At 41.0% G+C, this 144179-nt stretch overlaps 3 protein-coding genes, 1 long non-coding RNA gene and 1 pseudogene across 7 annotated transcripts; 2 read left to right on the top strand and 3 right to left on the bottom strand.

The window, feature by feature from the left end:
• Nucleotides 1-24258: 24258 nt before the first annotated feature.
• Nucleotides 24259-61734, bottom strand: rnf212 (ring finger protein 212). 3 transcript variants are annotated; one of them, XM_077235752.1, is made up of 13 exons: nucleotides 61606-61734; nucleotides 60605-60717; nucleotides 60269-60330; nucleotides 60117-60186; nucleotides 59975-60031; nucleotides 59842-59900; nucleotides 59707-59766; nucleotides 56369-56424; nucleotides 56140-56209; nucleotides 55774-55816; nucleotides 55595-55649; nucleotides 25106-25178; nucleotides 24259-25003 (listed from the first exon to the last, which is right to left on the bottom strand). In XM_077235752.1, exons 2-13 carry the CDS (start codon nucleotides 60620-60622, stop codon nucleotides 24853-24855), a joined length of 774 nt encoding a protein of 257 aa, XP_077091867.1. In that variant the 5' UTR covers nucleotides 60623-60717; nucleotides 61606-61734; the 3' UTR covers nucleotides 24259-24852. The 3 variants fall into 3 exon arrangements, with proteins under 3 accessions (XP_077091867.1, XP_077091865.1, XP_077091866.1); XM_077235750.1 differs by having other exon boundaries at nucleotides 24263-25003; nucleotides 60117-60191; XM_077235751.1 differs by lacking the exon at nucleotides 59707-59766 and having other exon boundaries at nucleotides 24263-25003; nucleotides 60117-60191.
• A 435-nt stretch (nucleotides 61735-62169) lies between these two features.
• LOC143744324 (transmembrane emp24 domain-containing protein 11) lies at nucleotides 62170-117570 on the bottom strand. Its single transcript, XM_077235753.1, has 5 exons — nucleotides 117371-117570; nucleotides 76254-76345; nucleotides 76021-76146; nucleotides 75790-75936; nucleotides 62170-62355 (listed from the first exon to the last, which is right to left on the bottom strand). The coding sequence occupies exons 1-5, from the start codon at nucleotides 117516-117518 to the stop codon at nucleotides 62206-62208; spliced, it is 663 nt and encodes a 220-aa protein (XP_077091868.1). The 5' UTR covers nucleotides 117519-117570; the 3' UTR covers nucleotides 62170-62205.
• On the top strand, nucleotides 65197-73368 carry LOC143744161 (E3 SUMO-protein ligase KIAA1586-like; annotated as a pseudogene).
• On the top strand, nucleotides 101342-102490 carry LOC143744325 (uncharacterized). The gene is made up of 3 exons (XR_013205830.1): nucleotides 101342-101421; nucleotides 101516-101704; nucleotides 101813-102490. It is a non-coding gene; the product is annotated as an uncharacterized LOC143744325 (long non-coding RNA).
• A 6232-nt stretch (nucleotides 117571-123802) lies between the features above and the next one.
• Nucleotides 123803-129313, bottom strand: spon2b (spondin 2b, extracellular matrix protein). 2 transcript variants are annotated; one of them, XM_077235595.1, is made up of 6 exons: nucleotides 128959-129313; nucleotides 128100-128331; nucleotides 126986-127209; nucleotides 126242-126433; nucleotides 125542-125725; nucleotides 123803-124599 (listed from the first exon to the last, which is right to left on the bottom strand). In XM_077235595.1, exons 2-6 carry the CDS (start codon nucleotides 128320-128322, stop codon nucleotides 124421-124423), a joined length of 1002 nt encoding a protein of 333 aa, XP_077091710.1. In that variant the 5' UTR covers nucleotides 128323-128331; nucleotides 128959-129313; the 3' UTR covers nucleotides 123803-124420. The 2 variants fall into 2 exon arrangements, with proteins under 2 accessions (XP_077091710.1, XP_077091711.1); XM_077235596.1 differs by lacking the exon at nucleotides 128959-129313 and having other exon boundaries at nucleotides 128100-128423.
• Between the last annotated feature and the right edge of the window lie 14866 nt (nucleotides 129314-144179).

The following is a 144179-nucleotide window of genomic DNA, read 5'->3' as shown; positions in this document are numbered from 1 at the left end:
TACTGCATCGCTGGATCCGGAGTGAGAAGCCGCGCCGTCTGATAGTAAGCCTTCTGCGGGACGAGCCTTCGAGCCTGAAGCCGCTGGCCTTCACCTCGCCGCCTTCAGCCGCCGTACCTGCTACGCTTTCCGGCGTTAATATCCTTTTTCACTGCTAGAGTGTGTGTTCGCCGTCGCGACTCACACACTCTCTCTCTCTCTTTATCTAAAAGAGCAGCGTCTTTTTGAAGACGCTTCGTTCCTGTGGAACTATTGCCATGGTGACTCTGAGGACTTGCCTGGCATTTTTTCTCCGAGTCTGCACTCCCGCCCGCTGTAGTGCCGCAAAGCGCCGTACTCAGCGGGTCCCCGATCCTTCTCAAGCCGTGAACGCTCGCCGGTTCGCCCGCCAGCTTCACCAGCTTCAATCGAGTCGCTCACTGACGGACAACGGCCGCCGCCGCTTCCGCCATTAATGACGACGAGATAACTGCATCTGTGGAGGAGGCCAGCTGCTCTATCCCCGCGTAGGACAGTGAGGATTGGACGAGCTCTGTGGACTTCCCCCTTCTGCCCGCGAGTCATCAGGGAAACAGGCCAGCATCAAAACCGCGGCTAGCTTTCTTTACGTTATAAGAAAGTTACCCCGCCCCCCCCCCGTGGGCATGCGTCACCGGCGAAATGAGGAAAGAGTGTATTTTTAGTCCCGCCGAGGCCGGACAAATCTCCATTCTCAAACATTTCTCAGCTCCTCTTAGTTTGAGCGGCTGAAAATGTCAATATTGCAGCAATTAGCCTGTTGTATAACACGCACGCCTGCAAACAAACGCCAACACACACAAAACTGTGATCACGCTCTATTAGGTGCTCGAGCTATTTTGACCTTTTGTCGTTCCCCCTGTGGCTCAGTGGCGAAACCTACAGCCATCGCACGGGAGACCCGTGTTCGATCCCAGCTCTCGCAGCAGATAAAATTTAGTCTCCCCCGGCCAGACTTGCACTGAAACTTTTCGCTCGTTCAGTTCCAAGAAAATGTGACTGTTCCAGTGTATTTTGCAGTAAACAAGCCGGTACCATAGCCCATTTGCCTGCACACAAATGCTGTTTCCACGGCGACCCAGAAAAATCATATAAGCAATGTATTTTCTGGTATTCCGGCCACAGCCGATGGTGTTATGAGTGTAATAAAAATGCCCACAGCCCAGTGTTCATTTCTACACACAAACACAGCCCGCCACAGTGCAGGGCTCGCACATATGAAATCGACTCATGTCAATTGTGCATTAAATGTAGTGAATGTGCCCACAACCCAGTGCCCACAAACACTACACACTGCATGTGCCACGTTTTCTGTAAAACGAAACCAACACACATACAGTCAGCTAAGACCCACGGTGTTTAAGTCTCGCCGCGGCCAGACTCCACCGAAACCTCTCGCTCGTTCAGTTCCAAACAATGTGACTGTTCCAGTGTATTTCGCAGTAAACAAGCCGGTACCACAGCCCGCTTGCCTGCACATTAACGCCATTTTTACGGCGACCCAGATAAATCCCAAAAAAGAGTGTATTTTCTGGTATTCCGGCCACGGCCGATGGTGTTATGAGTGTTGTATGATATGCCCACGTCTCAGTGCCCATTCCCACACACAGACACAGCCCGCCACAGTTCAGGGCTAGCACAAATAAAATCGACTCATGCCGATTGTGCAAACGTAGTGAATGTGCCCACGACACAGTGCCCACAAACACTACAAACACTACACGATGCGTGTCCCACGGTTTCTGTAAAAACGAAACCAACACATATTCAGTCAGCGCAAGCCGACGGTGTTTTCAGTGCAGTAAATGTGCCCGCTGTCCCGCGCCCACATTCGCTCACAGACACGCTGAACCCTACGGGGTTTGTCCCGCTCGCTCTCTCTCTACAATCTGTCATAGAGAAAAAGAGCGCGACCAGGCTGCCTGCCGTGGTCGGCGCGCCCCCCGCCTCGCACACTTTAAACACAGTGTTTATGTCTCAGCACACCGAAGCTCTGCAGCCGCCGCTATGCCGCGGCCAGAGCCCGGATCTCATTCTGCCTCTAGCTATTCACGCAAATGCGTGGGCAAAGCTTCCCGGGGTATCAGAATGGGTGTTGAACACTATAAAAAGAGGCTATTAGCTACAGTTCGCTCGACGTCCCCGCCGTTACACGGCGCGTGTCGAAACCACGGTAGACAACGAAGTATCTCATCTACTTCGAACCGAAATAGCGAAACTACTGAGCAAAGGGGCCATAGAACCTTTATCTCAGGCTCAGAGCAAAGGGGGTGTATACAGCAGATATTTTCTGGTACCGAAAAAAGACGGGGGTCTCAGACCCATTCTAGATCTGCGACAGTTGAACAAAGCGCTTCTGAAACGCAAGTTCAAAATGCTGACAACCAGCAAAATCCTCGCGCAAGTGCGCCAGGGAGACGTCAATAGATCTGAAAGACGCCTATTTCCAAATACAGATTGCGTCACGTCACAGGCGATTATTGAGATTCGCCTTCGAGGGCCAGGCATATCAATACACAGTCCTACCGTTCGGCCTGTCCCCAGCACCCCGTATATTCACGAAGTGCATGGACGCGGCTCTCGCACCCCTGAGACTTCAGGGCATGCGAATTTTGAACTACTTGGACGATTGGTTGATTCTAGCTCGATCACGATCAGAGCTCATAGAACACAAGACCACATTACTCGAACATCTCGATAATCTGGGTCTCACAGTCAATTGAGCGAAGAGTTCGCTGTCTCCCAGCCAGAAAATTTATTTTCTGGGAACAGTGAAAGACTCGCTGCCTATGACAGCAAGTCTGTCGCCGGAGCGGGGACTGGACATTCAGCGCGCCGTGAAATCCTTCCGCCTTCCTCTATAGTCCCGCTCAAACGGTTTTTAGAAAATGCTGGGTCTCATGGCCTCAGCTTCTTCGGTACTTCAGCTGGGCCTGCTTCGCATGCGCCCACTGCAGTTATGGCTGAAAGCGCGAGTTCCGCCCGGGGCATGGGCCGCTGGTGTGTTTCGCCTCAGGGTCGACAGGAAATGCGTCTCGGCTCTGAAACCTTGGAAAAAGCCGACTGGTACCAGTCAGGCGTGAGTCTCGAGACTCCCTCGAGTGTGATGGTGGTGTCCACGGGCGCCTCCACCTCGGGATGGGGAGCGCTGCTCGAGGGCAGACCGTTCTTTGGCCAGTGGTCAGAACGGGAGAAGCTCCTACACATAAACTGTCTAAAAATTCTGGCAGTAGACAACGCGCTAAGTCGCTTTTGTCCCCAGATAAAAGGCCGCCACGTCTTAGTCCGGTCGGACAACATGTCGGTACATAAATCACCAGGGCGGCGTCAGGTCCCGAAGCCTTTACAGGCTGACGAAACGCCTCCTGGACTGGGCTCAGCACAACCTGCTTTCACTGAAAGCAGCGCATGTGCCTGGTCACCTGAATCTGGGACCAGACAGACTGTCCAGAAACAAATGTCCCAGCAGGGGAATGGTCGCTGCACCCGCAGACGATCCAACTGCTGTGGGAGACATTCGGCAGAGCGCAGGTGGACCTGTTCGCGTCCCAGGAAAACGCTCACTGTCCGAACTTTTTCTCCAAGAGCAGGGATGCGCTGGCCCACGTATGGCCCTGACGCCCCCTCTATGCTTTTCCCCCCATCTCGCTCCTGCCTCAAGTGCTGGAACGAATCAGGGAAAATGGATGCCCAGTGCTGCTCGTGGCTCCGCTATGGACGAACCAGACTTGGACCTGATGCAGCTGACCAGCACTGCCCCGTGGCCGATACCGGTGAGGAGAGACCTCCTCTCTCAGGCAAAGGGCTCGATTTGGCATCCTCGCCCGGAATTATGGTCCCTACATGTGGCGGCCATCAACGGGTACCCGCTAACCTCCCGGAGGGAGTGTTAAACACGATCACGCAGGCTAGGGCCCCGTCTACTAGACGGCTCTACTCCTCGAAATGGTCAGTGTTCTCTACCTGGTGTCAAGCTCAGGGCTTTTCACCCGTAGACTGCGGGGTTACGGAAGTGCTCTCCTTCCTTCAGGAGCTGCTGGATAAGGGTAGAACCCCGTCCACGCTCAAAGTATACGTGGCGGCCATAACGGTGTTTGCAAAACTGACGTCTGGCCAGTCACTGGGGAAAAACGACCTAGTCGTGTGATTCCTCAGGGGAGCTCGGAGGCTGAATCCTCCCAGACCTCCCTCAGTCCCTATGTGGGACCTTTCTACGGTTCTGGAAGCCCTGAAAGGTGCCCCATTTGAGCCAATCCATTTGTCAGACATGAAGCACCTGTCTTTCAAAACGGTGTTTCTTGTGGCTCTTGCTTCAATGAAGCGCGTGGGGGACTTACAAGCGCTTTCAGTAAGCGCGTCCTGTATGGAGTTTGGGCCTAATGACTCAAAAGTCATACTCAAACCAAGGCACGGGTACGTGCCCACATCCCTCAACACACCGTTCAGGGCCCAGGTTATTTCCCTGTGCGCCCTCCCGGTGAACAATGAGGAGGCGGATGCTAATCTCCTTTGCCCCATAAGGGCGCTGAGAGCTTATGTGTCCCATAAGCTCTTTGTTTTGCTTGGCGGACGCTCCAAGGGAATGGCCGCATCAAAACAGAGCCTATCCAGATGGATAGTCGATGCCATAGCGCTAGCTTACACTTCTAAGGGCCTGCAGTGTCCTTTGGGTGTCAGAGCGCACTCCACGAGAGGCGTGGCCTCTTCGTGGGCGTGGTCTAGTGGGATTTCCATGCATGATATCTGTATGGCGGCGGGCTGGGCCTCGCCGTCTACATTTATAAGGTTCTATAACCTAGAGGTTCCCACCTTACAGGCCAAGCTGCTGTCGGTCTAGAATTCAGTACTATCTGTCCCGCTGCGCCGGCGCAGAATGCTGAGTTTTGCTTGAGTATCGCTCACTGATCGATAGAACAGCTCCATGGGTGTTGAATAACCCGTACTTTTGCCCAGTTCAGGCTGAACGCGTTCACCCTGTCTGCGGGAAATACTGTTAACATAACTAGCTCCTGTGGGATGCTATTTCATGGGGAATGATGCTTGTAGCCTCTCTTCTCCGACTCTCTGTGAGTCTACGGTGATTATGCACTATATGAGCCCCGGGCTACTGCCCTTGGGACTTTAGTGTGGGATCCCAGTACGCACGGCGTCTTACATTGTGTTCCCCATAGCGTAAGATATTACGCAGTACGAGAGATACTCTCGTAAGAGAACGTACTCGGTTACTAACGTAACCTCGGTTCTCTCTAGAGAGGGAATGAGTACTGAGTATCTTGCCGTGCATACAACAGCGCTGGTTCGCTTCAGCGATGAAAATCAGTTTGTATCAGCCTGTCGAGTGTATTTACAGGCCAAGGCCATGCCTATTCTGGCGGGACGTGACGAAATGGGCGCGAAGCGCCCCCATTGGATGTCACGTCACGCAGGGCCTCCCTCGATAGGCTTGCTGCTGTTGCCGCAGGGCAGCCAATAGGCGCGCGAGCCGTCTTGCCTATGTCTGCACGCTGCCGCACAGCGTTTTACATTAATCAAAATTAAAGGATAATTTTTGGCTTCAATATCTCGTGGAAAAGAGGTTTCCCCATAGCGTAAGATATTACGCAGTACTCGTTCCCTCTCTAGAGAGAACCGAGGTTACGTAAGTAACCGAGTACGTTTTTTAAAAATAAGATTACTTAAATCTTACCTGTTTCATGTAGGCCTATGTATGACTGAGAAATATTAATCACATTCAGTTTATTAATTTGTTTATGTTAAAACTATGTAATCCAAATGGATGGAAATGCAATTTAAATGCATAAATCTTAAGTTTAGACATAAATGTTTTTTTGAGTGTACTTAGCCATGTTGTCATTATGACCTTCCAGTGTCAGTCGTTTCACTGCCATTCACAAATCCTCTCTTATGGCCTGATGGGATAGTAAAGTGTCCATCGTATGTACACTTCAGAATCTCACCAGAAGTAGAAGGTCATCCAGGTTATTTTGCCTGCTCTTTTGACATACTCTTTTTTTCAAATACTGTTTTTTGCCTATAGAGAATTTTTGGGCACAGACATTGTGCCAAATGGAGCATATCATCCAGGTATATTCAAAAAATGTTCACATTATCTGCACAGTATACATACTGTAAAAACAGTATCAGTAGAACTTCGGTATTTTGCTATCCCCAACCTATCAAATCTTTTCCACACATTTAAGGTCATCTTCATCCTAATGGTGGAAATTACACCACTGCATGTCTTTTAATGAAGCGCATAATGCATCCTCAATGACTGTACAACTCAATTAAGCCACTGTTCAATCTTGCCACCATTTAACATGTTTGCCTTTATGTAACCAGGCATTCAATTACAGCCATTCCAGGGCTTCGTCAAGCTGAAGTTGGCCATTTGAAACTTTATGCCTAACCACTGCTTGATTTGCGGTGATGCAATGAAATGCACAAAACACCAACATTTCAGAGGACGTTTCACTCTGTTGAGACCTTGAACGCTGAGTATCCCAGATTTAGTGCTATATTACCAGAGATTGAGTTAAGGAGAGGTGAGCCCTCATGAAAGCCATTTCCACTGCATATGGATGTATAATGAGTTCCAGGTGTGTGTGCCAGTGTCTCAGATGAACCTATTATAACTTTCATACTTTCATACTCAACGCCTCTTAAGCTCCCCCTACTAAATATGGCACTTTAATAATCAAGATGAGCCTAATTTAGTTCCATCTTCATTATTTTGTACCTTATCAAACTGTTGAAGGGCCTGTACTCACCGGTACAGCTTCATCAAGGTTGTGTGTTTTTTTTTTTTTGTGTGTGTGTGTGTGTGTGTGTTTTTCCTTTGCATTCCAAAGAGGTGAGCAGCCTGGAAAGAACTGCCTCTAACAAGTTTTTTTCTTCTGTTGTTGTAATTGTGGGAAGTGATTATTGTAAACACACACACGCACACTCACAGTGTCCGATATGAATGTACACCACCACATCAGGAGAAAACGGCAACCAGATGTGCTGTTAGCAGAATGACCAGAGGAAACACAGTCTATTAAAGGTAGAGTGGGAATATGTGTCATATGAAGTGGTGTAATCACTAAGTTTTATCTATAGTAATTAGAATATATATATATATATATATATATATATATATATATATATATATTAGTGCTGTCAAACGATTAAAATATTTAATCGCGATTAATCGCATTAATGTCATAGTTAACTCGCGGTTAATCGCATTTAATCGCACATTTTTATCTATTCTAAATGTCTCTTGATTTCTTTTTGTCCCATTATTTTTTCTCATTTTAATGCTCTTATCAACATGGAAAAGTGGATCGGCTTGCTTTGTGCAAATGTTTTTTATTGAAAACAACATTGGCATATATTGTGTTCAATTTCACACTAAAACATTCTTACTTGGAGCAAATAATCTCTCACACAATGTAACACTGTCCATCAATAAAAGGGTGAAAGAAATACTGACGAGGTCCTGATATTGACGAGGGGGCGGAGAATTCGCATCAGCTGTGTGTGTGTGTGTGTGTGTGTGTGTGTGTGTGTGTGTGTGTGTGTGTGTGTGTGTGTGTGTGTGTTTGGCCATCATCAAGTGGTATTTCAGACTGGACGTGCTGCGATGATGATAGCTCAGTTCACAACGACAAAACACACAGATCACTTTGGTCTCGTCAATGGAACCATTTGGCAACTTTTTAAAAGTAAACGTTCCATTCAGAATCTTATTGGCATCCATTTCGGTGTCTCGCGCTCGTCATCCACTCAAAACTGGACGTTTTGAACGTTCCTATAACATTCAGAAATAACGTTTTTATAACTTAATAGGAACGTTATGAAAACGTTCTTATAACCTAAAATTGTTAGCTGGGGAAGAGGAGAGATTCGCGATTGCACTGAACACGTTTTAAGTGCAGGCACATATTGTCTGAGCGAGCCCAGAGAAAATTCTAACAAGAGCAGCGTGTATCTGAGAGCACGCGACTCGAGCAGAGAGATTCGTGCTCGGCACATTATATTCCACGCGCGAGCAGAGAGATTCGCGCTCGCGCATCCGGCTCGCAAGCCCAAACAAGTGTGTGCGGCGTGCCTGTTGTTTTGTTTCCGGTCTAGCTAGATCCGCTTGCGCTTTCAAAACGTCCATGCCGCGTCCTATTGCAAAAGCATGTGAAAAAAAAAACTACAAAGTTTGCTAGGCCAAAAAGACCGTTAATCGCGCGATAAAAAAATTAACGCCGTTAAAATGGGTTTGCGTTAACGCCGTTAATAACGCGTTTAACTGACAGCCCTAATATATATATATATCCTGTACATACATAGTCATGTGAAAAAGAAAGTACACCCTTTTGAAATCTATGTTTTTATGTTTTATGTATCAGGACATTAAACATCATCTGGTCCTTTGCAGGTCTTAAAATTAGGTAAACGCAACCTCAAATGAACAACAACACGTCAACACTGTCATTATTTAACAAAATCTAGGCCAAAATGGATGTGTGACAAACTAAGTACACCCTCACTGCTTCCATCGTAATTAATAGGGTATGTAGCAGTCAGGCTTTGCTAATCAAATGCCTTCAATTAAGCCATCAGCATGCGTAACCACCTCTATAAAGGCAGAAGTTTAGGGCGGTTTGTTGGTCTAGAGCATTCAGGTATAACACAATAACAAGGAGGAAAGACATCAGCAATGACCTTAGAGAAACAGTTGTTGCCTTCTAAGGTTTATACATTTTGTATTTACCTGAGGTTGTATTTACAAAAGTCCTGCTAAAGACAAGATGATTTTTTATTATGTCCTGATACGTAAAAGAATAGAATATATTATGTGTTTATGTACATTATATGTGTGTGCGCATAACCCCTATGAACAGGGGTTTGTTCAAATACAAAACATGAACAATAGGAACATAAGCACCACCATTAATAATCACAAATTACAGTATTTCTGAATTGCTAAAACACATTTTTTAATGTTTCTCTCGCTTTCTCAAAAACACAAAGATAGACAAAAAAAAAACCCCACAAAACTTAAGCTACACTGTCAAAACCTTTGACTTGTCTTGCTAAATCAAACAATTGCTTCAGAACTGTTATCTTTACCAAAACCAAACACTGTTTTCAGATAACACACATCCAGCTAATGCATAAACACTACACAGCAGTCATTACACACTACAGAGATAAATGCAAAACACTGCTCAGGGCAGAGCAGGAGAAAAATTATATTTATTATGAAGTACTTGCACAATCCTGCACACATATAAATGTAGTCACAAACAAAATATACAGCAGATCGATAGCAAGCAATGTCTTGGAATCATTCTGCCTCAGCATCATGCCTCTGGGCATAGTCAGGCCACAGGACCTCATAAACGTCACAGGCAATCCTGCTCCTTCCTAAACAACAGGGAAAGAATGAAACCTTGAATCGCTTCCACTCCAATGTTGTCACATGCTGCATCCATTGACCGAATGAGATTTTCCTGTGCATAAGGATTTCTGTCGTAGACCTTCCACCTCCATGCAGAACAAAAAAAATCTTCAATGGGATTAAAGGAAGGGCGAGTATGGTGGGAGGCACACATTTATAAAATGTGGGTTATTTTCAAACCACTCACGAATTCTAGGACCATGGTGAAAAGTTCACATTGTCCCAGATTACCACATACATGGGATGCTCTGCCTGCATATCACCTCTCTGTTCACTTAGCATTGAATAACCTTGTAGCTGTTGATGGCAGCACATATGGTCACGTTGCCACCACGCTGCCCTGGCAAATCTACAATGGCACGTTGACCAATAATGTTGCGGCCTCTCCTTCTCCTCTTGGTGAGATTGAAGCCAGCTTCATCCAAGAAGATGCACTCATGAGGCCTCTCCATGTAATCCAGTTGAAACATTCTCTATAGAAATGAACAAAAATTAATTTTTGAAGTAACGTAAGTGACATAGCATTCCAAGCTTCATGCCTCTGTATACATGTGCTGCCTTACATTCAACACAGTAAAGATGTACAATAACTCAATAGTGCTGTATAATCTTCAGACATGATTACTAACTTGTACCATTTGTACCATTTGAGAGAAATTCTGAAAGGGTAAAAGAGCTACGAAATCTATAGGTTTGTTTGAGACTTATCAGGTTGCGTTTCAAGACACAGTCAATTGTGGAGAGACTCACACTGTTGATTCCTTCAAAGTTCACGTTGTCAACTCGCTGTTGTAGGGTCTGGACCAATCAGACACACACTAATTATTCATATTCACTATATTTAATGAATATAAAGGTCTATGAAACTCTCCCCCAAAACTAACCTCACAAATGAAGTTACTTTGTCAGCCGGGTGTCCGGTTACAGAACACTTTAAGACTGATAACAGACTTTACGACCTCAAAGGAATGTGGCCACATGCGCCACATGCTTAAGAGAGAGAGACCATCTTTAATTAAATAAACTTTGCGGTGTTACTCTGATCTAAGAAGGAACATGCCTCACAGAAACTGTGATGATTTACTGTCTCGTGTACTATTAGGTATAACAACATGGTATGTTTGATTGGGGTGTATGTGGTTGAACAACCACCCAACGGTCAACATAACCTCACCTGTATCATGCTTCCTAGCAAATTAATCCTCATTTAATGACACACACTTTGATGTACATCACCTTCTCTTAGAATGCAATGTGAATTTGTTATGTCTATTTGAGCTTGAATGAACAGTCTAAGCATGCTGGGGACAAAGACCTTAAATCAACTAAGAGCCGCTTCCCCTCTCGGACATGTCACCTTACTCATAGGTCCATTCAAACCTTAGGGGTTGGTTCTTTCTCAGGGTATATCAGAGGCAGGCAACAGTGACCGCCCTCTCTTAGTTTTTTCATCCAGCCGCAACACTGTTCTGGTGAGACTGGGGAGCCCCCTCCCCCTCCACGGGGGCCCCAGGGCCCAGCAGGCCTCGATTCCAACCAGATCCGGCCTCATGGAAAAGAGAGAAGACTCTCTCACAAAGAACCAAGGACAATCTCAGGAGTTTTGGAACAAAGACTCCAACCAACAAAGACTCCAACCAACAACGACTCCAACCAACAACGACTCCAACCAACAACGACTCCAACCAACAACGACTCCAACCAACAACGACTCCAACCAACAACGACTCCAACCAACAACGACTCCAACCAACAACGACTCCAACCAACAACGACTCCAACCAACAACGACTCCAACCAACAACGACTCCAACCAACAACGACTCCAACCAACAACGACTCCAACCAACAACGACTCCAACCAACAACGACTCCAACCAACAACGACTCCAACCAACAACGACTCCAACCAACAACGACTCCAACCAACAACGACTCCAACCAACAACGACTCCAACCAACAACGACTCCAATCACCCATCCTTCCGACTTCCTCACTTCTCCTGGGTGCTCGGCGTGGCCTCAACAGAGTCCCAGGCCTTCACCAAACCAGTCATGCGTTCCTGGAGAAAGAACGCTCAACCAACTTCCACTTGACACTGCCGGAACCATCAACGACTCCAATTTTCAACAACTTCAAGAATTGTTCCCATTACAAATGCAAGTATTCAATTCAATGAAATGTGAAAATGAAATTCTGATGGTTCTTCTCATAGACCCTCTTCCGGTTTCCAATTTCATCCTATCACTAACCTATTTATGTATTCATGTGTGTATGTTGTTTAGTTTATTTATATTCATATAAATATCTATATTTAGTTAATAAAACTTGTACATAATATGTATTTGGTTCTGTTTTGTTTGCAATACAAGTCACTTTACGATCACGGTTTTTGCTACTGGCTCAAAGTACTGTACAGGCGAAGAAATAATTATTCTTCGGTGGCCATGGAAGATACCCTTTATTAGAATAAATTAATAATCAAAATAGTTCGTTGGAAGAACTGATTAACTGATTGTAATATTAATTCAGCCACATCAACTTAATCCAATTAACTGACCCAAATATTTATAATTAATAATAAAAAGATATTATTGATTATTAATATTTCCAAAAAGCTGAGTTCCTTACACTGTTGTATTTCACGCAGACGAATGAGATTATTTTGAAGGACCACATTGACAATAATGGTCTCCTGCTGTTGTGAGAACATACCTCTCCTTCCAGCGGCATGTTGCAGTCTTTCAATTCTAGCAAATAAAACCTCTTTTTAGAATTGTACAGACAGGCCTAATGCATTGAAATGTCACCAAATATATGTACAATACATAAAATACTATTATTTTTAATACTACTCCTTAGTTTTACTGTAATGCTGCACAAAAAGGGCCAATTTTTAGAGATGTTACAGTAATTTACTGAGACGTTCCACAAATGTATATACTCTTACTGTAAGTTTGAGGGACCACAAATGATAGTACACTTACCCGTTCTCTTCTCTGAATGTCCTGACAATGAAGACCACAGAGAACCTGCTTATATTTGGTTGAACACGTAGTCCTGCTTCCCTCATAATTATTCCATGAACCAGAACATGGTGTATGATTGTTGCTCTAATTTCATTGAAAATTATGGCTCTTGCTCTTGTTCCTCCTCCTCCTCCATTTGACATGGCTTTATATCCTGATTACTGATTAGGTGCAACACAAAATTGAACACACCTGTTTCAAATCAGGAATGAGTGCTTGTGCTCTCGATTGCACCGATGACAACAGTGTGTTGCTTTTGTTTCACTTTTGGGGGCTGTGTTGTGCCATTCTAAGGGGGCTTTTACACTGGGCTCGTTTGCTGGGTCCGAGCCCGGGCGCGATTGTTCCCGGCGCCCCCCGCAGCGTTGGTCTGGTTTCACACTCAACTTGATTCTATCGAACTCTGGTGCATTTGCGTGCATCTTACGTCATTGCAAACGTGCACGGCGCATGATAGAAAACACGGTGGGTCAATATATTGTGTTTTTTTATTAATTTGGTGCTATTATTCATAGCTGAGTAAACAACGCAGGTTAACTGTGTGTGTGTTTCGCATAACCCAGATAGCAAAAAATATCGGCACGGCTTCTTTTTGCCGCCGGCCCCAAACTGTCGGCTATAGGTGCGCCCCGCTGGCGGAGATGAAACGTTTGCCGCCGAATACGTCACTCCCATTTCTTGCGAGATGCCGCCGGCGAACAGCCGCCGGGCCGCCGACTTCATTCTCTCTGGCGGTTGCCGCCGTCTAAATGAACCGCGGCCGGCTGGCGGCAAGCCGCTTTGAAATCGACCAGCCATGTCATTGGCATGAGTGGAACTGACAGCATTTTAACTTTCACATTTAAAGCGATTATAATTATTATGTGAATTATATCAAATTTTGTTGTTGTTGTTGCTCCAAAGTCATTAGGGTTTATAACAGATTTGACTCAGTCTGATTCCCTGATAAGGTTTAGGAAAATACATTTAAATTACGTTGAAACTCTGAAGCGATTCAGTGATATGCCTATGTAAACTATATAGAATTATTTTAGTCACTTAAGGTGACAATTCTTTACATTTCTTTGATTTATGCACAATTGAGATGCACAAATAGTCCAAAAAGAATTCCTTTTGTAAAACTTACTTGGCAATAAATATCTTTCTGATTAGGTTTTAAAATAAATATTTCATTCATGGTATGAACAATTTAGCAGAATAAATGGATGAAGTTAGACTTTTCACCAATGCCTGAAATCAGTGAACAGTGAAAGACATCTGCAACTTGGCCAAAAGCTTGGGTATGCTTTAGATTTTTTTTATTAATTTGCAACCATGGTAATATTTATAATAAACATGAAAATCCCTGTTTTGACCTGAAAGATAAAGTGAAATATTTAGAAATATTTTGTCTCTCTGTCACCCCAGGAAATTTCGTTTATGTCTTTCATTTATTTACAAGCTCGATTTTTTTATTTATTTGACCTTTTACAGGTATAAGGGATTAATTTGCAATTGCGAGTTTTGCCATCTGTACAAATGTTTAAGAAAGTATTAAAGCACAAACAGAGAAGTACCTCCACCGGCCGAGAGGGGCAGTACCTAAAAAACGGAAGCAGATTTACCAACACAACAGTGGCCACTCGTCACACGATTTCAGTATTTGGAGAGGATATCCTATCTAGTCATTGACTACGATCTCTAAAGTAAGTACATTTTTCCTTTTTGTGTAACGCAATATTATGTTCATTTTTTACATTTTTAGTTCATCTTTTTCAAATATGTTCTTGCCTTACTAGTCAAGCTAGTAAGTTAGCCTTGTTTACAAAGTTTCCGTCATGTTTCTGACATAGCTAACGTTAGTTAGGCTAACGTTACTTAGTTTCTTCCTGGCGTTAGTTTTTTCTTTTCTTCTTTTAACTATATTTACGTATGTTTATGCCAGTGTGAGTACTACAGTATGTGGTTTAAGATAGTATTGGTCAGTCGAATAATTAACTAACTTACGTAACCAAATCCTGAAGGACAATTCTCCCGCCCACGTGGGAATGGTAACGTTAGCAAAATCTTTACGACAAGAAAGACTGATCAGTATAACTTGTGTTGTTTTCTAACTAAACATAATGATGTTTTGTTTGATTCGACAACCATGCTTGCTAGTCTAGTTTAACTTACAGTGTTAGCTAACACATGCTGCTTCGCCTTTTTTACTCACTGAATTCAAGCATGTTCGACATGTTGAAATGTATCTAGCTACAGTAAATCGCCAATGCTTTACATCTAGAAAGAAAGCTTTACATCTAGAAAGTTTAACTTTTGGTGTTTATATATATATATATATATATGTGTGTATGTATATATATATATATATAATGTGTATATATGTGTTTATATGTATATATGTGTGTGTATATGTATATGATTGTGTTTGTCTGAACATGGTTTTCTGTTGATCCACTTGTGAAAATGACTCGTTTTTTTGAAGGGGTGAGCATTTTAATGTTATTGATTTTGCCTGGAAATTAATCAAAAAGTATACTTTATGCAAAATGTTCTTCTATTTTAGATGGTTCACATTGTTCAGTTTATCAATGAGGAGGATCTGCCATTTGCAGTGGTTCCGCAAGAGTGGCTCAGCGAGAGCATGTGCCATTGGCCCCCATTTAACCTCAGCAAAAAGACGAAGGCAACAATTTAGCCATCCTCTGCACACCTCCACACAGCACCTGGGAGAAACATCATTTTAAGTTCATGAAGGGAGCAGGTAAATGGGTCTGACTTGTGTATTTGATTTTCCTGTATTTCATCTGTGTAATTTATTTTCTGTTTATTGTGGATAACTGACTCTTTCATCCAAGATTCTAGAGTAGGGAATAATGAAAGTCTCAAGAAAAAAAAAAACTCTAGAAAGATGCATCGATTCCAGAAAACCAGAAAAATGCTGAACTGGTATGTAAAATCTATTGCTGTGATGCTGGATTTGTGATCCTGCCACTAAACTATACCATTTGTTAGATTTTCAAATTTCTGTTTCCTCTTTCTCGCAACCAGGTTTCTCCCCAGTAATCCAGACTCCACTTCACAGAGCCAAGAGTTTGAGTACAAGTAAGTGATGTTATTTGTGAAGTTTTTTTGTCTTGGAAACTATTGCTTCTATTTGATGTCGGCATGAACCGGAAGTTACAAACGACTTTTCTCCAGTGTTGTGACGTATTTAAAAGTGAAACGGTATATTGAACGGAGGGCAGGGTTTTACTCTAGCGCTCCTCTTCTCTGCTCATAGCACGGTTTGAGGGGAGTTGCCACGCCCTCGCACCATAGCACATGACCGGAAGAGAAGAGAAGTCGTTTCGAGGGGGGAGGGAAGGGTAACGTATTTGATTAAAGATTATAAGGCTACATGAATTTTAAAAGAATAATGAAGTGCACAGATAAATCATTTATAATAAACACTACAATATTACATATAAAAATACGAATTGTAAAATCTTACTTCAAGAGCAGGTGAAACAAGTTCAACAAACAATGTTGAAGACGTTTGCTTGCACTGAGCAATTAGGCACAACTTGCAAACAGCACCTGTGGTTGTCGGTTTAATTCCCACTGGGGCTACCTGTACATGTAGTAGACCTAGATATAAAGTAAAATTTAAGATTGTATACTGCATATATTACAGTCTGAATCCTTAGCCTTTCACATTTTTTATTTATTTATGAGAAGCTTCAGAGAAATGTAATTTGTAACACTTTTTTGGATTTTCAGCTTGGTGTAGGGGATAAAGCATGTTTTAGAGACATGTTCCTGAAGACCATTGTTCAAAGTAAGTTGGATATTTTTTTTAGATTTAAGTAGATGTGTATGTCCTATTGTCCTCATGCAATTCAAATTAAATGACAGATCTGTATTTTCTATATTAGCCATCCGGAAGGACCCGGCAACCCAGGATGCACTGATGAGGCGGTCCAGGTTAACGTTACGCGTTACCTGAAAGGAGCATCTGACCGTGAAGGCAGAAAAAGGCGCCGCACAGCTGAGAGGGACCCACAGCCGACCACTTAAAACTAGACTGACTACTGACACCCCAGAATCACTGACAACTGGAATCCTTTCTTTATCTTGCAGTCAGTAGAATCAAGACCCCTAAAGAAGTCAGAAGTGTCAGACTACACTCACTCACTGTGGAAATTACTTTCTTTTTTTCTTTTTCAAATAAAGCTTGTAAATCCTTGTGCCACAGGTCAGCATTGCCGTTATAATGGCCTATTCTACTCCAGAGCTTTACTATAAATTACTACCACTTATCATATTGTTAGAAATGGCTTGTAAATGTAGTTATACTTTTATTTATTTGGTATCTTGCACATTATTTGGTATCAAATATCCTCTTTACTTGTCATAATGTTTACTGGTAATTTTTTACCCTAGAGCTGTCCTTTTTATATGAACACTTATTGTAAGTGTTGTAATTTGCTTGTAAGGCTGTTTAACCAAAATTGAATTGGAAACCTGCATGTTAGTATATTGATTTATTTATTTTTCTGTTATGTTTCAGTGATCTGAAATATCTTGTTTAAATGACAGTTACTGTACTTTGAAATGTGGAATAAAAATGGCAATTGTAAATTTGTCTGGTTTGAGCAATCATTATTCTTGCTAAACTGCATGCTATAAATAAATAAAAATATATATAGCCAGAATAAGCGGCGGCAGAGCGCTCGAAAATAGCGTTTGCCTCCGGCGGGCCGCGGAAGGACGGCCTTCAATATAAAGGCGGCGGAACGGCGGTTGGCCCGCGGGCCGGCCGCTTAACGAAGGCGGTATGAAGGCGGCTGCCGCTTTTAAAAAGCGGCCGCCGCCGGCGGTGCGCCGTCCAACGTGTTTGCGATGTCGCCATTCTGACGCTTCTACTGCCGCCGGAGAACCGACGGTGGTCCGCCGACTCATTGCTATCTGGGAAGCTGTCTTTGCTGGCTTGCAAATGGACTCTTTTGAGGAGACAGTGGATTTCCATTAATTTGTTGCCCTGATTGCACGCACTATGCGCGAATACACTGCAGACTCACTCTTGCTCGTATCCACTGTAAATCTTCATCCCTTACGTGTGTTTTATTTAACTAAATACATCATAATCGGCTAAAACGCATGCGCAGGATACTTTACTTCCTGAACAAGTGCCCATCCGAGTCCGTGTTGTTTTCACATACACGTGAATCGCAGCACGGTTCGGGAGCAACCGAACTCAGACCACCTCCTCCAGGCAGTCTCGAGTTCGATACCCCAGTGCGCACCTGGGTCCCATGACAGCGTTCACATTAGCGATTTTTCATGCGAACCGTGCCTCGTTCCGAACTAAACTGCCAGTGTGAAAGTCCCCTAAGTTTAAGTGCACCAAAATGCTACATGTGCTTTGTGAATGACAATGTGTTTACAGTTTTGCACAAAGAATATTTCTATTTGCTAGTTGTGTTTAACCACATGAGAAGTGTTAAAAGTTCTGCAAACTGTGTGATTCAATCAATAAAGTACACTTGGAACTTTGCTAAAACACTAAAATCCATTTGCAAAACCAATTCAAAAATACTGTAATGTAACTGTTGGTTTGATAAATCTACGGGTCACATGCAACTGCAGTTTAAAAAATTTACATCTTTATACTGTATCGGTCATCCCATACCCTTGAGACATTAATTTCCTAAACAAATTAAAGACAAATGTTTAAGGAGCTGTACCCAGCATAATTGTGTCATCTTTCTCTGCAGCTTGGCAGATATGACACTGGAACAATCTCTGGTGTCGTTTGATCAGTCGAGGCCATCAAGCGATAACCGTCTCTTCTTATTCTGCACACGCTGTCACAGCTCTTCAGATTTAGTGCTAAAGTGTTCATAATCTGCTCCACTGAATGCAGCTGTTAGATTTATGAGGATTGTGCTTTAGACAATATAAAATACTTTGTGTACCTGGAGGCGTTTGATATTTGAAGGTGCTGGAACTCATTAGCTCTTGCGGTTTTCCATAAGTCTAAGCTGTGGAACTGCAGCTGGGAGGAGCACAGGTACTAAATATTCCTCATTTACTTTACTGTTTTAAGGGCATTATGGCTAGTTTGCTTGCTTTGAAACTATAAATATAACGATAAACCTGCATATTATATAAGGCACTGTGAAGATAGGTGAACAAGCTACACTGCTGTAATGTTTTAAAGACGCATTACTCCAAAGTTTAATCAATCTTTGTCGAGAGTAAATCAGACAAACTAACCGTTGTTCTGACCAGCTTTAGGTTAAATGTAAAAATAGATAAACCTGCATATTAAATCATCAAGGGTGGAGGTTAAGTTTTATGTTGGTGCGTCTGGTTATAAATTTGAATTATTACTCCTGTTTCGCTATGTTCTCATAGTATATAAAGAAACGTGACTTGACGACAACATTAGCAGTGTTACATTAGAAAGCAATCACTGTTACTATTGTTCACTTCACACATTTGGCCTCATTTATCAAACGTAGAAACGCGCAGAAACAAGCACTGAAATCATCTTGTGACAGGGTTCACGCGTGTGATTTATGAAACACTCGTATAGCGCCAATCCCATCATGCAAATGATCGTATGTTGAAATGTGACGGGGTCATTACAAATCTGGTCCTCCCTCGAAATAGGGTCTCCCCAAACTGTCAGTTAATGAGTGATATTAATTTCAAATATGCATAGCTTACTATATAATGCGTACTATATAAGTACTAATTTACTATATAAATTAGTGCATAATAAAACCAACTGAACGTAATTTCTTACATTTGATTAACTGTTAATTAATAAATAATGATAATAGCCTATAAAGTGAATGATTGAACATCATTAATTTGTTTTATATATAAATGAAATATTTGGACATTTAACACTTAATTTAACACAATTACTTTAAAGATGATTGAGAATATTCGTAGGGTAAGAGCAAATGTGTGTAGCCTATAAACTAACCTATCAGGCTAATCGCTTACCTGTATGCAATGCTAGTATAAGCTAACTAATACAGACATAAATGATTGTTATAATGTATTTGAAACAGCATTTATCCTAACACGATTTTGGAGGAATTGTAATCAGGCGCTAAAGAGAGTACCTCTGAACAAATGGGATTGCTTGGGGTCCTAAAGGAGACCCGATTTCGGAGGGGGGACCCAATTTGTCAATAAAGCGGCTCAAAACAATGTAATTTGAATATCATGCCTCTACAAATTCCCAGTTTAGAAGCCTCACCTCTACGACATGGAGAAACAAAACCCGGCCAAAAAGAAGTATCTCATGAAAGAGAAATTGATCCACTCCAGAAACACCCGTTAACCTCATAATAATTACATGTTTAATTTATATGTTTATTAAATACCGGTAAATAAAACAAAACTTTTACAAACATTATAAACTAGGCTATTTCCCCCTCACTCCACAACAAATTCTTTAAATTTAACGGTATTCAGAACAGAACAAGAATGAAAAATAGTAGCTATAAATTATATATTAAACTATACAATAAAACACAAATTAGGCCATAGTGGTAAAAACAACATAGGGTACTAAATGGGCTAACTTCTCTCATTCGGCAAGAATCCAAATAGCCTGTGTTTCCATATTTGCCATGTAACATTTGGTTGCTAAACTATTATTCATTACGTGAACAAGGTGTTGTATTTCTCTATGTTTCAATATCCACATAAAACTGCTTCCTTCACATGCGCAAAAATGTGTTTGATTGGGCTCTGGGCACGCAAATTTTAGAGCAGACCATTTTGAGCAGTGTAACTTTTATGTTTGGTTGACTACACTTGGTTGATGACGAATAGCTGAAATGTCTAGTTAGCAACGCTAGAACGGATATGGTGTGTGTGTGTGGCACTGTTAGCGCGTGAGGCGCCAGCGCGATATAGATATAATATTTCCATTATATATATATATATATATATAAATAAAACACTTTTTATATATATATAACACGCTAACACTTTTTAAAACCTCTCTGAGAACGCACCTTTTTTCATTAGCTTTTAATGTACCTTGATGTGTCCGTCTTCTCTCTTTGACGTGTACTTGTTGGTTTCGTGCATGTATTGTCTATCTTTCTACTGCTTTGTTAAGCACTTTGGTCAACGTCAGTTGTTTTTAAATGTGCTATACAAATAAAATTGTATTGTATATATATATATACACAAAATACAATACAATACAATTTTATAATTTTTTACAATTTTGTGTATATATATATATACGCAATACAATACAATACAATTTTATTTGTATAGCACATTTAAAAACAACTGACGTTGACCAAAGTGCTTAAAGCAGTAGAAAGATAGAAAAATACATGCACGAAACCAACAAGTACACGTCAAAGAGAGAAGACGGACACATTAAGGTACATTAAAAGCTAATGAAACAATGTGCGTTTTCAGAGAGGTTTTAAAAAGTGTCAGAGTTTGGGCAGATCTGATATTTAAAGGTAAGCTATTCCATAGCTTGGGTCCATAGGCTGCGAAAGCACGGTCACCCCTATTTTTTTATCATTCTGTCCTGGGGACAGAAAGTAAGTGCAAATCCCCCGATCTAAGTGATCTTGACTTATGATCTGGGTGCAGCAGTTCAGATAGGTACTGGGGAGCTAAATTCTGTAAAGATTTAAAAACAAAAAGCAAAACTTTAAAATCTATTCGAAATTTAATCGGTAGCCAGTGAAGCGAGATCAGAACCGGAGTAGTATGTTCAAATTTACGTTTTCCTTTGAGGAGGCGTGCAGCTGCATTTTGGACTATTTGTAGACAGCTGATGTGTTTCTGAGGAACTCCAATATATAAAGAATTACAATAGGCCAATCTGGACGTTACAAATGCATGCATAGCTATCTCAAAGTGTTTACTAGACAAAAATGGCTTAACCTTAACTAAGAGACAAAGATGAAAGAAGCAGGATTTTACCACAGCACTTATCTGCTTTTCAAGGTTAATGTTGTTATCAATCCAGACCCCCAGATTCCGAATACAGGTGGTACTGAAAGGTGACAACGTTTGAAGGTCACAAGCATGTGTACTACGATCACTGAGGCCTAACAGGATAATTTCCGTCTTGTTTTCGTTCAGACTCAAAAAGTTATCAGTAAGCCACAGTTTTAGTTCATCAATACAGTCCAGTAGTGGCTTTAAGGCAGACTTGTTATCACGTTTTTGGGGCAAGTAAATTTGGGTATCATCAGCATACAGGTGAAAAGAAACCACATGTTTAGTAATAGAACTCAGAGGTAACATACAGATTAAATAGTTCTGGCCCTAGGATAGAGCCCTGCGGAACGCCGGACCCAAGTTTCATTTTAGATGAGCACTGTTTCCCGATGCGAACAGAATAGCTTCTGTTAAACAAATATGAGCGGAACCATTCCAACACCATGGCCCTAAAACCTGTAGAAGCTTCAAGGCGAGAGATTAAAATATCATGGTCGACCAGGTCAAAAGCAGAGCTGAGGTCCAACAGGACCAGAGCCACAGATTGCCCTGTGTCAGTACTGAGCAAAATGTCATTCATGACTCGTAAAAGTGCACATTCTGTACTATGACGTAGTTTAAAACCAGACTGAAATTTCTCGTAAATCTGACTATCAGTTAAAAAAGAGTGGAGTTGGCTCAGAACCACTTTTTCTAAAATTTTTGAAATAAAGGGCAAATTTGAAATTGGGCGATAGTTGCTTAGAATTGATGGATCCAAACTAGGTTTCTTAAGTTTCGGCAAGACTGAGGCATGTTTCAGGCTGTTTGGAACAACCTCAGTACAGAGACATTTGTTGATAAAAGACAACAAATCCGAACCGATAGCACATAGAACCTGCTAAAAAATTTTAGTAGGAATCACATCTTGAAAACAGCTAGTAGTTTTTAGAGTTGAAACAATCTCAACCAAAAAGTCAAGGGAAACAGGTTCAAAGACAGACCATGTAGAAGAACTTATAGGAACTTCAAGTGGCATATGAATAGACAGCGACATTTGAGATCTGATCATTGAGATCTGATCATTAAAGTATGATGCAAAATCTTCGCAGAGAGAATCAGAAATCTCAGGGAACAGATTTGTAGTGGGATTTAGAGCAGAGTCAAATTATTGAAAATAAAACATTGGGCCTGTTACTGTTGATTCTAATCAGCTCAGAAAAGTAGTGATTTTTAGCAGCTTTAGCAGCTTGCTGAAACGCAGCAAAGGAATTCTTTAAAATTTCATAAGAAACATGTAGTCTGTCCTTACTCCACCTGCGTTCAGCCCTTCTACAGATCTGTCTGAGTGAACGAACATTATCATTAAGCCATGGTTTTGAAACATGATTAAGTTTCTTTTTCTTTACCCTGATTGGAGCAACAGTATTTAGAACATTAGAGCAGACAGAGTTAAAAAGATTTAAGTGATCTTCAGCATCCAAGGAACTCAGTGAAGGAACAGTGGCTTGTTCCACAGCTAAACCTGGGTATAATGCCACAAAATCCTCCTTAGCACAATCATTAAAAATTCGAGTTGTCCGTGTGCAAGTATGGAGTTTATGTCTGGTGTCATTAGTAGGCAGAGAAAACAGAATCGGAAAGTGATCCGACATACCAGCATTACTGATATTAATATCTGATACCTGTAAACCACGTGATAGGATTAACACGTGATAGGATTATACCCATATACAATACAATTTATATAGCCTAAAGAAAACAAATTAAACGTTAGAGTGTCACAAAAACGAGCGTAGCTACTTAACAGATTAACAAAATTTTTAAAACCTGACAATTAAATTAAGAGAACTATATTTTGTGTGGTCCTATTTATTTTATTCCTTTTATATAGGCCTAGTTCACTTGGGTGCGTGATTTGACAATGTGTGAATCCTTATGTTCTTTGTTGCTTTCTGCAAATGTAAAGCTAAAATAAAAACATTTGTGGTATTTTTAATGGGCCACAGGACCCATCCTTTGTCTAAGGACAAAAAAAAAACATTAATATAATAAATATTATAATATCATAACCTTTAAATAAACTTTACATTTTTTATTATTAATAAACAAAAACTTTCACTTGTGTACATGTAACATGAATGTTTTTTTCAGTAGGTTTTTTTGAGAAAACTGTGTGCTATTGTTTATATAAGGGTTATTAACTTACAATTTTTGACTCTAGGATAATAAAAAATCTAACACTGAAGACAGGAGATTTATGGACCAGGGGCTGTATTACAGGGGGGAAAAAGCTAACTCAGAATCCTATTCCATCTGTGTAGTAACCATGGTATATTCACTGAAGAAATGGAACATTTTCCCAAACTTTATAATAACTGCATGCTATGAATCATTGGTCAAATCATTTTAGCTATAAATGGTTTGTTCTTTATTTATAAGCATATCTATAATGTGTTTAATAATTGTATTTTCATACTTCATTAATGATCAATCTATCATTTCTAATCATGAATTACAGTAGGAATACATGTTAATAAAGCATTTATTAACACACGATTACTATGTCTAAATAATATGTATAAATGTACATTTAAACAGTTTGATCATTTACTTGTACTTTCTAAATCAACTTATGAACCACTGACAACTCCTAAATAACTGGTTTGTAAATAATGTAATAATTTATAAATTGATCATTAATAAAGTATGAAATACAATTATTAAACACATTATAGATATGCTTATAAATCAAGAATAAAGCATTTATAGGTATATTTATAAACTGCTTATTCATGTATATTTATGATTTATAAATTATGAATTATCTATTTACTGATGCTTAACTAATGATTCATAGCATGCAGTTATTATAAAGTAATACCTGTTTGGATGAACCAAAGATTTGATTAGATGAATCTCACAACTTACCCAGATAATAAACAAGATACAAGAGAAAGACCCAAACAAAGTCAAGCCACATTAATGCATCAATGTAAACAAGGTTTAAACACCTCAGTACAATGTTATCAGTGTGAAATCAGAAGAGAATCAGAACAGAAACATGCGGCAGAGAACATATTGGATGTGATTAACAGCACATGCTGCAGACACAATGCGAGTCATGCGCAAAAAGGCATATTAAAATGAGGGTCTGTGATAAATTGCTACGATACATAGGTAACATTTTTTGAAACAAGAGCACAGATGTTCATTGAGAAGCAGCATTAATGTACTGCGGCATCAAATGAGAGTCAGTTACAGGTCACCGCTGCAGTGTGTTCATTGCTCGACTACAGACCTTGATGTTGATTATTGCTGATGTTGGATATAATAGGCCTGATGTCTTTTTCCTAAAAGTATCTGGTAAAAATAGCAGAGATGTGATTAGCCGTATAGCTTTTGGACTGGAGTGTACATCAAAGAGGGGGTCCCAGGGATGACACAGAACCGTATTTGTAGGCCGAGGGCAGTTTAAACACAGGCGTTTCCCATGATGACTCTCTGCGGTAGGCAATATTATGGGATGGAGTCATCGCAGGCTCCCGTAGACCACTGGAGAATTCCCTACTGCAAGAGATACTTCTCATATTACTCCGGGCGTTCATGCTAAGATGGAATCGTTTTTTCAAGATACAAGACAGTAGAGTCATTCTTTAGTAGAAGAAATACCTGACAGTGGCACTGAATGGCGCTGAATGGCTTCCCATAGAGCTCTGACTTGATGCCCTGTGAGGAACTGAACCTAAAAGGAGGAGACAATTCATTACAGAACAAAGTATACAGCTATATCATTTAAATTGAGTGTTGATATCATTGTGAAATGAGTGCTGCTTCTGCTTCTGAGATGTCAGAAGTACCATTCACTCTTCTCAGAGTCGAAAATAAAATAAAAAGGTGGCCGATATATTTGCCCAAAAACTGACAAAAACCAAAAGCTTTTGAATGTAAATCTGTATGATAAATTATTTTATATTGATACATTATACCATTTCACTAACTGGATTTAGGTATTAGGGGTGTGCGAGTATTTTCAGTCTGGATTTAGTCCGTATCATAGTACTGAGACAGCTCTCATTAGAGTCACAAATGATTTGCTCTTATCATCCGATCGTGGTTGTATCTCGCTATTAGTGTTATTTGATCTTAGTGCTGCATTTGACACCACTGACCACAACATTCTTTTAAATAGACTAGAAAACTATGTTGGCATAAGTGGAATTGCACTAGCACAGTTTCAATCATACTTATCTGACCGTTATCAGTTTGTAGCAGTAAATGAAGAGACGTCTTATCAATCAAAAGTTCAGTATGGCGTACCACAAGGCTCAGTACTAGGACCGTTGCTGTTCACTTACCAATCCACAAAATTAACGGAATGCATAGTTGATATAAAAAATTGGATGACTAGTAATTTTCCTACTACTAAGTTCTGAAAAAAAAGATTCTAATTATTGGACAAAAACGTCCACACGTAATAACCTAGAATACTGTCTAACACTTGATGGATGCTCTGTTAAGTCTTCGTCGTCAGTTAGGAACCTGGGTGTGCTCTTTGATACCAATCTTTCATTTGAAAGTCACGTGTCTAGTATCTGTAAAACCGCATTTTTCCATCTTAAAAATATATCTAATTTACGTCATATGCTCTCACTGACAAATGCGGAACAACTAGTTCATGCGTTCATGACTTCAAGGCTAGATTATTGTAATGCTCTACTGGGTGATTGCCTGCACGCTTAATAAACAAACTACAGCTAGTTCAAAACGCAGCAGCTCCAGTTCTTACCAGAACCAGGAAGTATGACCATATTAGCCCGGTTCTGTCAACACTGCATTGGCTGCCTATTAAAGATCGTATACATTTTTAAATATTGCTGATAACTTACAAAGCACTAAATGGTTTAGCTCCCCAGTACTTGAGCAAGCTCTTAACGCATTATAGTCCTTCACGTCTATTGCGATCTCAAAGTCCCGGCCAGTTGATAATACCTAGAATATCAAAATCAACTGCTGGCGGTAGATCCTTTTCCTATTTAGTACCACAACTTTGGAACAGTCTAACATTGTCCGGGAAGCAGACACAGTCTGTCAGTTCATATTTATACATGTGTGTGTATGTATGTGTGTATACGTGTGTGTGTGTGTGTTACGTGTGGGTTTTGTTGTGTCTTGTATATCACGTGATTCCTTGTTTGTCATGTGACCCTGCCATGTGTCTTGTCTTTTGTTGTTGTTGCTCAGTGTCCACAGGTGTTCCTCGTCCATGTTTATTAGTCTCCCCAGGTGTTTCTTATTAACCACGCCCCCTTGTTATCTTGTTTAGCTTGTTTGTCATGTAAACTAAATTTGTGAAAACAGTGACGTCGTGCGTGTTCAGTCTATAGCCACATACAGTAGTTTTTCTTTATGAAGTGACACCACCAAGTACTGGCCTGGAATAACATGCATAATACAGCGTAACTTTTGTCAAACAACATGACTCTTGTCGATCCCCTTAGTAGTTTCTTTGGTCAAAATGAGTCCACACATAAGCTCTGAACACCATGGCGGGAACTGCTATATTTCTATCGTCTTGTTAGCTGGCTTTGCTAATGCTAAAGCTAGAGATGTACCTTTGCTCTTCTCCGCATCATAGTTTACATTCTGAAATAACACTGCCACCTAGCAGTTGGGTTTAAACCGAACACAAAGCCACTGACACGGATATTGATAGTTTTTAAGAATCGATACATTATCGGCAAATATAATATTGCGATATTCACATGTATCTATTTTCTTAAGTCAACCCATCCTCATTTATATAGCGCTTTTAACAATGTAGATGGTTTCAAAGCAGCTTTTTACTGAGATAAACATATAATTTAAGGTAACAGAGATTGGTTTGATTTTATAGTTGTTCTTGAAAAATGTTATTTCCAGCTCATTTGTTGTTAAATTAGGGGCCGCTAAGACGACACCGTTCTCTCTAAACAGACTTTAAACGCGAACCTGTGATAGACGCTGATGGCGTTCACATGCGCATTAACAATTGATTCTGTAGTTATGTGCGTTTGAATTTATGTGCGCAGGTTTGTAATTCCCTACAAACCATGCCTAAACAAACTACTTGTCTTGCCTCTAAATTTTGATGTAGAATTTTATTTTATTTTATCACTTCGGGTAGGTACGCGAACCGAAAATTCCACAACGCTTTCTGTAGAGTGGTATAGGGATCCTCCATAGGGAAGGGCTAGTTGGCACTTCAGCACTGCATTGTCATCGGGTCCAGGCGAAGGTCCTTCGTCAGATCTGGAAACGGCCTGGATCCGGCAGGCTGCGGGAAACCTTGGGATATTGTGGCAGAACGCCGCTTGGATTCATATAAAGTGGAACATTTATTAGCCACTTCAGCCAGACTATTTGCAATGATTTCTCTTTGTGAATCGTCTTTTTTTTTTTTGAAGGCCATCCACTACACAATTTTCTTAAAGGATTTAGAAGCTCTTTTTGTGAGCGATTGGTAATGACTCGGTGCTCTAGTGAGTGAATGAGAAGGTCAATTGTTCCTTCAGCGTTCAGATATTTCAACGAACACTGTTAATTGTTAAATATTATTTTTACAATATTTTTTTGCATTCCGTACTTTTGAATTGTGGTTTTAGAAACTTTTGGTTTTAATAGTCTGCAGAATTATTTATCTGTCTGTTAGTTGTGTATTGTGTTTGTTGGCTGTATGGTCTAATTTGGTGGTAAACCAGTTTCCCTATTGAGATTAATAAAGTTTTTCTAATCTAATCTAAGCTTTTTTAGGGAGATTTTTTCACATTGTAAGTATTTTCACAAGTGTAGTTTGTAAATATTTAGAAGACAAGAAACGATTGCAGGAGCTCAAGATTACTGCGATGGTTTACGAGAAGATCTGCTTTCTAATTAAAGGTCCCATATTGTCAAAACTGAAATTTCCCGGGTTCTTTCATGATAATACAGGTCTAGGGGCTATGTGACTACCATATACATTTCAAAACAGTCAATCCACAGACAAATGCACACAGCCTGCATAAAGTAGCTGTGCCTTTTCACAAGCCATTGTGACTTCCGTATAGTGTGATTTCAGAACTACTCAGTCACCGCATTTAGTCACCACCCCGAGCACTGCCCACTGTCCTTTTGCCCAACCCCAGACAACATCGTTGCTGAGCAACAACTACACGGAAACATGTCGAGAAAACGCTGTTCAGTCGATGTGGATGTCAGGAAACTACATCATTGCACAGGCAACAACATTAATAAGAGACCAGTGGCTAATGTTTATTCATTCTGAAATACCACAACAATTTAGTTCGACCTTAACCGTCTGTTCAGCACATTTCACAAGTGACTGCTTCGTCAATCAGGCACAGTTCAATGTTTTTCAAAGAAGCTACTCCTCAAAGGTGCTGCAGTCCTACATTGTTGGGTCCGACCTCAAATTCGCAACCCGTAAATAAACTAAAACATTTTATCTTACATTATGGAGCCAGCATAATGTTACCACAAGCTTTGATAGAATATCTGTCGGAAACAAGAAAAAAAAAAGAAAAAAAAAGACAATATGTTTTCCTACATTACATACACCACAGTGTCTGTTGTTTTTATTGAGTTAAAAACAGTGAGATTGAGTTTACTCAGTCTCTGTGTCTTTTGTTTTGCAAACAGAAACTAACGTTTAGTGTAACTTACTTGCATGGGTAACGTTATTTCAAAAGTCTGAGATTGTTTACAGACAGTTTAAATTAGCGTTAATGTTAAATCTGCGTCTAGCATTGATTTAATGCAATACTGGTATACTGAATACTGGTATAATAGAGTATAATACTCTTACTAATTAGCCTATCATTCTGAAACATCCGCATTTGAGGAGGTGGTTGTTCGTCTCCTGTCGTCGCCGATTCGGGGTCTGAGTCCAGCTCATATAAGACCGGATAACATTTCCCTCAGCAATGTCCATCATTACAGGTGTTTTATTTAGAGCTCCTGAGAAAGGCAGTTTGAACTAAGAGACCGTTTGAACTGAAATTGCTGCATCAAATGCTGAACTCAAAGTGTTAAGAGTATGAAGAAGGTCAAGATGGCATGAATGATTACTACAGGTCACAGACTGGATCAGAAGCTGGTGATTCATTTAAAAGCAGAAAGGAACGTCAAATTAAGCCAGTATCTAACCCTTGTAGAAAGTCTGAGCCTACAAGAACCCAGGATCAAAGCTCTAGACAATCTCAACAAATTACAGATCATGGTAATTCTCAACAGTCAATTGATGATAGCAGATATCTGTTCAAAGTGATGCAACGGCAAAACTAAATAACTGAATTGTCAATAAACAGAGCTTATCTCATTTGCCTCAAAGAGATGTGCCAGTGTTTTTTGGAGATCCTCTTGCCCATGTAAGACTGTAAAAAATCTAAGAACTGTAAGAGAGGGCTACTCTCTGAGAAAAAGTAAATTACCATTTGAACTCACTCTTGTGCACCATTCGAGACGCAAGTCTCACCCCAGAATCATTCTAATCTACATCTTTTACCTTGACCCCCAATTCTCCCCCCATTTCTTTTCCCTCATACTGAAATCATCTGAAATTCATCCAAAATATATCAGGTTTTAATGAACAACAATCATACAGTTTTTGGTATGTTTGGTATCATTTGTATCATCATTTGAATGTCTCAGAGCTAATGTCTCATGAGTAAAAATGTCTCTTTCCCAAAGAAGTAAACCAAAAGGTAATAAAGTTCTTTTAGAACTTAGAATCTTTTAGAACTTAGAATCTTTTAAAGAGTTTAGAAATATCTTGCACACAGAAGGGTGTGTCTTATAGACAAATGGTTAGAAGGCGTTAACTCAATGCACATTTCCACTGTTAGAAAATGGTTCCATGTAAATCAACTTCTGCCCCGAGTAAGTCTGGGACAGTGATTAAGGTGAATTTCCACTGTGAACTCATGTTTACATTTGAAATGAGTTCTGGCTATATAATGGAATGCAGCAAAAAGATCAGCAGGGCCTTTCTGTACCTCAGATCAGCCTGTGAGGCTGAGAGCGGCCGAGACTCTAAGCATTCATGTAATTCCTAATATCGGGTTAACATTTCTATAAAGAGTTATTCCAGAGCATTCAATGTTTTGTATTGCTTATCTTTGAACTGATTATGAAATTGTAAGGATATATTTACCTGACATAATAAATTGTTACATTTGATTATTCTAACTGACTTTATTCTTTTAACTCTAATGAAAATAATGTCAGTCAAACATTCGCTCACATTTATTTAATGATGTATAGATATCTTTAAAACCTTTTCATTTATGGAGTCAGATGAAATAACGAGAAAATATATTGCATTTAATCAAAAATACTTTTCCATGAGAAAAGACAGTAACACGTAAAGACCTTCCGTGCTGGTTGGATGCCGGACTTTGGGCCGATCGAGTGTGAGTTTACACCTATATTTATTTTATAAGGGCCTTCGAGCATATGATTGAGAACAAGACTAATAGCTCACAAGACAGGTTATACTATCTTGAACAGTCCACAAGTGAAAAGATGTTCACTTATATGCTCACATGAGTCCTGTTACGGGATACAAAGAAGCTAAATGTCTCCTCCAGCAGCATCATGGCAATGAACTGAAGATAGCTACAGCTTACCTTGAGAAAGCTCTGAAATGGCCACAGATAAAAGCAGAGGACAGTAAGGGCCTATGCCTTATTCCTTATTGGATGTAGAAATACCATGGCTGATGGATGAGATGAACAATCCAATAAACATGAGAACAGTCATTTCAAAACTTCCTTTCAGATTGAGAGATGGAGAAGCACAGCCTTTGATATCTAGCGACTAAATGTGAGAAGAGCCACATTTGAGGATTTGGTCAACTTTATTGACTTGAATGCTCAAGTTTTGAATGACCCACTCTTTGGAGATATCCAGGATGTTAAAGTGGAGAAAAAAGGAAAGTCCAGTTCTCCAGAGGGGAAGAGCTCAAAGAAGAGTGGCTTCAAAGGTAGTATTTTTGCCACAAACGTCTCGCCGGCTGGCAAAGACAAAGCGGAATTCTCACAACAAAAGAAACAGAACACAGAGAAATCTGATTCTGCAGCCCAAAGATCTTGTTTGTTCTATAACAAGGAACATACACTGGATTCCTGCGATAAGCTTAAAAAGCAAGAATACAAGGACAGAATTCAGTTTCTCAAAAGTAAGGGCTATGCTTTGGCTGTCTAACTCAAGGAGATAGTAAAGATTGCAAGAAAAGAATGTCATGTCCAGATTGCTACCTAAAACATCCAGGCGTCCTACATATTATCAAACAAGAAGATAACTAATGCCTGGCTCACACTACAGGAGTTTTAGGCCGATTTATGCCCGATTTCCCCCTCCCGAGAATCGGAGAAAATATCTTGTCGAGGACCTCGATCGGTTCCGATGTTCGGCGCAGATTATCTGGTAATGTGAAGCGTTCACAGATCGAATCTTGCACCTCCCGATCTGCTCTCACACAAATCGGGGTCGCCCCGATCATATCAAACATGTTTGATATTTATCGGGATGAGCAAGATTGTGATTACGTCAGTATTGTCACAATAGCCAATAAGAAACAAGTAGGGCTGTCGTGGTGAAGGAATGAGGTAATTTTGAGTGACTCATCAGCGTGATATGCACATAGACTGTAAAAAAGGATATGCGGTATTACCTTTATTTATTATCTTTATTTATTTATTTATTGCTAAATAAAAGTGTTACACTGTTGTCGGCAGGCACGAAGACTAGTACATGTTCAGTAATGAAACCGAAACAAAAGAAAGTGGAGTAAACAGAAGATACAGTGTCAAAATAAGGGTCCACATAGTATAACAGAACATAAACCTGACACAAGCTTGTTAGATCATTGTTATATAACAGTTAGTTCCGATCCTGTAATCTCACCAAACGAGAGGCTTTCTGCTGATATTTCACCAGTATCGTCATTGCTCGTCTCTGCGTGTTATAGACAGGGTGTCACTTAGTCCAGTTACACAATTAGGCCACTAGGTGGCGGCAAGATACTGCCTTTGAGTGAGTCATAACAAGAAATTCGGATTCATTCTAATATATAAGTAATGAAACAAGCTGTTAATTATTTTAACATTTAATTTTAACTTTGAGCTCCACTTTATAAGGCTCAGCTGCCCATTCCGGCGCATGGGCAAGGCAACGCTGAAGCTGACAAGTCACCTCATAGAGATGACGCCATTCATTAGAAATATCCTTAAATGTTAAAAGGATGATTTTTTTTTTTTAAAGATTTCGCTTTCCTTGGTCACGGCATATTTTTCAAATATGACTTGATCTGAAGGACAGATATATAGTTTACATCCACTTTTCCGCTTCCGATCTGTTGCGTGAGATCACGTGATCATGGTGGAATCATATCTGGCATGATAATCTTATTAACATTTTGTAGTGTGTGATGCGCCATGATTTTCAAATCTTGTAGTGTGAGCATGTTTAAGATTTGAGGGAAGAAAATCTGCAAAGATTCTCCTTAAGTGTGTGGTGCAAGCAGATTTCAAAATCGGTTAGGATTTTAAAACTCCTGTAGTGTGAGCCAGGCATAAGGTGAAAAGTCTGAAAACTACGACTTTGCGGTTTCTAATGCTCTTCTTTCATGGAGTCAGAAACTTGTGGATTCACCGGGGCTGGTGATGGTGAGTGCATCCTCTCCATTATACCTTTAAATGTTAATTATTGTTTTTTACCTTTATTTATATAGCGCTTTTAACAATATAGATTGTTTCAAAGCAGCTTTATAGTGATATAGGAAATTAAAGTAACAGAGATTGTTTTGGCTTTACAGCAGCTCTAGAATAAAGTTATTGTCTAGCTAAAGTTAGTTTTGATTGATTCACTTCCGTCGCAACGATCATTAGTTATTAACTTAGGGGTCGCTAAAAAAGACACCGTTCTAACAATAAACCCTTAATGCGATCCGGCCGCTCATTTGCACAAAACAGTGCCAGGTGGCTCGAGAACGCAAACCATGAAATAGGTTCCAAGGTACAAGCCTTGAAAATTTATATTACAGAATTTATCGCTTCAGCGTAGCCACGTGAACTGGAATTATCCCGACAACGTTTTATCTGTACAGAGGTAAAGAGAAGGGAAGGAGGCCTTCACAGTGAGACTAGTTGAAACTTCAGGACTGCGTTGTTGTCGTGTCCAGGTGCAGGTCCTTCATCAGATCCGGATACGGCCTGGATCCGGTAAACCTCGGGATAATCAGAGAGACTAATATTAGCAAAGACGTCATCCTTCTTATGATGTAACAAGTACATCAGGATTTCTGGGAAGTGTTCCCGGTTCCGACAGCCTAATCTATGCAGCCTAATATTGAATTATAGAAGTCGATAATGTACAGTATTATGTGAATGCTAGGTCAAAGAGATGTGTTTTTAGTCTAGATTTGAACTGACAGAGTGTGTCTGCTTCCCGGACAATGTTAGGAAGACTGTTCCAAAGTTTTTGTGTTAGATAGGAAAAGGATCTTCCGCCAGCAGATGATTTTGATATTCTAGGTATTATCAACTGTCCGAAACTTTGAGATCGCAATAGACGTGACGGACTATAATGTGTTAAAGAGCTTGCTGAAGTACTGGGGTCATCAAAGAAAGGCAACAACGGGGTCTTGCAGATTTTGATATAACTTAACTAAATATTGTAATTTACTTTGCTTTCTAATTTAAAATCATATAATAGGCCTATATATACAAAACGCGTAGCCTATCTAATAAACAAAAATCAAAACATTGTATTCGTTTATTAGACTGCGCCTCAGCTGCGTGACACTTTTAATTTGTGTAGATATTCATACAGTAGACTATGGAAATGTAACATTCCTCACCCCAACCGTTCATAAATACTCTAGCTTGTATAATAATAACAATATTTATGAATACTCAAATGCATAACGTTACGTAAACTCGTTAAATTTAAAATCTCATCCAACGGCTCTGCTCTATGGTTAGTTCAGACTGGTGACGCGGTGCACAATGACAGTTGGTTGATTTTCGCTCTCCACTTCCTGTGAAGTGATGTATCGATGTTCCCTTATTCCCTACGCCGTTTGCAGTGCCCTTCGAACTGAAGATGTTAGTTCCCTTCGGAATGGAATCTCACTTAAGATGGCGAAATACCCTGTGAAGTCCACTTTGCAGTCCACTTGCAGTCAAATCGATCGCACCTATAGTCTTAGAGATAAAACATGACAATCTGGGGCTCAGGTCAGGAAGCAGACAAACTGGCTAAACCGACCGTCTGCTAGCGGCCTCACGTCACCAAGGTCAAATAAATCCTCTTTTACCTAGATATCATCTTATAGAGACTGTGTCTGTTCCCCAAATTTGGAAATTCAAAAAACTTCCAAAACCCATCTAAAGTTAAAAATGTAATTAGTGTTCAACAAATAAAAAATAGATATAATACAGATGAGCAAACGATAAAGCTTGGGTTGCTGAATATTCAATCCCTTACTTCAAAAGCGCTCAGAGTTAATGATATGATTTCAGATTATAACCTAGATGTGCTGTGTATGACAGAAACCTGGCTAAAACAAAACTATTACATTACTTTAAATGAGTGCACCCCGCAAGATTACTGTTATAAACATGAACCTCAATTGAAAGGCAAAGGGGGAGGTGTTGCTGTAATTTATAGTAATATTTTCAAAACCACTGAGAAATCTAGTTTTAAATATACTTCTTTTGAAGTGTTGGTGCTTAATGTAAAAAGAATTTGCTGACTTTCTATCAGAATTAGTATTGACTGCAGATAAAGTCCTAATTGTTGGCGATTTTAATATACATGTAGATAATGGAAAAGATGCATTGAGATTGGCATTAGAGGTCTGCGCGGGACACAATTTTCAGACCCGCTCCCACCCGCTCCCGCAGTGTTCAGTCCCGCTCCCGCCCGCTCCCGCAAAGATTTGTCATTTTTAGTACCGCTCCCGCCCGCATCTGTGATATAATGTCCCGCTCCCGCCCGCACTTTCTGTCTGACGAAAGGTCTTGGGGAAAAAAATGCGTGCACACAAAATTCCTTACCAATACTTGGTAACATATTTATTGGTCCCATATTACGAACAGCATAATATTCACAACTGTACTTTATCTGAAGCACTAGAGGCGCTCTGTTCCTCGTCCATGCTGTCTATTTTGAACTTGAACTAGCTTTCGAATTCGAACTCGGAGCAGCGGGAATGGAATTGTCTCTAAACAAGTGTGCGTGAGATTAGGCCCCGCCCTACCCGACAACATTCACAAGTTTAGGCTGCTTAAAACGTTTTTATTGCTGCCAATCAGAATCTCCCTCACAACTACAAATTATGTACGCTACTTAAATCATTTATATATTTTACTTTACACTCATATTTAATTTGCGGGAGTGCAGCGTATCATCCCTCCCGCCCGCACCCGCAAGTGCACCTCATCATCCCGCCCGCTCCCGCAATGACCTTTAAAAATTTGTCCCGCGCCGCACTGTTTTGCGTCGGGACCCGCGGGTCCCGCGGGACTCCCGCGGGAGTGCAGACCTCTAATTGGCATTTAAAGACATTATTAACTCTATTGGAGTAAGACAACACGTGTCAGGACCCACTCATTGTCGTAATCATACTCTAGATCTAATATTATCATATGGAATCAATGTTGATGCCGTTGAAATTCTGCAGCAGAGCGATGACATCAGTATGTTAGACATATCACTTCTGCCACTAAAGATTGCTTTATCAATAATCTTCCTAATCAGTTTCATCATTTCAGCATCCCAGATAACTTAGCAAATCTTGATATTGCAACAGAAACTTTTAACTCTCACTTTTCCAGCACTTTAGACACAGTTGCATCGTTGCGCTTAAGAAGATTAAAGAAAATAGTCCTACGCCGTGGTACAACGTGCACACTCAGGCCCTAAAGAGGGCAGCCAGAAAAATGGAGCGCAACTGGAAGAAAACAAAACTAGAGGTATTTCGGATTTCATGGAAGGAGAGCTGGATTGCTTACAGAGAGGCTTTAAAAGCTCCTAGATCGGTTTATTTTTCAATCCTTTTAGAAGAAAATAAACATAATCCTAGGTATTTATTTGAAAAAGTGGCTAAACTAACGAAAAAGAAAGTTCAAGCCCAGAAGTTTCCAAGAAACACAGCAATAATGACTTTATGAACTTCTTCACTTATAAGATTGATAATATTAGGGACAAAATAATAACTATGCAACCGTCTACTACAGTATCGCATCAGGGAGTGCATTGTAGTCTCCCTGAGGTAAAATTTGATTCATTTGTTGCTATAGGAGAGGAAGAATTTTGCAAACTCGTTAATTCATCTAAATCGACAACATGTATGTTAGACCCTATACCGACTAAGCTACTGAAAGAGATGCTTCCTGATGTCATAGATCCTCTTCTTAATATCATTAATTCGTCTTTGTCTCTAGGATACGTACCGATAACCTTTAAGCTGGCTATGATTAAACCGCTTGTTAAAAAAAACGCAACTTGATCCTACAGAATTAGTCAATTACAGGCCGATCTCAAATCTACCTTTTCTGTCAAAGATATTAGAAAAAGCAGTATCCTCACAACTGTGATCCTTTCTTGAAAGAAATGGTATCTGCAAGAATTTTCAGTCAGGATTTAGACCGCACCATAGCACTGAGACAGCTCTCATTAGAGTCACAAATGATTTGCTCTTATCATCCGATCGTGTTTGTATCTCTCTACTTGTATCTGCTACTTGATCTTAGTGCTGCATTTGACACCATTGACCACAAAATTATTTTAAATAGACTAGAAAACTATGTTGGCATTAGTGGAATTGCACTAGCATGGTTTCAATCATATGTATCTGACAGCTATCAGTTTGTAGTAGTAAATGAAGAGATGTCTTATCGATCACAAGTTCAGTATGGCGTACCACAAGGCTCAGTACTAGGACCGCTGCTGTTCACTCTGTACATGCTACCTTTAGGAGATATCATTAGGAAACATGGAATTAGCTTTCACTGTTATGCTGATGATACTCAGCTCTATATTTCTTCAAAACCTAACGAAATTTACCAATTCACAAAATTATCGGAATGCATAGTTGATATCAAAAATTGGATGACTAGTAATTTCCTACTACTAAATTCTGAAAAAACAGATTCTAATTATTGGAAAAAAAACTTCCACACGTAATAACCTAGAATACTGTCTAACACTTGATGGATGCTCTGTTAAGTCTTTGACGTTAGTTAGGACCCTGGGTGTGCTCTTTGATACCAATCTTTCATTTGAAAGTCATGTGTCTAGTATCTGTAAAACCACATTTTTCCATCTTAAAAATATATCTAAATTACGTCATATGCTCTCCTAGAATATCTAAATCAACTGCTGGCGGTAGATCCTTTTCCTATTTAGCACCAAAACTTTGGAACAATCTTCCTAACATTGTCCAGGAAGGAGACACAGTCTGTCAGTTCAAAGCTAGACTAAAAACACATCTCTTTGACCTAGCATTCACATAACACTCTATAGACTTCTATAATTCAATATTAGGCTGCTTAGATTAGGTCAGCCGAAACTGGGAACACTTCCCTTAAATAATGATGTACTCGTTACATCATAAGAAGAATGGCATCTACGCTAATTTTAGTGTCTTTATTTGTCCCGGGGTTTTCCCGCAGCCTGCCGGATCCAGGCCGTTTCCAGATCTGACGAAGGACTTTCGCCTGGACCTGATGACAATGCAGTGCTGAAGTGCCAACTAGCCTCTCTCTATGGAGGATCCCTATACCACTCTACAGATAAAGCGTTGTGGAATTTTTCGGTTCGCGTACCTACCCAAAGTGATAAGATAAAATAAAATTCTGCATCAAAATTTATAGACAAGACAAGTAGTTTGTTTAGGCATGGTTTGTAAGGTATTACAAACCTGCGCACATATATTCAAACGCACATAACTATAGAATCAATTCTTAATGCAAATGTGAACGCCATCAGCGTCTATCACAGGTTCACGTTTAAAGTCTGTTTAGAGAGAACGGTGTCGTCTTAGCGGCCCCTAGTTTAATAACAAATGATCATTTAGACGGAAGTGAATCAATCAAAACTAACTTTAGCTGGAAAAAACATTTTTCAAGAACCACTATAAAACTAAACCAATCTCTGTTACCTTAAATTATATGTTTATCTCTGTAAAGCTGCTTTGAAACAATCTATATAGTTATAGACTATATGTAATGTTATAGCCAGATATGACGGCGCTATTGCAACACACATTACCGCAGATGAGAAGCTCAATTGACCCTTCGCTAAGCCACGCCCGAAAACCACCACTGGCCAATCGTGTCTTAGCAACCGTAACTAGGAGGTCTGGCAAGCTTTCGAGCGAGGGAAACATGCCGAAGCGTTGTGCGTATGGATTGTGCAAATCTGATTCCCAGTATCCTCAAAATTTGGACGCAGGAGTGGAATTTATTTCCTTCCCGAAAATCTAAAAGCCAAGGGGAGAAATTATGTGCGTGATCCAGCAGTGTGGGAGACCGGATCTAAATTTCGACAGGATTAACAAAAACACCTATTGCTTGGAAGTTGGAAATAATGACGGTTCTTTGTTCATAATGCATATGTTTTAACGTAAAATAAGACGATTAAAGACAAGACGGAGGCTCACTGACATACTTTAAAATATATTTCAGCATTTTGTTAATCAACGACCTACTAGGCTACCCCTGACTGAGTAACATTAACCCAATCTGATCGCGGCTCTCCAGGTGTTAGTGTTATTCCACAAGATTTATGGATAAACTGTTTGATTTATAATTATTAGATTATTTTCACATTTCACTTACCCCGCTGTGCACGAACATAGCTGTTCCTTGATTTGTGTTTCTCATTTGAATGGTTAGTGTATGAGACGCTGCTTGCGCTGGGACTATAGGCTTTAGCTTAAATTTTTATGAAATTATTCTCTAATCGGTTGCATATTATGTCGTAGATAATATATCCCTCGAATGCATACTGCAGTCCCCTTTGTCTTGCTCGCTCAGATATTTCACATGTTCGCCAAAAATTACTAATTATCTCATTGGGAATGTCTGACACCGGTGCATTCACACTGTAATAGACGTGCCAGGCGCGAAAGCTTGACAGGCGTAGCAACAGTAACTAGGGAGGGCAGGGCTTAGCGAAGGGTCAATTCATCAATCCAACGAGCAAACTATCGCAAATCAAAGTGAAAGTCAGTCGCAGACGCTTAACACACAATCGTCATCATTAAAAGTAAAGAAACGAAAGATCTTACCAGTGCTGTTGCCACTCTCTCTTATTGCGCTCTTTGACTTTGATTTTAACTGATGATCAATAATGCAGTTCATATATCATATCAGATATTTGGTTTTCGGTGACGTGAACTCCATTAAATCTGAATTGAAGATCAGATTTATATCCGTTTTGCGAAAACACATTTATGTGACCAGGTGTAAATGGTATCGTTTTGATAAATCTGATAGCTATCCGATCTGAGAAAATGCATGAAGTGGCGAGGTGTAAACAGCCCCTAACTTTTAGACAGGACGCAGAATGCGCCGCACTATGAAACCCATTTATTTCAATGGCTTGTGCCGCGCGAGGACGTTTTGTTGCCGAGTCGACCAAAGCGGAGCCGCGATCAAACTTAAAAATAGTCCAACTTTTGGCGCTGCGCTCTGTGACGATTACCTGCGCGACCAATAGAAACGGGGCATCCAAACAAGCGTGGAAATCTAAATGAAAACTCCGCCTACTTTTGCTCTGATCAGCGTAGAAGGGCTACAGTTTATTTCTCCATTTAATAAACGATCCATTCAGTCAGATAGGTATTTGTTATGATAGAACAGTTACAATTTCAAGCATTTTCAAGCATTTTATCCAAAATGTAAGCACTTTTTCAAAGGATTTCGAGCACCCGTACGAACCCTGCATTATTCAAGAACCACTATAAAACCAAACCAATCTCTGTTGCGGTAATTATGGAAGTAAAATAATGCCAAATGTTTTTGAAACAAAAAGCCTGTTGAATTGCACTACTTGAAAAAAATATGCATTGCATTAACCATGCTTGCATTTTAATGCATTGTATTTTTAGGACTTTCATTTTTTATTGGCTCAAATTTGACATGGTTGAATATTTAAGCTGTGAATATTTCAATTCAAAACATTTCAAACACATTTTCATTATTAAAAAAATCAATAATCCATATTCACTGTTCATATTTCACTTCCAAAATATTCAAACTTTTTAAAAACAACCAATAATATTCAACAGGCAATTTTTGATCCATTTTATTTCGCTTTAAAAATTTGCTTCCACAAATTCAGTGGTTCAAATTCGACAGTAAATTCAACATTGACATCCAGGAACTGCAGTAGATAACCGATCATAATCTCCATCTGCTGTTAGTCAACCTCACCAGCAGGGGGTGCAAGCGTGTGTTGTTGACGAAGACCGAACAACAGTTAGAGCAAGCCATTAATTAATTACTAGAAATGTTTACCTTTAAATTTAAATTTTTGGAAAAAAACAAATTTTTTCAAAATGTTTCCGACTCTAACTTTGAACCAATTCTCTAGAATTTTTTTTTATATATATATATATAAAAATATGTATACACATGTATATAGTTTTGTTTTCTTCAAGTTGCGCTCCATTTTTCTGGCTGCTCTCTTAAGTGTGCTCGTTGTACCACGGCGTTGGTCTATTTTCTTTAATCTTCTTTAATCGCAAAAGGAGCAACTGTGTCTAAAGTGCTGGAAAAGAGAGAGTCAAAAGATTGTTTCGCAATAAAGTTCTTCTAAGCTATCTGGGATGCTGAGGAGATGAAATTGATGAGGAATATTATTAATAAAGCGATCTTTAGTGGCAGAAGTGATAGGTCTAACATATTTGTAACACGGAGTCGACTTTGCAGCCTTGGTTAAATGAAGTATACACAAGACTAGATAATGATCTGAGATGTCATCGCTCGGCTGTAGAATTTCAACGCCATCAACATTGATTCCATGCGATAATATTAGATCAGGGGTCGGCAACCTATTTGTCATAAAGTGCCATTTTTAAGTTTCCGAGTTCATCACTGTGCCATATTTATAGCATTAACTATTTACAGCGGAACGAGCTTTAAGGTGTCAGTTGGATAACTTGTTTGCTCTGACCAATGGTTTGTTAGAGCTGCACGCTTTCATTTGCTTGTGCAGTTTAATACTCACACTTTAATAATATTAATAACTCCTAACTTAATAAAACAAGCTGTTACTACAAGGAATTATTACATCAATATGTAGATCTGTATATAGGTGGGAGGTAGGCTACTTTATCTGAATGAAATACATACACCCCTCTCGCGCTTGCTTGCGTGCCAGCGATTAACCCTCCGCCTGCCAGTGTTGGCACGCGTGCCTTAGGTTGCCGACCCCTGTATTAGATCTAGAGTATGATTACGACAATGAGTAGGTCCTGACACGTGTTGTCTAACTCCAAAAGAGTTCAGAATGTCTTTAAATGCCAATCCCAATGCACCTTTTTCGTTATCTACATGTACATTAAAATCACCAACAATTAAGACTTTATCTGCAGCCAGTACTAACTCTGATAGAAAATCAGCAAATTTTTTGATAAAGTCTGTATGGTACCTTGGTGGCTTGTATACAGTAGCCAGCACAAATCTCAAACGTGATTTATCATTTACACTAGATAGTGTTACATTAAGCATACATACACTTCAAAAGAATTATATATAAAACTAGACTTCTTTTTAGTAATTCTGAAGATATTACTATAAATTACAGCAACACCTCCCCCTTTGCCTTTCAGACGAGGTTCATGTTTATAACAGTAATCTTGCAGGGTGGACTCATTTAAAGTAATGTAATCGTGTGGTTTTAGCCAGGTTTCTGTCAAACAGCACATCTAGGTCATAATCTGTAATCATATCATTAACAATAAGTGCTTGAATAAGGGATTGAATATTCAGCAACCCAAGCTTTATCATTTGTTCATCCGTATTATATCTGCTTTTAGTCTTTTATAAGACTATGTGCCATATAACTAGAGAGAAGAGCAGCACCATCCCAGGAGGGATGAATACCATCTCTTTTCAACAGGTCAGGTCTGCCCCAAAAAGTTTTCCAATCGTCTATGAATTCTATATTATTTTGCAGACACTACTTAGGCAGCCAGCCATTGAGTGAGCACAGTCTACCAAGTATATCATCACTCCTGCAAACAGGAAGGGGGCCAGAGCATATTACAGTCCCTGACATTGTACTTGCGAGTTCACACACCTCTTTAACGTCAATTTTGGTGATATCCGACGGGTGAAGTGGAACATTATTAGTGCCAACTTGAATAATAATCTTAGAGAATTTACGATTAGCATTAGCAAGCACTTTTGAATTTGCTTTGATGTCAGGCGCTCTGGCTCCCTCCAAACATGTAGACTATGGTGGCTGGTTTCTCTATTTTCATATTCCGTGTATTAGAATCGCGAATAACTAGGGCACTTTCAAAAGGATTCTCAGTGGGTGTTTCACTGAGAGGGGAGAACCTGTTTAATGTTGTTATCGGAAAGGAAGAGCAGTGTTTTGTTCCGCGACTCGGGCTCTACAACTGGAACCGAACAATGTACAGAGTTCACTAACCTAGTCGCATCCAAAGCAGTATCTAAAGCCCTTGCACTCTTACTATCCTCAATTAAAGTTTGGATGCATGTCTTTAGTTCTGAAATCTTCGTCAGCCTGACTGTCTCCCTGCACTTATCACATGTAAATCCTTCAAAGCGATAGCGATAATGATTTAGAAAAAGCTAGCGATGTCCGATTAATGTGAAGGGCAATATTAGACAATATCTAATATATGTTAATGAATAAGTTAAATTTAGCAAATAAGAACAGCAAGGAATGATAGTAAATACAGATTCAAACAGAAAACTATACGGAGCTTACAGATGCAAACCAGCAGCAAGGCAGACAGGAGCAATCGATCAAACAGGAACCAGCATAACCTGTCAACAGAACAGCGAGAAGAGTGAAAGATCAGTAGAGAAATATGCTTTCCTTGACCCGGGAAGCACAACCACCTTCTCGTGGTCGAAGACCTCGAGCATCGACTAAACATGGAGGGCAAGAAGACTGATTTTCTGCGTTGTACTATTGGTCAACAAAGAAAGGTGCAAGGATACTTGCATTTATCTACCCAATGTCTTGACTCAGCGACATTTGCCTGTAAAAGGAGGAAACATTCCTAACCAAAAGGATATTGAGAAATGGCCTTAACATGCATGAAGTTCATGTTCCACATATTGAAGCTGCAGTGGGGCTACTGACTGAAGTAAATGCTTATAAGGCCATGGAAGGTGATCAACTGCAGAAACAATGGGCCTTATGCAGTGAAGACAGCTCTGGGCTGGATAGTGAATGGGCCAAAGGAAGAGAGCATCAAGACAAAAAAATGTGGTGTACACAGCTATACAGTGAATCGTATATCTGTGAAGAAGATTAAAGATTTGCTAGTGAAGCAGTTCAATCTTGATTTTCCTTATGAGAATAAGTCTGAAATGTCTCAAGACAGACAGACAGTTCATGATGTATGTGAGCAAGTCTACTCAGCTTCTGGATGCTCATTACTGCATGAAATTGCCTCTGAAAAACAACAAGATCCAGATACCAAACAGCCGGGATGTAGCAAAACACCATCTCAAAAGCCTTCAAAAAAAGACTCAAAAAGAATCCTTAGTTCCGTGAGGATTACACTAGATTTATGAACAACATCATTGAGAAAGGATATGCCGAGATGGTACCCGATGAAGAGTTGCACTGTGATGATGGAAAGGTGCGTTACATTCCTCACCACAGGGTTTATCATCAGATGAAGAAAAAAATATGTGTTGTCTTCGACTGTAATGCCATGGATTTTCTTTGAATGATCAGTCACTTCAGGGGCACAACCTCACCAACACACTTATCAGAGTCTTGGTCAGATTCCGTGAGGAGCCGATTGGCTGACATTGAATCAATGTTTTATTAGGTTCGAGTACCTAATGTGGATGCAGACTTCCTGAGGTGCCTTTGGTGGCAGCAGGGCAACCTAGATCAAGAGGAAGTGGAGTACAGGATGTGTGTTGACCTGTTTGGTGCAACCTCTTCACCAAGTTGTTCTTGTTACGCTATTTGAAGAACAGCAGACGATGGAATCAACGGCACTACTCCAGAAGCAGCTCAGACACTTTTGAAGAATTTTTACGTTGATGATTGCCGAGAACAAGCAATCACTCTTGCAAGGGATATCAGAGGGCATTGTAAGCAAGGTGGGTTCCATTTGACCAAATGGACTAGTAATAGCAGAGCTGTACTTTCCAGTAAAGTAGGATGGGATGAAGAAATTGTAGAGAAAAAGGATGAAAGATGGCTATCCTCTCTGGAAGATTTGCAGAAGCTCGCAAACTTCAATGTGAGAAGATCAACCTGCAAGTTTTGGGCATGTCAAGATTTTCAGTTGCACCACTTTGCAGATGCTAATGATAACGGATACGGGACAGTCACGTACCTCTTGTTGACAAACGACCATGATCAAAAGAGCTGCACATTCATGATAGGAAAGTCCAGAGTAGCGCCACTCAAGCAGGTTAATATAGTTGACAGCAGCCACCATCGCAGTCAAAATGGATAGAATGCTGAGACAGGTGCTTCAAATTGATTTTGAGGAGTCTAACTTTTGGACTGACAGTACCACAGTGCTGAAATACATTGAGAATGATTCCACAAGATTGAAGACATTTGTTGCAAACCGAATCTCATTAATTAGAGAGGCTTCTGAACCATCTCAATGGAGATATGTAAGCTCTTCAGAAAATCCTACGGACCAAGCGTAGAGGTTTGAATGCTGACAACTTGATCAAAAGCAAAAACTGGATAAAAAGACCTAGTTTCCTGCTGAAGCCACAATATGAGTGGCCGGATCGATCAGAGCATTCAGTGTCATTTGCAGATGACGACAGAGATCTCAAAAAGGTTTCCAATTTCAACGCAATATGCCCTCAGGACAGTAAGGAAGGACTAGAACGCCTTGTTTGTTATTCAAGCTGGCATCGTCTAAAAAAGACTGTAGCATGGTTAAAGCTTCTCAAAGAAATTCTGCTGGATAGAAAGAAATCTTCTTTCAAACAGAAAGAAATCCCAATATACAAAATACTCTAGTACAGAAGGCAATGGCTACCTACAAAAGAAATTAGCAAAAACGCACCTACCATGGAGGATATGGTGAATGTTGAGCTAGATCTAATTCGTTACAGCCAGAAAAAGAAATTTCTGGAAGAAATAAAAATGTTGCAACAAGGCAAGATACATGTCAGGCAAGACAGCTGTATATTCCGATTGGATCCTTACCTTGAGTATGGTGTGTTAAGAGTTGGAGGAAGATTGAGCAGATTGGTGATGCCTGAAGAATCAAAGCATACCATCATCTTGCATAAAGACCTCTATATATATGCCCTCTAATTCTTTAACATTTCCACCAAGGTGTTGGTCACTTGGTGGACGAAACCATGTTCTTGCTAAGCTAAGACAAAAATATTGGCTTACTAAAGCAAATTCTGCAGTTAGAAGAACAATTCATGCGTGTCTTGTCTGCAGACGACTACATGCAAAGACTGTTGTGCAAAAGATGGCTAATTTGCTAAAAAAATAGACTGCTGCCAGACAAACCACCATTCACTAATAGAGTCGATTACTTCGGACCGTTTGAGGTGAGAAGAGGACACTATGGTCAAGAGATATGGAGTGCTTTTTACCTGCCTCACCATTAGTACCATTCATTTAAAAGTTTCACTTTCCCTGGACACAGATGCGTGTGTCAACGCTATCGCCGATTGAATAGCAGAAGACGTCATGTTTCAGTAATCCGTTCAGATAATGGAACAAACTTCACAGGAGCTAAAAAGGAGTTGCGTGAAGCATTGCAGAATTTGAATCAGTCAACAACTGAAGAAGAGATGCTAAAGAGAGAAATTCAGTGGATATTTAAACATCCTGGTGCATCTCACCATGTCGGAGTCTGGGAACGTCAGATTCGTTCATTAAACTACTATATATAATGTTGAATATAATGTATAATAATTAGGGTTGGGTATCGGTTGGGCTTTATCCGATACCAGTACCTACTCTGTATTTTTTAAACGGTTCCGGTGCTTAACGGTTCTTGAACCAATACTTAAGAGAACGAAAATGCACACAATTTTTCAAAATACCGTTCTATTTACAGGGCCAAACTAGACAAAATATTAACTTAAATCTTTAAACAATATAAATACAAGTAACAAATGTTAATAATAAATAAACCAATATAAAATAAAAATTCACATTTACATAATTCAAATAAAACAATATTGTATAGAACAATGTAATAATACTGGAGATTAATAGAGATTACTACCAGGCTCCAGGTCCCCATGCTTTGTCAGCTTGAACCAGTCATGTAAGTTATCTGGTCGTTGTACTAGTTACGGCAGCGCCTAGCTTGGCGAGTTTGGTATTTCGTTCCCACTGCGTCTTAGCAACGCAGCGTTGAGTGAACCTATGAAAGGGAACGTCTCTGTTTACTGGTGTAACCCATGTTCTCTGAATAGGGAACGAGACGCTGCGTTCGCTGCCAAGCTCCTCGCGCTGCCGACAACCTTCCTTTTTCAGAAAAGAAATCTGAGGAGCAGATGACGCGCGCGGCAATATAATATGACGAAGTAAGAACGTTGAGGCGGCGCCCGCATCATCAGCCAATGAATTGGCGTGATTCTATATGGGCTTCAGACAATCGGCACACCCAGAGGGCGTTCTGACGCATAATTTTACATGTGAAATGTAGCCAAACCTGGGAGCGTTTTGCCTTCCGCATCTTCATTAATCCCCTCGCTATCAGTTCAACAAGTGTGCCGAGTAGCGGCACTGACGTCACGCAAGTTGACGGCGGAACACCAGGGGGCGGTAAAAAATAGTCAGGCAGCGATATTTTCCTTCTTATTTGGTCTCGTTACTACCATTTACGTCGGAACCGGTTTCCTATTGGCACCGCGTTTCGGTACCCAACCCTAATAATAATGCAATGGGGGAATATTTGTGGGTCCTGATAATGGCAAATGTCTTATGTTACCAGTAAAAAGTGACCTACATTATTTTAAATGTATCTAATCATTGACAGAGTGCAAGTATATTAGTCTAAAATAATTCTGTATTTTCAGCTTCAGCTTCATGAATATTTTTATCCTGGTGTCACCATTGTCACAGCATTGGGTTACCAGCACCAAGTTCCAGCCTATTCATTGACACACACACTGCAAAATCAAATTTAGCATTTTAAAAAAGCACAAATGTCAGAGCATGTCAGAACACCTCAAGGATCCCAAAAACCCCTTAGACCCCATAGGGTTAATCAACAGTACATTTTTTGTTCATCTTTTATCAAATGTCTTGGAGTATAGCAATAATATTGTATTGTGAGTTCAGTATCGTGATATGTATTGAATCGTGACATGAGGGTATCGTTACACCCCAATTGCCTACACAAATGTAAAAAAATTTGAACATTAACCCTCTGGGGTCTAAGGTGTTTTCTGGGTCCTGGAGGTGTTCTGACATGCTCTGACATTTGTGCTTATTTCGGTTACTTGAAACATGTTCATGGCTAAAGTCTGATTCAACTGTATTCAGCTCTGCTGAACAGTAATATGTCAGCAGTATGTATGTAAAAGTTTTTAGTTTTGAGATAATGACATTTATGCGTGGTTTGTGAAAAAACAAAAAAACAAATGTCACTGAAATAAGGTCATAGAATTTTCAAAAGAAGAAATAATCAGTATAGGTTCCATCACATGGCCTAGAATATTTGCTTCAAAACTATGTGAAAATCATCCTGACTACTCATTCAGATAAGACAATATATTGATTTAAAATTTGTAAGACATGTTTTGTGTAAGAAAGCTTTATGCGAGGAGGCGTAAACCACCAATTAATATATAGTTTTTCACACCTGAAAAAGACAAAGACCCTCCCCTAATGGCCCTATTAGGTGCTATCAGGCCCTATCATTATGAGGAGCCTTGCACAAAGAATGAGGAGATTTAAAAAATAATGGCTTTTAGATTGTTTGGATTTATTTACAACAACATAATCCAAAGATACACAACAGATGACAAAAAAGCACATTAGTAAACACACTGATCTAAAGACAGAGACTTGGACAGTCACACACCTTTGTGGTATTCCTAAAACATAGTAGGCTACATACCTGTCATCTCCAAGGTGTTTGATTTTTCACTTTACCATGTTCATGTACAGAGACTCATGTGAATCTTGAAGTCAGCAGGACTCATAAGTGGCATCTGGTCCCTGTAAAAAAAAAAAAAGAAACAACTGTGAACATGCTGATATCAAGATAAACTATAGGCTGCACGATTTTGGGAATACATTTTTGATTTCTTCTGGTTAAAATTGCGATTTAAAATGTACAAAATACACACACACACACACACATACATATATACACAGGTATATATATATATATATATATATATATATATATATATATATATATATATATATATATATATATGTATTAGGGGTGGCACGGTACATGAAAAAACATTCGAACCGTTCGGTTCGCTCGTCTCGCTTCGGTGCGTGTGTGCGTCGCACGGTTCGACGCATGCGCAATGTAACCTCGTGCCTGTGACCTCAGACAGTGTGTTTACTTTTCGCGCGAAATAAGAGATGTGTGGACAATGCAGATACATATTAGGCTTGTTCGACTTGAACCGGCGCTGCACAGACCGATCGATGAATAACATCAAAGTACTGCGAGAGTAACGGCTCCGTATGCTTTTCAATCACTCTCGTGGTACTTTGATGTCATAAACCGATCGGTCTGTGCAGCGCCGGTTCAAGTCGAACAAGCCTATGTCAAAGTGGAGTATGGAGTGCTGCAGGTCTCGTCACATATAGAAATGGCAAGTGGGAGGGATAAGGAAGGCTAACCGGAGTTGGAGGATGCGCCAGCGTCGTATAGCTAAGTCCGGTGTGTGGGAACATTTTGGATTTCATGTTACCTATGATATTTAAATATATACAATGACACTAAGTTTAGATACGAACTCCAGTCATATGTTTCCAAATACTGCACTTTAATTTCAAGTGAAAAAATGTATCCTCACTCTCAGGGAATATAAGCATTGTTGATACTGTTTTTGTGTTGAGGTTGAACTTATGTTTCACTTTATGGTTATGGCCTTTGATATTGTTATAGCCTCATTATAGGCAATTATGTGTAACATATTTTGACTTATTTAATTTAAAAGATAATGCTTTAAGAGTTCTTCTCTTTTTCTTTTAAAAGATAAACATTTTGTAAGAGCTACACTGAAGTTAACAGTTTGATAAATGCAAGTTAATTTTAATCTTTGTGTGCTAAAAATGCACATAAGTCCCTGTAGAGATAGCAATACACATTCTCCTTTTTTTCAAAAGCATTTCATCAATGTCTTCTCTCTTGCTGTATCAAAATGTCACCTAGCTTTCCTCAGATGATTTCAATAATGTGCTTAAAGTCAAGTCAAATTCAAGTCAAGTTTGTGCATGTCAAATTCAAGTCAAGTTTGTGCATATATCATTTATTATGATATAAATTTTTTTTAATACTTTATCCTAAATTGTGGATAATTAAGCTACAGTATAGCCTATATCATATGGTGAAGTACATTTCTGGAGTGTTAAAGATTAAAAGAAAAAATAACAACAAGAACCGTACAGAACCGAAAACCGTGACCCTAAAACCGTGATATGAACCGAACCGTGGGTTTTGTGAACCGTGCCACCCCTAATATATATATATATATATATATATATATATATATATATATATATATATATATATATAAATAAAATGAACACCAGGTTGGTTGTGCCTTGTAGGCATGTGTGTAGGCTACACATAAATATGCCTATAAGGCACAACCAACCTGGTGTTCATTTTATGTGTAGGGCAATAACAACAATAAAAATAGCCTATAGCAGGCAGCCTATAAATCGTTAAAAATGAACACTTCAGAAACACTACACTAGAGAAAAATATATAGATCATATGTTACTTCAAATACCTGTTTCCATTCGTTATGACATTATGAAATGAGATTGGAGTAAAAACATGAAAACCTATTGTGTGGCGTGTTTTGCTTTTCAAACGCACAGCACAACTGACTGAAACTCACAGCACATGTAGAGAACATTTACTGAAGCGATCGAGCCGCTCCAAACTATGAAACATTATTGTTACCACATATACATAGCCTATCTACGTTTGAGCAGATATCCACAAACACAGTATTTAACAGTAAACACTTTTCTAAACATTATAATATTCACCATATTAGAATAAACACATATAAGATTTGTATATCATGCTGTGTTTTATTATCCTCCTGTCGTGTACATGTATATAAATTTAGAATTAGGCTTCATGTTTTTACTCCAATCTCATTTCATAACTTACATTTTAGTCTGGCACCAGTTTGACTAGTTGCGCAATGTAAAGTTTATATAGCAATAACATTATAAGGAATGCTTACCTTAAAGATCTTTCTCATCTTCAAATCGCGTTCCTCTAGCTGATGTAAATCCAAGGTGCTCAGCACCACACAGCACAAACACAGTCTTCCAAACTCGCAGAGGAGTAGGCTACTGAAGTCGCTGATTCTTTGTTTTGAGGTGACGAGGGCGTTTTCAGGTCTGCTCCTTCACGTGGATCATTTGCATGTCAATCGCTCTTGCGCGCGTGGGTGTGGTCACAGAGTTAATTAGGACGCGTTTGAGAAACTGTACATGTCGTTTCTTTCATACTGATTACTTAAACAGAGAATATTTGCTTTTGATATAATTCACATCATTTAAAAAAAGAGATCCAAGCTTTGTAAAGACATACATTTCAAGTCTGTCTGACAAACATAAGCTGAGTTACAGATCATTTTCTGTCGCGTTTCTGAATGAACTTCACATTGAGAGAAACGGCAGAACGCGCATCATGTTTATTTTCTTTATTTTACAAAAAACACAACATTTAGTTTTTATAACATTTAGTAGAGTGTACACAAATAAAAGAAGACATTTAACAGTTTTGAATGATGTTTGTCATCATTACATCACTTAATATGTAAGATCAAAATCAGTATTTTAAGTCTCTTTTGCACTGATAAGAAAAAAAGTGAGCTGGTATCGCCGTCGATACCGCCGACCTCGGAGGGTTAAACGGCATATATCCAGACTTAGTCTTTGACAAAAATGTAAAATCTCAGCTTTTTGTTTAAAATTTTCCTTTTTTTTTATTTTTATTAAACTTACCCACATTAAGTATACTTAATTGTGGCGAGCCTGATGAGGCCGAGGGCCGTGAGAGCGGCACGAGGCCGGTGGCGTGATTACTTATGAGCGCCACCAGTGTGTCGCCACAGTGTTTTTAACGTGTTTTGAATGACAACTGTGATCCCACAGTTTGACATGGCTCACAGCGGGCTCATGTTCAGTACAGTCAAACCAGTGGCGGTTCTAGAAGGGGGGCCAAGGGGGCCTTGCCCCTGTGACAACAAGCTTGGCCCCCCTTGTGGCCCCCCTAAATGTGGAGTGTGAAATAATTTTTACGAAACTGTTTTTTGCTATCGTTGTATGCGTATTATTTTTTTATTATTCTATCTTTGTGGATTTGCTTGTTCACGTGACAGAGACAGAAACATTAGGAATAACCCGTTTACATGCGTGAGCAGAGAGAGTTTCTCCTGTATACATGGAATTGCAATATCCCGATGTAAACGGCGACGCACGGTTAGTGCTTGGACGTACGGACAACCTTAAGGCGATCGCCTTTGTTTGCGCTTTGGTGCTGGTACTGACTTCGCTCCAAATGTATGCTGTGCTGCGTCTCGCCATGTTTACTTCCGGTACACTGCACGCGGGTTTTTGTATGCGCCGAGAAGTTCCTCTACTCAAAAGACCAAGATTCCTTGCAAATAGAACATGCGCAGAACACAAATCATTATGGGGATATGCCAATACGCGTTTACATGACCAACAATTAGGGTTAGAAAAGGGGTACCCCATGTATCATATCCCGGTTTTTAAAATCCGGGATATGAGCATATTGGGGTTTTTGCCGTGTTTACATGGCCGTGCGTGACCGGGTTATTGCTAATATCCCGGTTTTGAACGGGTTATTGGCTGCATGTAAACTTAGTCACTGTCATTTCCTAGTTGTTGCCAAAAGTACCTAATTTTAAAGAGAGAAAATTCACGATAAAAAGCCTTGGTCTAATATATTATTTCAGAGTAAAATAAATGAGAGAGAGAAGGTAATGTATTCTTTAATGACTTTTTCTAATTCATCTAAATAAGGTCTGGTGAGTGTGATAAGCGCAAGACATCTCTTGTAATAGCGCAAAAAAGCTGCTTGAACATTATTTAAGATACTAAAAGTAATATCTAGTCTAAATACATACAATAATGTACTTATTAATGTGTTTATTCTTGTTGGCAGTTTTTTTAAATTATGATTAGTTTAATTATTATGAACACAATACCATGGCAAACCAAATTAATATAAAACCGATGAAAGGGGTATAATTACAATACAAGTAGCTTTTATTTGACTGTAAATAAGCTGCATGTAGGATTAAACTATTTTACTGTGACATTATTTCTGCGACAACTCTCTGACAAAAGAGTGAGCGATTTCAGACACAGTAACGGAGTCAACAACGAGAGTCAATTCCTGTGCTGGAGCCAACTCTGACACTAGGGCGTGTGTTTCAGCCTATTATGATTATATTGAATCAATTATCAAATGAAACCTCAATAATTATACATCATGGCTAGTTTATTTTTTAATCTTTAATTCAGTTTGTATCTCTTTTTTATTTACAGTACAGTTTTCACAATATTACTGTAAGTTTTAGTTGTTTTCAGAATTTTGTAGTATTTTGTTTTATTTTAGTTTGACTATTTTTGGGCTGCCAAAATGTACAAAAAACTATAAAAAAATGTTTTCATCGCATTGAATTTCTCAGTAGTCTAGTATTATTACCATCTTGGGGCATGTTCAATTTTAATGTAGGCTGAATGTAAAGGTTTCAGGTTTTATAATTTATCAATGTATCAAAAACTAAAATTAATTTGTTGCCATTTTTATTTTATTTTAGCTTGTAACGGATAGTAGAAATAATATTAGAAGTAGTAGTTATTTTAAAATTTCGATTATTACCAACAATATTTACAACATAAAACAGTGTTACACATGTTGCTCTGAGAATGTTATTTACTTGAATATATTGTCTGTGTCAAAAAAAATATATAGATAAAACTATTAGACAAGACAGAACATGAAATGTTGAACATATGAGAAATTATTAATTATTACACTGCACTGTGGAATACTTGATTCTGATTGGTCAATCACGATATCCAGTGGTATGTTAATCCCACATAACAACCAGTAAAACTGATAACAAAGACTAATCCGGGTAACTGAAGTCAGAGCTACTCTTGCTTTGAATGGAATTTATTTGTAAAACTTCTACGTTAGGTGAGCAAACAAAATATTAAAACTCAATTAAATAATTGTACACAAAATATTGATTTATGTCATGCGGGTATTGTAGACTCGCTCTCATTTCATATAAACGCAGCTGCTTCCATTTTGCGGCGATTTGTTTTTTACACGGTAATGGATTATAAGATAAAACTGGTAAGATTTCAAAAGTTTCATCTCAAATCAATATCTCTTATCCCCATAATTATTTATGTGGTGAAATGCCGATTATTAAGTGATATGACTGTACCGTATCTCTTAGTTTGAACCATCTTAGTTTGTCCATCTAGTTTGAACTTGGTGCTTGCTAGCAACTGCTTTCTTCACGTGGGGTTCCTGATCACCCTGTCTAGGTTTATTCTGCGATAACAACCGGCTGGATGTGCGTACATAATCTTTTACTTGTCCACGTCTACACACAGACGGGGAAACATAGAACATGTCCTTCTTCAAAAAGAATCTAGATGGATATTTTATTTGAAATATTTTTATCGCCATGGAATGAATGAAGACTTATCTCTCAATTGTTTTTTTGTGATATTTTTTTGCAGTGAAATTTTCCTTCGGGTTTCTTTCTCTCTTTTGTTGGCTTTATTCCTTGTAAATAAGATAATCACATTATGATATTTTTTTTGTTGTCGTTTTTGGATAATGTTGCATTATATTCTTGATGATTATGAAAAAAACTTTATTTTATTATTATTTTGTTTAATTATAAAATAAGAAATACATTGTATAATCTCTTTATATTTCCTTTGTATAATTTCTACATAATTTTTGTAAAACTTTTGTAATTGTTTACAATTTTTATGCAGTCTGATATACTTATGCATGTTACTGCACATACATAGTTTTTTATGCTATTGAGGTATATGTATTTTTTATCAACTTTGAATTTATTGGATGTAATAATGTAATTTCTTATGTAAAAAAATATTATATATATACATTATATATATATATATTATATATATACATTATATATATATATATATATATATATATATATATATATATATAAATGGAATCAGCTGTGCTATTGTCTGATACAGCACTGATGACGACACTGTTTTGTCTTTGCATTTGGCCTCTAAATAAAGTATTTTTTTGTAATAAATCTACGGTTATGTGTGCGAGCTCCTCTCTTTGTTGAACTTTGAAATGTTTTTCTTATTCTATGGCTTTTTGGCTGTTTTTGACTTTTAGCTAGTTTTGTAATGATGCAAATATATTTAGTTTAGTTATTGAATTTTAATTAATTAGCAAAAACGTTTTTTTAGAATGGTTAAAATGTATATATAGTAAAAAAAAAAAAGGCAGGTTATTGCATTGACCTCAACAAGCGGTTGATTATCGGTTACTGGCCCAGAACAGCCATATCAGTGTATCTTTAACATATGCAAACCCTGTCCACGCGATCCAAAAACAAAAACGGCAATGATGAATATCTGAAAACAGCATAATCTACAGTGCTGACAAACCTATGCGGCAATTCTGCGGTGAGCTTCTGAGACAAATCCTACTCAAGGCGTCTGTCTAGATGGAGAAACAGAAGTATATGATTGCAAAGTCACAACAGAGTTGTGTGATAAAGCAGTGATAAACATTATACTATATACAGAAAACCACACAAGTATACAAAAAAATAGGGTAAGTTTACTTTGTGAGAGAGCCCCCTGCTGTCGATTTCTATGCTATCAGCTCTGAGAAAGAAAAAACAAACTAATGTTAAAATCACAAGCAATACTTTCAGTGATTAAAGCACAGACTATCCTGAAAAAACACTATTTCATAGACGTTTGCATGGGATGTTGATGAGAAGAAACCAACAAACACAGACAGCTGGAATGTAATTAAAGTCAAATTTACATTTCTCTGCCGTGTCAGTTTCGTACTGTTGATTTTGAAACAGTTTAATGTTAATAAATCAAATATAAAAATAAAGAATTATGAAACTATCTGAAATGAGAAAAAAAAGAACATAGTTTAAACCTTCCCCAGAGATCTGAGCTGATCATATACTCACAGGCTAGCAGAGGATAAGGATCGTGACATTAAGAGTGGAGAAGAATAAGGAACTTTTGTCACTGAAGAAGCTGAAATAAACAGAAACAGCTCTTTGTAATATAACAACTCACAAAAAACACCAGATCCATTTCATAATTACCAGGGCTAAAATATCTTAAACTGTAACAGTTCGGACAATCTGTTCATCTTACAGATCTAAAGAGAGCTAAAAACAAGCTAGAATGCACCTTGTCTTTGACTTGCTGACTGTAGCTCTCGGTTGGACTGTAATGCCAGTCTTGAACTGGAATGATTTAAATGACAAGTGATGCATTAATACAAGTACAATTTTTAAGGTGTTTTCTTCTTCAGCTCTTCTATTTCCACATCCATCATGAGCTGTCTTTCATTAGAAGGATATTTCCAGTGCATATAAATACTATTCATTGCCTCTGACGTTTTATGTTTCTTCACTGTTTTCAGTTGTAAAATATTTTCAAATGCATTTTATTCCTGTGATGCAAAGCTGACTTTACAGCAGCCATTACTCCAGTCTTCAGTGTAACATTAATATTTTTGTTTGGATAATAATATTAGAATAATATTGTTTGGATTTATGGATGAATAGAAAGTTTGGTAACACTTAAAGGTAGGGTAGGCAATTTTGGAGAGGCTAGCAATAGCAAGCTAGCTTTAAAAGCATGAGATCCTAGGAGTGGGTGAAAAAATATCATAACACGATTTTATCACGATTCTTTTTCATGTTGGTTTTACTGACTGAGCATTACAGCCTAAATAATGTCCCTATTTTAAATCAAGTGAAAATAAAACACTACATAGACTTCACTGTATAAATTATACAATGATTCTTATTAAAGCTACTATTAAAGTTCTCAGTCAAAAGCAGTGAGTGATTTTTTCTTTGTTTTGTTGTTTAATTAACATTAAAGGGAAAGTTCCCACAAAAATGAAAATTGTCATCATTTAATCTCTCAAGTTGTTTTAAACCTGAATAAGTTTCTTTCAAGTCTCGTTCTTTTCTGTTGAAAATAAAAGTTATTTTGAAGAATGTGGGTTAAAAAAAAGAGTTGCTGGTCCAGTGTTTCTGCTACATTCATTCTGCTGTGGTCCGGCACACCAAAAATCATCCTGCACGGCTGCAGCTTTTCAGTGAGGTCCGATATTGTGCATACTATTGTGTTATTGTTAAGCCCCACTAAAGGCATAAAAAAAAAAAAACAATATCAACTTTATGGTGCTTTTCATGCACTATATTCCAAGACTTTTAAATTCATTCGATAACATAATGTGAGGTAAAAATGAATATTTAAGTCGTTAAGTTAAAGTTAATGAAAACTCATCTCTCCTCAGTCATTCTCCATTCAGCATTCAAACAGCGTGTCGCGTTCAGTTACGACAGTAACACGATGACACTCTCTTCAAGATCAATGTTCCCATTATTATACTTTATTTGTAGATAAAGGTCTATGGTTTGCATAAAATGACTTTATCTTGCTGGAGTTTATGGCGCTGTTAGATTACAGCACTGGAGTAGAGAGCACTATGAATTGTGCTTCATGTGCAATGTAAATGAAATTTAAAACTGTTAAAAGAAAAGGCTCAATAAACTGTTGCAAAGATATAATTCACTAAGCATCAAATATCTCTTCGCTTTGTACTTTGAACTTTTCAATGAGAAGCGCTGCACGCTGTGACTTCGCGTTGATACAAAAAGTGCATCATTCTGCGCATGGGATGCGCATAATCGCTTTGCCGCTCTAAATTGGAGCCTTTCATATTATAATACTTAGGGGAGGTTTAAACACCTGGAACACTACATAGGGGGCATTGCCCATGGGAATATCACTCATGGGTGACGCCCCCTCCCCCTGGGGAAACGGGCCTGCCACCACAGCTGGAAAAAATCCTAGAGGAAAAACTGTTGACCCCACTGACTTCCATAGTTCCATACTTCCAAAATATCTTCTTTTGTTTCCAGCACAAGAAAGAAATGAATTCAAATTTGAAACAACATTAGAGTGAACTATCCCTTTCAAGCGGCAGCATGTTTAATATTAGGGCGCTACTATCACTTCGATTATGACACGAACCAGATTCTCTCTCAAATGTGGGCTTTCATTTTAGACATAACAAACTGTGTTTATGTAAACCTTGTGTGTATTTTTTGACAGTATTAACGCAATAGGACTCGAAAGATAACAGTCTAGTAACCAGGCACTGTTTGACCGGCTTTTATTGCCTGTGCACTTCAGGTGTACGCGCTCAGAAAAGCACATGTTAAGTGCGTTCCTAACCAGTTTTTGCGCGCATCAGCACGCAAATTAAATGTTTAACCAACAAGGCATTAAAGCAAATGCAACTAATGAACTTTTGTGAATTGCAGTGTCCCGTGAGTGTAACTCTCTGCATTAACATGTGATGTGAATGTACATAGCGTTGTGCTTGTGCACTATGTTGAAACGGAGGCACCAGCACTGCAACTGATAGAATGCAATGTAGGCTATATGATACTACGATATTTCTTCAGAAGCAGATCGTGGAGACGTTTTAATATTCAACTATCAAAAATCGTTATAGCACACAACCCTACGAGATCCCACCCTCCCTTCAGAGCACTGTCCAAAGCCACACATCCTTCAAAACACATGAACGCCGGCCGCTAAAGGAGAGTCGGCAAAGCTTCACGAGAGACGGCGTTAAATTGCCTCATGCCTAAAAAAAGCAAAAGGCACATAACATGTGCAACTTACAGAGCTCTGACTAGTACCACCTGACTGCTGCAGATTAATTCCGTCATAGATAGTGTTGCCATAGAAACGCATACACCCGAGTCTGAGGACGTGAACAGCTCCAAGGGTTGCAGTCACGGGTTGCCATCTCGTAATTATGGTTATGACATGCCGTGAAAGCAGCATAAGCTTGTTGTTTTTTAATCAGGAGAAACTGTGGCTGCTGTTTGTTTGTGGAGCTCGGTGACTCAGCATAGCCTTACGGAACGTGCTGATGACGTGTGATCTCTGCACGAGTGCGCGGAGGTATGGGAATACATATGTTGACAGGCAGGTAGGACATCCTATGCGTTTAATAATCTATCTATTTTACCGGATGCAATGATTGGATGGACATTTTTTGGTCCTGAGACTTCCACAGAAGATTTTGTAATATTTAGACCACTTCTTTTATTGATTTATTGAGAATTTAAGTTGGATTTTATTTAAGAAGTTGACTTGACATAGGCTGTCCATTCATGACTGAGATTGAGCAGTTCTGCCAAGAGGAATGGACAAAATTGAACAGGACAAATGTGCAAAGCAGTATCCACATACACTCAAGACTGGAGCTGGACGGCCTAAGGTGCATCTACTAAATGTGTTGTATTTATGTGTGTAATATTTTTGGACCAATAGGTTTTCTTATTTCGATATGAAAGAATATTTTCCTGGTGATGTGTGCCGCAAAAGTATTTTTTTGTCGTTTAATTCTGTAAAACGAAAATATATATGAGGTGAATACTATTTATAGGGCCTGTATTCAACTATCTATAAAGAGATTCATGTATAAATACCTTTGATTTTGAACAGTCATCTCTAATTTTGATATGTAGGCATTCTGTTCTGAAATTTTCCTGCTCAAAATAGAAACCAAGATTAAGGAAAAATGCAAAAAGGAATGGCTGTACTAATGCAATACTCGTCCTTACTTTGACATCTTCTGCATCTCTTGTTGCATTTTCAGTTCATTCTCCTTCATTCTCTCAATCTGTGCTTAGAGTGTTGTGTGACATTAATTTGATTCAGTAAAAATAAGTCCTGTTAAGGGCAGGATTCTCTCACCTTCTGCTGATAGTGGGCCAGTAATCGCTTCTGGTGTCTGGCCTGGAATTGTAAGACCTACAAAGCATAATACATGTCTTTATAAGTGCCACTCCTGCATGATTGATTATCTACAATCTACTCATTTTATGTACATGATCACCTTGCTTATATCTGAGAAGTACTTGGCTTCAACTGCATTGATATCTGAGAAAAGCTCCTGAACCTCTGAGCTGCTCTATGAAAACAATAGGCAGATTAGGGACCGTTCATTAATATTAATATCTATGACATAGAAAATATCTTGCATCTTACCTTATCAGACAGTGGAGAGATTTGACACTTTGATTTGCAAATGAGACACACACCTTGATTTCCTTAGGGGGAAACAAACACAAACTGCTCTAAGTACTATATTATTTCCAGCAGAGGGCAGCATATTCACATATTTAATTCATAATCTCACTAACAACACATTCATACTGAAATTTTACTACTGCGATTCAATACAAAATAGGCAGATAATTTTACTAGAATATCATAATAATTACAGGAATAGTTATAACTCGCATCCAGTGGTATAAATGCTTAGAGCAAATACAGTTATATATAAAAGCAGCACCGATATACCATCTATAAATCTGAACATACCTCTCTGAAAGCAAACATTACAGATGATGTGACCACAGTTTGTGACAGCCAGCTGACGCTCAGGACCAGGGGACATGAAGCACGAGTTACAACAGATCCAGTGAGACATTATTCTGTTTGAGTACAACAATATCATTACGGCTGTTTGCTTAAACCTCTAAAAGTGAGCTTTTAGAGAACACAGCAGTTTTGGGGCACGATTGACAGGCTTTCAGTCTGTTTAACTTAATGACACAAATGTTGTATGCACCTGTTATTGAAACTATGAAACACCATTTCCTCCACATAAGAAAAAAGAAAAGGGTCATAACCCTGGTTTCACAGACAAGGCTTGATTAAGCCAGGACAGAAGAGCTGCCTTAGTTAAATTAGGACATTTAAGTAGCTTTTATAAACATGCCATGAACAAACAAAAAAACATTCCTGGCCTGCATCTTGAAACAAAACAATGTACAGGACATATTTTAAGATATGTCATTGCAAGTTGCTTTCGGTTAAGGCTGCTCAATAATGAATTTTAGTCTGAGACTAGGTTTGGGCCTACTACTCTAAGAAACCGGGCGACAATATGACATACTGCTCATAATTTTCATAATTATGAAAAAACTATTTTGTCATAACAATTTGACATGTCAATTATGACGTTTAAATGCATAATTTCGATTTAATATGTAAAATGTCATAATTTCAAATTAAGCCGGTTCATAGCACTGTTTAATATAAGTTAACGTTACAAAATGTGTTCTATTTTTCTCAGAAAGGAATTATTGACTGAACAATATGAACAAAACGAATTGATTAAATGGAAGTTACAACAAATGGGGGTTAAAATAAAGGTTCAATTAACCCAATTAGCAGGCAGATGTTTAGCGTTTGAGCTAAATCAACAAATAATGTAACGTTAAATTATAAGTTACAATCCCACCGAGGACTTCAAGAAAGTTCGCTAGTGATGAGGGCACTATTCTCAAAAGTAAAAACAACAAAAACAGAACATATACCTCGATACCTGTATCTTCCTTTATGCGATATTCAGATTATCAGTAGTGTGTATGCTAAAATGTGGGTTTGCTAGTTTATCTAACAAATTGGACAGATGACGTCACCGCACGGATATCGCGCGCTCCTCACAAATAAATATGACCATGGCGACCGTAGTTTCCGGCTAATACTACGGCTAGTATTTAAAAGATTTAAACTGTAAATCGTAATGATTAAATATTTACATTATACTTTAAATAAAAAAATGAACAAAATGTATATGTCTGCTATTGTATTTTTATTTCTGATTAAAGGTGATCGATTTACTGTGTAATTAAGGGGCCTACTATTGTGGAAACAGTAGTTGCCATATTAAAAGTGTGTTGATGAATTTATAAAATACATATTTTTAGTGGAACATCTAGAGTGAAATAAAACACAAAGAGAAAAAATTATTTAATATGTAGCCTTTATAGCCTATTAATTTATGAAATGCAGTACAGTCATGAAATATTCTCTTTGCAGAGTCAATGATTGAGATAATAATTTAGACGTCTACATATCAAAATGCTTTAAACAATGTATAATTATCTAAACATACAGTTAGTCATTTCATAAATCTAAACCAACTTCTTTTCGATGAGAAAGTCTTTGAGGTTTTTCATTTGCCAGATTCCAACAGAGAGGAGGATTGATGTCTGAATAATGGCCCACCACAAAACGTTTTCATTTGTTTCCTCGCTCATTTGGCGAAACTTCTCCTCACGTTCCTGGTTGCAGTAAAATAAACATACAAATTGAATATAATCACTGAGAGTAGGATAAGTACCTTGGAAAACGTGAACTGTTGACACTCGGTCTGGTCCTCATTCCGATTCTGGCAAGCAATTATGCTAATATGGTCACATTTTGTTATGAGGCGCCACGTAGGACTTAAATCAAACTTCACTTATAAATACATAACACACGTGCATATAGACCGATAAATTACTCGCATATACATGTAGGCTACTATTGGATGTTCAAAATACATATATGAAATACTCGTGCACACTAATATGAAATCCATACCAATACATATTATGTTAGTAATGAATGGAGATACACTTGTGAATAACTTGCATATACATATAAACTTGACGCACGCATACACCTTTAAATACTCGTATATACATATAAACTTCCATGTATATATACCTATAAACACTCGCACATACATATACACTCGCTGCACGCAGACACACCTGTAAACAATCGCACATACACTTCCATGCATATAGGCTACCTATAAACACTCGCACATAGCCTACATATAAACCCGATGCGCGCATACACATCCATAAAACACTCGCGCATACATACAAAATAAAACGTGGATGCATGCTTTAGTTGTGTATATATGTATATGCGAGTGATTTCATATGTGGATGTGCGTGAACTTTTCAGTGTAAACGGAAGGCATTTCAGTGTAAAAGGAAGTCATGTGCTTACACGGAAGTAACCTGCCTATTTACCGCATTTGCAATCATGAGCTGTGTCCCAATGTGAAGGCTGCATCCTCCGAAGGCCAGACTTCGAAGCAGGGCTCTCAAGTTTTATCAAAAGTTTAGAGTGTGATTTAAGGGAGGAGCCACCCAAATATTTGCAGCAGCGGTCCCTCGACCCAACCAAATTCGCTTCAATTTTTGCTAGCAGTTCAATTTTGCCTATTGTTCATAATTGACCAGCACAAATGCAAATTATAACAATTGTTAAATCTGATAAAAAGACAAATTCATCCAAATAAAATAAATAGTTATATTTAAAAAATACAAGTTTATTGAAAAATAAAAATAAATTTGACCCCAAACAAGCCAACTGAACATCAGTGCTCAATGTAGCCTACATAACATTGTGTCATAACAACTTGCCCTGAGCATGTATGTCAAGACCCAAACCGGTCACCTTTACAGGGGTCATCGGATGCCCATTTTCCACAAGTTGGTATGATTCTTTTGGGTCTTCAAGTAAAGTTTGTAGCATACTTTGGTTAAAATTTCTCAATGGTTGTGTAAAACAACACCCTTTTCAAAAACAGCTCTGTTCACAGTGACCCGTTTCGTTGCATGTGTCTTTAAATGATAATGAGCAACAACTTTTTGGCTTTTTGAGGATTAAAAAAAAAGTGGATGGATTTTTTTCATTGCATGGTGATTGTCGACACATTGCAAAGGCACATTTATGTGCAAATACCATATACAAGTGTATTTTGCATCCGATGAATGCAGATGGAGAGTTTTTGAAGTCATCAAAAATATTTTAGCACGAATTTGGCTATACTCCTCAAAATCAGCTCTCACTGTCTTTGATCACAGGCAAGAGATATCGTCCAGGAATCGTAAAATCAAAATACTATAAAAAAAATTAAAACAAATGAAGATGTCAGCAAACCTTATTCATCAGATCGTGCTCTTTCAAATTCCACTCCGTGTGTGCGCATGTTGTCTAGTAACGAACGTGCTTGCAGCAGTAACACATAATTTACCCGGAAACAACTAATTCTAATTTCTGATTGGCTGGCAGCTAGCATTTAACTCTGTATAACTCGAGACAGATGCTATGAACTGGGCAGAGAACTTCCCTCCATTTGCCTGCGCCTCGTCCATTAATTGTATAGCGGGACAAGTTCCCTTACTCATAGTTTGAATTACAGGGGGTCCCCCAAAGGGACAGAAATATCAGTTTTGGGGGGGTCCGAACATTTTTCTGATATTGTGAGAAAAATATATAATTACAGTTACAATACAAGTCAACTCCTATTTTCATTGTAGGAACATTTTAATGTAAAGCGATTTCAGACACCCCTATTGTAGACCGTACCATTTTAACCACCTCCGGTCTTTGCACTGGGTGTGAAATAGTGACATTTATATATTTTTTCTTTATTATTATTATTATTATTAGGCCTATTATTATTATCCAAAGTCCAATTGAATGGGATATAGTAGATATAGATGAACTAATGAATGGTTAACATGGAAACTGAAGAATGGCGGAAAAACAAGTGTGACTCAAAATGAAAACAAACAGAAGATCTAAACAGACACAAACGTGACAGTGGTGAGGTAAAATCGATAGTCCATAGCCTATGTGTCCGTTCTCATTTTAGCTTGAATAAATGATTGTGCCCTTTTGAAATTAGTTTGTCACAGATCCGTGTTGTTTTTATATTATGCACAAGAGGGTCTGATGTAGCTAAGCCTACATACTGTAACATCAGTGAAACCTGTAGAAACATAAAAAGAGCTAAGTAGCCTAGGCTAAATAGTACATGCTAGTATTTGAATTTGTTTTTAATTGGTTAGTATTGTTTTGACATTTTATTATTTCATATTTTTAGTTTGATAAATGTAGTTTCATCTGAGAACCCTAATCTATCTTAATCTTAATGAAACTTTGATTTTTATTCACAGACACACTATGAGGAAAAGGAAAGGGCACACAGACATCAGGCACTTTTTTGGTGCTAAAAGAGTAAGCAGGAAATATTAGCACTAAGATCTACAAACAATTACATTTAAAGTGTAGGTGCGGTTAGGTAAACCGTGAGCAGGCCGCAGGGAGACGACAGGATGAGGGCAGAGTGCAGGACATACAGCAGGCAGTTGATAGATGGCTGGAGGACGACCATGCACAAGACATTCAGCAGGCAGCAGGAGGGCGGCAGGAGGATGACAGTGTGCAGGACATTCGGCAGGAGACGGCAGGAAGATGAGAGTGTGCAGGGCGCTGAGCAGGCAGCAGAAACACAACAGGATGAGGGCAGAATGCAGGACATTGAGCAGGCAGCATGTGGCCAAGAGGTGAGTTAGAAATTAGGCTGTACTTAAAGGGATTGTCTGGACTGTATCAACTCATAGCCTTGTTGTCCGGGCAGGTATAGGAAAGAGAGAATTTGGTGCATGTAAACCGAATTTGCAAACTGCCAGCTAATGCTAACTAATGGGGGCATAGAAGAACAAAACTAAAACAAAGCTTCCTTGCCCTCATGAGTTAGAGTTGGCTGTTATTTCACTATTTGTCCCAGGGACGTGCACAGGAATTATGAGGGGCAGTTGCTCTGACCTGAAAAAAGGGCTTCCCCTACATTCAGTTGTGCTTCTTGCTCGTATTCAGTTCTGATGGTAGGCTACGGGCAACTACGCATGATTTGTAGTATGATTGCGTAAAGGGAACAGGAATTCCGGTAGGGAACAGAATCGACTGCTAAACCCAGGGCCGATCCTGAACTCCCCCTGGGGCCCTAAGCAAAAGGGGCCCTCTACCTGACCTGTGACGCCGTGAGCTATGTAAACCATTTGCCATTGCCACACAATCACACCTGACACTTCAGTGCTCCCAATACAATCCTCCCTCCTTGAAACAAAACAGTCAAAGAATAAGTACAACAATATAGAACAGAATGAGGTTCAAACAAACAATATTTTTTGAATAGAGTATTTTCTATAGAATGTTGACATAACAAGTGAATATTAACGTAAACATAAATAAGAAGAAAATAATAAATTATAACCCTGAGCTTTGGCTTTTGGGATTAACTTTGGTTCTCTCTACAGCCTGGGTATTTTCGGCATCAGTATGATTTTTATTTATTTATTATTATGCATGTTGAAGCAATTCTTGATTTATGGTTATTATTTACTGAGGGATGTTCATCCATATTGACCAGTATGTCCAGCTAATCAACATTTTAAATTCAATATAGCCTATAAATCAATAGTCAATCAATGTCAAATTGTCAATACATTGCTTTCTATCTTGCATAATTAGTGCAGTTGTTTAGAGTTTTTAACTACACTGAGACTAGATAATCAGTTTCTTGTTTTATAAATGTGACTTTGATTGGGAGTGCCATCATTCACGTGCATGTATTGTACAGTATGTCTGGTCTCCACATATTTCTGCTTGAAAAATGCGAGTTTCATTTCGTGCACGCGCATATGAACGCACGATAACACACGCGACGCGGTTATGTTTTCCGAGCTGCAGTAGGTAAACAAACACCGTTGCACTTTGTCGTTTATCAAAAACAAACGTAATACATTTTTTTATTTTACTCTCACTTTTGTCAGGCACAAAGTGATGCAAGAGATGCACTGCCTGCCCAGCTAGGTTAGCAAGACCGAAAAACATCAAACTTTGCTGACATCAAACTTAGAGAGGAGAGAACACAAGTTTACCTGATTGTTGTTCCCGCAATTCACTCTCATGGGTTTTTTCTTCTTCATCTTTTCGTGACCAGAAGGATAGTTTCGCTTCATTTTGTCATGGATGTTGTACACATTAATTGACACGCTATGACACGAGATGGAGGCGGGGCCTTAAGTAATTTGTGGGGTCTTACGCACCGGTCGCGTGCAGCGCTGCAGCCACGTAAACAGTTTGCCCTTCCCTTACTGACTTTCACGTTCGGTGCACGAATGGAAGTGAATGAGGCTTTGCGATTTGAAAAAAATAAATAAAAAATGTATCTAGGCCTATGTGAAATTCTGCAGCCATTGTACGATTTTTATTATTTTTTTCTCGGAAGGGCAACCTGAGGCGAGAAGGGTTGCCCGGGCAACCTGAGCAACCCCCCTGTGCACGTCCCTGATTTGGCCCATGTTGTACCAAATTCTGTTGTTCTCATACCTCCCTACAGCACTCTGCAACATCAAACAACAGGGCTATGGGTTGATTCACTCCAGATAATCCCTTTAAATGTATAAAAATATTATGTGAATTTAGGATTGCAACTTATAACCACAACTAAATTGTAGCCACAATTGTGGTCATGCTTCATTTCAAATCTGAGGATGATATCTCTAAAATTATGCATTTTATGAAGCCTGTTGTGAGACCATGTCAGGGGAGACTTTTAGAGAAGGCTAATAAGATTCTTATCAAATATTTTATTGCCCTGTAAACACCCATTTACAGTCTCTGACTAATGTCTGGCGAGGAGAACTGGCCCCATTCATGTTCTTTTCATTTAAATCGACCAACGTTTCGCACCTCTACTGGTAAGAGACTTAAAGGGTTAGTTCACCCAAAAATGAAAATTAAGTCATTAATTACTCACCCCCATGCTGTACCAGCCCCGTAAGACCTTCGTTCATCTTCGGAACACAAATGAAGATATTTTTGATTAAATCTGAGAGGTGGATCACTGCTACATAGGCTGCCTAAGGGAATGAAACTTGACGGCCCAGAAAGTCATTAAAGAACATGTTTAAATATTCCATGTGCCTACAGTGGCTCAACTATAAGTTTATCAAGCGACGAGACCAAAAAACCTCGTCGCGAAAAAAACCCATAAATAATGACTTTATTCGACTATTCCTTTTCTTCCTTGTGGGCCTGAGACGAGAGTTCAAGAGATTTCCACGACGCATGCGCGAGAACTGAGAAGAGGACGTTCTTCTTCTAATACTTCTTGTTCAGTTCTCGCGCATGCGTCGTGGAAATCTCTTGAACTCTCGTCTCAGGCCCACAAGGAAGAAAAGGAATAGTCAAATAAAGTCGTTATTTATGGGGGGGTTTTTTCTGAAAAAAAGTATTCTCGTCGCTTGATAAACTTATAGTTGAGTCACTGTAGGCACATGGAATATTTAAACATGTTCTTTAATGATTTTCTGGGCCGTCAAGTTTCATTCCCTCAGGCAGCCTATGCAGCAGTGATCCACCTCTCAGATTTAATCAAAAATATCTTCATTTGTGTTCCGAAGATGAACGAAGGTCTTACGGGGTTGGTACAGCATGGGGGTGAGTAATTAATGACTTAATTTTCATTTTTGGGTGAACTAACCCTTTAATCTTCATTATTCTATTATCCTTATTCTTTTGTGTGAATTCAGCCATTATAGCCTGTAAAACCAAAATAGCACGAAAATCACACACAAAACACATAATACTTCAATCGTGCATTTATTAGCTTCTTGTTTCAGGTGAAGAGATGTCACTTTCGCCTTGTTATCACGGATGTCCAGTATGAGGAAGTGCACACATGACGCGTCACGCAGAAGAGGTCACGTTGAACCACGTGAGATGATTGACAGCTGTACAGCAAATGATAGAGCTATGAGGTCAAATCTGACGCGAATCAGGAAAGGGAGACACACATCAAGCTCCGTTCGCTGTTTGAGCTCTTCAGATCGCATAATTCAGTGGAAAATTAATAGAAATGTTATTCTGTATGACAAAATATTTTACTAGCATGTGATAATTAATCATTATTTCTCCAAATATACGCCCCATTGGACGAATAGCCCTAGCGGATACTGTATATTTTATGTATTTGAACACAAATAAACCGGAGTAGATGAGAATTAATGTTTTATGAGTGATGATTTCTATTCAAAATAACGAACGTTACAGATTAATTATTTTGCACTCCTCCTGGCATAAATTAAGAAATTAATGTCACTGCAAACCAGTTTAATCATAAACAGTGGTCAAATATCGAAGCTGGAGTCTTAAACCTTTCTTATGATGCTGAGTTTGTCCAGATCAAGTAAGAGTGATGTTTTGACGAGTAATGAATTTTGAACAACAAAAATCCAGGATCACCAGTGATTTTTGCCGATCAAGGGGTTAAGGCCTACTGTGTCATCAAGAATGGGTAACACTTTACAATACGGGTGCACTAATATGCATTAATTCATGATTAACTAATGCACAGATAATTATGAGTTAATGTATGATTCATGAAGAACTAAACCATTAATTAATTATTACTGCATCAGCAACTAATAAAGAGTCTATATGATTAATAGATTAAGTAATACATGAATTGATATTAATTCAATGTGGCATTGTTTATTAATTCCTTAATAACATATTTTATTAACTAATAGTGTAAATTAATCTGTTAATTACCACATTTGGTAAAAGCTATGCACTTCAAGTACCAGTTGTCTGCTTTAATTAATCATTAGCTAATGATTTTCAAAGGTATCATTATGTTATGACTTTACTTGTTGAGGCACATCATTATTAACTAGTCATTTAGTAATTGTAGTAATTTACACATGAATTTGCACTAACAATGAAGTAATTAATCATGTATTAATGTGTACCTGTATTATCTGGAAGTTGAAATACAAGGCTTTGGCTCATTCTGGTAATTAACATATTAATTAACACTATTAGTTAAAAAATGAGTTATTAGGGAATTTATTCACAATTACATATTTAATTAATAACAATTCATGTATGAACTAATACATTAACCATACAGACTCTTAATTAGTTCCTAATGGGGTAATCATTAATGAATAGCTTAGACAATCATTAGTTACACATTAATTCAGTATTATCTGTGCATTAGTTAAGCAGGAATTAATGCTTATTAGTGCACCCGTATTGTAAAGTGTTACCCAAGAATGAAATTAGTCTTACAAGCAAATATTTCTGTCTGAAGGCCATTGGAGATGGAGGGACAGAGAGGACAGAGACACCACACTGCTGGACCAGAGAGCAATGGCAGGGCTGGATAGAACGTAACCTCTGGTTATACAAAAAGATGGATGCCTGGGTTGCAAGCCATGCAGAGACGCAAAGACTTTGCTATTGTCTGGTAAATGTCCGGGGATGAATTTTGCTAGTGAATGGGTTAATGGGGCAGTGGGGAGTACCTGCAAAAGGACATTAGCAAAAAAAATATACAAACACAGAGATAGTGCTTCGCACCAGAGGTCTACTGAGATAGCACAACAGAAACAAAAGGAGGTCCTGCCAAAAGCCATTTTGGAAATCAATGCAGCTTTAGTGCAAGAAACAACCAGCTCTTTCAGAACTGCATATGCAGTAGCGAAAGAAAGGTTAGCTTTCAGAAAGATGCCACCTCTCATGATTCTGCAAGAACTTAATGGGGCTGTCAGAGGCAATGTGCATAGGTCAGATCATTCTTGTGCTGAAATTGTGAACCACATTGCCACAGAAATGAAAAAGGTGGTAGTGAAGAACATTAAAGAAAAAAACTCACACATTTTATTGACAGTTGATGAGAGCACAGTATTTGGGCTGGCCTATTTGATAGTATTTATCAGGTGTGTTGTTACAGGTGATGGGGACGTTGGGAACATCATCTTATATCTTGTTGAATTAAAGGAGGGTACAGATGCCAGTTCCATTTATGATGCATTGAGACAAAGCATAAAGACAGCTGGATTAGATGATGACTTCTTACAAAAAAACCTCATAAGCATTGCAACTGATGGGGCCTCAGTTTTGACAGGGTGCAAGTCTGGTGTCATTACTAGATTTAAATCTGAATTTCCAAAGCTAAAATCCATCCACTGTATGGCTCACAGGTTGGAATTGGCTGTCCATGACTCCATAAAATCCCTGAATGCCTGCAATCATTTTGAAATATTCATCTCTAAATTGTACAGTTTATTTAATCAATCCCACAAACTGGGCCGATTGCTAAAAGAAGTAGCAGATGAGCTCAATGTTCAAATTCTGAGGATAGGGGAGATCTTTACAATCAGATGGGTTGCCAGCAGCTTTAACACTGTGAGAGCTGTTTGGAAAAATTACCCTGCTCTGGCTAGACATTTTCAAATTGAAAGTGAAAATACTGCAAACTCTGATAAAGTGAGGAAGAAGTTCCTGGGACTATTGAAATACCTTAGCAATGCCAGCTTTGTGCATGATTTAGCCTGTATGAAAGATGTCTTGCGCGAATTGCAGAGCCTGTCACTTAAACTACAAAAAAGGGAGACAACCATTGTCCAGAGTTACCACTACATCAAACAGACAACAGAAATTCTAAATGCCATGAAATCGCAAGGTGGAAAGTATGCCTGCAAAGGCACAACAAGGCTTGTCGACTGGTGTTTTTAAGGGGGTGAAGATTGTGGGTGACAGAGCAGGAAAGATCAATAGGCAACAATTTTATCAAGCGGTAGTGGACAATCTGACGGCCCGAATGCCAGCTGATGACCTCATTTGCATCCTCCAGCCACTTGAGAAGTCCAGCAGGCCAGAAAAACGTGAGGACCTAGTACTGTTTGGAGAGACTGAGGTCCGTACATTGGCAAAGCTCCTTGGTGAGCCAGGGAGAGAAGCAGTGGAGGATTTCAGAAATTATAAAGTACAAGGAACACTGGAGGGAGGGACCCTGAAAAAACGTATCATTGCAAGTAACACGTACTTGGCCACCTCTGCTGAATGTGAGAGAGGATTTTCGGCAGTAAATGATACAGATAGAAAAACGCGCAACAAGCTCCATGCAAAGCTCCGCGTCTGTCTGCTCTGCTTTTTGTGGACCTTAATGGCCCTCCTTTGGAGATCTTTAACCCTGCTCCATATGTGATGTCCTGGGTAAAGGCAGGGCATCGCCTTTCTAAATCATTGGGGCCAGGGAGAAAGGGAAAAGAGGCAAAACCCCGACCTTTGTGGTCAGTAGGGATGGGAATTGATAAGATTTTATCAATATCAATGCCACTAACGATTCTGCTTATCGATCCGATTCTTTAACGATTCTCTTATCGATTCCTGATAGCACTGTGTGGGAAAAAGTAGTCTTTTTCGGGGGGGGAAAACAAGTCGTTTTAATGCTTACACTTGACTAAGCAAACTGTACTTTTTATGTAATTTCTGTAATAAATGGAACCTTATTGTAAAGTGTTACCGATTAGTTATACACCGATTAAACGTCCCGTGAGTTCAGTGTTGGAAAGATCAGTTGTTTTAACCATTCATTAAAACGAATCGGTTCAAATGAGTCATTAGTTCGCGAATTGGACGTGTCATTATCGGACGTGTGCGCGTTTGTGTGATTATCCCGCCAGTTGGGACATCCCACAAGATGTGTGTCATCACAGAAAACATTTCATCACTGGATTGTTTTTTTTCGTTTATTTGAAGTGTGATTATGTCAGCTGAATGTGCGGAAGACTTTTCAGAGAAGATAAGGCAACGTATTTTAGCACAATTCACACCCAGCGGCAATTCAGGAAAAACAAATCTCCGAATGCTCCACATAAAACTTTAGTCTCCCTACCTTACCATCGTGCCGTTTATTTTGATTAATATGTGCGAGGGAGAGAGGAAGACAGCGCTGAGTTTTGAGACGGTGAAGCCTACTTTCGCCTTGCTCCGAAGAGAGAGAGTGCGTGCGCGCGACCGGGGCTCTCTCTCTCTCTCTCTCTGCTCGATCAGTTTAACATGCGCCCTGTCACAAGCGCAGCGGTTCATCTACATTACCAGAGAGAGACAATTTTACTCACTGATCAAATAAGACTTTGCAGGACAAAGATTATCTTTGGACGCGGTGCTATGGTGCTTGATAAAGGACAAAAGGGACAGTTGTGAGTTCACGGTCTGTACATACTATGGCTGACTCAGAGCAGGAGCATCGATAAGAGGACTCGTTAACGTCGAGGGCATACAATATCGATGGATCGTAAAATTTAGAACCGGTTCTCGAGTGGAACCGGTTTTCGATTCCCATCCCTAGTGGTCAGTATTTTAAAACAAGCCTGCTTTGCTGCATATATTACAACAGTGTTTGTTGGAATACATAGCTGTTTACTATTTCAGTTTTCAGTGCACTTCAAGCATAATACATATACAATACAATATACACCTTTTACTCATACATTACATACTTATATCAGATTTGGACAGGTCTAGAAATATAGGTCTATATAATGTAAATACAATGCCTGGAAGTAGTGTATCTGTGTTTGTGCATGTGTGTATATGTGACTCATTTGTAGGATACTGTAGTGTTGATGACACCCAGCTTGTTCTGACATTAACAGGTTATCGGATTCTTGTATGTTACCGCTATGTAGTTCTTCTTCTTCTTCTAATTCGCTATGGTTTTTCATAGTATGCTCCTTAATCACATTAAAGATTGCTCAGGTTTCACACATCACCAAGTAATTGTGTTGATTTGACACTGCTATAATGGAAAATTGGTTTCTGTTTATACAGTATATGAGAGGGTCGGGTCTTACCTCCAGGTCTTATGAAATCTAAAAAATAAACCAAATCAATATTTTATGAAATAGGCAATAGGCTTCTTGAAAAGGTTTTACTTTTACTAGTAATTAGAATGGTATTTCAGTGCACTTAACTTCTAACTTTTGGGAGTTGATCAAAACAGTTCTCTTTTGGATAATAACAATGAAATATTCTGTAGCCTACTGATTATCAGTTTGTCGCATGTTTACACCTTGTATGTGTGTTGCACAACACATGTTGCACTTGGTGATCACGGTGGGGATTGATATGGTAGTGGACCATGATGGTCATAGAAGAAGTGAAGGAGCAGTACCCCCCAATTATGATGGGGTAATTCGCACTCTGCCCTTACTCCTCAGCGTGAGAAATACAAGGTGTGGCGTGTGAGCGTGTGAACGGGTTGAAATGCGTGTGTCTCACGCCCAATGTTTGAGACTTGAGAGCCCTGTCGAAGGATGCAGCCTATTTGTCCTTCGAAGGACGCACCATGTAGCCTTCGTAGGATTTCCTAATTGCGCAACCAGGTGTTGCCGATTACTGCTCCTGGCGCCAAGCAACGGTGAGAGAGTATACAGTTGCCATCCTGATAATTCATTTGTTATAATTGAATAAACAGCTATGGATCCAGAATTGGCTATTGTAATTTTTTTGTTTTATATTTTACTGGAGGACATGGTGAGGATGTTTCAGTCATGTATCTTCGGCTTTAATAGCCAAGAGATCATGGCCAGAGCTGGTTTGCTGCGTCCCAATTCAGAAGCTGCTTCATGAATTGCCAGATTACACTTTAAACTGTTCAAGTATTGGGTGTTAATTTCTGTAAATAATGTAATGAAAAGAAAAAAATAACATACATAGGCATATAAAGGTTCAAATGTTCACTTATATCTTACCTTGATGCGATGTTGTAGGCTAGTGTATTCTTTTTATTATGTAGCATAAATTGACAATATAAATGATGAATATGAATATGGTAAATATATATTTCAACCCCGTATTATGGAGGGAAAAAACCCTCCATCTGTGGGAAAAACCAAAACAATCCGTGGCGACGGTTGTTCACTCCGTCCCTTCAGTTTATAAACTGTACTCACAATATTTTTATGTGTAAACATAATGTATAAAAATAGACAATTTTATTTGAGTAAACTCACAATAACAAGAAGACTTTGTGCTTTTGTAAAATAAAATAAAACAATCAGGCGTGCTTTCATGATCTCCGTGAACTGGAGCGCGTCTCAAAAATGAACTGAAACAAAATATAGTTAGCCTACCTATACAAAGCTTGAAATGTCCACTTTTAAACGAACAAACTCGAATATAATTTCCAGGTTCTAATAGGGCCTTAGAAAACCAGTAAAATCGAAATTTTTCCATATTAATTTGTGAATATTTCAAATATTTAATAAAGGGGAAAAAAGTCATAAGCAAAACTCTGAAAATACGTCAATATTTATTTTTTTCCGCAGCATTTGGTGTGTTGGGCCTACAGTTCAAATTCTAATTTTGGTGTACTTTGCGTTTTAAAAATAGCCTAACAACCGTTGATTTTTCGTTTTTCAATCAAGGGTTAAAAAAGAAAAACGACTGGACGCTAAAGTACACGGATTATCTTGGGTCCGTGTAGGCTACTTTTGCGTCCATTTGTTTTTAAACAAATAAAAGTAGTTGCGAATAATGTATTATTTTTTTCTGTATGACCAGAAATGATAGAGTAGCCTATTTAAAGTTGTTTCCACTGTTGATAGGAAAATGCAAGTGTCCGCGCCCGCGCCTCCGTACCATGCAGTGCGCGCTGCACTCTGCACAAACACTTGAATATGCGTCAAAATCTTGTTTATTTATGATAATCTTAGCCCTGTATTATTATCCGTGTACGCACATGACTTCCTTTTACACTGAAATGCCTTCCGTTTACACTGAAAAGTTCACGCACATCCACATGTGAAATCACTCGCTTATACATATATATACACAACTAAAGCATGCATCCACGTATACCAATACATAATATGTATTGGTATGGATTTCATATTAGTGTGCACGAGTATTTCATATATGTATTTTGAACATCCAATAGTATACATGTGCGAGTAATTTATAGGTGTATATGCACGTGTGTTATGTGATAAGCGAAGTTTGATTTAAATCCTACTTGGGGCCTCATATTTTGTTTTCAGGCCATCCTACTGCCTGTGTTTGCTTACCCTTTGGAAATGTTGCTGCCTGCTAATGTAATGCATCTGGTCAATGAGATGTTGCAGGTTGTATTCCATTGCTTTCATAGTGTCCTTTGCCTCAGCAGCATTAGGGTCAATTGTGTGCTCGCCCATCTGGACATCTAAATGGACTTTCTGTGCATAAAGAGAAAAGTAAAAGCCCCTAGGAGACATTTTAAGCAGATCAAATTCAACATGTGAAAGCATCACACAACTCACCAGACGATCACCAGCGAACACGGAGAACCTGGTGGAGTTGGATTGCACGCACACGAAATGTTGACCCGAAGCATGGGATTTAAAGGTGAATTTTCCATATCTCCCAAAGCGTTTTAACAAGACCACCTGCACATGACAGAGTGAATCAGAAGAATTGTTCCAGCTGGTAATAGTTAACAGTTTGTGTAATTATGTGTAATTCATGAGTACATAAAGAGTTGAATGCCTCATACCTCATGGTTAGGGTCTCTCACAGTCACTGTCAAACCAAGGTGTGGAGTATTGCCCTTCTTATTTTCATCCCAGTGCTCTAGCAAAAAGACACCTGAAGGGAGAAACAAATAGTCAGTGATACTGCAGTCCTTATTAATACATTTTTACTGTCCACTAGGACTAATGTAGCTACTTTTTATATACGTTTTAATACAGGGGGCAATCCATGACCCACAAAGCTAAAATCCCTATTAATTGTTCAAATCTTGATAAAATAAGGAGTTAATATAATGCCACATATTGTATTTGTGTCGTTTATTATACTAACATCAATAGCAGTATGGGCATGTAAGGCTGGAGCCAAGATGCCTGGCTTAGAGAAGAGGTACTCTCTGAAAAAACTTTTCTGGAAATTAGCATTTGAACTCTCTCTTAAACATTAGCATCCTCGTTTGAGATGCAATCAAGTCGATCATTCCTCAGTATTGTCTTAATCTGCATCTCCTACCCTTCCCCCATCTCTTCTCCATTATGTATTTTTCTGAGGTCAGGTGTATCTTTTTATTTCAGAGCATTTGATCTTTGAATTTGATCGCCTTTATCTTTGAATTATTGATTATCTTTGAATTATCTTTGTGGTTGCCTAGACACGACCACAACGCATCCCTGAAGTTTCAGCAGAGATTGTCAACTAGACTCTCCCCTGTGAAGGCCTCATCGACGCGACAGCCATCGGCACTGATTCTCAACAAACCCATCTACATACCGGCATGATGACTCCCACCTTCAACCAGATGGAAGTGGATAATATTCTGAATGTTCCAATCCTATCTGACTTCTGACCTGTAATGCTGCCTGAATCATAGTCATACACTTTTCGTTCGTTGGCCAGAGGAGAACTAGACCCCGACTGAGCCTGGTTTCTCCCAAGGTTTTTTTCTTCATTCTGTCACCCGATGGAGTTTTGGTTCCTTGCCACTGTCGCCTTTTTTCGCCTTTGACTTGACTTGAATTGAATGGATGTAATTGGCATGATACATTTAACTGACTAATAATAAATTGTTACATTTAAATTTATTCTGACTTACTCTTAAAATATTAACTCTAGATTATTGTCACGGTGGGTTGTGGAGAAATGGAGAAGAGGACTCAAATGCGGAGTGAAATGAAGAATTTAATAAAGATAAAACATAAAATAAACAAACCAACAAAATAATTCCAATGTTTCAAAACTAAATCCAACACAGACCAGACAGGACAGGACAGGCACAAAACTCCACACGACTAAACCACGTAACAATGACAATGAACGAGCACAGGACAGCAAACACAGGAAGACTAAATAGGGAGGCAAACAAGGAGGGTAACGAGACAGACAGGTGGAGCAAATAAACCAATAATCAGATAACAAGAGGGAGGGGTCAACAATGACGAGAGCACATGGCTCAACATAACAAACACCCATGTGCAACACAAGACCGGACAGACATGTGACATAACCCCCTCCTTACGGAGCGGCTACCAGACGCTCCATCAGGCCAAGGCGGGACAGTAAGGAAACATCAGGGCGGGACGGGAGGGACAGACCAAGGGGGAAACGGGAGGGACAGACCAAGGGGGAAACGGGAGGGACAGACCAGGGGGGAAACGGGAGGGACAGACCAGGGGGGAAACGGGAGGGACAGATCAGGGGGGGAACGGGAGGGACAGACCAGGGAAAAACAGAGTAAATCGGACGGCCAGGGCGAAACAGAGTTCATCGGGCGGCCAGAGCGAAACAAAGTTCATCGGGCGGCCAGGGCGGCGAAGACCCCTCGGGCGGCCAGGGCGGCGAAGACCCTTCGGGCGGCCATGGTGGTGACTCTGGCTCAGGAACAGCGGACACCGGCTCAGGAACAGCGGACACCGGCTCAGGAACAGCGGACACCGGCTCAGGAACAGCGGACACCGGCTCAGGAACAGCGGACACCGGCTCAGGAACAGCGGACACCGGCTCAGGTACAGCGGACACCGGCTCAGGTACAGCGGACACCGGCTCAGGTACAGCGGACACCGGCTCAGGTACAGCGGACATCGGCTCAGGTACAGCGGACACCGGCTCAGGTACAGCGGACACCGGCTCAGGAACAGCCACAAGAACTGAAACAGTTACAAGAACAGACACAAAAACAGAGACAAACACTGGCTCTGGCGCTGGAACAGGCACTGGCTCTTGCTCCGGCCCTGGAACAGCAGACACTGGCTCCGGCCCTGGAACAGCAGACACTGGCTCCGGCCCTGGAACAGCAGACACTGGCTCCGGCCCTGGAACAGCAGACACTGGCTCCGGCCCTGGAACAGCAGACACTGGCTCCGGCCCTGGAACAGCAGACACTGGCTCCGGCCCTGGAACAGCAGACACTGGCTCCGGCCCTGGAACAGCAGACACTGGCTCCCGCCCTGGAACAGCAGACACTGGCTCCGGCCCTGGAACAGCAGACACTGGCCCCGGCCCTGGAACAGCAGACACTGGCCCCGGCTCTGGAACAGCAGACACTGGCCCCGGCTCTGGAACAGCAGACACTGGCCCCGGCTCTGGAACCGACTCTGGCCCTGACTCGTAAACAGCAGATACAGACATATCCAGGATCCGCGCCAGACGTTCCAAATAGTCCGTAAGTGCCTTGGCGGCCACACAAATGGGCATTTCCGGATCTGTCTCAGACTGGGCAGACTTGACGTGCTCAGTCTCTGACTGGGCAGACAGAGCGTGTACTGTCTCTCGCTGGGCAGACGTGACGTGAACAGTCTCTCGCTGGGCAGACGTGACGTGAACAGTCTCTCGCTGGGCAGACGTGACGTGAACAGTCTCTCGCTGGGCAGACGTGACGTGAACAGTCTCTCGCTGGGCAGACGTGACGTGAACAGTCTCTCGCTGGGCAGACGTGACGTGAACAGTCTCTCGCTGGGCAGACGTGACGTGAAAAGTCTCTCGCTGGGCAGACGTGACGTGAACAGTCTCTCGCTGGGCAGACGTGACGTGAACAGTCTCTCGCTGGGCAGACGTGACGTGAACAGTCTCTCGCTGGGCAGACGGGACGTGAACAGTCTCTCGCTGGGCAGACGGGACGTGAACAGTCTCTCGCTGGGCAGACGGGACGTGAACAGTCTCTCGCTGGGCAGACGGGACGTGAACAGTCTCTCGCTGGGCAGACGGGACGTGAACAGTCTCTCGCTGGGCAGACGGGACTTGAACAGTCTCTCGCTGGGCAGACGGGACGTGAACAGTCTCTCGCTGGGCAGACGGGACGTGAACAGTCTCTCGCTGGGCAGACGGGACGTGAACAGTCTCTGGCTGGGCAGACGGGACGTGAACAGTCTCTGGCTGGGCAGACGGGACGTGAACAGTCTCTGACTGGGCAGACGGGACGTGAACAGTCTCTGGCTGGGCAGGCGCAGGTCTCCTTCTCCTCCTCCGTCCTTTCTGACGGATGTGTGCAAACTCGAGGCTGGCTAAAACCATCGATGAAGTCCCCACGCTTGACGGATCCAGTGATGATGACTCTGCTGCCCTCCTTCCTCATTCCTTTGAACGCACATGGATAAATATTTAAACAAAGAAATCCCATTCTCCTTCTCCGCAGGAGAAAGTTCGCTCCGCTGAATCCACATTGGCTCGTTCATTCTGTCACGGTGGGTTGTGGAGAAATGGAGAAGAGGACTCAAATGCGGAGTGAAATGAAGAATTTAATAAAGATAAAACATAAAATAAACAAACCAACAAAAGAATTCCAATGTTTCAAAACTAAATCCAACACAGACCAGACAGGACAGGACAGGCACAGAACTCCACACGACTAAACCACGTAACAATGACAATGAACGAGCACAGGACAGCAAACACAGGAAGACTAAATAGGGAGGCAAACAAGGAGGGTAACGAGACAGACAGGTGGAGCAAATAAACCAATAATCAGATAACAAGAGGGAGGGGTCAACAATGACGAGAGCACATGGCTCAACATAACAAACACCCATGTGCAACACAAGACCGGACAGACGTGACAATTATGTTGCAACCATTGTTACCGCAAATCTGCTTCCAGGGTTAAGTACATACTAAAGCTCAGTTGGGGCCAGTTGCATAAACTGCTAAGACTAATCTTAAAAGTTAGTCATCACATTTTTTCTTTTAAACTGTTAATAACTGTTTTAAGTCAGTTATATATAAAAGTAGATTGGTCGAATTGTATACTAAAAAGTAAGACTAATTGCCCCATGACTAAGCGCTAGTTGGTCATACTAGAACTTAAGACACAGTCTTAACATATTGCCTATGTTTATGCAACTGGCCCCAGGATAGATTTTAGATTTCTAATTAACTGCTCGCCTTTAGTAAAGTTGTTATACAGTTGCATTCACTATAGGGGGCTAGATAAAAATACTATTGAAATAATCGAAAGCATTGGGGTGGCATTATTTTATAATATTAGCCATAAGCTCTGGTTACTATTTCAGCTTTATTCAAGTTGTTATATAGTTATATTATTAACTATAGGGGGCTAGATAAAAAATACTATCGAGATAATAGCAAGCATTGGGGCAGCATTATTTCACAGTACAAGCCATAACCTCTGATTATTGTTTGAGCTTTAACTAAGTTGTTATATAGGCGATTGTAGGGGGCTAAACAGAAATGTTTGTCAGGGTTCTGTCACTTTTGTCTAGTCTTGGTTTTGTGACAGAGCCCTGACACTCCTGTTTTGTCTTGTCTGTGTGCCTTGTTTCATGTGCTTTTATGTCATGTTTTGTCTTGTGCTGTGTTGCATGCAGCGTGTGTTTATCACAGGCTGCGTGCTTTCATGTTGTCATGTTTTGTGTGAACACGTGGCTTATGAGTGTTCTCATTGGCTGCGTGTTCATGTCTCATATTGTGTTAGCACAAGGCTTGTGATTTGTTTTACTGGCCATGTGCTTGTGTTCAAGTCATGTTTGGTGTGTCATGTATATTTCCTTGTGCCATGTGCTCTCCTGTCGATTATCTAGTCCCTCGCAACTTGTTACCTGATTATTGATTCATTTGCCCCATCTGTCCTCCCTCTTTACCTCCTTTGTTTGCTCTCCTTATTTATTCTTCTTGTGTTTACAGTCCTGTGCTGGTTCGTCGTCGTATCTACACCGTGTATTTCCCTGCTGTGGCCCAAGTCAAGTCCAAGTCCGTCTTGTTTTCCCCCTCGGGGTAGTTTTTGTCTTAATTTTTGCTTAATAAATACCCATTGTCCTGCACTTGGGCCCTCGCTCCTTTCACCACCCCCACACCTAACAATGTTATTTAAATAATGGCAAGCAGGGGCGGCCTATTAAATAGCATTAGCCATAACCTCTGTTGCAAATTAGCTCTAAAAAAACATTAATAATCAATCATAACTTATAATGAATGTAGTTATGATGAAATGAAGCTACGGAAAGATTCATTGAACATGAAAAGAACCATCAGCTTATTATTTTCAGAGGACTTGCATGGCCTTTGCAGTGAATGCATTTCGTTAAGTTCCTGAAAAAGGATTTTGATGGTTGATGGCAATTGTTTTCTTCTCCGTTGGATGAAGAAGATACGATGAACTTGCATGGTTAGTTCGACTCTGTTCTGGTTGAAAGTTCTCTCTCTCCATGAGCACGGCAGGTTGTGAGTCAAGGCCTGCTGAGATCACGCAGGACAGCACAGCACCCCGAACGTACCAAGAAGGCCAAGAGAGGGAAGGGCTTGTGTAGAGACCATTTAAAGCCTGAGAAAGGTCCCACCTTTCAGGGTTGGCTCAACCAATAATAAAGGGGGAATTTCCAAGTGGGAAATTACTCTGTTGGGAGGATTTATGACTCTATCTCAAGTGGTTATATATAAGCCTTGCCGTTTGTGTCCATTTATACTCTGATACACTGCATTCTGCATTTTAAGAGATGGTGATGCACACTAAAGTGTGAGTCATTAAATGAGGATTAATTAGATAGGGGACACGATACAGGTGGGGTTACATTGACCGTTGGTTTGTTTGTTTGTTTTTATAGCACAGTTTAATACAACTCACATTGTCCAAAGTGCTTCACAATCATAAACTAAAAACACAAAAAAAAAGATAGCAGAGATAAAAATATTCACAACACATAGACACACATAGACAATAACCCAATAAAGACAACTCTCCATATGAATTTAAAAGATGTTGTTTCAACATAGCTTTGAACATGTTTAAGGATTTGGCAGACAGAATAAATTGAGGGAGGTCGTTCCACAATTTAGGGCCGGCTCGAGAAAAGGCTCTGTCACCTTTGTGTTTATATTTTGTCTTGGTTGTGCAAAGCAGCTGTTGATTTTCTGATCTCAAGTATCTAGCGGGGATGAAAATTGACACCAAACCGGACAAATACACAGGCTGTGCAAAAAAACTGTACAAGGCCTTAAAAACAAGTACGAGGATCTTGTAAATAATTCTAAATCGTACTGGCAATCACTTTAATGAAACTAATAAAGGAGTCATAGAATCATATTTCTTTGCCGACTTTATCATCTTTGCTGCAGCATTTTGGATTTTCTGTAAACGCATAAGTGCTCGAGCATCAACTCCATAGTAAAGAGAATTACAATAATCCATTCGAGAAAAGACAATGGAAGTAATTGACCCTTCACTAAGCCCCGCCCCCCCCCCAGTTACTGTTGCTATGCCTGTGCATGCACCGTGTATGCACCGGTGTCAGACATTCCTAATGAGATAATTAGTAATTTTTGGCGAACATGTGAAATATCTGAGAGAGCAAGACAAAAGGGACTGCAGTATGCATTCGAGGGATATATCCATGACATAATATGCAACCGATTAGAGAATAATTTCATAAAAATTGAAGCTAAAGACTATAGTCCCACTCCCAAAGCAAGCAGCAGCCGCCTCATACGCTGACCATTCAAATGGGAAACACACAAATTGAGGAACAGCTATGTTCGTGCACAGCAGGGTAAGTGAAATGTGAAAATAATCTAATAATTATAATTCAAACAGTTTATCTATCAATCTTGTGGAATAACACTAACACAGGGAGAGATGGGGTTAACTTACTCAGTCAGGGGTAGTAGGCCGTTGATTAAAAAAATGCTGATATATATTTTAAAGTATGTCAGTGAGCCTCCGTCTTGTCTTTAATCGTCTTATTTTACGTTAAAATATATGCATTATGAACAAAGAACCGTCATTATTTCCAACTTCCAAGCAATACATACAGACAGTTGGTCTGGGAATGCCCCCGGGAACGACCCGTCACGTGATGTTAATTTAGCCCGTGGGGGAGAACATTGCCTTGGCGCTCATTGAAATACAGACGGCAATCATGCCGAAGAAGTGCTGTGTCGTTTTCTTTACCACCAATAAACAAACAAATTATGAATTGAAGTTCTAGATCCTTCCTAATAAACACACAGAACCGGAAAGGAGGACAAAATGGCTACAAGCAATAAATAGTGTATAATACTTCTGTGATGTTCTGTAATACCTCTATTGTACTTCTATAGTATGTCCCAAAATACTATAGTATTCCTATAAGATTACTATAATATTTTGTCCTAAAATACTACAAGATTCCTATAGTTGTTTTTCATAAGGGATGTCTCATTCACATTAGCGTTATCAGGTGAAGGCTCGCTTGATAGGCCAATCGCTACGTAATGATGCGAGATCCGTGAACCTATAGATAGTTCGAATTCTACTCAATACAGACTGGTACTGTCAGCACAGTCTCTCGGCAACTTCGTACTACTGATCACCGTTTTACAAAAGGATTAATAGTTTGGAGTGAAGCATACGTGCAATTGGTAAGGGACAAGGTTTTATGGAGTTATAGAATGCAACACGAAAGTTGATTGAGTTATAGGCTAATGTTACCGCTACAGCTACCGCGATGTCTTACCTGGAGATTCAACCAGATAACAAGATATTTCTGGAAACGACACCTCCGGCCATTTGGTTGGGTCGTTGACCCAGTTTTTAATTAAATAAGGGCAATCATAACCTATTGCAGTTAATTTTGCAATGTACCGTAGCCGGTCGGCAGGCGTCAATGACTCACAATATGACATTTTTGTCATTCAAATACACACAACGTTCGTGGTGTTTTCCCCCACACCGACAACGCCCCCAACTATGACTAGTTGCCGACAGTATGTATAGGTGTTTTTGTTAATCCTGTTGACATAGTTGTGAATGGGGTCTCCCACACTGCTTGATCCATGCCCATCATTTCTGCCCTTGGCTTTTAGATTTTCGGGAAGGAAAAACATTCCACTCCCCGTCCAAACTTGTAGGATAAAGAAGATTGTATCAGATTTGCACAATCCATACGCACAACGCTTCGGCATGTTTCCCTCGCTCGAAAGCTTGCCAGACCTCCCGCACCTAGTTTCTGTTGCTAAGACACGATTGGCCAGTGGCGGTTTTCGTGTGTGGCTTAGCGAAGGGTCAATTGCTTTCTCAAAATCTGAACTAGATAGAAATGGTTTAGTCTTAGCTAACAGACGTAGATTAAGAAAACAAGATCTCAACTGGGCCATACACAATAACCTCAGTTTTATGTTCGTTAAGCTTAAAAAAATTAGCAGCCATCCAGTCCTTAACATCGTGTAAACATGCTAATAAAGCGTCAAGTGAAATTGAATTTAACTCTCTCACGGGCAGATAAATCTGCGTATCATAACATATGAGCGAAAAGACACTTTATGTTACCGAAAAATAGCCCCCAATTGTAGCATATGTGGCAAAACAGAGGTATTAACAACTACGCCACCTGGGAATTCTCCACCCAGGAATCAACCTAATCAAGATAGGCTGCACAGATTCTTATCCCCCAATAGGACAAGAGACGTGGATAAATAAATAATAACTTGTTTTTATGAAAGGACACAAAAGATAACAAATTGTTCATTAACAAGACACAAAAGATAATAAATTGTTCATTGACAAAGACACCAAAGATAATAAATTATTCAATGACAAATACACAAGGATGTTCAAAATAATACTACAACACTGACCACTATAACTACAAATCCTACATACAAATAAAAAGAAATATGTGTGGCAGTATAGAATTCCGTGCTACAAGGCACAGCCAGGTCAAAAGCCACCTGTAATTTCAGTACTGTAGAGTGTATACCAACAATTTTATCATTAAAAAATGTCAAAAAGTATTCACAATTTAAGATTGAAGGATCTGGATACCTAGTTGGCCTAGGGTTAATAACTGAATTAATTATCTTAAATAAAATTTTAGGTTCATTAACATGTCGAGTGATAACATCCGAGTAATACTTATGTTTAGCATCTCTAGAGGCCTCCTGAAAAGTCTGTAACGATTCTCTAAAAATCTCATAATGGACCTGCAATTTATGTTTTTTCCACGTCCTCTCAGCTTGTTTAGCATGTTGTCTAAGTGCCCGTAGGGGTTCATTATCACATGGCAAATGTTTAATTTTACCACTTTTAGCTTTAAAGGGACACCAGGTAACTTTTTTACCTTAACTGAACAGCTTCGGAGTCAGTGGAATGGTTATATTACTTATTTCGGGTTGAATGGTGGTGGTTTCGCACCCCCCCATGGTGCCCGAGAGCGGAAAAAACTCACTCATAACTTTGGGCCGGCGGGCGGCCGGGCTCGCCGTCAGGAAGTATTGCGTGATATCAGGTCTCGTGATTTAACGAATTGCTTGACGGGACTGCACACATACACGCCCCCATTCAAGGACCGACTAGCTGTAAGCAAAGGGCAACGATAGATTGATTTATGGCTGAGTCTGTAAAAAAGAAGCAGAAAGCTAGGAAATCTTTGTCGGAGGACCAACGAAAGAGGAAACGGGAGACTGACCGAGCAAGAAGTCAGACTCGAGTAAATATCGGACCGGCTTTTTCAGAATGGCCCGAACTGAGAGAAACAGAAGCCTACAAAACGGATGCTGACCTGGCCTTCTTGCTGTTGCACTTGTGGGTAACTTTGGAATAAACTGTGTTTAATATATAAATTTCAAGTAATTGTGACCTCAGTATGTTTGCTATTGTCTGTAAAGGTTTTTATTATGATCGCTGTCTGTTACGGGCTTACTAGTACGCTAGATACTATAACTTTGATGTTAGCATTGTCATTAGCAAACACGTTTGATTTTTTGTCGTTTTTTGGCAGTTCCTCTGTCGGTTTTATTTGTGTAACTTAGTTCGAAGATAAATAGATATCAAATTCTTCAAATCAAGACACCGGTGTATCCTACCCGCGTCTAAATGGCTAGCGGAGATTTTGGCTTGACCTAGCTAGATGGATGCTGCCCTTCTATGTGTCTAATTTAGCTTGCACGTTGCATCCAGGTGTTACTTTGCTTTTATTTGGAGCCGGTGTAGCTTTTTTGCAGTGCGTTACATAGTGTAGAAGCCGATGGCTCACCGATTGCATTCTGTATTGTATTGATCTATATGCTACAAATCCTTGTCAAATACAATGAAGCCCAGACTCAAATTATTTTCTGTGACCGTCTTGTTTGCAAATATAGAAGTTACGAAATTAGTTTTAAAGGTTTGAAATAGCCGGTTCATGCTCAGCTGGGTTGACAGCTGATCAGCTGGGTTGCTCGTGGCGAGGGGGGAGGAACAACAGTTCGTTTTTATGACAGTGTGTTTGAAAGCATTTACTACCAGACACCAGGGGGAGCTAGGGGGAGCTTCGTAGAGAAAAAACACTCAGGCTTGCCTGGTGTCCCTTTAAGAGGAACAACATTATCTAAAATATCAGCACAAACAGAATTAAACTGTTCCAACAACTCATCAACACTTAAATTCATCAAAGATGTTTCAGATAAGATAGATTCACCAAAATCTTTAAACAGAGTAGAGAACTCAACACTGGTAGAGGAACTGATTTTCAGAGACCATATTTTTTCTGGCAGTGACTTTCTCACATTTTTATAAGAACATACTTTGAAAAACACTGGTTTATGGTCCGAAAACACTACTTCGTCAATCATAATATCCTGAATGTGCAGGTTAAAAGATAAAACCAGATCTAATGTATGGCCTAACTTATGAGTTGGCCCTTTGACCCACTGTGTCAGATCAAAATCAAATTACAAACTCTCTGAAAACCACATCCTGCCCACAGCACAAGTGTACATTAAAATTGTGTAATCAGCCTACTCACAAACTCAGAAAATTCATTCACAAAATCCTTATTTGGCTGTGGAGGACGATACACAAGAGCGACCGGTTTTGTAGACATTATCTGAAACTTTTGTAGCTCAAAGCTATTATAAAGTTCGGTAGAGATCGTCCGACATCCTATTTCATCTTTAAAAATAGACATAAGACCCCCACCTCGACCATTTAACCGAGGGGAATTATAATAGGAGTAACCCAATGGTAGAAGTTCATCCATCGGAGTAAGATCTTTAACCAAGTTTCCGACTGAAAAAGGAAGTCCAGCTTATTGTTCATAATAAGATCGTTAAGCATGAAAGTTTTGTTTCCCACAGAGCAAACATTGAGCAAAGCCATCTGCACTGTGGCATTTTCTTTGATAATTTGCCGCTCGCAGTGAACGGAGCAAAGATTCCGTAGCTCAATGCCTCTGGTACAGACTCGTGACTAGGGGTGGCACGATCCGCCTTTTTTGCCGATACCGATTCCGATACCTGGGAGTCAGTATTGGCCGATACCGAGTACCAATCCGATCCAATACTAAAATAACAATAAAAACAGTGCCAAATTACCTAATAAACTGTATTTGTATGCCTCACTGTGGGGAAGAGACTGTGATTATTCTTTTGTTAAAGGCATCAAAGCTTGACTTAAACATTGTTTTTATTACAGACAAAATATATACTATATAATTAAAAGACATTTCTTTTAAAATTTTAAGTGCAACTTTTTAATGAAGCAGCAAAATATGATAGATTGGACAGAACAACCAAGGCTATCAATAAACTGCCATTGCACAAATGTATTGTAATATGAAAGGCTCCTATTCAGAGCGGCACGAAACCTTATGCGCATCCTGTGCGCAGAAATATGTGTTTGAAGCAACATGGAGTCACGGCGCGCAGCACTTCGCATCGAAAAGTTCAAAGCACAAAAGTAAGTGTAACAATGTTCAGGGAAGAAGGAGGCGGGAACCGGCGAACAATCAAAATAAACTTTATTTAAAATAAAACAAACAAACTAAAATACCGGCAGCAACCCCTCGCGGACGACTGCTGGCTACCGAAAATAAACATAACGGCCAGCAGCCCCTCGCGGACGACTGCTGGCTAAAATAAAACACAAAAACCAAAACTCAACTAAAACACAGGCCTGTTCCTCCCTCGATCATCAACGTCGTCGCTCCCCCTTTATGCTTCCGCTCCTCCGTGAGAGATGCGAGACCGGTGTGCTTCACAGGTGCTGCTCATTAGCAATCGCACCACCGGCCTCGCGCCGTTCTCTCACGTCCCTCGGCCGTCCTGTTCGCCACATACCCCCCATCGCCCCTCACAGGCCGGGGGGTACCCACGAGCCTGTGCCCACTCCCCCCCCCGGCGGCGGCGATCCCTGGGGGTTATGGACCGACAAGCCGAGGGAAACGGAGACGGAAGCATGAGGAGCGACAGATCGAGAGAGGGGAGAGAGGAAAAAAAAATTTGGTCCGGTTCCCACAACGCGCTGCCATCTGGTCCACCACCAGCTGGGCGATCTCCTCCACGGTGCCTGGCGGTGACGCTGGGTAGCCCTCGGTGGACGGCTCGACGCTCCTCCGCCGCCCGGTGGACGGCGACGGCTCCTTGGGCTCTAGGGCAGCCGGCAGGAGTCCCCCGCTCCCTGCTCCTCCCCTTCACTGGTGGACGGCAGCAGGCTCCGGCCTACGGCGAGCGGCGGCGACTCCTCCGCTCCCTCCCGGACGGCAGCCGCCCCTCCAACTCCCAGGCGGCCGGCAGCGAGCTCGACCGTCCCCCCGACAACTCACTCCAGCGCACCGCCTCGAGCGTCCATGGCCGCGAGTCCCCCGCTCCCTGCTCCTCCCCTACCCGGCGGATGGCAGCAGGCTCCGGCCCACGGCGAGCGGCGGCGACTCGCGCACCATGCTCGATGGCACCGCGGATTCCCCACAGCGGCGAGGACTTTCTGACAGCGCGTTCCTCGCTCTTCCCGGGTTTCGGCACCAGTGTAACAATGTTCAGGGAAGAAGGAGGCGGGAACCGGCGAACAATCAAAATAAACTTTATTTAAAATAAAACAAACAAACTAAAATACCGCCAGCAGCCCCTCGCGGACGACTGCTGGCTACCGAAAATAAACATAACGGCCAGCAGCCCCTCGCGGACGACTGCTGGCTAAAATAAAACACAAAAACCAAAACTCAACTAAAACACAGGCCTGTTCCTCCCTCGATCATCAACGTCGTCGCTCCCCCTTTATGCTTCCGCTCCTCCGTGAGAGATGCGAGACCGGTGTGCTTCACAGGTGCTGCTCATTAGCAATCGCACCACCGGCCTCGCGCCGTTCTCTCACGTCCCTCGGCCGTCCTGTTCGCCACAGTAAGATATACATATATTTCTTTATTTATTCATTAGTTTGAGCCTTTTAACAGTTTTAAATTTCAGTTAATGTGCGCGTGAAGAACAATTATATCGCTCTCTACTCCAGTGTTGTGATCTAACAGACACCCGGTAGAAAGTAACATGTGAAACTCCAGCAAGTTAAAGTCCTTTTATGCAAACCATAGACCTTTATCTACAGATGTACAGTATAATAATAGATACATTGACTCATCTTGGAGAGAGTTTCATGGTGTTGACTGTCGTACCTGAGCGCGACACACTGTTTGAATGCTGAATGGAGAATGACTATCAGCCGCAGCGGAGGGAAGCACTTAGGTGAACTTGAGTTTAACGACTTAAATCTGACTTAAAACATTAAACTATATGTAATGGCTTCAGAAAACTTGGAATATAGTACACGAGAACTTCATGGTTCTTTATAATGTGTTTGTGCCTTTTGTGTTGTATAACAATAACATCCCAGCAAGCAATTTTGCGTCTAAAAGATGTCTAATAGCCGTCAAAACACAGCCAAGACGTCTAGGCTAAAATAAGGCTAAATTTGGGCTGTCAGTGAAAATCTAATAGACGTCTATCCATAGCCCAAGGATAGACGTCTAACTATAGCCCAAGAATAGATGTCTAACCATAGCCCACGAATAGACTAGTCATCAATTAGACATTTATTGAACGACTACATATATACGTCTAATAGACACTGCACATGGGTCTAGGCTAAAACAAGGCTGAATTTGGGCTGTCAGTGAAAATCTAATAGACGTCTAAACGTAGCCCAAGAATAGACTAGTCATCACCTAGACGGCTATTAAACTACATATGCAGGTAATAGACAACAAAATGATGGCTAAAGGATTATTTTCACTCAAATATAACAGGTTCTTATAAATGACAATCCATCCAAACAAATTAAATATAAAGGTTTTATTTAGAAAAAGAACATTAACAACTTAAGGCATATGAGAGGAAGAAACTGAGGTATGCTCATCTGGCCACTGAAGCAGAACAGCGAGGATGGAGAGTCCAGGTAGAGTCTGTCCAACTTATCTGAAGCAGCAGAAAGGAGCAGCAAGGAGCAGCAACTGGCTGTGGTTGAGACGGAAAGATTCTAGCTGGCTGAGTACAGGCCGCCATGCTACGGTTTCGTAGAATTCTTGAAAACTTGAAGGGTGTTGGTTTATTTGTATAGGTTGTATAGTATTTACAGTCATTACGTTCGTGTGTATATTGCGTGAATGACGGGATGTTGGGCAGATATTGTGTTTTGCGGTAGGTGGTATGCCATACGGAACCGTTGCCACGGAAACTGCATATTAACGCACCAGTGGGGCTTCGACAGCCTTAGTCAAACGGGTTGGCGCGTATGGTTGGGTTGCGGAGAGATTGTGAGATTGTGGTTAGGTCTCAGCAGCACTGTTGGTTTATTGTAGAGGTTGTATAGTATTTACAGCCATTACGTTCCTCTGTATATTGCGTGAATGACGGGTGGTTGGGCAGATATTGTGATTTGCGGTAGGTGGTATGCCATACGGAACCGTTGCCACGGAAACTGCATATTAACGCACCAGTGGGGCTCGACAGCCTTAGTCAAACGGGTTGGCGCGTATGGTTGGGTTGCGGAGAGATTGTGAGATTGTGGTTAGGTCTCAGCAGCACTGTTGGTTTATTGTAGAGGTTGTACAGTATTTACAGCCATTACGATCCTCTGTATATTGCGTGAATGACGGGTGGTTGGGCAGATATTGTGATTTGCGGTAGGTGGTATGCCATACGGAACCGTTGCCACTGAAACTGCATATTAACGCACCAGTGGGGCTCGACAGCCTTAGTCAAACGGGTTGGCGCGTATGGTTGGGTTGCGGAGAGATTGTGAGATTGTGGTTAGGTCTCAGCAGCAAGAGGGAAGTAGAGGTCAGTAAGCTGGGCTGAGTTGAGTGGGGGACGGAGGGGGGTGACTCTGGGACGCCAGAGTCACTGTCGAGCCCTCTTGAGGTGTCGTGGGCTAGTCGACGAAACACTGAGGACGGAAGGTGCCCACTTGAAGACCCTAGAGATGTTCCCTACTCCGCTCAATCCAGAGGGTTGTTATGGGGGGACCGCACTGTGGTTGCAGCCGTTGTGTGTGCTGACGTGCAAATACACTATTAACACCAGACAGAAGGAGATTCACGTCACCAGATGGAAAGAAGCGTAAATGGATGGAGAAGCATAGGTTACTGTAAAGCTACGTCTTAGTTGGTGCTTATCTTGGCGAAAGCCGAGTACAAATCAGCATGAAGTTTTAACATCTACTCTCGTGTAATGGAAATCACAAAAAGATCAAAACATAAAAATGACCAAATCAAATATTAAAAATACAATATAAAATGATTTTTAAAAAAAGGAACATCAACAACTTAAGATACTAAATTATAAAACTCTGTTGCTGCAGGGAAGTTGGTCATCATGGCATCTGCCAAATAAGAAAAAAAAATTGCACAAGAAAAGCATTGTTGAGTTTAACCTCAAGTGTGCATGGACTAATACATTCACCTGTGTGTGTGTGTGTGTGTGTGTGTGTGTGTGTGTGTGTGTGTGTGTGTGTGTGTGTGTGTGTGTGTGTGTGTGTGTGTGTGTGTGTGTGTGTGTGTGTGTGTGTGTGTGCGTGTGTGCGTGTGTGTGTGTTTGTGTGTGTTTGTGTTCTGTTTAGGTTTTAATGCACATCTGTGCTATTTGCATTATTGATATACTGCCAGATACTTTTTATAATTGCTAATTTTACATAGCCAATAATTTGTATTTTTATGCTGTATTATAAAATTAATTATAAAATTTCAAACTTGAATGAATGAAGGCATTTTGAATGAAACTTCATCTTATGGTGCTTGTACAATGACAAATATTATTCTACTCTATTAGCTTACGCTCTCTCTGCATGTAACAAGCCATCGTTCAGACAAATTCAATATTATAGTTCAAATCAATGTTGAACTTTGTCAAAGATGAGAGCTTTAGTGAGGAAATGCTATTTTCATATCATAATGATCTAAAGAAAAGAGTAACATATTTGGGGCTTTCATAACAGTTTATAATAGGTTTGGATTCAGATAATTTGAGTTTAAGGGCACATGGAAACATACAGTAACGCAGAGCCGGCGGAAGAAACAAGTCAATGGACGGGCATTTAATGTTCTTGGGGGGGCCTAATTCTGACAAAAAAATAAATTGTGGGGGGGGTGCTTACATGCGCTTCATGCACGCAAGGTCTCGCGCTCTCTACCTCTCTGCCGTGCGCGCTGTTTGAACGTATATTCACGTAGACTTTCGAAAACCGGGACATATTCTTCGTAGCCTTTCGAAAACTGGGACATATTCACATAGCCTTTTGAATTTTTTTTTGAGCCTTTTGTATATCATAATTCTTATGAGCATTTTGTATATCAGGGAGAGTTTATAAATTTCCCGGGACAGGTTGTTAAAAAGAAGAACAATCCCGGAAAAACCGGGACGGGTGGCAACACTAGCTACAACAGTTTCACAGCGATTTCAATATCCTAACTATAATTAGCCTATTGCCCAATCATATTTCGGCTATCATGAGATATCATGTTACAGTTATAGCCTATAGTCTGTGAACTAACATGAACAAACAATGAACAGCTGTATTTTTATTAACTAACATTAACAAATACAGTAACAAATGTATCGCTCATGGTTAGTTCATGTTAGTCATTAACTAATGTTAACTAATGAACCTTGTCTGCATTGTTCCGTGAACACAGCATGCTATAAGCCAACTTCCTATAATAACAGCCAAATAGTCACAAATCTCAAGTTAAGTATTAAATCAACCATGCATAATCAACTACGACACACTCACACACATATTGCTATATCAGTGTCAAATGCATAATTTACACCACGTCTGGTGCAACTTACGAAGAGTAATAAAACCAACTGGCCTACTCACGTTCTTAATACAGCTGAAGTCGACGTTTTTGGGATTGGAATCTCATGAGTTTCTCTTTCCATTCGTTTCTGAATAGGCAAAACCGAGCACGTCGCGTCGCTAACTTTACCGAGATGCTGCGGTCAGAGCGGCTCAGCGGGAAACCCCTTTTTTGTAAACAATCAGTCAAACTTCGGGGAGTTTTTTTTTATAAGATTAGCCTATGAGTCAAACATTGCACTTAAATACACATCAATAAATATATAAATACTGCACGTAAATTATTATTATTATTATTATTATTAAAATAATTTATTAAATGCAAATTGGATGGAGGGGGGGCACAGGAGCTCTCTAGGCGGGCCCGGCCCCCTAAGGCCCGCCCATAGCGCCGGCCTTGCAGTAACGTTACACGTGCATGTACCATAATACACTGTTACCCACTAAAATGTCACGATTGCAACAACACATAAAAAATAATTTAGCTAAAAATTCGCACATGTCAAAACGAAAACACAGATACTTACAAGACAAGGGTAGGAATGTCTTTTGCTTGTTCTCTTCGACCGTATGGAATTACTTTTGTGCCAATAATAATGAACGTAACTTTTCAAGAAACTGATGAAAATATAAATTGAAACTGATAAAAATATCTTTGAAACTGAAAAAGAATAAATCGCGGGCACATTTTTTTACTTCGTTCTTAATACACGGCATGTTTTGCTAACTATTTCTCATATTTCGTTCGCTGATCTGAACTTACAAATGCGCTTCCAGAATTTTCAGTTACGCTTCTGAAGTTTTCGTTTACGCTCCCTGAGTTTTCGTTCGCAGTTCTGACACATATCTCTCGTGGGGGCGGGGCTAGTAGCAGTGTGTTCTCATTGGCTACTGAGTTTTTGATTGACAGCTTCGTGACCTGGAAGTGAAGACGTCAGTGCTGTGTTTACATGTTTGAATGTGAGCGTCTGTAAGCGCAGCTTTCTATTTCATTTTACTGATATTAAGTTTGTGTATTTATTGGCTGGTACACTATATTGTTGAGATGATTTCTTATAGAAGGAATAGTTGCCTACAGACGAATGATATCATTCTCATTAGTCATCGTCACTATCAGGATACTGGATACTCGTGGTAAGTCTTTTTTTTCTTTTTATATATACAATACTAATACTATTTATAATACAGTACTTGCTTTTTAAGGTGGTGAGGCATTTTAGAGCTCAGTGAGCCCATAACATTATACAGTATTGTCTTGATTCAACTGTTAGCCCAATCATTACATGACTTGTTTATCTACATTCGATTATGTCTTTGATTAGATCATAGTTGCTTCGATTAGATAATATTCCCCCCAGCCACCCCAAACAACATTGGGCTAGAGTACTGTACAGTATCTGTACTGTAGTGTAGCCTACAGTACAAAAAGTACTGTATCAGACAATGACCGATGCCATTGGACCAGAGCGCTGTCAATCACTGCCTGATTCAACTTTGGCAATGTAAAGCCTTTTTTTACCATGCCAATAAAGCTATTTAAACCTGAATTTCTCAATTTCTGATGAATTTGTGATGCAGAGTTTTTGAACTCAGACCACGTCTCTGTTCATGATATGTAAACACACAATTATTTTGAAGTATCACCCTGGTCACAATATTTATTCTGATTACTTTTGTGTGATAAAGATGACTGATAAAGCTATTATATGTAGCTAGTATGAGTAACAAAATGCTTTTTCTGTGTCCATATTTGACTAATAATAATGCAAAAATGTTCACTTCAAATTAACGTTTCTGAGAAAAATGTTTAATCTTTAATACTCTTTAATAATAAATATATGTCCAAATTCAAAACTTAATACATGCAAGTAATTATGACTGAAAACATCCAGCAACTAGGGAATACACAGCCATGGATATATGTTTATATATAGAGCTATAACACCCATCTACTGGTTACACAACAGTATTACAGATGATAAATGGTGCATGACTCAGATGTAAATATTTAGTACTGTAAAATCCCTTAAAACATTTATATAATTTGTTTGAAATAAATATTTTAAGTCTTCAACTTGTTACTGTATGTGGGAGTTCAAATCAGTTTGTATTGATTATAATATGTTTCCTTTCTCATTTTCCAGGCAACTTTTCCATAAACAAACTTCTGATGCTGACACAGAGGATGGAGTGATAGTACCAGAGATACACTGTCCACATCAGACTTTGTTCAGACACATCACATTTGAATGACTGGGATCTTGATCTTCAGACACCTGATTTATTTTGTTTTTATAAAATAGCAAATATTTTAATTTCCTCTAGATCAAAACAAACACAGTTCACAAGTACACAAGAGGTTGCATTTAATTTATATTAGTTTATGCTGATCATGGATTAGCATACCAACAGCATATGAATGTTAAGGGGATAGTTCGCCCAAAAATACAATTCTCACTTATTTTACTCACCCTCATGCTATCCCAGATGTATTTTACTTTCTTTCTAAAGATAAACACGAATTAAGATTTTAAGGAAAGTAATCCATCTCTGCGAGTCCTAAAGATGCTTTAAAAACCACACACAGTGACCGTGATGTCCATGCGACCTCAGTGGATCAATGCCTTCTGGAGTGAAACAATAGGCTAGACAAGAAAAATACTAATAATGTAAATTGTAAACCGTTTAAAACTATTAAAAGTCACTTCCGACCAACTATCATATGTACATGAATTACAATCCACTTGTATTATATGGACTCACAGAGATGGATTATTTCCTTAAAAATCTTTGTTTATGTTTATGTGAAGAAAGAAAGTCATATACATCTGGGATGGCATGAAGTGAGTAAATGATGAGAGAATTCTCATTTTTTGGCCGGACTATCCTTGTACCCACCCAGTCACTGCTTTGTTACTTTTACTATAACAGGAACTGTTCAAAGGATCATAGCATCATTTAAAATGTATATGAATTTTAAATATGTATTCTGTATTTGTAATTGTGCATTTTGTATAGTAATGTATATCATGATAATACTGTGCATTACATGTATAGTATGCAGGTAATGTTTTGTGGATTCTGGTCTTTCCTGTCACAACATTATTGCATCCAAGACTTTCACTTTGATACTTGTGTATATGCCGTATTGACAATAAAGAATGTACATTTATTTGAATTCATATTTGTAATTACTTTCATTTAACTGGTTGTATAAATCACAATTGAAACTGTTGATGATTGTTAAAATTTTAATTTAAAATTTTAAATGTTAGAAGATAATATTAACTAAATTAAATAACTAAATAAAATTATCAGCATGATAAAAAACATTCTTTGTGTGACATATGTAATGAAATGCCCTTTGAGGTCTGTATCATTTGACAACAGGCCACGATTGTAATTTTTATATTGTTTAAATTCCTCTTATGTAAGTGATCATTAATGTTGATGGTGTAAATGCATATGCTGACAATGAGTAATGTGATGGACATGGTTGCCAACCTTGATTACCTGGTTGAAGTGAAACTTTCTTCTTGACGGCTGAATATCACACACTATGCTAGTATTATTTTTAAATTGTAACAGCTCAACCTAACCAGAGCCTAACATGCAAAAGAATCATCTGGAATAAACAAATATTCTCCGAAAACATTGGACACTATACAATATTTTCAGTATTATACAGTAGGCCTATTTTAATGTACAATTACACCTGAATAGTGAATAGACTCAATAGATCTCTTGCACTCCTAAAAGCTTCTGTCGACAAAGTAGTAGCAGCAGGTAAATACAGATAAAATTAAAAAACAAACATAACTTAATATCAGTAAAATGAAATAGAAAGCTGCGCTTACAGACGCTCATATTCAAACATGTAAACACAACACTGACGTCTTCACTTCCAAGTCACGAAGCTGTCAATCAAAAACTCAGTAGCCAATGAGAACACACTGCTACTAGCCCCGCCCCCACGAGAGATATGTGTCAGAACTGCGAACGAAAACTCAGGGAGCGTAAACGAAAACTTCAGAAGCGTAACTGAAAATTCTGGAAGCGCATTTGTAAGTTCAGATCAGCGAACGAAATATGAGAAATAGTTAGCAAAACATGCCGTGTATTAAGAACGAAGTAAAAAAATGTGCCCGCGATTTATTCTTTTTCAGTTTCAAAGATATTTTTTTCAGTTTCAATTTATATTTTCATCAGTTTCTTGAAAAGTTACGTTCATTATTATTGGCACAAAAGTAATTCCATACGACCGACAGCTGAATGCTAAGGATGGCTGGCGCGAAACAGACGTTCCGAAGCTTTGCGAGATCCCGAAGCAAAGATGATTCGAAACACTGATCCGAAGGAGATATATCCAGCTGCAGACCCGCAGCACCACCAGTTTCAGAACCCCAGTGCCAGAACCCCAGCGCCAGAACCGGAAGTGAGGGAGGGGCGGAATTATTTACAATGACACAAGCATGGTTATTTTTGCAAGTATTTACAAATATTAAAAATTGTTGCACCTTTTAAATAATATTTAGGGTATGTTTTTATTACACAGTGAGTCACTGCTCGTTGTATGAACTATAACTGGTATGTGACAAATAAAGAGCAAGACAGTGCTCGTGTTGTTTGAAGACGTCAGAGTGCGCGCGCGCGGCCGGGGCTCTCTCTCTCTCTGCTCGTTAAGCGCCCTGTCATGCGCAGCAGTCATTCTATTCCGCCAAAAAGCGGACGATCTGACGGGTTTTAGAAGATTTAATACAACCTGAAACTAAAAATAGACCCGACCTCTATTTGAGACCGGACTTATATTTACCCAGACCTGCAGCCACACCAGGCGTGTAAAGAGACAATCGTCTATTTGGGACTCGGCTATTATTTGAAGTACGGTACATTTTTATGGTTTCTTTTAAAACAATGCCGGATTTTCTCTCTCTTTTTAGATTTTTGACATTATTTTACATAAAGAAAAATGCATGCTGCACATGTTCTTGTGAAATAAAGTATATTTTATATAAAATGACCATAAGTTTCAAGCATTATTTTCACGATCAGGAAGTAACTCTCATAATACAATAAAACGGATAACTATATAGAATTATATTACACAAAATCAATGTTTTAAATGCTTATTGTACTATACCTTAATGTATCATATTTAGTATAAATACAAGTATAAAGTATGACATTTCGTGTGTAATAATGACGTTTCGTGTCTAAGCAAATTACGCTCCAAAACTTTTGGTGGCGTTACTCGGTTTAGAACGTAAGCTCCGCCCCTCACTTCCGGTCCTGGCGCTGGTGTTAGAACGTAAGCTCCGCCCCTTACTTCCGGTTCTGGCGCTGGGGTTCTGAAACTGGTGGTGCTGCGGGTCTGCAGCTGGATACTATTGATCCGAAGCGTGATTCAAAACACCCACGTCACGTGACAACGGCTAAATGAAGCGTCTAAAGGCTTGTTCGACTTGAACCGGCGCTGCAAAGTCCGATCGGTTTATGACATCAAAGTACCGCGAGAGCGATTAGAGAGCAGACGGCTCCTTATGCTTTTGAATCGCTCTCGCGGTACTTTGATGTCATCAACCGATCGGTCTCTGCAGCGCCGGTTCAAGTCGAACAAGCCTTAAGTGTTTCATCAGGTGGAGTGCTCCTCCGAATCAGGGTTTCATTGATTGGTCGGTTCGGGAACAAATCACACAATCACACAGTATAAAAGTTTTGTCAACGCATTTTATTATCGTGGGTTTTTGTGAGAGGAGTTTGGTTTTGAGATAGCGGATTTTTGGTGATATAGTGACATTTATAGTGCGATTTGTTTAGTTATATTTAGGATTTAATTTACATTTACACATTGACTTAGAGACACACAGAGTACATATAGTGACACATTAATAGATGCATTGATAGAAATATATATATATATATAGATTAATAGATAGATACATATATTACAGATACATATAGATTATTAGATAGATAGGCTACATATAAGATAGATAGATAGATAGATAGATAGATAGATAGATAGATAGATAGATAGATAGATAGATAGATAGATAGATAGATAGAAATGGAGGCTCCACAGAAGAGATGCCGTACATCTGTGGTGTGGGAGCATTTCCATTTGGAAACCCCAAATAAAGTGAGATGTGTGTATTGTGATCGGCAGCTAGCCTACTGCAACAATACATCATCCATGATGCGCCATTTGAGGAGCATTCATCCTGCCATTCTGCAGGGTGCAGAGGATGGTAGTGTTCCCCCTGTACCAAGGCCTGCTACTGACACTGCTGGGCCATCTAAGCAAGGTATGTATTGTTTGAAATATAGGCTAATTATAAGTGAAATATAATAACTAAGTGTTGGGCCATTGTTTAGAAAGGCCATGGACTAAGACATGCCTAACATCCCAATCACAACTGCCAATCACTTTAAAAACAAATGTTGTCAATATAATATTATACTTTGTGAATATACATTTTATATGTCTACATATGAGTACCCAATCTACAGCCAAGACATCATTTTGTTTTTTTGTAATTGTTGTATTTCTATAATGCACTTTATCTTTCTCTGCACACTGAGCATAAATATTCATAACATAACTTTGTTTAGGAAGGTTTCCAAATGAACCAGTAGACTACTTTCACGGTAGGCTACTATTTTTCCAATATATTTGTCTGAAAGTATGTTTTATCTTCTCTTTTAAAAGGCAGACAGAGGGAATTGGATGAGGCTCTTCTGAACATGGTGGTGAAGGATCTGCAGCCCTTCACCATCGTGGAGGATGAGGGTTTCAGGGCCTTTGTGAACAAGCTTGATCCAAGCTATGTCCTCCCATCCCGGAAGGTGCTTAAAACAATGGTCAGCGAAAGGTACAACACAACCAAGGAGAAGACAATGGAGGACCTACAAAAGGCGGAATTTGTTAGCCTTACGGCTGACATGTGGTCTTCCATTAATATGGATGGATATCTTGGTGTAACATGCCATTACATAACACCAGAGGCAACAATGGCAACTGTTTTACTGGGTGTAAGGAGGTTTTACCAAACCCACACAGCCCAGCATCTCATGGAGGCTAAAGCCTTGCTAATGGCTGAGTGGGGAATAACCTCCAAAGTTCACTGCATGGTGAATGACAATGCATCCAACATGATCCTAAGTGCCCAGCTACTCAACCTTCGCCATGTCCCATGTTTTGCTCATAATTTGAATTTGATAGTGAAAAAGGCCCTGGATCAAACCCCAGTCATCAATGAAATTCGCCAGAAAGCCAGAAAGATAGTGGGGTTGTTCAGATCCAGCTGCAAATCAAAGGACAAGCTTGTGGAGATGCAGAGCTTGATGGGCAGACCAAGTCTGAAAATGATACAGGAGGTTGAAACGAGATGGAACAGCACATTCGACATGCTACAACGCTTGTATGAGCAACGTGAGCCAGTGGGTGCTGCACTTGCCAATTTAAACAGTGATACTGCTCCCCTGACAAGTCTTGAGTATGACATTATTCAACAGTCATTGACACTTCTTCAACCATTCAAACTAGCAACAACAGAGATGTCAGAGGAACAGAGAGTGTCTGCTTCAAAGCTCATACCATTGTACAGGATGTTGCAGCACAAGCTTGCACAGAAAAAAGGAAATGCAACGCAGGAATCAACTGTACAATTAGGTAGGACACTATGACCATACGTGTAATTGGCAATAACTCTCATATTGTTGTCATTATTTTAATTAATATGGTTTTCTCTTGTGTTGGCTCATAGGCTCACATCTACAAGAAGGTCTGCACTCCAGATGTGGAGGGTACGAGACTTTTAGAGCCTTGGCACTGGCTACACTGCTGGACCCAAGGTTTAAAAATGTGGCTTTTGGAAATCCTGCCAAAGCCCTGGATGCTGAAAAGCACATCACACTGGAGTGTGCTTCACTGATGCGTTCAAACACAACTCCTGGTGAGTTTCAGTCTATGTTATCTTATGTAATGTGATTCATGAAATTTATACTTCATATGTGTTGTCAGTTTATGATTTGTTACTAATTGCCGTTTTCTTTTAATTCAGAACCACAAATGTCAACATCAGGCCCATCATCATCAACACCAGTTGAAACACACAGTTTATGGGAACATTTTGACAATCGTATCCGTGAGACCCAGATGATACACAATCCTACAGCTGATGCCACAGTGGAAGTGAAAAAATACCTCAGCGATGCGTTTTTGCCCAGAACTCATGATCCTCTAACTTACTGGAAAGAGAGAGCAGTAATCTTTCCTCATTTGTATGTCCTAGCTAAAAAATATCTTTGTATGCCAGCAACAAGTGTCCCTTGTGAGAGAATTTTTTCAAAGGCTGGAGAAATTATCTGTAAAAAAAGAAGTAGGCTGAGTCCTTCAACAGCAGAGAAATTAATATTTTTTAATAAAAATCTATAAGAAAGGGAGACATTGTGGCTTGATTTATTTTTATTAATATTCATTTTTCATGACCAAAATCACATTATGCAATGTGAAGAGACTACAGGTTACAAGCTTCATATATTACAAAAATACAATAATAAAAAAATAAAAAAAACACATTTTTTTATTAGCTCTTTGTAAAGGTTGTTTCAGATCAACACCTGCAAGTGACCACTAGGTGTCACCGTGGAGACGGGTTTCGGATTGATTCGAAGCCTCGAAACAAAATGGCACATTTGCTTCGACTGTTTCATTGCTTCACGAAGCCTCGATCTGCCCATCACTACTGAATGCAATGCTCTAACTCGTTTACAATGTTTCAAAATGGTGGAAATGTGTTTGTCGCGCGATCGCGACTATCAAGTCTCGTTGCCATCTAGCGGTTGAGAAATGTAATTGCATTTTTATTTAAGTTAAAATAAAGAACGTCAAATAATATCGTAGATTTTTTTTATGAATGTGTGGCAGCAAACATGAAGCTGTGTAGGCGTAAAACATGTAAACAATTTTAAGACTATTTTGGCTATAGCCAAGCCGTTAAACGTAGACCACTTGCCTCGATTTCACCGGGTGGGCTAAAAGCCGACTGCACATAGCCCGTCCAATTCAGAGCTAAATCGTGACTACAGATGGAACATGTCATGAAATTACACTGGCACCTTGTAGATATTATTACCAATGCGAACATGATGGGATATCAACCATCTCGTGCGTTGCCTGTCCAACAATTAAGTAAAACTACAATGAATCAGTTTCGACTATAAGTGGGCTACAAACAGCCGGCTGATATACGAGCAGATTAGATTAGATTAGATTAGATTATGTTTATTTATCCTCTCGGAAAATTGTTCTGCCCCTACAGCACGTCAGATACATTTATACAAAGACAATTTTACATGACACAATACAGAGTACACAGAATTTCCCACACCCCAACCACCCCCCTCTCTCATCCCCACCACTCCACTACACGTGCACAGCATCAGGACAGAAGACTCAAAGAAACCTGCTTAAAGTGCTATTAGTGCTGTTAAAGTGCTAAATAGTGCTATTTAAAGTGCTGTCCTGCAGGTAACTTCTTGTTCATCAGAGTGATGCTCTCTACGCAGTGATGCTCTCTACACAGAGTGATGCGTAGATCCTGTCTACGCACCGCCTCGACATAGAACATGTCAAAGAAATGAAACCAAACACCTTGTAATCACAGTTGACTTTGCTTACATGATGGAATATCATACATTTTTGAAGTTATTTTGGAAAAAATTACATTTAACCAGATTCAATGTTATTTTGGCTAGAAGTGGGTTACACATAGCCGGACTATATCGGGTCTATATTTAACCGAGATGTTGAAATGACAGCTATTGCTTGCTGGGCATAGGCCTACGTACAATATCGGAATCGGATTTGGATGGTCTCGTCTGGTCGATACCCGATCCGGCAAATATTGGTAGTATCGGAGCAATACCGATACTGAGTATCGGATCGGCGCACCCCTACTCTTGACCATCCTGTTTGTCTCACAAAGACCTTTCCGTCAGGAACTATCACTGCATGAAAAGTGGGATTTTCGTCAGTAACTGTACAGCACTGTAGATTGTCGTGGAAGTTCAGGTTTACGACTGCACACGGCAATTTGCAGGCAACACCCAAAACTGCCGTGAATTGTCGGAAATTGACGTGGGCCTTGCTTGGCAGTTGTCCCCCCATGACCCCCCTCCTCCTAATTCTAGGGGAGTCTTTAACATGTAAATGAAAATGCTGTGAGCTATACAAATGCAAATGAGGGTAGCAGGGGGAGTTTTAGATGTGATCAGATGTGCTCCTGCAGTCACATTCAAATCCAGTCTCAAAACACTTCTGTTTAGCTATGCATTTACGGAATGAGCACTGTGCCACTGTTCGTCCGACTGTTACTGTATTTTATTTTATTTTATTCTAAACTGTTTTAATTATTTACTGTATTTTATTTTATTATTCTAAATTGTTTTAATTGTTTTAATTATTCTGATTTATTTTGATTATTTTAATTTCTTATATGTAAAGCACTTTGAATTACCATTGTGTATGAAATGTGCTATATAAATTAACTTGCCTTGCCTACATTTTAAATGTATATATTTAATGAAAGTATGCTAGATTAATTACTGCATGTCATTAGCAATGGCCAATATTGTGTAAAAAAGATACACAAAACAATTTATTTCAACAATGAATTTTATTCAGGCTTTGCCACAAAGGTAAAATGTGCATTCCATGCAAACAACATCACAGTCTCCTAGAGCTCAACCACTGTGCATAGTGGCATGACTACAGTGACTTTTCTTTGGTCTTGCTTAAATGCACAGTGGATGTGTTAACCACACATCTCCCAGCAATGCGCTCAACAGGCAGAAATGATGCTGGGTATGACGTGTCTGTTCCCTGCAAGCTCCAAACTTCTATTGGCTTTCCATAAAAAAATGGCTTTCTTTAGTCTTGGGACTTCCATCTTTTAACTGACGGCACCCCGTGACAGTGTTTAAATCACAGAGCTTGTTTATATCATAAGCATGCAAGCTTGTCTCGCGAGTTCTTCCGTATAACAATGACCTCACATGTGATTGGAGGAGCCCGACGAGCCTTCTAGACCTCGTCCAATCAGGTGCGAGGTCATGATGACGCATACGGCAGTACTTGCAAGACGAGCATATAAACAGACAGATGTTTTTACTCCTTTACTCGGACATTTTCCTACATTTCCTAAATTTTTTCTGCTTTCCTGTTCTACAATGGCTGGACGGCGTCTTCCCTTCAAATTCCCCTTCATGGACGCGATCATGCCCTTTCAGACAGTCTGCCGACCGGCGAGAAGAGACTGTTAAATGCTATCAGTGGGTTGTAAAAGAGCAGTTCGCTGTAGTAAATTCCAGATTGCTGTCCATGGAGGATAGGTTGGCTGCTTTGGAGTCGATAAACTGTGTGGAAGAGACTACCTCCAGGAAGAGAAGACGGGTGCACAATCCTAAGATTGCGGAAAGATGCTAACTAAGCTGAAGTACCCTAGAAGCAGCACAAGCTAAAAGTAACTTATCCTTGTAAAAGAACAAGTGTAAGTTGCTTTATAAAAGTTTTTTTTTTTGGTCTTGTCATTTTCAGGAAGCAGTACGCCGTCTTCACAACTCCGAGACAAATTGTAGGCGCTACGAATAGGAAAACTTTTGAGAACGGTTCACTCGTATTGTGTAACTATACGCTATGGGAAAACTCCTTTTCTTGAGAATATTGAAGCCTTTATTTTAAAACGCAGTGCAGCTGCACAGCAAGCACAGTGCAGGCTGTCTAAGCGTGCTGATTGGCTGGGCTATTGCAACTGCACGAACCTATGGCGAACCAGCGAGGACGTGCAAACCTATCCGGGCGCTTCCCACCTCGCGCAATGGGCGTGGCTGCTGACTATATAACCGGTTCCATTTCGCCATAGGAATCAGATTTTATCTCCTTCAGCGAACGACGCATCTTTTCGCTGACTTCTCCAGACAAGAAGCCTCTCTCGCCGTTGAACAGCCCAGCAGCGGAACGCAGCGACCTGCAGCAGGAGCTCAGCGACTGGCGGCCTCCTGCTCAGCTTCCTGAACTCGACGTTGTCAACGCTGTTCACCGTTTCCCTGTGGCCATCCAGCAAAGTATCCTTTCCAAAAAGCCTTTTCACAAAAAGAGCACGGCGTTGTTTCAATTGCCGCACCCGGTCTGTGTTTCATGCGGGGTCCCCCTGCATGTCACTGACGGGCACAGTGAGTGTGCTTCCTGCCTCGGCGCTGAACACGCCGAAGCTGCACTCACTCAGGGCAGCTGTTCTCACTGCAAGAACATGCTGCTCTCCGCTCTGTGCTCGCGGCTAGCTCTCTTTATGTCAGAGAGCGACCCCACCCCTCGCGCCCTTCTCGTTTCCAACCCTCCTCGAACTTTGGAGGAAGAAATGGCGGGGTCAGAGGATGAATGAGCGCTCTGAGGCGAGTGAGCTCATGCCGGGTCCATCCCCGCATGCCTCACTCACTCCAGAGAGCGAGTCACCGGTTTTCTTCATAAAGAAGGACCAGCACCCCTGCCTTGAAGCGGCCGGCCTCGTCTCGTTCAGCGGATCGTGGAGGACATTGACGACAGTTTGTCAGTGGCGGCGTCTGAGGGCGAGGATTGGTTTGGCTCAACTGTTGATTCCACCCGCCCATCCCAGTCAGACAAGGCAGCGCCAGGGCAAGCGCCGGCGCCGACGCCGAGCTTCTCCGCGTCCTCGCCCGGGCCGTCGAAGAGCTGGGTATTGACTGGTCTACACCGGAAGAGCCTGCTAGAATTCGCCTTGATAAGTGGTTCCTGCCGGGGCGCCAACAGGCCCCTCGCCAGCGGCAAGCTCCATTTTTCCCCGGGGTACACAAGGAGCTAGCAAAGTCGTGGCGTTTGCCTTACTCAGCCCGCCTGCGTTCTTCAACCTCAGCGATGCTCTCAACACTTGGCGACGCAGAGAACTGTATCAAAGCCATGGCCCCTTGGAAAGACACCAGCTGGTAACAGTCTGGAGAAAGCAAGGATGAAGGTGATTTCAACAGACACCTCTAACTTAGGTTGGGGGGCTCTGTACGAGACCAGGCCAGTCTCCGGCCTCTGGTCGAGTTCGGAGAACTTCGCCTCAGAAGACAACTCTCACAGCCCAATATTCTTTTCAAAGAACCGGGATGCGCTGGCCCACGAATGGCCTAGCCGCCCTCTTTACGCATTCCCTCCGGACTCGATGCTCCCTCAGGTTATCAAACGGATCAGGGAGAACAAGTGTGCAGTCTTCTTTATAGCCCCTCTCTGGTGGACATATCTACATATCAACTGCCTTGAAATGAGAGTGGTCTTTCTAGCCCTTTGAACCTTCCTCCCACACCTGGCAGGGCACCATGTCTTGGTCCGCCTGGACAACATGGCAGTGCTGTCATATATAAATCGCCATGGCGGTCTCAGGTCATAGAACCTGTACAGCATGGCCAAACAGTTCCTCTTATGGAAGAGCAGCTCAGAGCGGCGCATGAACCGGGCATACTGAACCAGGGTGCAGATATGCTATCTCGAGACAACGTTCCCCCCGAGGAATGGTTTCTCCACCATCAGACGGTTCTTTTGATCTGGAGTGTCTTCGGGAGGGCAGAGGTCGACCTCACAACTCTCACAGCCCAATATTCTTTTCGAAGAACAGGGATGCGCATTTTTACGCATTCCCTCCGGTCTCGATGCTCCCTCAGGTTATCAACCGGATCAGGGAGAACAAGTGTGCAGTCCTCTTTATAGCCCCTCTCTGATGGACCCAGACATTGTTCCCCGAGTTGATGCAGCTGCTAGAGACAACTCCCTTGCCTATTCCGCTGAGGAAGGACTTCCTCACGCAGGCGAACAGGACAGCCTGGCACCCCCGTCCCGACTTGTTGGCCCTCCATGTAAGGCCCCTAAATGGGTATCCAGAGACCTCCTGGAGAGAGTCCTAAACACTATTGCTGAGGCTAGAGCTCCGTCCACAAGACGATTCTACGCCCTTAAGTGGTCAGTGTTCACCGGCTGGTGCTCAGCTCGGAACCTAGACCCATATTTGTGTGAAGTACCACTGGTACTTTCCTTTCTCCAAGAGCTGCTGGACAAGGGCTGGACCCCCTCCGCGCTCAAAATGTATGCGGCGGCCATAGCAGCCCCCCATGCTCCTGTGGCCAGCCAATCTTTAGGGAAAAGTAACTTGATCATACGCTTCCTCAAAGGGGCCAGGAGGCTTATCCCGCCTCAACCTCCCTCTATCCCCACTTGGGACCTATCTACAGTCCTCAGGGCTCTTAAGGGACCCCCTTTCAAGCCGCTTCAGTCGGCTGACCTAAAGCCACTTTCGCAATAAGATTGAACCGTTCTCGAAAGGGAACGTACTCGGTTACTAACGTAACCTCGGTTCCCTGAGAGATAAGGAAACGAGTATTGCGTAGCCGGCCATGCTATTATGCTGCACGTCCAGGTGCTGTCACTTCAGTCGGTTTAATCTGATTACTATGGCGAAATGGACCACTTATATAGTCAGCAGCCACGCCCATTCTGGCGTGCTTCGGCGCGCACAAGGTGGGAAGCGCCCTGATAGGTTTGTGCGTCCTCACTGCTTCGCCATAGGTTCGTGCAGTTGCCGCAGCCCAGCCAATCAGCGCGCTTTGACAGCCTACACTGTGCTTGTTGAAAGTTTAGAAATTTCTTTTAAGTATACAAGCTCATCAGTTCATATGTTTGGTCTCAGGTGGAAAATGCTGTGTCCAGTGGGCTCACTGGCATTGCCTGCACAGATGAGCTGCGGCTCTGGAATGTGGGTCCCAGAGGAACCTCTGCCTGAAGCGGGTAATGTACATCACCTTTTCCCTCCACCGAGCTACGGATGTACTGACGCAAGAGGTAATGCCCAACAATGTCCCTCTTCCTCCCACTCCTTCATTTTGCACCCAGGGTGAGCTGAGAGAGGGTCTCAAGCATCTTCGACTGCCTGTGTTAAGCCTTCTGCACAAATTTCTGAGTGCTGCGCAGACACAGGAGCCAGAACAGCCTGCATCCTCACCACATGCTGACCATGATGGCACCAACATCTGCCAGAGGTACATGTTGTTTTATGACAGTTTCGTGGCCATTGATCCCAACAAATGTACATCATTGGTAGGGATGGGAATTGATAAGATTTTATCAATATCAATGCCACTAACGATTCTGCTTATCGATCCGATTCTTTAACGATTCTCTTATCGATTCCTGATAGCACTGTGTGGGAAAAAGTAGTCTTTTTCGGGGGGGGAAAACAAGTCGTTTTAATGCTTACACTTGACTAAGCAAACTGTACTTTTTATGTAATTTCTGTAATAAATGGAACCTTATTGTAAAGTGTTACCGATTAGTTATACACCGATTAAACGTCCCGTGAGTTCAGTGTTGGAAAGATCAGTTGTTTTAACCATTCATTAAAACGAATCGGTTCAAATGAGTCATTAGTTCGCGAATTGGACGTGTCATTATCGGACGTGTGCGCGTTGTGTGATTATCCCGCCAGTTGGGACATCCCACAAGATGTGTGTCATCACAGAAAACATTTCATCACTGGATCGTTTTTTTTCGTTTATTTGAAGTGTGATTATGTCAGCTGAATGTGCGGAAGACTTTTCAGAGAAGATAAGGCAACGTATTTTAGCACAATTCACACCCAGCGGCAATTCAGGAAAAACAAATCTCCGAATGCTCCACATAAAACTTTAGTCTCCCTACCTTACCATCGTGCCGTTTATTTTGATTAATATGTGCGAGGGAGAGAGGAAGACAGCGCTTAGTTTTGAGACGGTGAAGCCTACTTTCGCCTTGCTCCGAAGAGAGAGAGTGCGTGCGCGCGACCGGGGCTCTCTCTCTCTCTCTCTCTGCTCGATCAGTTTAACATGCGCCCTGTCACAAGCGCAGCGGTTCATCTACATTACCAGAGAGAGACAATTTTACTCACTGATCAAATAAGACTTTGCAGGACAAAGATTATCTTTGGACGCGGTGCTATGGTGCTTGATAAAGGACAAAAGGGACAGTTGTGAGTTCACGGTCTGTACATACTATGGCTGACTCAGAGCAGGAGCAACGATAAGAGGACTCGTTAACGTCGAGGGCATACAATATCGATGGATCGTAAAATTTAGAACCGGTTCTCGAGTGGAACCGGTTTTCGATTCCCATCCCTAATCATTGGAGCCTGTAACTCTTGAGCAGAGTTTCTCTCACTTGTGGCATGACTCTCGTAAGGTTAGAATCACTGCAAGCACAGCAAAGAAGGTACCCATCAGAGTCAACCCTCAGATCTTTCTAAGAGAGCACCTCTACCCCATGTTCAATGGGAATGCAGCAACTCACGATGGCTTAGAAAGCGAGGCATCTGCCATACAGTAGCTAGAGGGTTGTGGATTTACAGTCAGCCGCAGAAGCACAGTCGTGTGTGCAAGCGAGCCTTGATGGAGTTTTGAACTCAGAGAAACTGCTGGAGATCAAATGCCCTCTCCTTAAAAGTGATAAGTCTCTAGAGGAAGTGCAGCTTGGCATGTTCTGTACAGGGCTGAGGACCTGTAAGCTGCTCATCTGGGTTCCAAGAATTCATTTGCAAACTTGACTTATTCCTACTAACCTCAAGACTTAATTCCTTTAAGTTTTAAGGGGAATCTACAGAGCTCACAGTATATGGTTTATAATAAATTACTCATAAGTAACATCTGGTCACATTGTAAAGTTAAAAAAAACTATTCACAACAGGTGACATCTGGGCACACAGTAAATGTTTGTAAAAATAACTACTTACACTATTTACACTGATTAGTTAAAGCAAAACCAAAGCAAAATGTATCAACAGACATGGAATGCACCTACAAATCAAACACTCATTCATCCTCTACATCAGAAATTATGTCGCTTCAAAGGTTGCACAGGGCTGCACAAATTCTCAGAATTTGCAGTTTTATCACTGCGCCTTCCTCCATACGCTGGTGAGATGAACATGATCAGTCCACATGGTGCAATGGAGACCAGGTATTTGATGGTGTTCTGGCCGTAGTATTGGCCCGTATTGGTATTGTATCGGGAACCGAGGTTACGTTAGTAACCGAGCACGTTCCCTTTCCAGAACGGTTCACTCTCATTGCGCAAATAAGGTTGCGTGGCTTTTGTAGGGGTGTCTCTGAACAGTCGATCAGACATGTTTTGTTTGGAAACTGTTCTCTGAAACACTGAGGCATTGTTGCCTGGATTGTCTCCCTGGGAAGCTATGGTATGTAACACCTCTTGTTTTTCTCAATGATGTCGAGCCAAAATGAAATCACCTTGCTTACAATGGACTGAGAAACACCAAACCTTTCAGCAAGGTCACCCTGCAATAATTGAAGAAGCAGCTTCATCTGAGTCATCAGGAGCTGATCCCAAGTGTGTGGCTGGAAGCTATTGGTGTACGAATTGGTAAGGTGCTCAGCAACTGAATGGAATGCATCCAATGTCAACCCTGTGTAGAGCTGACAAAGGTGGTCGTTTCTCAGCAGAGTTATGTACAATGGCACCAGCTCAACGCATTGTGTTCAGGTTGAGTTTAGATTTTGAAGTGTAGTTGTGGTATGAGACATATGGATCCTCCCATTGTGTTTCTGCTGCTCAGGGGGCCCCACAAAATCCAGCAGTTATACTATATAGGCCTATATACTATATATATGAATAATTCTAAAATATTATGTTTTATTAACAAAATTCGGGAGGAGCACGTTCAGATAATTAAACCTAATTAAACACACGTGGAGCACACACAGATAATCAAACCTAATTAGACACGAGTGGAGCACACTCTGTTAATCAACCAATCAACGAGTTAAGAGGTGTGTATATATATATATATATATATATATATATATATATATATACACAGCAAACTTACCTCCGTTCATTGACAGTTTAACAGCATCCCTCCACCACCCCATCTCCTCACTTCTAGTCCTAAATACACTTACAACAACGGTGAGGGGCAAAATTCCGAGCTCGGAGCCCTCCCCCCGGACAGCACGCCAAATACGCATAATCTTTACTCTGTTTAATTAATGTAAGTGTGAACTCGTGAATAGTTGTATGCCTGAGATTTAAATGAAAACTGTAATAGAATGATTAGTTATGTCTGAGTGTGTGACGTGACTGATGACGTAGGAGGAAGGGAAGGGAGTAAGGGGGTGTATAGCATGGCTGCCGAATAGTTGTAAAGGAGTTCACTAATAGTCTGAGTAAAAGTTCAAAGAACATATAAAAGACTGGACATTGTATTCTTTTGCAACATACAAGGGTTTATTACATGGTGTCAGAGTGCCGATCGTCGGGATGGCGAAGTTTAACCCACCCGAAAGCATTTGCTTCGAGAGACCAGCGGAATGGACTGACTGGAAAAAGCGGTTTACGCGTTACAGAACGGCGACGAAACTGGATAAAGAGGACGGCAGTGTACAAGTAAGCACCCTTATCTATGCCCTGGGAGGCGAAGCAGAGAATATTTTCAGCTCATTCACCTTCGAAAAGGAGGGAGATGACGAGGATTACGAATTAGTGCTCGGCAAGTTTGATTCATATTTCATACCAAAGCGCAACGTAATACACGAAAGAGCATGCTTCTATCAGTGCGTTCAACGTCCTGGAGAGAGAGCGGAATCTTTTATCCGCTCCCTTTATGAACTGTCAGAGCATTGCGAGTTTGGGGCTGCTCGTGACGAACACATTAGAGACCGAATCGTGGTTGGAATTCAGGACAAGGAGCTGTCGCGCAAGTTGCAGCTAATTTCAAATCTCACACTAGAGATGACGGTGCAAGAAACCCGCCAATCGGAGGAGGTGAAAGTACAAGTTAGCGCGCAAGGAGAAGCTTCTGCGTGCGCTGTTCAAGAGGTAGCACATACACGATACACACATCGGAAGCAACACGCTCCAGGGATAAAGTTTAAACAACATGCCAGAGAAAATGGAAGAGAGAAAATATGCGGCAGATGTGGAAAAGGAATGCACAAAAAATCTGACTGTCCAGCGTTGAAATCTTCATGCAACAGATGCAGGAAAATGGGACACTGGGAAAAGATGTGCAAGAGCAAAGTGGTGAGTGAAGTAAGAGACTGTGAAGAGTATAATTACCACTTTCTGGGTTCAGTTAATAGCACAACTTCATGCAATGAATGGACTGTACAATTAGAGATTGGCAGTACACCGGTTAGCTTTAAAATAGATACCGGTGCTGATGTGTGCATTATGACTGAAAAAGCATTTAGAATGCTCAAGCCTGAGAAAACACTGCTCACTGCTAAGACTGTACTGAATAGCCCAGGTGGTCGTCTAGACTGTATCGGTCAGTTTACAGCACATACAGAGTTAAAAAATAACCGGTACTCATTCAAAGTGTATGTTATCAGAGGAGAGACCCCTAGCAACCTACTTAGTCGAACAGTAGCTGAGCAGATGGGGCTGGTGAAGAGAATCCTGGAGGTGCACAGTGCTGTAATGGAGGTTGGCTTACTAAAAACACAGCCAGTGAAGATTGCGTTAAAGGAAAATGCACAGCCTTATGCAGTATATGCTGCACGCAGGATCCCAATCCCCCTCATGACACCTGTGAAGGAGGAACTGAAAAGGATGGAAGCCGAGGGCATCATTGAGAAAGTAACGGAGCTCACAGAGTGGTGTGCACCGATAGTGCCAGCTCCTAAAAAGTCTGGACAGGTGCGTATATGTGTCGACCTCAGGAAGCTAAATAAAGCTGTCGAAAGGGAAAGGTTTGTTTTACCTACAGCAGAGGAGATCACGGCGAAACTGAATGGCGCAAGGGTATTCTCCACACTGGATGCAGCTGCAGGGTCCTGGCAAATACCACTGGATAAAGATAGTCAGAGACTGACAACCTTCATAACTCCATTCGCCAGGTACTGTTTCAAACATCTTCCCTTTGGAATTTCCAGCGCTCCTGAAATTTTCCAAAGGAAAATGATGGAAGCTCTAGAAGGCCTGGAGGGAGTGGACGTTTACATGGATGACATTATCATCCACGGAAGGGACGTGGCGGAGCATGACCAACGACTAAAGTCGGTGATGGAACGACTACAATCACCTGGCCTGAGGTTAAACACGGGGAAATGTAGGATGAAATCAGGGCCATGAAATCAGTGCGGAAGGGGTACGGCCGGACCCTGCCAAGGTATCGGCTATTAACAAACTGCCTCCACCTGATAACGCCCAGGGGTTAAAAAGAGTTCTCGGGATGATCAATTACCTGGGAAAGTAAATCCCCAACCAAGCAGATGTGGGACGGCCGCTCTACGAAGAAATGAGAAGAGCTCAGCCCAGAGAACCACTAATTCCCACGCCACTTCCCGAAAGACCATGGAAGAGGATCAGAATTGATCTGTGTGAACACAACAAACAGAGCTACCTTGTCATTTCAGATTACTACTCACGTTTTCTAGAGGTACTACACATGACAACAACTACCAGTACACAGGTAGTGAGAAAACTGAAAGCCACCTTTGCCCGCTATGGTATAGCTGAAGAGGTGGTCAGTGACAATGGGCCACAATTCACCAGTGCGGAGTTCAGAGAACTGGCTTGTGAGCTAGATTTCAAACACATAACTTCCAGCCCACATCACCCACAAGGAAATGGCCATGCTGAAAGAGCCGTACAAATAGCCAAAAGAATTCTAAAACAAAAAGACCCCTTCTGGCGCTTATGTGTTACAGATCCACTCCATGCAGTAGTACAGGTGCCAGTCCAGCAGAACTGTTGATGGGTCGGAAAATTCGGACGAGCTTACCCACCCTTGACAGTAATCTGTTACCTAAATGGCCAAACACAAAAGTCATGGAGAGAAATGATGCAGCTAAGAAAAAGGAACAAGCGTACTACTACAACCAGCGTCACGGTGTGAAAACCCTACCACTCCTATATCCAGGTAATCAGGTCCTCACCAAAGTGGACACTCAAAAATCCTGTCTGACAACGGCAACTGTGATTAAGGGGAGTGTCACACCACGATCTTATCTGTTGGAGACAGAGCAAGGGGGTATGTTGCGCCGAAACAGCTACAGGAAGTGCCAGTGGGGAAAGCACCAATAACTGTAAATAATCTGTAAACACCCCACAGCATGAGACCGCACTACAAACATCACTGAGTGCTGTCAAAACACCAAATGTTCCAGAACAATATGGAACAAATCCATCTCCTGACGGACTAATAGCATAGGTACTTTGAGAAATGTTAAGACAAAAAGTTTACAGTAAACACGGGTTCATTTGAGACTGTATGTTCTACATATGGAAGGAAATGTTTTGCCTAAATGTTACATGTATGCTTGAAGTAACAATGAAGCATTTGTTTTGTTATAAGGCAAACAACAGATTGAAAGGGGGAGATGTAATAGAATGATTAGTTATGTCTGAGTGTGTGACGTGACTGATGACGTAGGAGGAAGGGAAGGGAGTAAGGGGGTGTATAGCATGGCTGCCGAATAGCCATGCTATAAAAATCCTTGTAAAGGAGTTCACTAATAGTCTGAGTAAAAGTTCAAAGAACATAGAAAAGACTGGACATTGTATTCTTTTGCAACATACAAGGGTTTATTACAAAAACCACAAAAACATGCAATTTGGTTAAATATTTTTTCCAAATATCTCTTACCTCCCTAAAAATGGTTTAGTCCGATCTAAAGTATTTATTAATTATTCAGTCAGTGACAAACATCAGATGGACCCAATACAATTGTAAGTCCCACCCCAGCTCGTGAACAGAACGTTGAGGCGTTGAGGCGGCAGCTGCCTGAAGTTAAAGATGAACTTGGTGGAAGAGCAGGAGACTGACTGACTGACTGAAAAATGTCGGAGAAAAGAAAACATAAATCAGGGTACCAGAAACGCCATGAAAAAAAGGACAGGGAGGCCATGAGAGTTGTTGTATCCCAGTCAATCAAGACGTTCTTAAAGACAGGTTGTATTGTTATTACTGGGAATAAGAAAACACGAATACAACACACTGCACTTGGGTGAATAAATGTATTAGCTTTATTTAATAATATATTGCCAGTTCCATATTATATTTATTAAAAAATAAGACAATAAATTATTTTATTTTTTAAATTTGACTGCATTCTTGTCAATTTCTAAATGTTTACTTGTGATGAATTATAATATATTTTGCTGTTACTTTTTTAAAAATGGTTTTATTATTATTTAACAATTTCTTGCTTTTTGTTAGTTTTTATAAGTTGTAATTTATATATAAACATTTAACTTTTAAAATAAAGGTTTTACAACACCATCACCATCTTCTGTTATATGTGGGCCTCATCTATTATACAGTATATGATGGTGGAAGGTGGTGGGGGCCCACATCAATATTTTTTCAGGTGGCCCCGAATCCTCTAGCTATGGCCCTGATTGCAGCATTATCTTTTTTCTCACAGTGTCTAAAACGATTCAATCATGAATACGGTCTCTCTAAAACCCTCCTTTCCGGGAGCCTGCTCTGCTGTAATTGGTCAGATGGCTCTGTTGTGATTTGTCGTCAATCACTTACAGCATGTGTCGGAAATTAAACGTCATTATCATATCTGAATTTCAGCTCTGGATCTTCCTCAGCACTTGATACACATTGAAACAAACTGTAACAATGGCGTTGGTTTTACTGTGCCAAATCAAGCACAAGTCCTCATCCTTTGTAAGTGCATCAAAGTGGATTTGCTTTCACAGTGCAAAAAAGTGTCTTCTCAACATGTCAACTACACAAACCAAACTCTTTCAGGCCTCAGATACAACTAGTGTTTGAGGGTGGGTCAAAGTAGACGTTGTTCCCGGACAGCCAGTTAAGTACATAGACTGCCATTATGCAAATTTGTTACAAACCTACGAAGGTTCGAGCAGGAAGTAACACTGGAATTACTGATGTTTCATTTCAGGCAGTTCAGAATCAGTTATTTTGAAGACCTTTTACATTCACAAACAGCTATATTACATGCTGCATAAAAGGTCACATCAGAAAATTCATAAAAGGGACACTTTTAGGAAATTATTATGCAGGCCTCAATGTTACTGTATGTAGTTGAATGTGACAAAGGTCTGAAGATATTACAACCATAATATTCCAGTCCCTGTTTAATATCAGATGCCATTGTAAAGCATTTTTATTTAATTAATTATGATAATAAATTTGGGACATTTTAAAATGAAAAGAAAAAAATAAATAATACTGTGTTTGTATCAGTCTATAAGCCCCTAAATTGTCTCTGGCCTATGTGCTGTTGTTGTCTAGATAAGAAAAGACCAGATGTAGCTTTTTACAGATTAAATACATTCCAGTCAGTTACATGCAGATATTTGCATTCAGAATTTATCTTTATGTTTGCAACATAAACAATAATTTGTCTTAATAACAGGGTACCCATACAGCCTAAATATGCGTCCAGAGTAACGCAAAAAAATAACTATAAACATGAAGTGAACAATAAATGTTCTACATTTATTAAAAGTATAATTAATTATATTTTAAAACAGAATCAGGTATCAGGTATCAGAATATCAAATTGCTCCTTAATGTATATATTGAATCTTCACTGACCTGTCACAAGTGTGTCCTCTGGAATCTCCTCAATGAGACACTTTTCCTCCTGTTCCCCCAAATCAAAATACATTGCCGGAGCCAAAATGGCAAAACTGGCTAGCAGCAGGCCTGTAAGCCTAATATTCACTGTAGTAAAACCATTCATTTTTAAGGAAGGAAAGCTAGAAGTAACATTAACAGCTAGCCAAGGAAACTAGTAAAGCTGTATGTGCACCGCAGTTTTAGTGTGTGAAATCTGCAGCTGATGTTTGTAGACTCATGTTTACACAAGGTAAAAGTAATGATAAGACCAGTGGGAAACCTAAATATGTTGATAAATAGTCTATTACCTGCCTTCTGCCTTGCTTCATTAAGATTAAAAGCTTAATAGATAGTAATTGTTTGAAGACAGTATTTCAAACAATTAAAAGTATTCAAACACTCAAGTCCACCTAAGAACTACATATCCAAATAGTAGGAAAATCCATAGTAATTTGAAAAAAAATGATTTATCATTTTTTTCCCCACACAAACAAGACAAATTTAGAGGAAATGTGTTTTATTGTATTGTATTTACAATTGTATGTACAGTTTTGCAATTAATGTACAGATATCATCCACTGATGCAACATATTTTGAGCCATTCCACCGAAAGGGTGACATTTCTTTAAAATAAAATACATTTTATTATTAAGCAAAATGTCCTGCACATTAAGCTAACTACAAATTTAAAATGTATAATTAAAAACTTTAATAAAAACTACATAGAACACAAAAAAATTGCATTTTCTGCATGTCCCCACTCTCCATGTCTAAACTTTACAATGAAATATAATGATTCAAATCCTTCAGAAATCCAATTTTTTTTTTTGCATTGTTGTGTGACTTTATATCCAATCTGCTTTAAAATGAAAAAAGAAAAAAACATTTGATCTAATATTTTAGATAAAATACACATTTTAGTCATGTCAAATTTTTTTTACATGGCTTTACATTTAGTCAAAATTAAACCACTGTTTTTATCAGTTTTGTTTTGCCCATCATTTATACAATTATTTAAATTAATAACTTATTTAAAATATATATAAACTTGAGGCTTCGGTCTTCTTTAGAATGAAAAAATGGCTTTGTGTTTTTTATTAAAATACACCTTGCCTTAATAGTGATTTTATTGTCACAAATATCAATGTTTGGAACATGTAACCAACAATTTCTTTAAAATAAACACTTTCTTGTGGGGAAAACGATACTCGGTTACTAACGTAACCTCGGTTCTCTCTAGAGAGGGAACGAGTATTGCGTAAGTTTAGCTTACGCTACGGGAAAGATTCTTCTTCTCGAGATACTGAAGCCAAAAAATTATCCTTAATTTTGTATTCCTTGTCAACGCAGTGCAGCAGCTAGCAGACCTAGAGCAGGCCATCTCGCGTGCTCATTGGCTGCCCTGCGGGCAACTGCTGCAGCCTACCAGTGAGCCCGACGTGACGTCACGCCCAATGAAGGGCGCTCGCGCCTTCATAGCGTCACAGCCCGCCAGAATGGGCGTGGCTTAGCGTATAACACTAGGGGCTGTAGGCTGACTTCCCTGGTTTTCGTCGACTGAAGCGAAGTCGCTCGTGGCGCGAGCACGGCCGGTTACGCAATACTCGTTCCCTCTCTAGAGAGAACCGAGGTTACGTTAGTAACCGAGTATCATTCTCTTACGAGAGGTTCTCTCGTATTGCGTAAGTTTAGCTTACGCTACGGGAACACTTTGTCAACGCCGTGCGCGCCAACCATCCACATGAGACCCCGAGCTTTCAGGGGAACCCCATAAGTGGAAAAAATAAGGTGGCCAGCCACGCGGGCCATCACTTGTACATAAGCGCACATAGGGAATACAGAGCAGCGCGCCGGTCTGTATAGGCACATGGCACATACCCTACTTAGTGCAGCTCAACCAAGAGAGCTGAGTCATGTGAGAGTGATCTGAGCAGGAGATCTGGGCAGAATACACCTCTCCTTCAGACTGACAACAGTTTAGCCTGCAAGGCAGGAACTTCTAGGTTATAAAACCTGACAAAGGTAGACGGGGAGCTCCAGCCCGCCGCTACACATATGTCATGGATAGAAATTCCACTGGACCATGCCCACGAAGAGGCCACGCCTCTCGTGGAATGAGCCCTGATGCCCAGAGGGCATTGCAGACCTTTTGACGCGTAAGCGGCCGCTATAGCGTCTACTATCCATCTGGACAGGCTCTGTTTCGAGGAGGCGAGACCCTTGGTGCGCCCCCCAAACGAAACAAAAAAGCTGTTCCGAACGCCTGAAGGAGGCGGAGAGCGTAATGTAAAACCTCAGCGCTCTGAGAGGGCAGAGGAGATTCACATCACCTTTGCTGTCAGATGCTGGGAGAGCTGACAACGAAATAACTTGCGCTCTGAATGGAGTGCCCATCACTTTAGGGACATAGCCATGTCTAGGTCTGAGGATGACTTTAGAGTCATTTGGTCCGAACTCAAGACACGACGCGCTGACAGACAGCACATGCAGGTCCCCTACACGTTTTACTGACGACAGTGCAATCAGAAAGACGGTTTTCAGTGATAGATATTTCAACCCCACGGTGTCTAGTGGTTCAAATGGAAAAGCTTTCAGGGCCTCGAGGACCAATGAAAGATCCCACATGGGAACCGACGGGGGGCGCGGCGGATTCATCCTTCAAGCTCCTCTAAGGAAGCGGATGGCCAACTCGTGTCTTCCCAATGACTGGCTGTGCGTCGATTCTGCGAACGCTGCCACGGCCGCCACGTATACATTGAGCGTGGATGGGGACCTTCCCTTATCCAACAGCTCTTGTAGGAAGGTGAGCAGATGCGCCACCCCGCATGTCCGCGGGTCCAGACCTCTGTCGGTGCACCATCCAGAGAAAACCGACCATTTAGACGCGTAGAGCCTTCTCGTGGAAGGGGCTCTAGACTGCGTGATCGTGTTCATCACTCCTTCTGGCAGGGCAACGAGTACCCGTTGATCAACCATGCATGCAGAGACCAGCGCTCTGGATTGGGATGCCAGATCGTGCCGCGAGCCTGAGAGAGGAGATCTGCCATCACCGGATTCGGCCACGGAGCTGTATGTGACAGCCCTGCTAGTTCCGGGAACCAAATCTGATTCTCCCAACGCGGGGCTATGAGGAGCACCGAGAGGCGCGTTTCCCTGATTCTCTTGATCACCTGTCGCAACAGAGAGACCGGAGGGAAAGCATATAGCGGGAGGCTGGGCCAAACCTGGGCCAGCACGTCCTCGTCCTTCGAACAGACCGTCGGGCATTGAGCGTTGTCTTTTGACACAAATAGGTCGACTTCCGCTATGCCGAATAGGCGCCACAGTTTCTGGACCGTTTTGGGTGCAGGGACCATTCCCCTGGGGGAACATTGTCCCTGGACAGTTTGTCTGGGCCGTCGTTCAAATGGCCAGGCACATGCGCCGCTCTCAGCGAGCGCAGGTGCATCTGAGACCAAATAAGGAGGCGTTCCGTCAGATTGCAGAGATTTCTGGATCTGACACCGCCCTGACGGTTTACATAGGATACCACAGACATGTTGTCCGAGCGGACAAGAACATGCTGGTCCTGTATGAACGGGAGGAAGCACTTCAGCGCGTTCTCGACCGCTATCATTTCCAGACAGTTTATGTGAAAACCCTTCTCCTGGTCTGACCACTGGCCAAAGGCCGGTCTGCCCTCGAACAGTGCGCCCCAACCGGAGTTGGACGCGTCTGTCGAGATGACTTTACGATAAGAGATGGTTCCCATCATTACTCCCTGCTGGTACCAGTCGGCCACTAACCAGGGCTGCAGAGCTGCTATGCAGGCCTGAGTCACTCTGATTTTCTGGCCGCCAGACACCCGGCGGGACACGCGAGCATTCAACCAGCGTTGGAGCGGGCGCATGCGCAGTAGGCCCAGCTGGAGCACCGCTGCGTCCATGCACTTTGTAAATGTACAGGGTGCCAGGGACAGGCCGAACGGCAGGACGGTGTAATGATATACCTGACCATCGAAGGCGAATCTCAAAAATTGCCTGTGACGGGGTACTATCTGAATCTGAAAATAGGCATCCTTCAGATCTAGAGAAATAAACCAGTCCCTCGGCAAACGTGCGCGAGGATTTTCCTGGTCGTAAGCATTTTGAACGGTCTTTTCGCAAGCACTTAGTTCAAATGTCTCAGATCTAGGATAGGTCTGAAGGCTCCGTCCTTCTTGGGTACGAGAAAATATCGGCTGTAAAAGCCTGACTCGCTCAGAGAAGGCGGTACCTTTTCTATAGCCCCTTTGCACAGCAGCTTTGCTATTTCTGCGTGAAGTAGGTGTGCTACTTCCGCATTCACTATCGTCGCGGTCCGGGCTTGAAAGCGCGGGGGACGGCGAATGAATTGAAGTGTATAGCCCTGCTTTATTGTGCTCAACACCCATTCTGAAATCCCTGGGATAGTTTCCCAAGCAGCTATGTGAGCCGCTAGGGGGCGAATGGCCTCCGGGTTCAGACCGCCGCCATTTGCGGGCTTGTGAAACTTAACCGGAGCCGAAACCGGCTGATTTATGTGAGATGTCCCAATCATAAGGGATGGGGAACAGTCTTTTGTCATTTTTTTTTTTTTTTTTTGACGCGCGAGCAGCGCTCCGGGCGGGAAAGCTTCCTGTAAGCGTGAGCGCGTGTGCGCGGGCACGAGACTTACAAGTGTATTAAATGCCCCGATCATAATGGATGGGGAGCGTTTTATTAATGCCCTGCGTTTTGTGATAACACTTAAACGCGCGGGCGGAGCCCGGGGGGAGGTTAGTGTTTAGCAAGCGTGAACGCACTCAGGCGGGCACGAGACTTACATTCATAACCTGCTTTCTTTTGTGAAACTGACCCGGAGCCGAAAGTGCGGCGCGCGCGCTCTCGGTTCTGGGCAATGGCTGCTCGCTGAAAGTCGAGACCGGCTGATTTATGTGAGATGTCCCAATCATAAGGGATGGGGAACATTCTTTTTTCACTCTTTGACGCGCGAGCAGCGCTCCGGGCGGAAAAGCTTCCTGTAAGCGTGAGCGCGGGCACTAGACTTACAAGTGTATTTGACGCCCCGATCATAATGGATGGGGGCGTTTTATTAATGCCTTGCGTTTTGTGATAGCACTTAAACGTGCGGGCGGAGCCCGGGGGGAGGTTTGTGTTAGCAAGCGTGAACGCACTCTGGCGGGCACGAGACTTACATTCATAACCTGCTTTCTTGATCGTGTAACAGAGCGGGCAGATAGTGGGCACAGACTTGTGGACACATTTCTTACATTCGACACTCGAGCGGCTTTTCTGCGCTTCATGAGAGTGTGCTCTGCGAGGTTCGGAGTGCTTATGTGTAGTGGTGAACACTGGGGCGTGGGCACTTTCATTACACTTACAACACCGACGGCATGAGCCGGACCAGACATTAAATACTCCTTTTGAGATTTTTCTGGGTCGCCGTGAAAACGGCGTTTGTGTGCAGGCGAGAGGGTAAACAAACCGGCTCGTTGGCTGCTAATTGAACCACTGCAGTAGCCTGTTTGAAGGGGACTGACAGGGAATAAACTTAAACACACACGTCTTTTCGGAGGCGATGTGTCTGTTAGTAAGTTAAGCGTGAGCGTCGTGAGCGGGCATGTAACTTACATTCTTAATCTGACATTATACTCACTTGAGATTTCTCTGGGTCGCCGCGAGAACGGCGGATGTGTGCAGGCGAGCGGGTTGCATTACCGGCTCGTTGGCTGCCAAATACACCACTGCAGTAGCCTTATCTAAGGGGACTGACATGGCGAGACAATTCGACGTCGGCGCGCAAGCCCGTCCGGGTCATGCAGAGAGCTCGAGAGGGCTCTGCATGACGCGCGAACGGGGACGCGAGGGCGGGGTAGCTCTCTTGTAACGTAAAGAGAGCTAGCCGCGTGCTCGGTGGTCGAGCAGAACTGGAACAGTGTTTGTACGAGGGCGCGCGCACGAGTAGTGGGCACGGGACCTACATGTAACACAGATGATGCCCGTCCGGGTCATGCAGAGAGCTCGAGAGGGCTCTGCATGACGCGCGAACGGGGACACGAGGGCGGGGTAGCTCTCTTGTAACGTAAAGAGTCAGGGAAGTCAGCCTACAGCCCCTAGTGTTATACGCTAAGCCACGGCCATTCTGGCGGGCTGTGACGCTATGAAGGCGCGAGCGCCCTTCATTGGGCGTGACGTCACGCCGGGCTCACTGGTAGGCTGCAGCAGTTGCCCGCAGGGCAGCCAATGAGCACGCGAGATGGCCTGCTCTAGGTCTGCTAGCTGCTGCACTGCGTTGACAAGGAATACAAAATTAAGGATAATTTTTTGGCTTCAGTATCTCGAGAAGATGAATCTTTCCCGTAGCGTAAGCTAAACTTACGCAATACGAGAGAACCTCTCGTAAGAGAACAAAGGAATTAATTGACATGCTTTTGAACTTGCTTTTTAAATGGCACATGGTTTTCGGTAACAGGATTGAGAATACATGCGCCAATCTTCTGCTTAAACCTTGTAAAAAAATAATAAAGTTGCCTGAGATTGACCAATACACATTTTGAATAGTTAAATATGTGTAGTATTAGATTCAATGTTGAAAAATATAAAAAATAAAGTTTAATTTTGAAGACTTACAATAAGCAAATGTCACCCATTCGGTGGAATGGCCCTTTTACTGATGATTTTGATCTCAACTATTGAGCTTGATAATGTCACTGGTGAGTTTCTTCCACCAGAGAGCATCAGACTCAATGAACAGTGCATGAGGACAGTGTGTGAAAATTCAGTCTATAAACTCCTGCTATTAGGGCAAATATTGTAAAAAGTATTTTTTTTGCTGGTGACATCTGCAGTTCCTCATAACTAACTTGGGATTTGTGGTCTAGTCTGTTTCATTACCATGTTTAAGATGGTTAACTCACCCACTACATCATAGCCTCACAGAAATCAGTCATTCCCTTTAAAACGTCTCGAAAACATTTTAAAGCTGTTAACCAGTTTGAACCAGGTCCTCACCATGTCCTCTTTATATTCACACACAGTTGTCAGGGATACATAGCTTCTTTTCCTCTAGAAGTGGACAGACAGCCCCGTTGTTTGCAGGATGCATGTGAATATAGCGAGTTCTGTGTTTTACCCCTTTCTCACCACACTGACCCTTACAAAGGCCCCAAGGTGACCAGACAGACACCTCACAATCCAGAGGGGTGTCTGTAGGGGGTAAAAGAGACATTGATTATAGTACCGTAACTTTATAAGAACTGAGGGGGAAATTGTTAGTTGATAGTGAATTCGTATGATTTGAGTCATACAAAAATACAGATTTTAGAAAAAAATAAGCATGAAGGTCCACCGCTGTACCTAATCTTCAGTGGGGCGTAATGAATGAGTTTGTTTGAATTTATATCAGTTCGTCTCCAGTTTGCCAAAAGGTAAAATAGTTACAAACTGCCTTTCGAGAGTGTTGGCTGAGCATAAAAGAGATTTATCTTAGAATTTAAAAAAAATTAAATATAGATATAATTTCATCTATATGATATATTATTTGTGTAGAAGAGTAAGTAAATGGAGAGTTGCTTAAACGCTAAATCTATTTTGTGCTAACTTTTATGATAACTTTACCCCTGAGTTGTTGTAGTTTTTATATCTTGATTTAATCTGAGATTTTAATTAATTTTGGAAAACAAAATAAAAAATCTTTAAATGTGGTAGAAATAATTATTTGACTAAACTGAGATCTCCAGATTCAATGATGCTTTCCAGAAATCCTGACCTTGTAAAAGGTTGATATGTATCACAGACTGGGACTTTTGTACAAGTAGGAAAACAGAAGGATTGAATAAAAAAACACATTTCATTTCCATGACAAACACTCCCTGAGTGCTGAGTGGCAGAAAACTTTTAAAATGGTTGGCCTCCATTATCTTGTTTGCCGTTTGTTGTGTTGGTTACCATGGGGATGGATAAACCTTTCTACAGCCCATGATTCAATAACCACAAGTTCTCTCTACAGATTTTGTTTCCTTGATAATGGAATGCATGCATATAAGACTCAAACACGAGTACTGTATATTAACTCTGCTTTTTGCATAAATAAGAAGACTTTCAGAGCATTAGAACACATTCATTTTATAAACAATTCCCAATGCTTACTTATAAGAGATCCGTCTATTTCATTCCCACTTGGAATCTGATTGGACTGAGTTGGCTGAATGGGTAAGCTGAAGATCTGGTTGTTCTTGATCTTAGTTAGGGAGACTTTTGCTATTGGGGGAAGATTCTTCAGTCTGGGATAGTAGAAGGAGTTTGCAGGGTGGCTTGGAAATGATGAGGTTATCTGTTGATGAGAAGACATCTTATTATAGAGCTGCTTTAAACCCAAAACAATCTCTGTTACTTTAATTTCCTATTATCACTGTAAAGCTGCTTTAAAACAATCGATTATGTTAAAAGCTCTATATAAATGAAGGTGACTTGACTTGACATCTGTAACGAGATCCACAACAAGACTTGCATCCCTGCTGAATAAAGGTGGTTATAGGTGGTCTAGCAGGCGGCCTGGTTTGCTGGTTTTAGAGAGGATTTGGTCACCGGCAGACCAACTTAACCAGCTAAAAGCAGTTAACCCTGCTGCAAAAACACATCTAAAACCAGCCTAAAATGTTTTGCTGGTCTCAGCTTGTCTCCTAGCCTGGTCAGGTTGGTCTGTTGGCTGAGGGATTTTGGAAACTTTTCTGTTGGCCAGGTTGGAAGAGTAGCCTAAACCAAACAAGACCAACAAACCATGCTGGTCTAAGGTTTTTTTCATGGAAAATATAAAAATATTCTAGGGTTATCTTCTTTTAGACATTACCTGAGTGACCTTGTCTTGAGGAATGGTTTCAAAGTTTGGTGAGGAAAAGGTAAAACCACTGTCAGTGCCGGCATCGTAGGGGTAAAGATCTAGGCTTATGTTTCCTTTCCAGTGATCGCCCTCACACAAGTTCAGACTGTCTATTCCAACAAACCAGTCAGGACTTGGCACAATGCGGACAATGAAGGAAAGCTGCAAAACAAGAAGACCATTAGTGTTCGGTTGCTCTGTGTGTTTAGCTTGCCCATTATCCTGTATGAACTGCCACTGGCTTGTTTTCATTTGGAAAGTTTTATTATTTACAATTCTCTCTATAATATTTTATATGGAATGCCTGGGAGGCCAATGAACTATGTGCATGTAGAGAGCTAATTCCAAAAGAATGCTTTGGACACAGTATGAAAGTGTCCACATCTTCGGACTGAAAACATCTGCGTTTTTTTTAAAAAAAACAGCTATAACAACAGCTTAAAACAGCCTAAGGTGGTTTAATGATCCTAAGTGGTCTAAACTGGTTTAGTCTGTCTCCCTGCCTAGTTAAACCAGTGTTTATATGGTTTATCTGATTGGTACATTGGTGTTCCAGCTAGACCAGCTGACAGGACCAGTAATACAGCATGGCCAGGCTGGGGGACCAGCTTAGGCTGGTTTAAACTAGCAAAACAACTGGATTTAATATTCGTATTAATGTCAAATGATATGGATTTGCATAAAAATGCATATTGCAATGCAAATTGTACTTACTAAAGAGTGTCTTGCATAGACCTCAAATTCTGTGGTTGCCTGGCCGGTTCCTCCAACCACACCTGGTGCTGAGAAGAGGCTATAGACGCTCTGGATCCGTTCCCCAGCTGCCTCCACTTCCTTTATCAGGGTCCAAGCCTCTCCTCTCTCAGAGAACTCTCTCACCCCATTACTGACATACTCGTTCCTTTGCCATATGTGATAGTCTGAGCTGTGAGTTACTCCTAGAATGAAAATTATATTGATACAATTTTTGATGTGAACTTCAGCTTTTTTTACAGGCAAATTTTAGGGGTAATACATCTTGTGCAATCCAGATAGTTTTTAACATCCCTATTGCAGAGTAACCAGTAACATTATTTTGATGGTCCCTTTTGAACATTCTGTTGACTATAAGTAAATTTGCCATTGACTTGACTTTGTCAAAAGGTGCAAGGTTACTTATGGTCAACAGAACGTGTTAAAAGGATCATCAAAATAAAGTGAACCGAGTAACCAAATGTTATCTATTTTCAAAATTCTAGAATTGAAAAACGCTATAGTTTTTTTTTTTTAACTTTTGTGATACTGTACATAAATCTATAAGAAACTGATAACTTATTGTAGTATTTAATAATCTAATAATGATCAGTGAGCAGCCATTCTTAAAATATGCACCATGGCTAATTTTCAATGGTTACTAAAACCCTGAATTTCTTATCGAGGCTCTTTATTGGCATCTGTGGTTCCATGGAACCTTTAACATCCATTGAACCTTTCCATTGCACTAAATATTCTTTATAGTGGAGGTTCTTTAGATCATTCAAATGTTTTTTACGCAAAGAAAAAGTCTTAGTTCTTTTAAGAACTGTTCACTGAAAGCTTCTTTGGGATCTTGCGATCTTGAAATCGCTGCGAAATCCCCCAATTGGAACCTTTATTTTTAAGAATGTATATCATCTTTGAATGTATATCACTTTTTGGTTAAAGTCATAATTGCTAGGTCAACCCCCTTTTGGGTGGGCCATTGCACTCATTACAACCCAAAAAGTGGGGCAACAAATGTAGAAATTTTGAAAGCAATAATGGTTACTTACTACTCCCCTTTTCTTACATATAAGAGCAGCCCACTCACCAATGATGGGGGACCACTGAGCAGGCGGCCTGTACAGAGGGTAGTGTTTGGGGAAGGCAGTCTGAGTCCACTGGCCGGTAAACATCAGTCTGTACTTGGCCGTAGATGGCGCCGTACATTCGTGGTCCACGTCGACCGGCAATGCAGGGACTCCACTCAGCAGGGCCAGAGTCACGGTAAGCCACTGGAGCCAGCAATTCACTTTCAGAGATGTCATGTCCATGCTTGTTCTCTGAAGGAACAATGAACTATTTTATAATGCGAAAGATGTGGATACATACCAGAACCAGGTTTGGATGCTTTGAACCACTCCTTCCATGCTAAACTAAGTGACAAACAGGCGAATTAAGCAATTTACATAAACTGTGAGCGATTTGATATAATATATATCAGTGTCATACACTGACTAAGAAGGAAGGAATGTAGGTCAAATTAACTGAATTCACTCTATGTTTCCAGGCACTGTCACATGGCATTTTCAGAAAAAACAGGATTGGCAAGGAAATTCTATAATTTATTGAAATTGGTTAAGTTATACTCAATACAATATTATTAAAAATTGGCAATTATAATAATATAATATATATTTTTAAATTACATTGTTAAAATAAATTATATTTTAATTGTTACAATTTATATTATTATTATTACACAAAGTATCCAATTTCATGCACCATTTAGACATCCCCATATTTAAAATAGAATCCATTAAGTATGTATATAGTAATGTGATTTTGTCATATAAAATACTACCTTTAAAATCATATGCTCTGAAAAATATTTAAATTTATCGTAATCAAGCAGTAGCAATTCAACATCATGCAGCATGAATAAAACATAAGTTAAATAAATCACTTACACGGTTTGCAGAGACAGATGAGTTTCCTGCAGAAGAGTTTAATGTAGGTCACCTGCGCCCAGGCATTCAGAGGAAGACTGCAAGATGACTGTGTATTTTCCAGCTATTTATGCGATTCTAGCAGTCCCCACAGTCTAACAATATCAATAACCTCCTGACCCCTCCCAGGCGTAGAGTCGAGCTCTCCACACTCTACATTACATCTCCATTTGCGATTTCCCCTTTGGTCTAGGCAAACAAGTCACTGTTTGAATCAAGATTCACACATTTATTCCTCTCCTAACCATAGATGCACAGAGAAAGCGGCATAATGAAGCTCCTGAGGGTTTCACAGTCCGAGGAGGAAGTTATGGGGTTTATTAGATTGTGGAAAAAGACTTGGCTGGTGGCTCAGCAGTTTGGAGGCACCGGCAAGCCGAAAGCTAACTGATCCTGCCTGCAGCCAGTAATTGCTTCCACATGGTCACGTTTTGCTTCTCACCCTTCTCTAATTCTCTCCGGTTTCTTGACATTTAATTTGCTGAGAGCTGTTTGGATGTGTTTTTTTGCAAACCAGTTCCATTTCTGAGACCATGCTTTAGGAGTTTTTAATATTCCTCTGTTGTAAATTGGGCTTTGGCTCAAATGGATTGCGACATCTAATGTGTTTGACATGTGTTTTATGTCTGTCTCAATCTAGGGTCAGTTTCTGTCAACCATCCCTCATTGTTTGAGTTGCCTCACGTCATTCCATTTGATCACAATGGACTAACTGAAATATTAATAGAAACTACAGAGAGAGTCAGAAATTGTGTTAAAATGAGCTTGGATTGAATCCACACAAATGGATTCATTTAACAATAACTTTAAGGAAGTAATAAATACATGAGAGTCTCTTTAAAGGCCCAAATGTAGGTCATCATTTGCAAAAACCTAAGTTTTAGGTCTCACTCAGTCCCTAATGTCTTTACCAAGTGCAATTGTGAGACAGGACAATGAATGCAGAAAGATTTTCATAGATAAATTCTACTAATTTGTAATTTACGGTGTTTTATTTTGATGTGAACAAAGATTTCATTTACCAGTTGTAATGCTTTGTGACCAGTATTTAACCTTGGCATTAATCCTGTAACTCTGTTGCAATGCCTTATTCATACCGCCAGCGACACCCAGCGACTCAGCGACATGATCTTACTCATTTTCAGTGGAGAGCTGGCGACTTCCGGCGACACGAGAGACAGAATGTAGGCGTGTCAAGCGACGGAAGTCACACGACAAAAATTCAGAAATGTAAACTTTATTCAAATGATCAGCGAATTTCACGAGCTAATTTTACCGTCTCAAGTGCAGGCAAGACAGGACAGAGTTACAGAGCGATTTCACTGTTTTATATGATTTGACTGTAATCATATGGATATATTAAAATAATGTGTGTAAAATAAACTATCAAATTCGATTCATACATTGTGTTTTTAATTATATGATGCAGTGAACAGTTTAGCACTGCTGCAGTTCATTTTACAGTTTCTCCTGCATTATGTTGAGTATACAGGCAGCAGAATGCTACTTTTAATTATTTTAAGTCTAATTCCTTGTCAAATTAGAATGATATCTTTTTTTATATCTCATTTGTGATTACAATTTTTTAAGATATGGCCTGACATGCAGTCTACCAATACATTAGAGTGACAGCTCTGGGAACGCCCACAAGCAGTGGTGGTGCGACAGGGGATGTGAATGAGGCTTTTAAAGCTACATTCACACTAGCAGCGACAAAGCGACACGATCCCATTCATTTAAATGAAGAGCTGACAATTTCCGGCGACTCGAGCAACAGCGACAAAGTTGACATCGGTTCAACTTTATGCAAATGAAGAGCGACTTTCGGGTTTAACAACCAATAGGAGTGAAGTCAACGGACCACACGTGACCCACGATTCTTCAGTGCGAGGCAAGATGAAGGAGAAGCTCATTTTAGCAGTCAGCAACAGTCCTATCATTTATGATACTTCTCTGTGTACATATGCCTACTTGCCGTGAGCTTGAATGGTTTTGTTTACCCTTTTGCTGCAGATAAAGAGCCGTGATGGCAAAGAACTTTCAATATTTCTCATTCATCTTTAAAGGTGGGCTAAGCGATGTTGGGTGACGTCACTTCTTGTTGATGTTCCAAGTATTGTCAAACAAAAGGGAGGCTAGCTAGACCCTCCCTCCTCCTCATCCTCCTCAACCCCACCCCCAAATCCTTCTTGTCGATTATTGGCTGGAACAGGTTGTTATGTTTCATGGTGCGGGTTAGCCCAGTTTGTTTTTGTTGCCGTTTGTGGAGTCTGGGGTGTCTGCAGAGACCGCGTTTTTTTACAGTGTGTTCAAAACATGTTTTGGCCTAAAAAACGCGTGACATCGCTTAGAGCACCTTTAATATTAGGCATTTTATGTACTGATTCCATTAATATTTACTTTTTTTCTTCCAAAATGTTTGTTTGTAGCAGTAAGAACACTGATTTGTTGTCTACAACTTGGAGTAAGATTCGTGAATGTCATTCACAAACGTTACTAGGCAACCAGTAGTGGGAATGCTCACTAGCGACCTCACCGCCAGCCACTGGCGACACACAGCGACAAAGTTTCTTGTAGTGTAAATGTCGCATTAGTGTCGTTGTTCCAGCCGCGACACAGAAATATAGAAACCGTTTCTAAAATCGAATCGTTGTGTGTCGCCGTAGCCGCTGGTAAGTAACTCTACACACAAACATCAAATTATTAGACACATACACGCCCAACCACACACGCATGTGAACAATGTAAAACACTCTCACGTCTTTTGCTTGTTCTGTGTGCAGTGGAGTGTACAGGAGTTTGTCATAGGACTCACACATACATTTATGTACACAGTATATACAGTATGTATGTGTATTGAGTTTATGTTCACTTTAAACATAAATGCAAGGGAGGGGTAAATATTTTATTCTCAACACAATTTTCAGTGTATTTGACCACTAAGGGTTCAACAGAAACAGACCAAATGCATTTGAAGATACTGTAAACTAATAGGCTTGTTACTGTAATGTAAAGTAAAAAAAGATTTGTTTGCATCCTGTCTCCTGTTTGGGTCTGGCCAAAAAACCTCCTGAACAAGCAATGCTCTCTCTGGCTAAACAGCATATCCAGCCCTGGCATGCCCCCTCGTCTTTGTCACCACAGGCCTCCTCCATCGCTTGGACTGGGTTGCATTGGTTGGGTTGGCGATCGTATACCTTCCAACGCCACACCGAAAAGAAACTCTTCTATTTGGTTTAAAAATGGAGAATATAGTAGCAGGTAGAACATCAAAAGTTGCGGATGGACATTGATCCAATTGCGGACCAGAGCAGTCCGGTGGAAACTTACGTTGTCCCAGATGACAACCAACCTTGACTGCTCTGGTCAATTCCTTTGATCATTGGGAACGAGTATATTATGCAGGGTTTTAAGAAAAGTGATAATGTGGGCAGTATTGTAAGGACCAAGAATGGCATGATGATGAAGGACACCATTGTGACTAATGGCTAATGATTTCCACCACGCTGTCTAGGGACATTGACGATGGTGCGGTGCCCTATAAGGTTTCTTGCCCTACGTCTTGTTTTGCATATACTGTAGGTTAAATCCGACCTCATCAACAAAGATAAAATCATGATGTTCTGCAGTAGCTTCTAGTTCCATAACTCGAGTACGAAGACACAGTATGAACACAAATAGAGCAGTCAATAAGGACAATATAGCTTACTTGTACATATTGTTCTTGTACTCTGTCATAATTTTGTTCAAATGGTACTCTGTAGAGCTGCTTCATTCGAATCTGATTGCATTTCAGGAGATTGCTTATTGTGGATAAACTCCTCTGTCCTCTTCCTTGTAGTACTCCTAGTCCTCATCCTCTTTGCCCTCTTCCTCGTCCCCCTCTTACTCTAACTCTTCTTACTCTTTCCCGAAAATTGGCCTCCATTTTTGTCCAAACCAAGAAATCCATCCTAAACCCTATATATAGTGCTCAAGCTCTAATTTCTAAGTGTACAAATTAGCAGTAACGCTTTAGAATAATGGTCCATCATTAATAAGTAACTATGCAGTAAGTAATGAAGGACTAATTAGTAGTTCTACAGTACATTAACACTTCAGCTACTACTATTAACTAATATGGAAACAAGCTTAACTAATCAATTAGTAATATCAAATTTAGGACTAAGATAGTTCCTTATTAGGTAATCAACATTGACGTGTCTGAGACATTAGCAAGAGTTTTTTGACTCTCAACGTGGTTATAAAATGCATCACTAATTATTCAAGTGTTACCTAGTCACTATGCAGGAACTACTAGTGATCTGGACCATTATTTTAAAGTGAAAAATTTTGAGACTTAGGTAGAGGAATTCCTCCACCTCGTTCACCAGGTGTCCTGGAAAGAGGCAACCCACAAAACCCTCTTTTGGATGGGTCTTGACGATCCACTCTTCAGGCGATTTCCATCTATTGCCACCACGTGAGTGAATACATCGACAACATCCTTCGGGTGAGGATAGGAGAAGCAGATTCATAGGAGAAGCAGATTCGGATTCCCTTTCCATTCCCGCCGCCTTTTCAGAGCCTTGTCCGTCATGGCCGCCGCCCTTCCAGAGTCTCGTCCCGTCGAGACCACCCTTTCAGAGTCTCGTCCTGCCGAGACCATCCTTCCAGAGTTTCATCCCGCTGAGACCACCCTTCCAGAGCCTCGTACCAAGATGGCCGCCGCCAATCCAGAGCCTCTTCTCAAGATGGCCACCACCAATCCAGAGCCTCGTCCCAAGATGGCCGCCACCGTTCCAGAGCCCTCTGCCAAGATGGCCGCCACCATTCCAGAGCCCTCTGCCAAGATGGCCGAGGGCTCTGGAACTTCTCCACAGTTCATTGTCCGGTCTCGTTGGTTGGAAAGAGGACTATTCATCTTGCCTTCCACGATCTCCCTGACTTCTCCAGTGATCTCCCTGACTTCTCCAGCGCTCTCCCTGTCTCCAGCGATCCTGCATCTCATCTCTCCACATCTCTATCGATCCACCACCATCCCTGTAAGAAGACACATTCCTTTCACTGCCAGTACACTACTCTCCAATCCAGCATTGCACTTCCCACTCACCTGCTTCCTGTTCACCAGCCCTGTTGTTGTCAATAAACTTCCTGTTTGCATTTATCTCTGTCGCCCGAGTCTCATTCCGTAACCATAAGGAACTATCTCCGAAATTTGATATTACTTACTGATAAGTTAAGCTTGTTTCTATATTAGTTAATAGTAGTAGCTGAAGTGTTAATGTAGCACTAGTCATTAGTCCTGCATTACTTCCTGCATAGTTACTTATTAATGACAGACCATTATTCTAAAGTGTTAGAAAATTAGCTATTATTGTTTTTACACATGATCATTGGTTGTAGGTAATCAGTAAATGAGTGTGCCATTTTGAATGCCAGTGTTTTCTAAATGAAACACAAGAGCTGTTAGTTTTGAGTGATGTGTCTAATGTAGAGAACTGCTTAGAGTTTTGCAAAAAGTTTGTTTGTCAATTGCAAACTGAGTGAAAAGCGTAAAATGTGCTTGCAGTTTTGTAGGCTTAGTCTGAAGATTAGGTACATGGGTGAATAGTTTCACTGAGTGGGCCTCAAGTTCAACTTTTAGTGTGTAGTAATTTTGAAAAAACTGTAATATTGGATAATGGAGAAAAACTAACTTTGGGAGAAACCAGTCTAAACCAGAGGGCCAGTTTTCCTCTAGCTATACAGTCAAAATAAAACGTCAGTAATTAAGTAAATATAATGAACAAAATTATAAACGCAACACTTTTGTTTTTGTCCCCATTTTTCATGAGCTGAACTCAAATATCTAAGACTTTTTCTATGTATACAAAAAGCCTATTCTCTCAAATATTGTTCACAAATCTGTCTAAATCTGTGTTAGTGATTTAGATGGCACTTTGGAGAGGTGTTCTCTTCACGGATGAATCCCGGTTTTCACTGTACGGGGCAGATGGCAGACAGCCTGTATGGCATCGTGTGGGTGAGCGGTTTGCTGATGTCAATGTGGCGAACAGGACGAGGCCGAGGGACGTGAGAGAACGGCGTGAGGCCGGTGGCGTGATTGTTAATGGATGACACCTGCGAGACGCACCGGTCTCGCATCTCTCACGGAGGAGCGGAAGCATAAAGGAGGAGCGACGACTGTGATGATCGAGAGAGGACAGGCCTGTGTTTTATTTGTGTTTTGTGTAGCCAGCAGTCGTCCGCGAGGGGCTGCTGGCAGACTTTTGGTTTTTGTATTTGTTTTATTTTATTATTAAGGTTTTTGAATGTTCGCCGGTTCCCGCCTCCTTCTTCCCATAACAACACAATTCCTGGAAGCTGAAAACATCTCAGTTCTTGCATGGCCAGCATACTTACTGGACATGTCACCCATTGATAGGGTTTTCTGAAATCTGAACTATCTGAAATCAAAATAAGGAAGGTGGGTGGGGGGGGTGGTTTCGCCGGCTGCTCGGAGGTAGTCATTTTTACATTTCCCGCTGTTGTCAGTTGTCTGCGTTGCTATTATACGTGACTCACAATGACTAACGACCAATTAAAAGGGCATTCTTTGTTGATGTTCCAAGATGTTAAAAACGCTACGCGGCTGATCATAGACAAACAGGGGGAGAAATTAGTATCTACCGCACCGTCTGTTTTTTTCTTTCTCATCATAGCCTACAAATGTCTTTGTTCATAGTCTGTCTGACATATATTAGAAGCTATGTGTCTGTCATGGATTTGCACTGAATTGATTCTCAAAAATACCGAACAAAGTGTGTTCCGTATCAGTTCAATACGGAACAAGACTTTTATGTGTCAAATACGGGACGATTCCGTATTATACGGAACGGTTGGCAACCCTACCCATTGAGCATGTTTGGGATGCTCTGGATCACGACAGCGTGTTCCAGGTCCTGCCAATGTCCAGCAACTTCGCACTGCCATTGAAGAGGAGTGGATCAACATTCCATGGGCCACAATCAACAACCTGATCAACTCTATGCAAAGGTGGTCACACCAGATATTGACTGGTTTTCGGACTCCCCCGGACCACCCCCCAATACAGTAAAACTGCACATTTTAGAGTTGCCTTTTATTGTGGCCAGCCTAAGCCACATCTGTGCAATAATCATGCTGTCTAATCAGCATCTTGATATGCCACACCTGTGAGGTGGATGGATTATCTCGGCAAAGGAGAAGTGCTCATTAACACAAATTTAGACAGATTTGTGAACGATATTTGAGAGAAATAGGTTTTTTCTGTACATAGAAAAAGTCTAAGATCTTTGAGTTCAGCTCATGAAAAATGGGGGCAAAAAAAAAAGTGTTGCATTTATAATTTTGTTCAGTGTATGTTACTACATTGATTGAACTGCAAAATTAAGTTGTGGGAGTCTTTGAGATCCATCCAGGATTAAACAATAGAGTGCAGATACATGCAAACACACATTTATCTTATCAAAAAATTTATTGAAATTTAGTTAATTAATTACATTACTAAATGTACCTTTTTTCATGAAAGGCACTTCTTAAATTTGTATCTTTTACTAAAAGTATTTTAAGGACTACTACCAATACTAACATTTCATATTAGTGCTTTATTTTCTTGTTCTGTTTTTAGGTTTTCCTGAAGACTGCTGGCCTCTTTTTTTTGTTTATTTCTTTAGAGTAAATAGTCAGTAAATTTGACATTCTGACCATTTTGAGAACTATTATGTTTGAAACAAATATGTAACCATTAAAGACTGTTCAGATCTTGGCAAGAATGGTTATGAAACCATGCACCAGTTCCAGGTGGTGCCTTTAACTAGGTCATATTATTTTTCTTGGAAACATTACCTGAAGTTATGACAAAACTGAAAATGTGTTTACAGAGGAACCAATGCAAGTCTTTTACTGAAGCCTGAACATAGTAATTAGTGACATATATTAGATGTTGGTCCTCCATCACTGTATATGATTTATATAATAATCCATGCCTATAAGTATTCATGTGTATTGTATACTCACATTTATGACAGATCTCCCACAACATGATTTTTAATTATAATTCAGTGTCACCCACTTAAAAAAAAATTCGGTACACTGTACATTTAGGCCCTGTCAGGTCTTTCTGATGCATGCTATCTCTTATGAAAACAAGTGGTCTGCTGTTGATTCATAAAGTGAAACTTTCCTGTTATTCCCATTCACAATTCCCAGTGTGACCATCTACTCATAGGCCGGAGGTATAAAGAGCATGATTTACAGAGTCCTTCCTGAAGACAGATTCATTTTTCCAGCTTGGTGGCATTTCGCAGTGAACTTGAAGCCCTCCTCGATATTTAGTCTTTGGCATGACTTATTTGATAAATGATGAAAAATCCATTTTCTGGATTATGCAGTTGTGAATATGAACAATGTTAGCTAGTAAAATATAACTATTTTGTAAGTCGGTTTGAATAATTGCTATATACTCACTAGCCACTTTATTAGGTATACCTTTTCAACTGCTCGTTAATGCAAATACTTAACACAAAGAATTCTTGAAAACTCGAAGGGTCTGTTGGTTTATTTGTATAGTTTGCATAGTAATATTATGTTCCTGTGTATCTTGCGTGAATGAGGATTGGTGTTTGGACAGATATTGTGTTTTGCGGTAGTATGCCATACGGAACCGTTGCCACTGAACCTGCTTTAATGACGGCAGTGGGGCTGGACAGCCTTAGTCAAATGGGTTGGCCCGTATGGTCGGGTTGCGGAGAGATTGTGAGAGATTGTGGTTAGGTCACATGTGAACTATGAGGAAGGAGCAACCTCAGCAGCAGGAGGGAGGTAAAGGTCAGTAAGCTGGGATGAGTTGAGTGGTGGACGGAGGGGGGTGACTCTGGGACGCCAGAGTCACTGTCGAGCCCTCTTGAGGTGTCGTGGGCTAGTCAACGAAACACTGAGGACGGAAGGTGCCCACTTGAAGACCCTAGAGATGTTCCCTTCTCAGCTCAATCCAGAGGGTTGTTATGGGGGGACCGCACTGTGGTTGCAGCCGTTGTGTGTGCTGACGCGCAAAATACACTGCAGCTGTTAACACCAGACATAAGGATATTCACATCACCATATGGAAAGAAGCGTAAATGGATGGAGAAGCATAGGTTACTGTAAAGCTACGTCTTAGTTGGTTCTTATCTTGGCGAAAGCCGAGTAAAAATCAGCATGAAGTTTTAACATCTACTCTTGTGTAATGGAAATCAATCAGCCAATCACATGGCATCATCTCAATACATGTAGGCATGTAGACATGGTCAAGACGATCTGTTCGTTGACGAAGTTCAAACTGGTCTGAGTTATTCAGAAACTTCTGATCTACTGGGATTTTCACACACAACCATCTCTAGGGTTTACAGAGAATGGTCCAAAAAAGAGCAAATATCCAATGAGAGGCACTGTGGGTGAAAAATACCTTTTTGATGACAGGGGTCAGGGGAGAATGGCCAGACTGGTTAGAGCTGATATAAGAGTAACAGTATAACTCAAATAACCACTCATTATGATGTTTCATTAACAAAGTTCGGGAGGAACACGTTCAAATGATCTATTCAATCAGCACGAGAAGAGGCCTATGTATACGTAGCCGACTCGACTATGTTCCTCGAGAGTACTCTAGGTTCGGGCCAAAATACCAAGCTCGGAGCCCTCTCCTTGGACAGCACGGCAATTACGCATACTTCTTTTACTCTCTCTGATAATTTGTAAGTGTGAACTCATGAAAAAACCAAGGTATGCAGAAGAGCATCTTCGAATAAACAACACGTCAAACCTTGAAGCAGATGGGCTACAGCAGCAGAAGACCACACCAGTTCCAATCCTGTCAGCTAAGAACAGAAAACGCCTTGGTTAGATTAGCCTATGTTCCCTGATAGACGGAACGAGACTTTGGCTACATCTACATTAATACAGATCACTGCCTGTTCAGACCCAAGTAAGTGAACACCTCAATTCGTCAGACATCACCGAATGATTCAGCACAGTCAAACTCTATGCATCACTGAACACTAACTCAATGTATTTATAAAACCCCACTTGAGAGAACACAACATTTCCCCCCCCCTCCTACAGGTTTTCAGACATGAAATGTTGACACAAAGTCCTGTAGGTGCCCCGGCCGAGAACAAGTGTGAACAGGCCGCGGTGAAACACAAGGATGAGGCTGGGCAGCCTGTGATGGACAAGCACACATCTCAGCTGAGAGGTTGATAGGGATGCCTGGAGCCTGTGCAGGAGCTATCTGAGGTCTTGGCTGACACGCCGGGTTATCCTGCCAAGCTGAGGGTGTGGCTTGAGATGTGACACCTGTCGAATGTGCCGGGGCCCGTACTTTGCGGAGACGGCTTGCATGCCACCGCGTGCCATCACTGAGCAAGAAGGTGGCCGGGCCCAGCTGATGACTAACTTTGAGAGGAGAAGACCAGTACGAAGCGAGTTTGTGGCCTTTGCGTGTGCTGAGAGATCGAATTTCTGCTTCATCCGCCTCTGCTGGCGTTCAACTGAGGCCCTGACCTGTGGTAGTGGGCCCTGAGGCAGTGCTGGGCTGAGCCTGTCGAGGGGAAGGTGGAGCTCACGGCCAAGCATGAGGAAAGCTGGAGAGACCCCCGTTGTAGAGTGTTGGGTGGCCCTGTAGTGCAGCAGTGTGTGGCGGATGGCCAGTGAGAAGGTCCATCCCTGGAACAGGTGTGCTCTGAGGCTGTTTTTCAGGGACTGGTGAAAGCGTTCAACACCACCGTTAGCTTGGGGATGATAGTATGCCGTGCGGATGTGGCGAATACCCTTGTTTTTTAGGTATGTGGTGAACTCGGCCGAGATCAGTTGCGGGCCATTGTCCGTAGTGATAGTATTTGGGAGGCCCCAGCGGGAGAACAGAGAGTCCAGAAAGTTGATTATGACCAGAGAGGTCACAGAGCCGGTGGCAATGAGCTCGGGCCATTTCGAGTGCAGGTCATAGACAACCACTAGGAAGCGTTGGTGATGAGAGAACTCCCTGTATCTCACCACATATGTCCAGCTGCAGGTGATCCCAAGGCTGTGATGGCCAAGCAAGAGGTTGTAAGGGTGGGGGAGCCTGGTGACCCGTCTTTCCGCTCAAGAGGCAGGCGGCACAGACTTTCACCAGGGCCTCAATGTCTTTATCTATCCCCGGCCACCAAACCCGGTCTCTACAGCGCTGTTTCAGCTTCACAATACCAAGGTGGCCCTCATGAGCCATTGCCAAGACCCGTGCGCGTAGGGTGCTGGGGATGACTGTGCAGAGGCCGCGTGCCACACAGGTGTCGTTCCAGCAGGACAACTCCTGCTTTATTCTGGAAAATGCTGCAAGCTCCTCCGATATCTCATGAGGCCAGCCGTTCAGAATATAGACACGGAGTTGAGAAAGAATCGGGTCATGTTCAGATGCGTCCTTCAGTTCTTGTAACGATACGACGGCCCGGAGGGGTGTGTGTAACATCTGAACAATGTCCCGTTCCACGTGGTCCGTGTCAGTGGTTGTGTGTATGACAGGGTGGGATGGAGTAGCGCGGGACAGTAGATCAGCCACAACATTGTCTCTGCCTGGGGTGAACTTCAGGTCAAAGTTATACTGGCGAAGACGGTCGGACCAGCGGTGTAGCCGCAGTGTTCTGTGGCCTGTCCCAGATGTAGAAAGCAGTGCAGTCAGGGCCTGGTGATCAGTCCTCAGGGTGAAAGCGCGGCCATAGAGGTACAAGTGCCACCTCTCGCAGGGCCAGATGCAGGCTAATGCTTCACGTTCCCCCACCGAGTACCGCTGCTCCGTCTGATTGAGGGCCCTTGACGCAAAGGCAATGGGCTTCTCGACGCCCTGCTGAGTCTGTGACAGCACTGCTCCTATGGCTGTAGCCGACGCATCGCAGGTCACCAAGGTGGGGCTAGAGATATCGAAATGAGCCAACACTGGAGCTGTGGTGAGCTGCACCTTGAGCGCCTGCACCGCCTCAGAGCATGCCCGTGACCATATCCAAGGCTCATCCTTACGCAACAGATGCCGTAGTGGGGCAGTGGTAGCAGAATAATGTGGGAGGAACTTTAGATAGTAACCCGTCATGCCCAAGAAGGAGGCAACCTGTGCAGCCGAGCTGGGTTCGGGAATTGCCAGTATAGCGTCTAAGTTTGACTGAAGCGGTGTGACGCCATCCGCCGACAGTCGGAAACCCACATACTCAATGGACGGTGAGGAGGAAACACATTTTTCGGCACTGAGGGTTAACTTGTGTTCCGCTAGGGCTGCAAAAACTCTGCTGAGGTGTTCATCATGACTCACTGGAGAAGGCCCATGGATAACCACATCATCCAGGTAAATGGCCACCCCCGGGAAACCAGCCAATACCGACACCATGATTTTTTGAAAGCAGCTGGGGGCGGAGCTAAGTCCAAACGGCATGCGTGTGTAACGAAACACACCTTCATGGGTCACAAAGGCTGTGAGGTTCCTGCTGCTGGGGTGGAGAGGCACTTGTAGGTAGCCCTGTCTGAGATCCAGTTTAGAGAACACGGTTGAGCCATGGAACTGAGCAGTGAGCTCTTCGGAGGTAGGCAGTGGAAACCTGTCCGGGATCACTGCCTTATTCACAGCTCGCAGGTCGACACACACCCGTAGGGCCCCTGATTTCTTCTGAGCCACCACCAGGTTTGAGACCCAGGGCGATGCATCCACTGGTTCGATAATGCCAGCGTCCAGCAGCAGCTTAAGTTCAACTGAGACACCATCACGGAAAGCCAGCGGAATGCGACGAAGTGGTTGGATTACTGGTGTAACAGCAGGGTTCAGGAGAGGTTGGTGGGCAAAAGCAGTGAGGCACCCCAAGCCTTCAAACAGGGACGACCACTTTTGCTGCCAAGGCGTGGAGACTGTCAGGATCGCAGCTCCCTTTGTGTCCACCAGGGAGAATCCCAGAGCCGAGAACAAATCCAGACCCATCAGATTGGCCCCACGACGGGCAACATGGAAGGTAAAGCTGGGTACCAATTTGGTGCCATACCAAACAGTCGCTTGCAGGGAACCCACTAGGTCAATCTTTGAGTCGCCATAGCCACAGAGTGAAGCCGAGGGTGGCGACAGTGGCAGCGCTCCGAAAAAACAATTGTATGTGTGCATGTTCAAGAGAGACACACTGGCACCAGTGTCCAAAAGCAGTGGGATACACACATCATTTAGGCGCACTGAGCATGCTTTAAATGAGACTGGCCCAGAGTAGACATTGTGAATGATAGTGGGTGACTCAGCTGGAGCAGAACGGCAAACTGAAGCAAAATGGTTGCGTTTGCCACAGTTGCGACACGTTTGACCACGGGCTGGGCAGTTCTGCGCTCTAGACGGATGAGATGAAGATCCACAGTTATCACAGGGCCGCGACGCTGGGGTTTGTGGGCGTGGCCGAGACCTCTGCGGGCGTCTCAGTAGCACAACTGCAGAGGAGTCTGCTGCCGCCAATGTGTCGTTCTGACTAGGCTGTAATATTGATGTGGGCATGGGGGAGGGGGGTGGGTAGTCCGTGATTGTTTGCTGTTTAGTCAACGCCAAAGCACATGCAGCTGCACTCTCTATTTGTAATGCAATCGTGATCGCTCGGGATAGTGATGTCTCATTCCCAAAGAAGTAAACCAAAAGGTAATAAAGTTCTTAAGAGTTTAGAGATAACTTGCACACAGAGGATGGTGTGTCTTCCAGGCGAAAGTATGCAAGACACTCCGCATCGTGTATTTTATAATGGTAGGTTCGCATCTTCTTTATTTATTCCAGAGCATTTGATGTTTTGTATTTATTATCTTTGAATTGATTATGAAATTGAATACATTTATGATACATCTAAGATACATGATACATTTACCTGACATAATAAATTGTTACTAGTAAAATAAAAAAATAGACTTAAAATTTACTTTAAAAAGTAGATTAAGTGAAGACTTGTTTGCGGAAATCTGCATCCAGGGTTAAGTACATACTAGATCCCAGTTCAGATGGAGCGTGAGGCACATGTGGTGGGATTCTAGATTCCTGACTAACTGCTTGACTTTAACTAAGTTGTTATATGGGCAACTGTAGGGGGCTACATGGGTACTTTTTAATAATAGCAAGAGTGTACGGCGGCATTGTTGAACTGCTTTAGTCATAACCTCTGGTTATCGATCAGACTGCCAAGTTTGTGATCGTGAGATCCGCATATAAATACAGCCTAATGAACAAGTAAAATATAAAGTAAAGAGTTAAATAGAATAATCAAATGTATTGCTAAACTATTATATAATTGACCAACAAGCAATTGGCAATCTAACCCAAATTCAATGTAATTAAATTACTTTGCCACGCGGAAAGACAGTATGTCTTTACTGCTAACGGCAGAGACCTTCACCCGTTCTATCGGATACCGCCTTTGGACCAATTTAGACAGGCATGGAGATCTGTAAAATCTTTTCTTCATCTCTGCAGGAGAAACAGGCTCTAAATGTGGCAGATGTTTTATAAAATATGTATTTTATATAAAATATTGTTCATAAACATTTTTCTTTTGTTTCACTTTTTTAAAAACATTTTCACTTCAACAATAATCTGCCAATGGTCTCCTTTAAAATTAGACCAAACCCAAGACCGTTGTTACATGTTTCCTTGGTTTTGTATTTCTTGGTTATGTTATATGGAATTCCAAACGATGGAGGTACTGCCAAAACACCTCATTCATAATCACTGGAATACGGAAGGAGTTTTGTCTCTTTTTGGGAGTAGATGAGAATATCATCAATGTACACACACACAAAACGTTGGAGGTACTGCCGTAACACCTCATTCATCAATCATTGGAATACGAAAGGAGTTTTGGCCAGGCCATTCAACATGACCCAATATCCATAGTGGCCCATGGATGTGATGAAGGCAGATCTCACCGTGAGGGCTCTCATTAGAAGTAGCATGGTGTTGGACAACTACAGGATCACCTTGGGAGGATGTGAACAGCTCAGAATGTGGAAGCATCATTGGAAACAGGATTTTCCCCATGACAAAACCACCTCAGTGGTCCATGAGAGCCACAGTTAGTGTTGTTGAAGCAAAGGACACTCCAGGATGATGTCTGTGGTGGATTGCAGGGCAGGATGCACATGGAGGCAAGACTTCATCTGATCATAATGGAGAC

This window comes from Siphateles boraxobius, unplaced genomic scaffold, assembly GCF_051911475.1.
Source record: "Siphateles boraxobius isolate OS27281-9 unplaced genomic scaffold, OSU_SipBor_1 2, whole genome shotgun sequence".
NCBI lineage: Eukaryota > Metazoa > Chordata > Actinopteri > Cypriniformes > Leuciscidae > Siphateles > Siphateles boraxobius.
This window is presented reverse-complemented; position numbering and strand designations above follow the sequence as displayed.

Bases quoted from the DNA above. Each gene is read 5' to 3' on its own strand.
- rnf212 (XM_077235750.1), bottom strand. From the start codon at position 60,713: ATGTCTCACTGGATCTGTTGTAACTCGTGCTTCATGTCCCCTGGTCCT. The intron at 56,210-56,368 runs GTGCATTCTAGC...TGTTTATTTCAG, and splicing joins GTCAGCAAGTCAAAGACAAG to CTTCTTCAGTGACAAAAGTT. The intron at 55,817-56,139 runs GTGAGTATATGA...TTTCTTTCTCAG, and splicing joins TCCTTATCCTCTGCTAGCCT to AGCTGATAGCATAGAAATCG.
- LOC143744324 (XM_077235753.1), bottom strand. From the start codon at position 117,518: ATGAATGGTTTTACTACAGTGAATATTAGGCTTACAGGCCTGCTGCTA. The intron at 75,937-76,020 runs GTGAGTTGTGTG...CTTTATGCACAG, and splicing joins TGTTCGCTGGTGATCGTCTG to AAAGTCCATTTAGATGTCCA. The intron at 62,356-75,789 runs GTAAGCAAACAC...TACTGCAACCAG, and splicing joins GGCAGCAACATTTCCAAAGG to GAACGTGAGGAGAAGTTTCG.
- spon2b (XM_077235595.1), bottom strand. From the start codon at position 128,322: ATGGACATGACATCTCTGAAAGTGAATTGCTGGCTCCAGTGGCTTACC. The intron at 127,210-128,099 runs GTGAGTGGGCTG...TTTTCATTCTAG, and splicing joins TCAGTGGTCCCCCATCATTG to GAGTAACTCACAGCTCAGAC. The intron at 124,600-125,541 runs GTAAGCATTGGG...TACCCCCTACAG, and splicing joins AATAGACGGATCTCTTATAA to ACACCCCTCTGGATTGTGAG.